The sequence below is a fragment of the Anolis carolinensis genome, chromosome 5 (assembly GCF_035594765.1).
Source record: "Anolis carolinensis isolate JA03-04 chromosome 5, rAnoCar3.1.pri, whole genome shotgun sequence".
NCBI lineage: Eukaryota > Metazoa > Chordata > Lepidosauria > Squamata > Dactyloidae > Anolis > Anolis carolinensis.
This window is the reverse complement of record NC_085845.1, coordinates 170,721,363-170,843,258: the sequence shown is the minus strand read 5'-3', so window position 1 is coordinate 170,843,258 and position 121,896 is coordinate 170,721,363. Positions and strand designations below refer to the sequence as shown.

Here is a 121,896-nt window from a genome sequence, read left to right as displayed (position 1 = left end):
ATATAGTAGATTCCTGTAGAGGTGGGAGGATCCCTCTTGTCCTTTGCTGAACGTAGCATTTGTTGTCCCCACCCCCCGGCAGAAAGCAGCCAGGCTTTGAAGCGGCCATTCAATGCTAATCAAGGTGGCCAACTGCAACCTTGGGTTGTTGTGCATTTTCTGGGCTGGATGGCCATGTTCCAGGAGCATTCTCTCCTGCCCACGTCTATGGCATGCATCCTCAGAGGTTGTAAGATATATTGGAAAAATACGCAAGGGAGGTTTATATATCTGTGGAAGGTCCAGGGTGGGAGAAGGAACTCTTGTTTCCATACCTCACAACCTCTGAGGATGCCTGCCATAGATGTGGGCGAAACGTCAGGAGAGAATACTTCTGGAACATGGCCACACAGCCCAAAAGACATAAAACAACCCTCTGAACTCTTGTTTGTTGGAGAAGGAACTCTTGTCTGTGGATGTTGTAATTAATCACCTTGATTAGCATTAATGGCTTTGCAAGCTTCATTCCTGCCTGTTGGAGGCAAGTGTCAACGTTGCAATGAAGAACAGCACTCTGAAAACAGAGGAATTCCAGACATGAATCAATCAGCTGGCCCTGATTGATTCATGTCTAGAATTCCTCTGTTTTCAGAGTGTTGTTCTTCATTGCAACATTCACACTTGCCTCCAACAGACAAGGGTCCTTTCTCCCACCCTGGACCTTCCACAGATATATAAACCCCACTTGCCTAGTTTCCAACAGACCTCACAACCTCTGAGGATGCCTGCCATAGATGTGGGCGAAACGACTGGAAAGAACATGGCCATACAGCCCAGAAAACTCACAGCAACTCCCATGGGACTCCCATGATGCTCTGTGTGCTCCTTTCCTTCCGCAGGTGGGGGCCGCTTCGCAGTGCGCATGCGTGTCTCTGAGCCGAGGTGCTGACGGGAGGCCAAGGAGCGACACTTCGTCGAGGAGAGCCGTCGGTAAGTACGCCTTTGCGGGCTCAGAGGGGCTTTTTTCTACAGTGTATCAGGCATGGGCAAACTTGGGCCTTCCCTCAGGTGTTTTGGACTTCAGCTCCCACCATTCCTCACAGCCTCAGGCCCCTTCCTTTTCCCCCTCAGCCGCTTAAGCGGCTGAGGGGGAAAAGGAAAGGGCCTGAGGCTGTGAGGAATGGTGGGAGCTGAAGTCCAAAACACCTGAGGGAAGGCCCAAGTTTGCCCATGCCTGGTGTAGCTCCAGCCAAGAAGGAAGGAATCTGGCCCCTCCAAGGAGGAGACACTCCACAAAGATAGAAAAAGGGAAATAAAAACACTGGAGAAGGAGTGGGAAGGAAGAAGGTATAATAATGATAATAATAATAATAAGACTTTATTTATATCCCCCCCCCCTATCTCCCCGAGGGGACGTCAGCAAATAAAAAGGCAAACATCCAATGCCTCAGTAGAGCAATAAATAACTCAAATTTATTCAGAGCTAATAAATAACACAAAATAACCCGACATATGAGAAGCAAATGATAACATGACAACTAGAATTAAATAACATAGCCTATGAAATAAATTGGGTAGCCGTCTACCCCCCCCCCCCCCCCGTGGCACAGCGTGTTAAACCGCAGAGCTGCTGAACTTGCTGACTCAAAGGTTGGCAGTTCGAATTTGGGGAGTGGGGTGAGCTCCCGCTGTGAGCCCCAGCTTCTGCTAACCTAGCAATTCATTCAAAAATATGCAAATGTGAGTAGATCAATAAGTACTGCTCCAGCGGGAAGCTAACGGTGCTCCATGCAGTCATGCCGGCCACACGACCTTGGAGGTGTCTACGGACAGCGTGGGATCTTCGGCTTAGAAATGGAGATGAGTGCCGGCTCCCAGAGCCGGATATGACTAGACTTAATGTTAAGGGGAAATGTTTACCTTTACCTTTATCAAGTGAATTATATCTAAGATAAAACATAACACATGAAACATAAAACGTCAACATCAGCATCAATTTACAGGAACAGCCAACAGTTAATTAAAATATGTAGGTTGATTATGTGACCAGTGGTGTTAACATTATGGACTGGAGCAAAATGCAGTGTATCTCGATATGTGATACGATGCCATATTGTAGTTGTTTCTCAAATTTGCTTATTTTATGATGTTTATATTTATTATTGATGTATTTTGATTGCTTTTTATGTGATTTTAATATGTTTTAAATCGCTTTGGGTCCCATGAGGGAGAAAAGCCAGATATAAATAAAGATTTTATTATTATTATTATTATTATTATTATTATTATTATTATTATTATTATTAACTGGACTAACAGGGTTTACAAAGCCCAAGTACAACAGCAGTTTTCAATCTGTGATATAGTAATGATATCTCCAAGCTCTGGTCCTCCAGATGTTTTGGGACGCTTTTGTATTGGATAATTAATGCAGTTTGACATCTCTTTTGACTGCCAGGGCTCAATTCTATGGAATCATGGGAGTTGCAGTTTACAGGGTCTTCAACCACCTCTTACCAAAGAGTGCCTGTGCCTCACCAAACTATAACTCCAGGGATTTCATAGCATTGAGTCATGGCAGTTAAAGTGGTGTCAGGCTGCATTAATTTTGCAGTGTGGCTACTCCCAGAATCTCTGCTCATTGGCTAAAGTGTCTGAGGCTTCTGGGAGCTGAAGTCAAAAACAGCAGAAGTACAGTAATAGAGTTTGGGAATCATTGCAGTCTCTGGTTGCAGACATCTGGTTGAAAATGAGCTTATGTCTTGCTGTGCTTTGTGGTGTTGTTAGATATGCCCTGTAATTTTCGATTATGTATGTTTTGCCTATTAAATATATTTAATAATAATAATTTATACAATGAAAGGACAACCACCAGAAGGCATTGGGGGATAATTCTCCTGCTCCAGATAAATCAAAGAGTCAGGCAGGATTGGCACACCTGAACCTAGAAATCCCTGATCATGGGCCTCACCAGGAAGTTATAAGCTGTCTTATTTGTTCTTTCTCCTGTTCCACATTAGACAAACCAAAGAAAAAAGGGAGGAGAGGAAAAGTGTAGTCTGTAACAGTCTTCAAATTGAGTACAAGGTGTGTTGTGTTATCTTAACTGGATTAAAATGTGGTTTTCAACTAACAATAGCTAATCTCATCATGTCTGCAGAATACTACTCCCCAAATGTGAGTTTTAGATTTCCCCCTGTAAAGAAACAACAATGCTGCCTAATACCGTTGTTTATTTCATAATGCTTGGAACTGAGAAGAAGGTTGGTGACTAACTATAAATAGGTAGTCATATTTACTTTCAGAAAACATGTTTCTCTTTAGTTTTGTCTTCAACAAGTCTGCATTATTTAGTGTGTCTTTCTGAGACTGTTATATAGATAATAAAAGCACAATTTATAAGAGTTCCTTTTGTAAAAACAAATTGCTAATATTTATCAAATGCATCCACTGCCCTAGTGAGGAAATTATCATGTAATCTAGATGTAATGTTATTTTGTCCACACTTAAAGTTTCTGCTTATGTAGTTCCCTGTATCACCTTTTATACTCTATTAATTTTGTGAAACTTCTGTTTATTCCTTAATCCTGTCCCTTACATATACTGTATGTTGCTTTGAATTTTTAAAATGGCCAGAACTGTCCCTCCCTGTTAACTCATAGTTGTCTCTTTAAAAATAAATCCTGAAGTATTTTGAAGCTCAAAGATAGCTATGTCACCTGATTTTCCAATATTGCAATGGTTATCAGTGTCACATAGAAGAATAATGAAAAGCAAAATTAATGTCAAAATTAATGTCAGTTATTGATATAGATGACATTCTCATATTAGGGACAGTATATGCTTCTTCTTGATATGAAATGATACAAATATTTTTATATCTCTCATGGAAAGTTTTGCTTTTTCTGCAATGACTCACAAGTCCACCCTGCAATTGCCTGACTCACTATTTGAGATAATTCTTGGTTGGCTTTAATTTGTTGTTCAGTGCCCTTTTCTTTCATCCACTTGTTATTTTTGACAATTTGCTTTTCCTCCCAGATTTTTTTTTCAAAATATTACCTTCCCCACAAGAGGTACTCTCTCAGATTGTTAACTGCAAGTGATTCAGCTTTAAACAAGAATATTTTATTATTATTATTATTAGGAGCCAAAAAGGCTCAGCGGTTTGAATCCGGGAAGTGGGGTGAGCTCCCATCTGCCAGCTCCAGCTTCACCATGCGGGGACATGAGAGCAGCCTCCCACAGGATGGTAAAACATCAGGATGTCCCCTGGGCCATTCCTTGCAGCTGGCCAATTCTCTCACACCAGAAGAGAATAGCAGTTTTTCAAGTCGCTCCTGACACGAAAAATGTATTATTATTATTATTATTATTATTATTATTATTATTATTATTATTATTTAGTATGTAGTAATTCCAATTTTGTCAGAGGTTTATATGTATGCCAAGAAGGACGTTTTTAAAAGAGTACATAAATTGATGGGCTCCTCACATTACCTATTCAAATTATATTGGATACATTTATTTAGATCTGTTATCTATTAAAGCAGCTCCACTGGCTGCCGATAAACTGCCGGCCCAATTCAAGGTGCAGGTTTTGACCTATAAAGCCCTAAACGGCTCGGGCCCTACCTATCTCCTATCTATCTCCTACCTATCTCCGTGATCGCATCTCCTCCTATGAGCCAGTGCGGACCTTGAGATCTTCCGGGGAGGCTCTTCTCGCGCTCCCACCACCGTCTCAAGTGCGGCTGGTGGGGACGAGGGAACGAGCCTTCTCGGCAGTGGCCCCCCGGCTCTGGAATGCATTGCCAAAAGAGATCAGGCAATCCCCTACATTATCCAATTTCCATTAGGAACTGAAGATCTGGTGGTGTCGGCAGGTTTTTGAGTAATTATATTGGACTACCGCCGATTTCTGAGCCTGAATATATTGCACAAGATTTCCCTAGCCTAAAATGATACATTTTAATATATTGGGTTTATGGTTCCCGTCTCCTTGATCTGGTCATGTAAGTGGGATTTATTGTTATAATTGTATTATTTTACTTTGTTTAATAATGTGTATTGTGTTGTTATGTAATGTTTGTGTTGCTTTTATGACTGTAAACCGCCCTGAGTCCCATCCGGGAGATAGGGCGGTATATAAATAAAGTATTATTATTATTATTATTATTATTACAGTAGAGTCTCACTTATCCAAGCTAAACGGGCCGGCAGAAGCTTGGATAAGTGAATATCTTGGATAATAAGGAGGGATTAAGGAAATGCCTATTAAACATCAAATTAGGTTATGATTTTACAAATTAAGCACCAAAACATCATGTTAGACAACAACTTTGACAGAAAAAGTAGTTCAATACGCAGTAATGTTATGTTGTAATTACTGTATTTACGAATTTAGCACCAAAATATCACAATATATTGAAAACATTGACTACAAAAATGGCTTGGATTATCCAGAGGCTTGGATAAGTGAGGCTTGGATTAGTGAGACTCTACTCTATTTGTATTTCTCACTAAGAGATATAAGTGAATGTCAACTGTTTCATTTCTTAAAAATTTTTTATATTAGTTTTCAGAATTTTTATCTTGCTTAAGCATTTGACAGTTGTGATGTTCGAGGGAATATAACATCAACGGTTTTGACCCAAGGAAAACAAATATATATATTTCTCCAAAATAATGAGTAAAAAATTGGAATGGAAGCAAGAGTTTTTGTTTATCACATTTCTTTGACTGTCAAAGGGTACTTTGCATTTCAAAGAACTGTTACCTTGATGCTGCTTTGAATGAATCCTTGCCCGAGCATTCAGTGTTGGCACTAAGGACCTTGATGTTGGTTTTTAGGTGACACTCTTTGTTGTATAGAAACTGGAAATATTTCCCAAGTTCTATGTTGATGTAGAACTTCAAGATTAATTTAGAGAAGTATTTGATTTCATAAAAATACAACTTTCTACCTATTAGGTCAGTTCCAAAACTGGAATTGCTTTCTTTCCATTGGGGAGATCATAATAGAAAAGAGCAATAAGAAAAATACAGATTACACAATTAGCTTATCTTGGGCAATTTAAGACAAACAGCTTGCCAGATTTGTTTTAATGTCAAGCAGTTACATCAGAAATATGAATACAAAGACATTTCTTGTCTTAGAGAGATGACTTGATAGCTATAAGAAATCTCCTATTTAACCTTAACTAGAAAGCAAGCTTGTAGTTCAAATTTCAGCTCCACCACAAGATTGCAGCTGAATGGTGTTGAGCATCAACTGCAGCTCCTCAAAAAGAAGGCTTTTGGGTCTAACAGAAAAATCCTGAACCTTAAAGAGAGAACCATATTAGTCTGAAATCAAGAAGACCCTTTTGTTACCTTTAAAACTATCAAATTAATATTGGCATACATGTGATCCTACGTAAGATGTGACATTTCACACCTGATAAACTGATCTGTAGTCCAGCAAGTTTGTGGTTGAACGAATTATTAGTCTTGAAGGGATCCCGAAGCTTCATTTTATTGACACACTGTTTCATTTGGTAACATTCCTTATGTGAGGATACACTAGGATTAGCTCATAAGACGCAGTCATTTTGCATATGTTGCCTGCTCTGTACATAATTTTTTTTCCACAGGTAGTTTGCCACTCTCACAAAAACTCCAGAATGTTTTGATTGTCTAAATCAGAACAGAATTAATACATTTCTGGTACTTGTCTTTACCCCACAATCTGTTATTGCAGTGTTGTACTGTATATCCTTTTCCTATAAATACAGTTAATTCCTTAATTGTGTAGAGAACCTTAGTTAATAATTATTTTAATATCCTCTGAGTGATGTGCCAGCTGTTTAAAACACACAATACAACAGTAATGCAGTAAAACAATGACCAAAGACATAGAACATTAAATCAAGATAAGAATGAGCAGCAGAGACTAAAATAGTTCGGCATATACACCAATGTTAAACCAACAAAGCAGAATACATTCCTGGCAGAAGGGGTAAATCTAACCAGAGGGTGTGGCTTTAACATTTCCTTTAATTGCACAACCCTACCTTTTGCAACATGAAACTTAGCTGAGTTTTTACAAGTCCATGGATCATACCGAAGTATTTATATTGGTTGCATAGGCCTAGCTACGCTAGCACCATGGGGTACTAAAGGAGTGAGGATTTTAACATGCCTTTCTCAGATGCTTCACTGTATTATGTAGCTGTTTTCTAAGAATATTAATACTTTAAAAATAAAAATGAACTTGGAAATGTGTCCCAGAGTTAATGAGAGAGTATTTAGTCTTTCTTCTCTAATTCTTACACAAATCTTACTCTTTACATAGATTTAGATATGGGTTTGAGGCAGTAAATATGTGGACAGTTTCACTTTTAACATTTTATTCATAATTCTAAAAGAAAATACATAATTATTTCCCCCTAATTATGCCGGAAAAAAGGTTTTCGAAAAAAATGTGACCTCCTCCTAATTTCTTATGTTCTTTTAAATCCAGGCCTTCACATTTCTAAATCCAACAATTTTCTTCGCAGTGGACTGATGTTTATATTTTAGAGAAATTAGTGAAAGTGCCACAAATTTTGTTCGTTAGTCAAGGAGATAGACAGCATTGAATACCAAATACAGTCGAGTCTCACTTATCCAGCATTCGCTTATTCAACGTTCTGGATTCTCCAACGCATTTTTGTAGTCAATGTTTTCAATATATCGTGATTTTTTGGTGCTAAATTTATAAATACAGTAATTACTATGTAGCATTACCGCATATTGAACTACTTTTTCTGTCAAATTTGTTGTATAACATGATGTTTTGGTGCTTAATTTGTAAAATCATAACCTAATTTGATGTTTAATATGCTTCTCCTTAATCTCTCCTTATTATCCAACATATTTGCTTATCCAACGTTCTGCCGACCCGTTTATTATGTTGGATAAGTGAGACTCTACTGTAATAGCTTTACTTTGTTGGATTCCTAGATACCTAACTGAATTAGGGTTCTAGTTCCTCCAGGTCACCAGGTGTGATTCAGCCCACCTTCCTGTGCTAGTTTCCTCTAGCAGTGATGTATTTGCATGCATCCCTCCTTCTCTTGGTCAAATGCTGAAAGCTGTTGCCAAGGAATGTTCCATAGTAACCAAAGGCAGGAAAAACCTGCCCACCTGGTTCAGTTTATCTAATATTCAGCTACTTATGAATATGTTTAGTCAGCTGTGTGGCGACACATAAAAGGAATCAGGCCTGATTATCAAACAACATGTTAGTTTTAGTTGTCCATTATTCAAGTCAATAAAGAAAGTTATCCTGTTCCAATCTAACTATTGCTTTATCCTGTTGTAGAAAGGACCCTGCGAGTTGAAATTTATAGGATCCTCCATATGATGAAATAGAGGCGTTTATTTAAAATCTTATGCTACAGTACATTTGCTAGTCTTTACTTGATACCATAGCACAACAGACTTTTCAAAATGCATCTGTTATTTATCTTTTTGGTGCATACTGTCTCATCCATAATACTTGCAATGTCAGAAAAGCAATTTGGTTGTGAACCTTAAACTTCTCCCTGCTGGGTCTGAAACAGTGTTTCAGATGGAGGAAACAACAAATTGTCACTGTTCATTTTGTGCAATCTTATTTTTTGTAGCAATCTCCAACTTGAAATCTTGAGTCACTTAAATCCCAGCAATGTTATCTCAGAAAGAAAGCAAGAAGTGAATCTCTGAAGTCTACTTTATCAGGTTTGTAGTCATATCTCATAACATATACTAACTAGCAGCTGCCAAAGAAAATGTGTTGGAAATCCCATATTTCATTCGTACAGGGTAGCATTGTTGATCTCTGCTGTGAAACTTCTTTTGATAAAAGGAGGAGATCTTCCACTCACAGTGACTGCTGTTGTCAGATTGAATGACTACCTAAACCCAAACATACTCTTTTCATCAATGACTTTAATCAATGTTTTAAATGTATGAAGATATCCAGTGTAGAAATGCAGTGTTCTACTAGAATATTATTAATATCCAACTTAGACTTAATCAATACAATGCAAGATGCAGCAGTAAATAGTTATATTTGTGCTGACTTTCTAAATCCGTTATAAAATGCCCTCTCAAAAAAGACCCTATTTTTGAAGATCTTGAGTAGAGATAGGCAAAATGTTAACCTCTAGATGTTTTGCACTAAATTCTATCCCCCATGTGTCGAACGCAAGGCCCATAGATTGAATCCAGCCTGTCACATAATGTTATGTAATCCACGAGATTTTCAATGCCAGGACAACATAGTTATAGTTATATAGTCCTACAATTACAGTTGGCCCTTTGAAGGCAACCATAATGTGGCCCTTGGTGAAAATATGTTTGACATCTCTGTTCTAAACCCTGATTGGCTGCACTGCCTGAGACATATTAGAGATTATATCTTAACATATCAGGAGTTCAGCTGGTTGACTTTGTGATTGAGTATTTCCATTCTGCACATGTCTTGTGATGCAGTAAGAATGGCTACATCAGAGAAAGAATTATGACCCAAGACCCAAAGCAGGATAGTTACAATGATATAACATATTTCCTTCGCTGAGTGTTTGATGCAAGATTTTTTAAAACTTGCCTGATTTCCAGTTATAACATTTATGAACAGAAACTGTCAAGCCCTAAAACCACAAATGTATACCACATATCATTTGATGAATGTCTGTCACCATGAGAAATATTAGAGTGGACATTTATTAAGGCCACTCTGTCTTTAACATGCTATGAATCCTTTTCTTGTATCTTGGTTTACCATGAAATATTGATAAATGATCTGTAGAAACATAAGATATTTGTGAAATGGAGAGAGATATTTAATTTAACTGCAACAGTGGAATGGGAACTAATTGAGAATCAGCTACAGATACCATGTATACAGTGTTCCCTCACTACTTCGCGGTTCGCTTTTTGCGGATTCGCTGTTTCTCAAATTTTCAATAAATTCTAAAAGAATATTATAAATCATTAAAAAATTACAATTTACAGCCTAAGGAAGGGAGGAAGGAGAAGCCGAAGGGAGAGAAAAGGAGCCCAAGTGGCAACGGGAGGAGAAGGAGGCGATTTATCAATATACGATTGTTTGATAAAGACTTAAAATAGTGTATAACTACTAAAATAATGTATAAATATATAGTGTCTCTACTTCGTGGATTTTCACTTATTGCAGGTGGTCCTGGAACCTAACCCCCACGATAAATGAGGGAACACTGTAATTGAGTGGTCTTGCAATATAATTTTATTTCTGTATTATGTCTGGATCTAGCTTGTACAGCTGAGTGACTTACTGGAGACCATATTCTGCTGTTGCCATGTCAGGTAAGCGATATTACCTGTTTTGTTTACTTAATTTAAATTAATTGTGTCTTTATGCCACTCCTTCCTGATGATATTAAATTAATTATTTTGTATATTGACTGCATAATTTTCATTCTCTTTTTCTCTCCTGTGTCAGTAAGGCTAGTTATTAAATTTGGCTTTGATAGTCAGACTAGAACCTTTGAATCAATGGGATTTATGTTACGACCAAGTCAGTGATGAATCCTGTTTTAATATGTGTGTATTTGTATATTTTAAATAGTGTGCTAATGCTTTTATATTAAGCCGCTTTGAATCCTCTTTGGGGGAGATAAAGCAGGGAATAATAATAATAATAATTAAAAAACCAAAAAGCTAATCTTCACATGATGTGGATTGGCTACAAAAAGGCTTTTGACTCACTCCCACAGCTGGATCATCAAGTGCCTGGACACCATCGGGATTAGTAAAAACGTTGGCACTTTTATTGAAAACATGATGGAGCACTGGAAAACTGAACTGTTTGTTGGAAATGAAAGCTATGGACTTGTCAACATCAGAAGAGGAATTTTGCAGGGAGTTTCATTGTCCCTTCTGCTTTTCATAATTGCCATGATCCCTCTGTCAACAATCTTACAAAAAACAAACCTCGCCTATCAAACCTCCAAGAAATCTCACAAAATTTCACATCTGATGTACATGGATGACCCGAAGCTGTATGGGAAAACTGAAACTGAAATCCAGTCTCTGACGAACACTGTCCGAATTTTTAGCACTGATATCAGCATGGAGTTTGGTTTGGAAAAATGTTCGACAGTGGCATTGAAGAAGGGGAATATCATTGAAAGCGAGGGCATAAATATGCCTAATGGCCAAACGATAAAGTGTCATAAATATCTGGGCATATTACAGCTGGACAACATCAAGCATGAACATGTGAAGACTGTGGTCAGCAAAGAATACACACAAAGGATCAGAAAAATTCTCAAAAGCAAGCTCAATGGAGGCAACACCATCAAGGCCATAAACACCTGGGCCATACCTGTCATAAGATAACATTGCTGGCATCATAAACTGGACACAGGTGGAACTGGACAATTTGGACAGAAAAACAAGAAAACTCATGACCATTCACCATTCACTTCATCCTCTCAGTGATGTTGACCGGCTATATCTGCCTAGAAGATCTGGTGGCAGAGGCCACACCTGGAATACTGTGTCCAATTCTGGGCACCGCAGTTGAAGGGAGATGTTGACAAGCTGGAAAGCGTCCAGAGGAGGGCAACTAAAATGATGAAAGGTCTGGAGAACAAGCCCTATGAGGAGCGGCTTAAAGAACTGGGCATGTTTAGCCTGCAGAAGAGAAGGCTAAGAGGAGACATGATAGCCATGTACAAATATGTCATAGGGAGGAGGGAGCAAGCTTGTTTTCTGCTGCCCTGCAGACTAGGACGCGGAACAATGGCGTCAAACTACAGGAAAGGAGATTCCGCCTGAATATCAGGAAGAACTTCCTCACTGTGAGAGCTGTTCGGCAGTGGAACTCTCTGCCCCAGACTGTGGTGGAGGTTCCTTCCTTGGAGGCTTTTAAGCAGAGGCTGGATGGCCATCTGTCGGGGGTGCTTTGAATGCGATTTCCTGCTTCTTGGCAGGGGGTTGGACTAGATGGCCCATGAGGTCTCTTCCAACTCTACTATTCTATGATTCTATGATTCTATGAGGACTCTTACAAGTAAAACAAGCAGTCAAAGAAGAAGAACATGCCCAGGCAGAATATGTAAAGCAAAGTGAAGTACCTGCTTTGGTTGAAGTCAAAAATCAGAAACACCTCAAAGCACAACAGACAAAGAATCAGTACAAGGAAACCGCACTACAAACTAGAGCTGACAGCGGGCACAACAAAGCATTGCATGGAAAGTTCCTTGACAAAATTGAAGGAAAAGCTGATGAGAAGACCTGGCTATGGCTCACAAATGGGACACTGAAGAAGGAGACAGAAGGCCTGATCCTTGCAGCCCAGAAGCAAGCCATCAGAACAAATGCAATTAAAGCCAAGATTGAAAAATCAGCTGATGACCCAAAATGCAGACTGTGCAAGGAAACCGACGAAGCCATTGATCATATCCTCAGCTGCTGTAAGAAAATTGCACAGACTGACTACAAACAGAGGCACAAGTATGTGGCCAAAATGATTCATTGTAACTTATGCCTCAAGTACCACCTCCCAGCAGTAAAGAATTGGTGGGATCACAAACCTGCAAAGATAATGGAAATGAGCACGCAAAGATACTGTGGGACTTCCGAATCCAGACTGACAAAGTTCTGGAACACAACACACCAGACATCACAGTTGTGGAAAAGAAAAAGGTTTGGATTATTGATGTCGCCATACCAGGTAACAGTCGAATTGATGGAAAACAACAGGAAAAACTCAGCTGCTATCAGGACCTCAAGACTGAACTTCAAAGACTCTGGCAGAAACCAGTACAGGTGGTCCCGGTGGTGATCGGCACATTGGGTGCCGTGCCAAAAGATCTCAGCCGGCATTTGGAAACAATAGACATTGACAAAATTACGATCTGTCAACTGCAAAAGGCCACCTTACTGGGATTTGCACGCATCATCCGAAAATACATCACACAGTCCTAGACACTTGGGAAGTGTTCGACTTGTGATTTTGTGATATGAAATCCAGCATATCTATCTTGTTTGCTGTGTCATACTATGTTTTTGTGTCAATAATAATAATAATAATATAATTACAAGTGTTGGTGGTGTATTAGGATTACTATCATAATAATTATCCTCATTTTTATTTATATCACACCTTTTCTCCTAGCCAGGATTAACATGCTGTTCTCCTATTCTCAGACATAATCAGAAAGAATCTGTCTTGTTTACTCACAAGAGTATTATTAAATTAATCGATTAAATGCAGATATTGTGTGAATAGAGGCTGCTTTGTGAATTGTGAAGCTCTCCTTTAGATTATATTGCTACAGAACCATTGTCAGAATTCTCTGTTAGTTTTTTTTTTGTATTATTTTTACCCTTTAATTTTTAAAGAAAAAAAAGTACTACTTTTATGTCCTTTCTGTCAGCCGTAAGAGGAATGTTTTGACAACTGGATTAAGATTTATATTGTAAATCTAAGAAGTGTGTAATCAAAAGTAACAAAGTACTTAGTTGGCTTCAAGACAGGAGTGGGTTTATTTATGAAAGGCTTATAGGGACTTTCATAGTAATTCTATACATTCCTACTCAGAGGTCCCAATGAATTCAGTGGATTTTTCCCAGTTATTTGGAGGCTTTAACTGGGCACCTTTCTTTTTGGATGCCTTGCAATTAGAAAAAGCCCTTGCTATCTTTGAGGAGTTATTTTTTCCCTCCTCTTATCCATATGTGGCCTGGCAGTGCTTGTATTAGAATGGGATTTGAACTGTTTCAATAATCAAAACATTTTGGTTGGTCATTGCCTTACACTAGCACAGTGGTTCTCAACCTGTAGGTCCCTGGGTGTTTTGGCCTACAACTCCCAGAAATCCCAGCCAGTTTACCAGCTGTTAGGATGTCTGGGAGTTGAAAGCCAAAATATCTGGGGACCCACAGGTTGAGAACCACTGCACTAGTAGTTTTCACAATATGTGATATCTGAAAAGGATATTTTTGTCAGACCAGTTTGACCAGGTAAAAGGAGAAGAGTCGTGCTTTCTAGAATAGGTTAGTTGAGCTATTTGAATGATTATACTAATCATTTAATAGTTTTGATATAGAACATATTTTCACTATTGCTCTCTTCTTATGAAACATTTTAATTTAAATTATGTTAATCCATAAAGGGACTGATATGTGGAAGGTCAATGTAAGTGTGTGGAAGGTTAGTATTAGTATAGTGAGAAACCATTTTAAAGTTTGGTAGTTGTATCAAGAGATTAAGTCATTTTTGTATTTAAGCTGTCCACAAATAAAAGATTGTTAGAGCAAAAAGATCAAAACAAAAGATCATTTTCTTACAACAAATAAAGACAGGCGATTAAGGTAGCAGTATAGAAATTGTCTATGCATCAGTGCCATTTAATATTTGTTTGGCAAGGCAGATACCGTGCTCATAAAGTTTACATAGAAACCCCATTTTTTGTTATAGGGGTAGGGAAAGAGCAGAGTCTGCTATGAACCCTCTCCTTTTCTTTACAACTGTCTTAAATGCCCACACCATTTCAGAGCATGGGGACAATTTAAACACGTTTTAGTGGGTTCTGGTCATTTTAAGCCTAGAAGAGAGCTTTTTTAAGAAGAAGTGACCAAAAGCTTGGGGAGATAAATGTAAAAGATAAAGGTTTTCCCCTGACATTAAGTCTAGTCGTGTCTGACTCTGGGGGTTGGTGCTCATCTCCATTTCTAAGCCGAAGAGCTGGCATTGTCAGTTAACACCTCCAAAATCATGTGGCCGGCATGATCACATGGAGCGCCATTACCTTCCCGCCGGAGCGGGACCTTTTGATCTACTCACTATCTCCTTGGGGAATATAGTACAGGATAAAAATAAAATTGTTTATTATTATTATTTTTATTATTAGCTAATTTCCAGTTCATGTCCTGTTGAAAAAAAACTCCTGGCCTTAAAATAGCCCAGATGTTATATAGAGAGTGATGAGAGGTATTTAGAAGGCAGTTGTTTTTCAGCTTTCCCCAGGTAAACTAGACATTCTAAGGTTGCCAACCCCTGTTTTATGGTGACCTTTGGAGAGAAACAGAAGTTATATGAACTCAGAAAAGTCACTTTTTTACTTCCCCGGGGGGGGGGGGGGGTGTGTGTGTTGGGCATTGTAATTTTTAAAAAAACATCTATTCCAAATTCTGAAAATTAATCATTCTAGCTGAACAACCTCCAGAAGTGATTTACAATTGGCTAATAGCCATGCTGTTGTGGCTGTCCTATTTTTTTACATTCCATTACTCCTTGTTTCATTTGTTTTTACCAACAGGAAGCTATACTCCAACAGCTGGTGGCCCTTTTTCTGCTCTCACTCCCAGCATATGGCCGCAGGATATCCTGGCAAAATATACCCAGGTACAATAAAATAGTGGAAAGTAATGTCTTTCGTATTTCCTTCTTAAGTCAGAAGCCATGTGTACAGAAACCACCAATCCCAATGCCCATTAACTTTGTGCCATACAGTAATCTTTGTGCTGAGCCAGGAGGTGCACCTGGAGCTCCTCTTTGTGATATGTCATATGTAATTAAATGGCTAGGGCTCAATGCTATGCAATCCTAGGATTTGTAGCTTGGCTGAGACACTAGCCTTCTTTGGCAGAGAAGGCTCAAAACCTTGTCAAACTGTAGACTCCAGTATTCCATAGCATTGAACAAAGGCAATTAAAGTGGATTCATTCTACAGCATAGATGCATCCCAAGGTTTTATTTTCAGTCGCTGGAATCTTTAGTGTGTTAATACAGTTGTTTATGGTGAAGGAATTATAAAAAGGCAGCAATAGTAATGCACACCTTTTTTGGCCAAATTACAAAGAGTGCACTTTTTGCTGCTGCACATTATATTTGGCAACAAATGTTTCAGAATTTTGAAGATTGAGGTGCATTAGACTCAAATAAATACGGGTATATTAAATGCCAACCTGACTGCCACTATTGGCCACCTGCCAATTTATCGTTGATAATCAGTTTTCATATCTAGTCATGTGTACTCTGAATCTTAAAGGAACTGAATGAATCACACAAGGGGGGAAAAGGAAGAAGACTCCTAACTAAAAGGGTAGATATCCCACATCTCTGTGGGAAGTGAGATAATCAGTCTTTGATTTCCAGTTTTGCCAGCAATGTTGATGCTAGCACAAAACAGTCCAATGTTTGAAAAGATTCCAGTAAGGTATTCTGAGTCATATTTTTTTTTTACTAACTTCATTGAAATGCTTTCCACCTCTGGGGTGAAATCAGAATGAGATCCCTGAATCTGTGAGTTCCTTGCCCCACCTCCTTGGCTGAGTGAAGAGCTGTTTTGCTTTGGTTGTTAGAGAAAGGGATTGTTCTTCCATTTATTGTAATTATTACATCTGTAGAAAGAGATGGTTTGTCTTCAGACTTGGTGCACCAGATTTGGACCACTGGATATTACACATTCTCCATTGCTTTTCTGGGACACATGGTCCCAAAACCATACAAGAAGATACCTGCCAGTAGAGGGGATCTGATGATCCCTGTTTGATTTCCTGCAGTCCCTTGTGATTTAACTCCATATTTGTTACCTCAGATACCACAGCCCTTCTCTAGCAGTTGTCTTCCACAAGTTGCGTTGCTATATTTTCCATCTCAGCTGACCTCAGTTCTTTTTAAAATATTTTTTATAAACAGACACCATTTTTATATATGAATAACATATAACGATTAACTAGAAAAATCAACTGCAAACCCTGAAAAACTGAGCTAACATATACAACTAAAACATACATAACAAAAGGAAAAAACGAAAAATGGAGAGACAGAAATTGATTTCAACTTTCTAGCTAATTTTTATAGGTATTAAGATCTCTTACATCTTACATTGATGGTTAGTTAGACTTCTACATATGATTTAATAATATTCTTCGAACCTGTAATTCTGATGTCTGTGGATTACATACTGTTGTCGCTTCAACTGTATTAGCAGTATCCACTGCTATTCAGCAACAATCTTCCTTGCTTCTTAATGTACATAAGATTTTGGAGACTTACTCTTCTCTAGGTGATGGCTATGTTTCTGTGAGCATTTCTGCCTCCTCCAGTACCCCTTATCTGATCTTTTTGAGAAGCTAAAGGAAAGGAAGTCCTTTACCAACCAAGCTGTTAAATGGCAAAATCCTTGTAATTAGAAATTCATTATCTGAGAGAGGCCATCACTGATCCAATCTACTGTCATGTACAAACTCAGTTTACCACTGCCTTCACATCACTTTTTAATACAGTTTGCAGAGTTAACCTGATTTGAAACTGTCTTTAGTGCTACCATTGCCATCCACCTTGAACATCTCTATAGACTACTCTGCTGTGGCACTCCATGTATAAAATAACATATCTCTCAGGGCCCTTCCACACAGTCATATAACCCTGAATATCAAGGCAGATAATCCACAATATCTGCTTTAAATTGGATTATCTGAGTCCACACTATCATATAATCCAGTTCAATGTGGATTTTATACAGCTGTGTAGAAGGGGCGTCAACTAGTTGGTACCAACCCTGTTATAATTACAGTTCCAAGTCAAATAAGATATTTCAGTACTCTTGGAGACTAAAAGATTTTATGCAGTTTGCATGTTTGGAATTGTTTGTTTTGTCTGGTTTTTAAGTGATTTAATATGTTTTTAGTCTTTTCAAGTTATTGTTATTTATTTCCTAGATTGATTTTACTGCATACTGCCTTATGATCCTCACATAAGGGCAAGATATAAATATTTTATACCTTTTCTCCTGTACCTATATACACAATGGAAATTGATACTTCACCTTGAAGCACAGCATCTGTTACAATAAAGGCTATCTGTAAAGAGCTCTTCCACTTAAATAAGTGAAAAACAGCTAGACATCAGCTGGCATTAATGAGCATTGTTCTTTGTGACATTCAAGATTGTCATTCAACAGCAGTAGAATGGGAATTCCCATAGAGGATCAGAGTAAAATGTTTGTGCTGATGCCATGTGTATTAAACCAAGAATTCAATCTCAATCAAGTAAGAGTTTCGGTGGTTTATAACACCAGATCTTTCCATCCTTATAAAATTATGATGGCCTTAAAATAAATTCTAGGATTTGAGTCTATAGTCTGTGGATTTAAGTGGGTTCAGCAACATGTAATTCAAGTATTAAGGGTATCTAGGCTATGAATAGTGGCTGTGAAATTCAATGTTGGGTATACACATGAATTCATCATAAGGGAATGAAAATAGGTATATGCAAAATAGGTATAATAGCGGCTGTGGAGGCCTCTACCTAACCAACTGCCTTCTGGGTGGCCATTGCATCATCCAGCCAGTTATGTCACCAACAACGTATTATTGGCTGCTGGGCTAGCCAACACATTGGATTGTGTGTGTGTGTTTTGTTTTGTTTTTCATTTTTTAATAGAATGCAAATTTAAACAGGGGTGGCAATACATGTCATACAGGGCAGAGAGAGATATGGTGATATCAAGGTCATGTTATAGAGGAAGGATGTTTAATAACTCTCTCACCTTCCAATCACCCTACCAGCTTGGGAAACTTGGAGAGTGAGCCAAGTCACCCACGAAACCTAACTGCTCTTTAGTAATGCCAGGTCTGGGAAAAATAAGACACATATCATCTATGATCTTCTCAAAGATGAGGAAGCTGACTTGGCATGCTTCACTGAAACTTTGCTGGGAGATGATAGTGGTCCAACCTGGGCCCAGGCCCTTCTAACCAGGCACTGCATCAGTGAGCAGATGTGGGAGAGTGGGGTGGGGTGGGGTTAGCTGTGGTCTATAAAGACCATCTTAATTACACCAAATTGCCTACTAGGAAGATGAGCCACATTGAAGGGATAGACTGTGGGTTCTCTTAGTGTACCGTCCTCCTTGCTGCCTAACAGACTTCCTAGCTGAGCTCACGGAACTGGTCTCAGACTTTTGCTTCTGGGTGACTTCAATATACCACTGGATGCCAGTTTGTCAGGTGCCGCTTGAGAGTTCATGGTATCCATTACAAACACGGGCCTATCCAAATTGTTTTCTGGATTAACACACTTGGCAGGTCACACCCTTGATGTGATTTTCAACTTGGAACATATGGATCTGTGGGCAGGGGTGACCGATTCCTCTGAATTCTCATGGACAGGGTTATCATCACTGTTACAACCTACCCCTGCAGGTGTGGAGGACTTACTAAAATGGTCTGCCCTTTAAATGTATCCTTTGAAATTCCAGGAAACCTTAGAGCAGTAGTTCTCAACCTGTGGGTGCCAATGTGTTTTAGCCTACAACTCCCAGAAATCCTAGCCAGTTTACCAGGACGGAAAGGACAACGACTAGGCGTAGATGATGGAAAACTCGACCTTTATTCAACAAGGCATAGCATGGGCACCTTTGCTTCTATAGAGTGGTAATATATGCAGCAAATAAAGTTTTCTTCTCTGCCATCATTGATTGGCGGATTCACGTCCAGCTGAGCTGTTCAGGGTGGTGAGAGGTTTAATTCAGGTACCCTCCCCTCTGAACCCATTGTTAGAAACTTCAATAGCTCACTGTGATGCCTTTAACAATCATTTCGCAGATAGCATCTTTCACATAAGAGCCAACTTAGATGCTGTCCTTGGAGTGTGTGAGTGTTTATGCAATTTAGTAATTTGTTGTATTTTTATGTTCATTTGTTTTTGAATTTGTTGTACCCCGCCTTGAGCGAAGTGGGTAATAAAATTATTATTATTATTATTATTATTATTATTATTATTATTATTATTTATTTTCTGTACATAAAATATACACACATATACATATCCCCCATATGAGGGATCGCTAATACTTCAGAGGACAGGATCGGAATTCAAGATGACCTTAACAGATTAGAGAGCTGGACCAAAACGAACAAAATGAATTTCAACAAGGACAAATGTAGGATACTACACTTAGGCAGAAAAAATGAAATGCCAAGATACAGAATGGATGCTGCCTGGCTTGACAACAATTCATGTGAGAAAGATCTTGGAGTCTTTGTGGCAACAGGGTGAACATGAGCCAACAGAGTGTGATGCAGCACCTAAAAAAGCCAATGGGATTTTGGACTGCATTAAAAGGAGTGTAATGTTTAGTTTGAGGGAAGTCATGGTGCTTTTGTATTCTGCTTTGGTTAGACCTCACCTGGAATACTGTATCCAGTTCTGGGTGCCACAGTTCAAAAGGGATATTGACAAGCTGAAAGGTATCCAGAGAAGGGCTACTAAAATGATCAAAGATCTGGAGGCCCTATGTCTTAAAGAACTGGATATGTTTAGCCTGCAGAAGAAAAGGTTGAGAAGAGATATGGTAGCCATGTATAATTATGTGAAAGGATGCCACAAGGAAGAGGGAGCAAGTTTGTTTTCTGTTGCCCTTGAAACTAGGACTCAGAGTAATGGATTCAAATTACAGGAAAGGAGATTCAACCTGAACATTAGGAAGACCTTTCTGACCATACGAGCTGTTCAACAGTGGAACATTCTGCCTCAGAATGTGGTGGAGGCTCCTTACAAACTTTGAAACAGAGGCTGGATGGCCATTTGTCAGGGATACTTTGTGCTTTTCCTGTATGACAAGGGGTTGAACTAGATGGCCCATGTGGCCTTTCAACTATATAATTCTATGATTCTGTAACATTTGCACGAGGCTTTACTGTGATTCCCAACAGCCATACACAATCTCTTAAATGGAAATAGGGGGAAATGGAGAAAACAAAGCAAAACAAAAGAAAAACCCCTTTTACTGGCCCTTCTTTTAAGCTCCCTTTACAATGCTCCCTTTTTTATTTTATAATAATAATAATAATAATAATAATAATAATAATTTTATTCTTATATCCCGCCCCATCTCCCCGAAGGGACTCGGGGCGGCTCACTTGGGGCCATGCTCAGACACAACAACACAAGTCAAATAAAACATTAACAACCGAGCAATAAAACTACAACATGATTAAGAACAGTCATAAAAGTCAATATATAAAATAATATTAAAATCCCAATTTGAGTCAAAAGATCCAGGCCAAGGTACAAGCAATGTCAAATTATCAGGGAGGGATAATTACACATTTCATTTTACATTTCTGCAATGTGTAAAAATGCATTCATCAGATGTTCTACCTAGTGGCAGACAAGAAAAAATAACTCTGTTCTTTTGTTTTCCAGAAAGAAGAATCTGTTGAGCAACCTGAATTCCGATATGATGAATTTGGTTTCCGAGTAGACAAAGAAGGCAAGTTTTTTATTTATGTGGTGGGACTTGTGACCGGATACCCTTTAGGCTCTCACTTAGAAGTGAGAGCCTGACAGTATCCTTCCTTCCTTTGTCTAAAGTTGAGTCTTGAAAACTCTTTGAGTCTGAAATAATTAAGTGCCGGCTTTATTTTCATTATATGAAAGACAAGTATAGTATGTGTTTTGTAATATGTATTATGGGGGTGTACACACATATGAAAACAGCTTTTCCTTTTGAAATACATGCAGTAGGAAATCAGGTCCTTTCTTGTTCACATATATATTTTAAAGTAGCACTTGATATACTTTGTGGCTTTATACTGAATCAGAAGTGATAGTGGTGATAATTCTAACAGCAATTATCCATAATTTTGGGTAGAATTCCTTGTAATTCCTGTTTCTTCAAGTGCTCTAGTTGCCCTGGAATGTTTTTCTATCCAAGAATTAACCCAACCAGATGCTGATGTGCTTTTAAAGTCAGGTATGTGAAACTCATTGCCAGGGATCTTGAATCAGATCTTAGGATTTTAGATAAAGATTTATTTTTTGAGGTTACTCAGCAGTGTGTGTTGTCATATACACTCCACCCAGCTGCAGAGCTTGGAAAAGTTACTGTTTTAATTATAAGCAATAGAACCCCTAAGTCGACAGGGAATTATCAGTATAGCCAAAAAAGAAGAAAGAAACTTGCACAACTATGAAGAATCCAGCTATGCCAGCAGTTCCCAACCTTTGGGCCTCCAGGTGTTTTTGACTTCAGCTCCTACAGTTCCTAACAGCTGGTAAGCTGCCTAGGATTTCTGGGAGTTGAACTGCACTGAGCCATGCCAGCAACAAAGATTCTTTGTAGTATTAGGCTTGGATCTCTGTTTTGTGACACAGAATCTTTATGGGTTGCATTTACTACTATGAATTCTGTAACTAATGTGTAATTTTAATCATTGTTAATAATTATTTATTATTGATGAGTGAATTTAGTGGCATTTCCTATGAATCAGAAATGTGGTTTATTCAAGTAAACCTTATTCACCCCCCCCCTTCATATAAAATGATTTATTTATTCATGTCTTATTAAGAACTGTTGAAGTAATCAAATGTAGCAGATCTGAAGTTCAGCTTTTTGCCCTTTAGGAGATTGCACGGGCTTCTAAAATGATATTATGACGGGAAGGAGAAGTATGTAGAAATTGTCTTTTATATTGAAATGTTGATGTTAAACACTGGTGTAGAAGATGTAGCCCATTTCATGGATAGGTCATTATTCCTAAAGTCTTCTAGGAATGACAAAGCACCTTTCCTCCTTCCCCAGCTTTGAAGAAGCAACCTTTGGAATTTGAAATGATTGAAGACTATAAAAAAGCCTTGGAGGCTGCATGTGACCCAGCACTGCATTTTGTTTAACCCAATTTATCACATTAGAAAACAGTTGTGAAGTGAATTGTTAGCATCAGAATTGCCAGCCACGTAGCTATGCTCTCATCGAGTTCTCTGAGATGCGGATGGACAAAGTTGGCCTTTTAGATGTTTTTAGACTGCAGCTCTTAGCAGTTATAGCCAGCATAGTCAATGGTCAGAGATCATGGGAGTTGCTATCCACCAACATCTGACACCATGCCCTTCCATAAGGCATGCTTACTATCCCTCTGTATTATTAAACTTGGTTATTTAGAGGCCTGAGCTTTTTTCTGCAGAGGTGGAAGGCATCTATAACTATACTTTTGTCATCCTACATTTCAATATCTGACCTTTTACTACAGATGGTGCTGAGCCAAACTCCAGCAAGCTCTTGGGAATCCCACTGACAGAAGAGCCACAACACAGACTGAAATGGCAAGCTCACCTGGAGTTCACACACAACCATGACGTAGGGGACCTCACCTGGGATAAGATTGAAGTCACACTTCCTCATTCAGATAAGCTACGATCCCTGGTATTGGCTGGCATTCCTCATAGCATGAGACCACAGGTGAGGCACTTCGGGGTAGTGAAAGTGTCAGATACTGCTAGTGTTGTTTTTGTTTTTGATAATAACCTACCATTCTTCTAATCTGGGAGTTAAAGCAGCTTATAAAAGTCATCCACACAGCACATGAAGTCCTTTTGCACTTTAGGAGTCAGTTCACAAAGTCCTGCCAAAATATAAAGGTCTTCACCTGTCTATGCAGGGTAACAAACTTTAACCTGTGAGAGTGGTGAGATAGAGAAAAGGGCCTTTGACCCGCCACCCTCCCAGGTATATCTAGTGAGAGCATGCATGAGAAATTTCATAATGGGAAACGTCTTGTACATTACTTTTAATTTGTTTACTCTGGTTTACCTAGCTATGGATGCGACTATCTGGTGCTCTACAGAAGAAAAGAAGTTCAGAAATGTCTTACCGAGAAATTGTAAAAAATAGCTCAAATGATGAAACCATTGCTGCTAAACAAGTGAGTAACATCTCTGCATTATATGCTAATATTCTTGGTATCAACATACGCATTTTTATTCTGAGTGTGCCTTAAGAGATGTGCTACAAACTCTTTTACCTTGAGAAGTTTTATTTCAGGTTAAAGGGGAGGCTTTTGCGAATGGATGTTGTTTGTAAGACTTCCAGGCTGAGGTGGAATTTAGTCTGTTTCAGGTTTACTTTATTGGGGCAAAAATATATGGGCAGGCAGGGTCTGAGAGAAGGGAAAGGAGGATGGGGAGACTCATCACTAATTGAATCTGAATTGCTTATCTATTATTCTATTTTTGATAGATTGAGAAAGACCTACTCCGCACCATGCCCAGCAATGCCTGCTTCTCCAACATGAACAGCATTGGTGTGCCACGACTGCGTAGAATATTACGTGGGCTGGCTTGGTTATATCCAGAAATTGGCTACTGTCAAGGCACTGGCATGGTAAATAAGCCTTCATTGTATTGTTTTTTTCATAGGCTGTAGATGTCCACAGCAGGAATGGGAATATACAGAGTAGTTCACTGTGAGAAGGCAAAGTTATCCTATTATTCGTACTGCAGTGGCATTTGGCATGTTTTTGGAGGAACTCATAACATTTTAGAATAAATAAATCAATACAAGTTATTCTAAGCATGAGATTACTACCAGAAGCAATTTAACAGGATGACCTTTTGAACACAAATCAAGTACTTTATTGTGTTGATGACCATCAACTATGGACTTTCTACATCTTAAGCAACAACCACTAAGAACTAGGGTAATCTGAACATTGTCCAACATTGATGGTAATCTGTATGGTGAGATATCTACATGTTTTTCATCGGGGAAGTCAAAAATGTATTATTACAATTTCTTTGTATTCTGCTTTTCCCTTCAAAGGAAAAAAAGCTCAAACAATAAAAAATGAATAAAATGCTAAAAATATCACAATTTGAAAAAAAACGACAGTAAAATTTCTATACTATGCCTGTAATCCTTCAATTCAACATGTCATATGAAAGGATAAATTAATTCCTAATTTGTACAAACAGAAAAAGGATATAAAAATATAAGGCACTATTTTAGTAAGGGGGAAAAAAATCCAGGCCAGAGGCTAGTATGTTAAAAATGGATCTCACATTGGAGTCAGCAGGAATCAAAATCAAAACCTGGCATAACCAATTATATGGATATAATAATATTACATACTATAAAATCAGTCATTCCTCCAAGTATACTCATTTCAAATATAACTTCTTGCTGATCAGCAGTATCCCTGTAGCAAACCTACCTTGGAATAAAACAAAAGCATATGGCTCAGTTAAGACTCCTGAGTTACTTCGTCTTTACTTGCAAGGTTATTGGCATTTTGGAATAGAATCAGTGTTCTCTGTGATCTCTGTGGCACTCGTATGTATAAATATAGAGAAAACCACTTAAAAAAACACTTACAGAACAGCAACTTGGTTTTATTTTGTGAATTTACTCTAATTTGAACCAGCACCATTTAGAATGCTTTCTATAGAATACACGAAGAGTGTATGACCATGAGTCACACAAGTAATATGGCAGTATTTATCAGAATAAAATGTTTTTGGCATCCCAGCATAATGCTACAGCCACTGATTGTTCGTATGATTGGGTTTCCAAGAGGGATAAAATCTTCTGAGACAAATTTTAGAGCCCAAATTTTTAGGCATGCCAATTATTTCTTTTTTGGCCACAGTAGGAATTACTCCACTGCATACTACTCAATCTAGTGTAATGCTTGCTCTGCAGCTTGCTTTCAGTCCTTCTTGTCCCTCCTTTGAATAGGTAGTGGCTTCCTTGCTTCTCTTCCTGGAAGAAGAAGATGCCTTCTGGATGATGTGTGCCATTATTGAGGACTTGGTACCAGCCTCTTACTTCAGCACCACTTTGATGGGTGTACAGACAGACCAACGTGTCTTGCGACATCTCATTGTACAGTACTTGCCACGACTGGACAAACTTCTTCAGGAACATGACATTGGTAATAGGATGTTTTGGTTGGTTTGTTATTCGCAAGGTTTTGAGAGGGTTATAATAATGTCCCAGAAAGGCTCAAATTATTACATTTGCACATTCAAAGCATTATGTTTTTTGGATTAAAGTTCCCAAATCTCAAAATCAACATGGCAAATAAAGTCCATAGTGCTGGGAGAATAGTAAAAACAACAACAAAAAAGAAGGCAGCATTTGTTGTTAACTTTTTATAGTGGCAGATAATGTGACAGAGAATAGATCCTGGAGAGATAGACATTAAATGGCTTAGGTATGGGCAAACTTCGGCCCTTCAGGTGTTTTGGACTTCAACTGTCACAATTCCTAACTAACGGTAAGCTTGACAATGCCTGATTTGCTTTAAAGCTATATATTGAAAATGGCTAACACTTTATGATCCTTGTAGCATCTAAAGCAAAAAAAATCAGTTTTGGTTTTTGTTTCTGTACAGTGATTGTGAGAAGGGAAGTTAATGCAAGACCTCATTGTGAGTGTTTTCTGCTTACGTGTGAAATGCAAAGGGACATAGTAGAGAACTGACATGGGGTAATTTTTTGTCACTCCTGCTGATAACTGTTAAACTGGAACTGTTCGCATTTCCCTTTGTCTCCATCCACAGAACTGTCCCTGATCACCCTGCACTGGTTCCTCACCTCCTTTGCTAGCGTTGTGCATATCAAGCTGTTGCTACGCATCTGGGACCTTTTTTTCTACCAGGGTTCCATAGTTCTCTTCCAGGTCACTCTGGGCATGCTTAGCATGAAGGTAAGCAACATTCCTCAGCTGCCACTTTTCTGGTCATAGCATGAGTTGGGCTATGAATATCAGTAGAGGTGTTTGGGGGATGGACAGCAGTATTTCAGGAACGAAAAATGAAAAATACAGTGTGTGCTCTCTCAGTACATGCAGCCATGTTACTTATTCCTTCTCTGGCATCTCTCATTCCTGTTGCCTTATTTGCTTCTCTTCGTTTTTATGAAATACAGTAGAGTTCCAGTTATCCGACATAAAGGGGCGGGCCTAATGATGGATAACCAGAACTGTTGGATAATAGGGAGGCCCTATTATCCAAGCCTCTCCCCAAGCCCCGGGCTTCCTGTGTCGCTGCGAGGGAGGAGGCCGGGGGCTTGGTGAGGAGGAGAGGGACGGTTCCCTTGCCAAGCCCCTGGCCTCCTCCTTTGCTGTGACGGGCCTTTATCGGAGGGAAGAGTTTCCTCCCTCTGGCAAAGGCCTGGCTTAGGGAAACCCAGAGCGTGTTGCTAAACAGCAACACACTCCATGATTCTCCAAAGGCCCGGGCCCTTACCTCCCATGGCTGCCTCAGCCACTGCGTCTGTCTCCCCCTCTGCCGCCGCCTCCTCCTTTACATCCTCCTGGGGCAGCCCGAGGAAGAGGGGGAGAAAAGACCTCCCTCTCTCGAGCTCCCTCCGGCTCAGCAGTGCTCCCTTCTTCTGGCTGTCCCAGGAGGATGCGAAGGAGGAAGCGCGGAGGGGGAGGTAGATGCAGTGGCAGCCATGATTGCGGCGGTGGGGAGAATACGATGCGCTGCCAAAGCCCTGGCGGCGTGTCAGATAATACGGAGTGTCGGATTGGCGGAAGTCAGATAACCGGAACTCTACTGTAGTAAGAACATGATAGTATATAGATTAGGGTGGTTAAATCATATCTTTTTTAAAAATTGGCTCATATTTGAACATCACCACAAAACCAACAAATGCAGATATTAATGACTGGCTTCCTAACAACTTTTTTCATAAGAGCCAAAGAAATATGCCCTATCTTGTTGATTTTTATATTGAACATATTGATAGAACCATCTATTGACAGATCACATACTCTCCAAATCATTCAATCAATTGACAGTAATACTAAATGCTGTGAGATATTGGTGCATGCATATAGAACTGCAGTCTTAGAGCTATATTATCTCTTGAATAACTCATTTCTGTGTGGATGTCTAAAGCTCTGTCTAGCACTCTAGGGGAAAAATGGCTACAGTATTCCACTCAGAAGTGGTCAGTATTGTATGTAGTATTAAGGCAGTGCTTTATATGCAGTTAGGGGAGAATGAGACATTTTGGTGTAGATACTGCAATGGGAGCCTTTAGAACTTTTTTTCTTATATTCTGACAGGGTTTTATTTTTTAAAGACTTCATGATGATACTTTTTGCTGGAAATGTCATTTAAAAATAGTATATCTACCATTTAGTAGTAGTTTTCGAATTGTAAGAAGACGAACATTAGAGGAAAACATGGATAATTCTAATTAACATTTGCATCAGGATTATGAGACAGCCAGGATAAAAGTGAAGACCAGAGCAAAAAGGAAGCACTGCAGCAAACATTGATATTTGGTTTATTTGCCTTATTCACCATGAGCTTAAGACAAGCTACAGTTGTCAAGTACAAAAAGAAGTGCAAAAGTATTCCAAACCATGAATGACTATAAAATTGTAGAATAACCTGTCCATATCAAAACAGGAAGATGAATTGATCCAGTCAGAGAACTCTGCATCCATCTTCAACACACTCTCAGACATCCCCTCTCAGATTGAAGATCCAGATGTGCTCCTGCAGGAAGCCATGCGGATTGCTGGGTCGCTGACAGATGTGGCAGTGGAGACTCAGCGTTGTAAGCACCTTGCTTACCTCATTGCAGACCAAGGGCAGCTATTAAGTCCTGGTGCTGCTGTCAACCTCTCAAAGGTATCATAAACTGAAAATATTGTCTTTTTCATGCATTTCCTTGAGTTGTACTATTCTCTCTTGTTGAAAGCAAGGGATCACAGACAAAAACAATTTCCCAACATGTTGATACCTACCTTGTCTAGTATTTCTATTATTAGTGGCATATCTAACATATTTGGTGTCTGGTGTAAATAATTTATTTAAAAGCCTCATTTCATGATCATTGTTTTCAGTAATATTAATATAATCATCATCATCATCACCAGAAAATAAATGCAGATCATGAAAATTTTCTGTAAGGCTTACCAGCCCTTTAATACCCAGAACACCAAATCGTGGCTAGGCCACTCTCACCAAATTAACTACGTAAGATTAGATGAAAGTGATGTAACAAGTCTCAAAAATTTCACAGAAACAAGGACTCGTTCGGAGCATATGGAAGCAGTGAGATAGTGGGCAACCTTTCTTTGCTTGTGTGCCCAAGAATGTAAGGACTGGGGAAAGGAGGGGTGTGAAGGCAGAGACTCTTTTGTTCAGAGCAGAAAAATAGCTATTGTGACTAATAGCCATATATAAGCCTCTGTGATCCAGCAGAACCAACCTTCTAGAACTTATAGTACTCAATGCATTTGTTGCTTTGAATGCTTGGTTATACATTGGGTGTGAAAATGAAATAATGTTATTTCTGGTGTTTGAGAGTGCACATACACAAAACTACTGTCAAGAATTCTGAAATAATATCTCCTCAAGACTTCAGCTTTTAAAATGGACCAGTGATCTAAAGAGAAAACAGTATTATGAACCTCGGATAAGAATTCTCCACTTGATTCTTTTAAATCTTCTCTGAATTCATCCACTCTTCAAAGAAGATGCTGAAAAAAAACCATAACAGATTTAAGGACAAATTTTTAAAAAGAGGGGGAGGTGAAAAATGGAATGTAGCCACACCCTTAAGATCAACTGATTTATATTTTAGCACGAGCGTTTATGGTTATCAGTCCATTTCCTAGGAGCCGCAGTGGCACAATGAATTAAACCCTTCTGCCGGCTGGACTGCTGACCTGAAGGTGGGTTGCTGATCTGAAGGTTGCCAGTTCAAATCCGTGAGATAGAGCGAACTCCTGTCTGTCAGCAGTTCTAGCATGCAGGGACATGAGAGAAGCCTCTCAGCAGGATGGTAATACAGAAGTCCCCTGGGCAACGTCTCTGTAGATGGCCAATTATCTCACACCAGAAACGACTTGCAGTATGTTCTCAAGTCACTTCTGGCATGATTAAAAAAAAGTTAGTTTCCTCAGTCATTGCATCTGTGGAAGCAGCTTGGTATCTATGAAAGCCTATGCGAAAATCTAAATCAATGTTAAAGATACTGCTAGATTCTATTGCTGTCCTGTTCCTCCCGTTGTTATGCTGCAATATAGATTTTTAAATAATATCCTTTTCTATTGTGACTTGCTCTTCTTCTTTAGATTGTACGACGCAGAACACAGCGTAGGAAATCTGGCATTACCTCACTTCTTTTTGGTAAGAATTAAAGGATAGTTGGGTTCCTATGATGTGGAGAGAGTTGGAAAGTATAGCGAGGGCATGCATACAGTAAAACTTGCTGTATGTGTACTATATATATCTCGAATAGTCTTGCACTATAAATAGTTGTGCTAAGCAACCTACTGATCTTCAAGATGCATAAACAGAGCTTTCTTTTAGTCAAATGTTTGTAGTAGCCTTTAAAAATATAACTAATGCAATGTAGCACTAAAGTTGTTTTTTCTCACTCAATCAGGACAATGTTCACCTGAGGTCTTGTCAGAGGCTGTCATAAAGTTCCTATAATAGTTCTCATGTTATTTGATGTGACGAATGTATTATTTTACTAACATGCCAGGGACACGTATCTTATTTACCGTATGCCCACTGCTACAACTATTTATGCCATTGCTACAACCATTTCTTTCTTTACTGGAAACCACCAGCAAACTAGCAGCTGCTGGCCTGCAGACTGCCCCCAGTCCAAGAACCACTATTTTAAATAGCATGGTCTTAGTAGGAGGCCTTGTTTTTGCCTTCTTTAAAGGTTCAGAGAGAAACTAATGTTAGTAAGTCACAATCAAATAGCATTGAGAAACTTGTTTCCTGATCTGCTTCAACTATTCTGTGAGACACTATCATGGAAGCCCCATATAGAACATAGCAGAGAAGTGGCACTAAAATGTATTGGAGGAATCCTCAGATTTTATAACACAGCAGGGGGCCATCTGGTTGCCCCAGCTCTGAAAATATTCCAGAGCAAAGTTATTGCCCAGATTCTGTACGGCGCCCCAGTCTGGAGATGGGACGATTCACAGATACCAAAATTGGAGGCCATCCAGAATGCATTCCTTAAGAAACTGCTGAGACTCCCACCTGGCACTCCAGCAGTCTTGGTCAGAACAGAGGTTGGTTTACCCTCCATAAGATCCCACATTCCCTTCTCCCTATACAACTATTGGAGAATCATAAAGGATTCCTCAGCTAGAGTTTTCCCAAAGCTATGCTTTGAACATCTAAAGCTATGCTTTGAACATCTTGGAGCTCAAAACATCAGAAATTTCTGAAAGTATACCCTACCCTGTCTCATGAGCCTTCAATCCTGAGTTCAAGAGAGAAGTTGCATGAATACATTTATAACCAAGGTATTCAAATGGACAGACAGGCTATTAACAGCTCCAAATTCTCGACATGGTATGAATTATACAAACTCGACCATGAAAGGGCTATGTATCTAACCCACCTTACATTCCCTAACCTCAGACAAGCTCTACGATTCCAAAGCATGCCCTCAGCAGTGCTGGATGGTAGGTACTCAGGCACTCCTTTGGCTAGCCGGATATGTGTATGCGGGGCCTCAGAAATTGAGGACCTGCCCCACTATTTGTTTGCTTGCACTCTATACTCTGCACCAAGAAATAAATTCTTAGTGCCTATGCTATGGTACCTACAATCGAACACGGTTGCAGAAAAGATCTTCTACCTTTTATCTGATACCAACTCTACAATTACATATAAGGTATCTCTCTTTACCTTGGCAGCAAATAAAATCAGAGCAAGACTGATTGCGTACATTGTAGTCAACTGCGCCGGGGATGCTTTTATCTAGTTTTTAACATGACTGATATTTTATACTGGCTTTTTACCGGTTATATTTTGCAAGCTCTGTTTTATACTCTATGCATCCTGCTTTTAACTATGGAATTTTACGGTGTTTCTATAGATGCTTGGTTGATATTGTTACTTATGTTTTTTAAATGACTGATCTTATATATTTATTTATTACATCACTTCTACCCCGCCCTTCTCACCCATCAGGGACTCAGGGCGGCTTACAATATAAACATATACATCAGAAAAACAGTTTACATCAAATTTAAAATATTGGCATTTTACCGGTAATTGTGCCGTTCCCAGCACATGTTGCACTTGTGCTGCTGCACCTCACAATGTATATTTTGCATGCTCTGTTTTATCCTGCTTGTATCCTACTTTTAACTGTTGGATTTTACAGTGTTTTGTATAGATGTTTGTTTGATGTTGTTTCTGTAAATGCATATGATAATTGGTCGGAGCATTAATAAATTGATTGATTGAACTATTCTGTGCTTCTTTGGAAATGATCTGCAAATTAATGCTGCAGACCTCTTCCTTCCAAAGGCGACCCCAGGTGCTTTGCAGCAGCTGTAAAGGATATTCCATTTAGTATTTCTGCTTGAGTTGTTGGGGAAGAGATCTGGGAAAAACCTGATGGGGGTGAAACTTTGGCTTGTGGAGGTGAGGGTGCTATTGTTATTCCTTTCGTGGAAGTCTTTCAGTTGCTGCTTAGTTATAACGAAATGGAACTTCGTAGAGAAAATGTATTTTGGCTTTGGATACCAGCTGCTTAACACTTAGAGGAGAACATAATTATTGCCTTGCTCTTTTTAAGAGTGTTTCTCCTTCTTCTAGGAGAAGACGATATGGAGGCACTGAAGGCCAAGAATATTAAGCAAACGGAACTGGTTGCAGACTTGCGAGAGGCCATCCTTCAAGTTGCGCAACATTTCCAGTGTGTGGATCCCAAGAGTTGCAGCATAGTGAGTAAGAGGATATCCAGCTGGCGAAGTCTGCTTCTTGCCAGAGACATGGCTACATTAGCATAATTGTGGTAGAATGAGGTTGTGATGTTTTATAGAGAACAAAATGAGGAGCTTATAGAATTAACAGTATCCCTTGTCTCTTGCTTATTTCTGCCTTATGTGAATGTCTCTTCCCGACTCCAACTAGGACTTGACTCCAGATTACACCATGGAGAGCCACCAGAGGGACCACGAAACCTACGTGGCATGTTCCCGGAACCAGCGGCGGCGCGCCAAGGCCCTTCTGGATTTCGAGCGGCACGATGACGATGAACTAGGCTTCCGTAAGAATGATATCATCACGGTATGATATGAAGACTAACAGAAAGGTTGTATCAGGTAGAGGAACTGAGAGGAAATTTTGGCATATTTAATACAGAATAAAGAACAACAAATTTGGCATTTCTCAACACTACAGAATACAAGATAAACCTGAGTAAAATAAAGTTGGTCATCAAGAGTAACTAAGTGAAGAGAGCTTAGAAGAAAGACCTAGATATAATTAAGTAAAGCAAATTATAAGTGGAGATAATGCAGATATAAGAGGGCTGCATAAATTGAAATAAGTAGAGTATTACTGAAGCTTAATCCGTGGACATCAACAAGAGAGATGGGTTGGGAGCAAAGGTCTGCCCTCTATGTTTCAGCCCCTTTTGATCTTTGGGTTCTATGAATCAGTGGCCTATGGCTTCTCTTTTGAGCCCAAGACAAATACAGACCCTTCCTTAGGCTGAACACATGTCAGTAAAACAAAGTAAATATTAATCAGATACCGTTTTAGCAAGAACTTTCTTCTTATTTGCTCTTTTTCTCTTTGATAAGACTAAGTGACTCATTTTTATTCTTACAGATAATCTCCCAGAAGGATGAGCATTGTTGGGTGGGAGAACTGAATGGCCTTAGAGGTGAGTCCTACTTGCCCTTGATGAGGGGTGAACAAGAGTCTTAACTCTGTGTACTTCCCAAAATAATATTTCTAACAACAATGTTAACTCTGAAGGGACTACCCATACTTCAAATTGCATTCTTTTGATTTACGGTTTGTGACCTCACTAGGTTTTTATTCATTCTTCTCCTGATCCTTGTAGGTTGGTTTCCTGCAAAATTTGTAGAGGTCCTGGATGAACGAAGCAAAGAGGTATAATCTGTTCTTTATGTATACATATCTCATGCTGGGATTCTGATTCTCCCTTCATCCCCTTACTGTTTACCACCCATGTTGTGGTGTGCCCCAACTTGCAATATACAAGTCTATGTGTCTCTACAAAGGATGTGTAAAAAATGGGTGAAGAGAGAAAGGGATCCCTGTACAAAAGAAGATCAAGACTCTTGAGTAGCTCCCTCCCCCCAAAAAAAAAAAAGGTAATGTCTTATTCCCATGCCCAGGTGGAGACCTGGAAGATACAGAAAGAAAGTGACAAATACAAACTCAGTCAATCAAACTATAACTAATTAAATTTACTCTTAAATTAGCTCTTCCTGTACTATTTGTAAAAAATATAGCTTATAAGCAACCATTTCTGGGTGGGAGAGTGAAAAGGGGAACAAAGGGGACATACATTTTGTCATGTGATTCATTGATTGTAGTGATTCAAATTTGTGAGTTGGTTCATTATTAATAAGGGCTCTACAGGTCCATATGCATCCACTCATAAAGCAATAAGGCAGACAGGTAAAATATTGCCTGGTGTCCTGTTTTTCCATTAGGCTGGTGTTAAGTCAGACTTGCACCTTCTAAACTGCATTTTTTATTGTTGTGGAAGTTTGGAATTTTGTTCCAATTACTGTAACAACCAAAATCCCTTCCAGATCTTTCCTTGTGTACAGCCACCCTTCTCTACATGGTCATTGACATGCTGCCAGACAGTTGAGTGAATGTGGCTGGATGTCCCCAAAACAGCCATGCAAGTCCAGTTTTTCAAGAATGGGTAGATTTATGGGATGAAACTGTGGTGGCATGGCTACAAGATGGACATACGCTTCTTAGTGCAGGATCTTGGCCATCATCTGCAAATAGCAGCACATAGATCAGCTTGTGTATATGCAAGTGGCTTCAAGTTGTTTGTCGATGTATAGCAACATCATGATTTTATAGGGCTTTCTTAGCCAATATTCAGATGTGGTTTGAACAGTTCATTCCTCTGAAATATTGCCTACAGTACCTGGTATTCATTGGTGGTCTCCCATCCCAGTACTAACAAGGGCTGATCCTATCTGGCTTCCATGATCATGCAGAATCTGGTGCTTTTAAGGTACTTTACCTTATATTCTGTTGGATGTATCACCAATGTCTGCAATCTTTTTCTTTTCAGTATTCCATTGCTGGAGACGACTCTGTCACTGAAGGCATCACAGACTTGGTTCGGGGGACACTGTCTCCAGCCCTCAAGGCCATATTTGAACATGGGCTGAAGAGGCCATCCTTACTGGGTGGGGCCTGCCACCCCTGGCTCTTCATTGAAGAGGTAAGAAAGACCTTTGCTGCCTGCAGAGTCTTTGGGAACAATATGGCAAGTATTTGAGAAACCTGGCAATGGCCTGGCATCGCCATCCCTTCTAGTGCTCTAGACAGCTGCAGAGCCAAGGGATGCCTGGGAGGGGGATATTTGTGGTGACCCTCTGACAAAGCAAGAAGCTAAGTCCATCATCCTGCCAACTTAACAAGACTAGGGACCTCTTCACACGGCCAGCGAAAGGGAAGTCATGCAGGGTGGCTCGTGGTGCCCCACATGCCCTCCCTCATCACACAAGAGGGTGCTTTGGCACTCTTTCCCTCCCCCATCAGATGGCAGGAAGTGTCAGGACCCTGGCTGCAGAGCACCAATAACCTTACACAGAGGCCAGTCTCTATCTAATATCTTTATTAAAGAAATATATAAAATCAATAAAAACAAGTGAAGAATATAGTTCAGAAGCAGACCTTTCAGATGAGGTCAATTATAGTCCAGAAATGTATTGTCCAATATAAGATATTAGAGTTCAAAGTTTTAATCCACTTGACCGAAACACACACTTTGCCAAGCAATAGTGTGGGGAAATAACAGAGTCTTTAAAGTCCAATGAAGCTTGACAACAAGGCTGGAAATAAACTTGATTCTTGACTAGATCCGTGACTAGAGGCAAGACGAACATGAAGCATGAAACAGAGTCCGTGGTAAAACCGTGAGACAAGGCAAGGCTTGAAGCTTGATCCGGGAAGCAAGGAACTGGGATTACGAAGTCCACACACGATCTCTCTCCTCAAGCTGATCAATTGACTCCGCAAAGAATCCCTCGCGCCAAACACCTATATTGGGTCTCGTTTTCCCGCCAACAGAACTCTTTCCCTAGAGAAGGAGAAGCGAAACCCAACTCTGTCCAGATGCATGACTCCTTAGAATTTCCCAAGGGAAGCAGACCTAATCAGCCATTTGTTTGGCAGCGATTCTCAGGCTTCTCCGATTAGCCTCCCTGACTCCCCTATCTTTAGAATAATTTTCCCTCCTGGAAAACGGGGGGGGGGGGGGGGAGTTCTGCCCAAGGCCTGTTTGGCTGAATTCTTGAGGGCAAACATCAAACATCCTGCAGGTGAAGAGACTCCGGCTCTTGCTGAACCGGCGAAAACCCCATGTTTTCCTCTTCGTCTGCCACAATAGTACTAGGAACAGGACTACAAGGCCCATGAGTCATCACAGGAAGGGCGGCAACGTGCATTGCCCCACCGCCCTTTCTGCCATCACATGGCAAAAAGGGGAGGAAAGTGCAAGTAGCTCCATTGGAGGTGCTATGACACATGGCAGGCCCTGTCCTTGCCACGCATAAAAGCGGAAAATGGGGCAAAAATGCCACATGTGAAGAAGTCCTAGAAATGCTAGGTGTCACTGTCTCATCTGGATTGTAGGAAATTGATAGGGTTAGAGTAGAGAACAACTTGGATTCTTGGGCTATCTGTTGCCAGGAAGACAGATAGAAACAAGAAAATTTAGATCACAGTTTGTCTATATTCTTGTCTAGGCTGCTGGGCGTGAGGTGGAGCGAGACTTTGACTCTGTGTATTCCCGCCTTGTGCTCTGCAAGACTTACAGGTAAAGTTCCTTCCTTCACACTAATCTTTGCCTGTCTATTGGGTATCCCTTCTGGTGATTTTACTTGTAGTGTTTCTGGATGTTGGCTTTCCCCAGGTAGGCAAATTACTAATGTAGCAATGGGTAATTATTGCCAGATATAGAGACTTATTAAAATACCATATTTAAAATCACTTTCAAAAGGATACAAGTTCTCCTGGTAGAATGACGATCTTTGTTGAAACCAAAGACGACTGAAAATTAGGTTTGGTGGACAGTTATTTCTATTTTGAGATGGTACTGGGTAAGGCAAATATGTGACCCTAGATCATACTGCATCCTTTACTTCATTGTTGTAGGTTGGATGAAGATGGGAAAGTGCTGACTCCAGAAGAACTGCTTTATCGAGTAAGTACTTTCTTCTGGTCCACAGAAACATCCTTGTGGGACAGATCAGTCTGCCTGCCTTGAATCTCTTCCTTTGATGCTAGGAAGAGCCTAGTCTCTCTGAATGGGCAGCATTCAGAGCCTTGTCCTTGCCTCTAGAGGCCAAATGCTATGTGTGAAACATAGTTGGCATATCCTACTGTACTTTTCTGTCTTCAAGCAAAAAGAAATGGCCCCTTTAATAATTCGCTTTCCCTCTCTGGCAGGCAGTACAGTCTGTGAACATGTCACATGATGCAGCACATGCTCAGATGGATGTGAAGCTCCGTTCCCTCATCTGCGTTGGACTGAAGTAGGTCACCTCATTCTGTTTGTTTCAAAGCTACTTTTGTTAGCATGGCATCAAAGGATCATGCTTCTTTAGAGTCCCAGCAAACAGCTGTCTTAAGATGCCCTACATTGCTTTATGCCCTTTGCCACGCTAAAGCTATATTACATCTTTAATATCACCCTGAGTTGCTCTATGTGGTAGTAATAGAACAATCTTCCTGTGAGCTAGTAACTTTCACTGTAATTTATTTTTCAGTGAACAAGTCCTGCATTTGTGGCTTGAGGTATTGTGCTCCAGCCTGCAGACGGTGGAGAAATGGTTCCATCCCTGGTCATTTCTGCGAAGTCCAGGCTGGGTGCAGATCAAGTGTGAACTCAGGTACATGGAAGCTTTCACCCCTCCATTTTGCTACATTATCAGATTCCACCTTCTGGAAACTACAGTCTATCCGAGATTAATAAAACTTACAGTATCATACTGATAGTTTTGAAGAGCAGTCATGGGCAAACTTCAACCCTCCAGGTGTTTTGGACTTCCAAGTCCCACAATTCTTAACAGCTTACAAGCTGTTAGAAATTGTGGGAGTTGAAATCCAGAACACATGGAGGACTGAAGTTTTCCCATGCCTGGTGTAGAGCACACTTTGTGAAGGATGTGTGTTTATTTGGAGAGGCAATGCAGTGCATTGTTACGAAATCATCAACTGCACTTTCTCCACACAATAGGATGGGCTTTGTCTCTGGTTATTATGCATCAAATTTTCATGGCTATCCCAGCTCCAGACTCTTAAAAAATGGAAATACCCATACCCGATTATAATGCGCCATCACTTATAATGTTCATCTTAATTACAAAGATGCACATTACTAAAAAAAGATTTGTTGTCCAATGTAATGTGCAGCTTCCCCTTGCCTGTCGGCCATTCTGCAGCCCCCCTTGGAACAGCCGGCAGAAAAGGGAAAGCCGTGAAGTTAACAGGGGACTTCTCACAACTCTCTGTGCTAGGATGGGCTTTTCATACATGTATTTGTACGTAAGAAAACTGAAGTGTGAATTGACTTGAACTTCATAGTGGGAGCCAATTTGTGAGGTTCAGTTAGGGGGGGGGGAGAGATTGCTTTTGCAATATCTAAACTAGAAATCAGTTTCCCAGTTCTGCCTTTTTCTCAATCCTAGTCCACACCATTAAGATTGTTTTCTCCGTCTTCTATTCTATACATGGATATGTTATCGTATTTGCTTAATGTTAGCTTGTCTAGAACCTGAAAGTTACCTGGAAACTGTTTTTCTTTCTCCAACTGTTGCTTTGTCTCACTGTGTATAATTTAATTAAATGTGAAAAGGTTTGGATTAATTACATGCAGAGTCCTAGGGGTATTATCTTTCATTAATAAACCACATGGCTTCTCCCTAGCTGCATCTGTGCTTGAGACAGTGTTGAGTGTAGTTTTTGGTTCAAGCCAGAAGCAGATCTGGGTATACTAATATAACTCTGAATGATTTGCAATCTATTGGCAAAGGTTTGACTCCCATTAGCAACAAGGAAAAAAAACACAGGCATTTTATATCATACTGTTGAAATTAAGCAAGCTTTGCATAACTCAAGAATATATTTTTGCGTGTAGTGATGGAGAGTTTGTCTCCATTTTGTAACTGAAACCAAAACCCCCTGTTGAAAACCCCTTTATTATAAGAATGTCACTTTGAACCGCAGTAAAGTAGATCCCGTAAGCCTGAGGTTTCCTCAAACCTCTTCCAAGGAATCTGGTATTTGACACAGACAAGAATCAGAGACAGGCACCCCACTGGTGATTTGTACCATCACAACCCCTTAATACCAATGTTAATGAAGGAGGCACTTAGTAATTCTCTTCTTTGACATCCTGACTGAGAGAACAGCTGGTGAGAAACTTGCAGGCATGACACCTTCCCAGCTGCCAATCAAGAAATGCCTGGAAACTTTCTGAGAAGAAGTGGCAGCTTCCCCAAAACCTGCAACTACACTGTCAAAAAATACATTCTACTTTCATGTTGCAGAATCTTGGCCAAAGTTCTAAAAAAAATGTTCTTAAAAAATCCACAAACTCAGACACTGGAAAAGAATAGGCCAGCTGAACCTAAACTCTTTATCTGTTTTTTCCATTGCTTTTGTTCTCAAAACATGTACTCTTTCCCTTCCCCTCACCATTCTGCTTCATGCTCCTCCATTATGGACATCCCAAATGGACACACCCAATTTTATAAATTCTTTGTGAACCTGTTGTAGCAGCAAAACAATTTGCAAAATACAGTATGCTGCAAGGACGTTTTAGGATAAAAAATAATTAATATGAAAATATCAGTAATGTACAATGCAAGTTCTATTGATGCTGCAGTCAGATTGCTCTGACTGTTGTGTATATATATTTCTTCTTGTAATCGCTACTATTATATTCTCCTAGAGTCCTCAGTAAATTTGCATTCAGCCTCTCTCAAGACTGGGAGCTCCCTATAAAAAGAGAGGTGAGTATGTAACCTTGCAGCAGGAGCTAGATTTCACCACCTATCCCTTAACAGCCTTCAATTTCTATCCTTTTCTATCAATTCCCATATAGAGTTGGGCTACTTTCTCCCATAAGAGCCAATGTGATATAGTGAGTTGAGTAGGAGTTTGAGACTGGGTCACAACCCTTGATCAGATCACCTTCTTTCAGCCTCAGAGGAAGGCAAAGCCCTACCACCACCAAATAAATTTTACCAAGAAAATAAACTATGGTCGGGTTCTCTTAAGAGTACTCCCTCTTAAATTGTGGTTCCTTGCCCCTTAGCTCAACATTGGGGTCACAAATTTTTTTTTAGTAAAGTGTATCATGTTTGCAGGGGACTTTGCAGAAAATGCTTCAGCTGTATTCCAAAAAAAGGAAAATGAGCCTGTTCAGCAAGCTTTGAAAACGTTGATTTATTATCAGTAAATATTTAATTTATATACCTGTTTTATATATCTGGGGTCATGTAAAATATCTCGGGATGGGGCTGTGTGTGGAAAATGTTTAAGAAGCCCTGTCCTAAGAGTCTCCAAAAGTCATAAACTGGGTGTACACATACAATAGCAACAAGTTTCCCCATCTCCATTTGCACAGCTATTCCAGGCTGTAACAGTTTCTTCTTCAGTAGCCTGGCTTTTGCACTTGTCCACATTACCAACAGCTACTCCATGTTTTTCAGTGACCTTAGTGCTCTTTTTGTTTTGTAGGAGAAGGAGAAGAAACCATTGAAGGAAGGAGTTCAGGACATGCTCGTAAAACACCACCTTTTTAGCTGGGACATAGATGGATGACTTTTGCTCCACCTCCTTTTTGGACTTCTTGTATGATATATTTGGAATATGTCCCTTTTCTCCCCTCACCAGCCTGTTGCCCCTTTATGCGTTGTACACTGTAAACAACCATGTGTGCTTTTGGTATTTTGTTAGTTGCAAGATTGCTCTCACTTCGTAGCAGCTTGCTCTAGCAAATGGGCAGGAGCACATTTAAGAGCTCAGGAGTGGCTCTTTGCTGCTGAAAGTCTGGCTGCCAAACATCCCTTCTTCATGGTGTGTCACTAACTGTGCAGAGCATGTATGCACCTACTCTATCCACTCGGGCCAAGTGCTTGAGGTGAAGGCTGACAGTCTGGGTGAAAGGTAAGGAGAGACAATGGCATTGGTAACGAAGATATCATAAGCAAGGGAAGTGTAATGTGACACTGTGGAAGCCCCAGCATTGCTGCTGCATTCCCTTCTGTCCAAGAGGAGAAACTGATGGCTGGCAGTCTCCTCCAAGACTCATTTCACTTAGCTTTTATTTTCTTACATAGATATAACGTGTAAAGCAGTCATTGACGTAAGAGGGAGACAATGTGACTACTGACTACTTTCCCGCAAGTCACTACAGTGCATAAGTGGCTTTGGTATTGCCACAAAGTGCCTACAATGATTGGCTGGTTAGCAAGACAGTGTTAGGTGTTGTGTAAGATGGTGAAATACCATTACCACCATGCCTTTCATTCCATCCAGCTGTGACCCACCATGAAATGTTTTAACCTGGAGCATTATTTTTAAAACTAGTAACCAAAAGATGTAAGTTCTATCCAAAAATGTCTGTATATTTTGACATATCTTAAATGTAAAACGTCGATTCAGGACTGAGCTGGCTCAGGGAGAGAACTACAGCCCCTGCTCTAAGTAGAAGGCTAGCAGGGACTGTAAGATGGGAGCACATAACTAGCTGCATGGTGGCAGCTCATCTTAGGGGAAGAGGTAATGAAAGCACTGGTTGGGGAGCACAATCAAATTGTGAAGTGAAACAAGGCTCTTTGTCATTTTGGTTCATAAATAAATTGCACATCTTGTGACAGTCGTAGGGAAACTGGAATTGATCTTTCATATATATGCCTTTAGCCTTATTTCTGGTTTGTAACCTGAGCTATGGCAGTGATAGTATTCTGGACAGAGTAGGAATGGGTGTGTTCATGGTAGTGACTCTAGAAAATGCATATTAAGTATCTGGACGATCTGCCTTGTGGATTATTCCTCATGCTGTTAACAGCCTGGCCTAGCATATTCTGTCTGGGAGTTGGGAAGTAAGAAAAGCAGTGTTGTCCCAAGAGTAAGACAGATAGCAAGTGACAATCAATGCTAACAGCAGCAAATAACATGTTAAGTGAACTACAATGTATGCCAATGGCAACAGTGTGAATCAGCTCTTCCTTCTGTCACATGTGTTGAATGTCTTTGCTATATTTTTACCATGGCACACAGAGTAGCATCTATAATGTCATGACCAAAGACGAGATGTACAAAAATATTAGAACACAATTTTTTTTAATAAAATGGATTTTTCAAATATCTGTAACTGAAAAAATAATTTGATTTATCCATTCTCTCCCCAAATATCTGCTCATTCCATACCCTTTTCCAGTTGCATGTTCACTCTAGGTCCAATACTACAACACTGCCTCGGCTTTCCACTGGTGCTGATAACCTTTTTCATTGATGCATAGTGGAAGAAAGTGTGCGTGTTAATCAAATATAGGTTATTACAAATAGTGGTTATCAGCGGAAGAATAAGTACATTCAAACTAGAGGTGGCTCCTTAGGTGCCTGTTTTACTGTGTTGGGTATAAAAGAATTCAGATAATACATTTTAAAAAGCAGAGCTACTATCTGATACACTAGGAAAAACTGACTCTAGTGTACTCCCCATTAATTTCCCATTTCATAAAAGAGTAATATCCCTACAACAGGCAGTGCTTCCAAACTATGTCTGGCATCTTTTAGGTTAACATTAGTAGTTGGTAAAAGTTTTTGCAGTCTTGTCATAATTGTACACTAGAGTTAAACTATAACATTCTCTTTTTTCAAAGCCAGGCAGTTCTTGTTAATAGCACCTTTCCACACAAACCATTCTGGTGATAAAGGTGACCCGACTTAACCAATAACTATCAAAAACTGAAGCCATTCGAAGGTGGCCCTTGGTGTGACAAGAGAAACAGAAAGCTTTTACTAACCCAGGTGCTCTCACACCTTTCAAAAGTGAAATATGCTCTTATACACAATTCTTCTGCACAGTGAACAATCACAAGTCTAGCATCAACTTTCCAAGTCAGCCACAGACCAAGTGATTGATATTATCAGTAGCAGGTACCAGAGACAATACGGAAGATACACCTTCAGCAACTGTAACAACCTGATTTCCACAAAGAAAACAATGATTTTTTTAAATATAAAAACTGAACGAAATAAGCTTCACATGCAAGTGGCTATTTCAGGGCAACAGCTAATCACATAACTGCAATAGTCTCTTGAGGATCAGTCCATTTATCATATGATATGATCTGTTACAGTTTCCATAATGTGTAAAGGAAACGGAAGTGAAGGGACTCTTGTGAAACAAGAGAAAGCAACCCATTCCCTCACTCTGTGGAAAGGAAGGCGGTGCCAGCAGATGCATAACTACATGTTTTTTAATGGGGAAAAGGGGAAAGAATGATAGGAGTATGACTTCCTTTGAGTGACATGTGCAATAAGGCTAAAACTGGCAGTGTGAGGATCAAGTCCTCCCCTGCCCCATACCACAGGCTAAAATAGCAGCTCCCCAACAGGTTATTACAGAAGAAGAGGAGCAAAAACGAAGTTCCCCCTTCTAACTAGGTGGATAAACTCCCTTTTCTTTCTAAAACAAAACAATTTTACAGCGCTATATACAGAATTTTTTACCATCTATAAATGAAACCCTAGTATCAAGAGGCAAGACTGTTGTTTAGAACCATCCTTCACAGCAGCAAGGATTATGGCTACAGAAATGTTCCTCTGTGCAATGAAATATGCAACTCCTTGGCAAGCAGCACTAAAGGCTTCTGCCTTGAGAATGTGGTGCTCATGTTCTCTGAAGCCCTTTTTGAGTAAAACTGCTTCCTATAGAGTTACCATTAACTGAGCTGCTCCAACTAGAAGTGCCACCACAGCCCCTTCTGTGTAGCCGCCTCCTCACTCCAAGCTTCCCTGCGACACCAATCTTGAGCACAGAGGAAAGTACACTTCAGATGCAGGAAAGCTGTGGGAGGAGCAGATGAAAGGAAATCTATGTAGAGCAAAAGCACTCAGAACAGCAGCATACTGACCAAGTGCTGCCAAGATGTTAGTTCACCAAAAGATCAAGACTTCCCACACCTCCATCTCTTCAAAACAGCAGGATCTAGGCAACTAGGTTTCACAGGCAGGGCTAAAAAAGAGGAGACAGCAAAGTAATTCTGGGAGGCTGCAAATGCATCCCTGATATGCAGCTGTCTTGATTCATGGCCAGCTCAATGCTCAGAAAATGAATACTAGCCAGGTGAGATACTACAATCTAGGTAGTCACCTGTCTTTTTTTAGCTGGGCCAAGCCAGGAATAAGGACTGCATGCACGAATCCGCAAGAAGCCAAGAGAAAGTGCTTCCTATCTAAGGTCTGGCACATAACATGGGCTTTACATTTTTGCTAGCCAGAAAGCACCTACACTTTACTGGGGGTGTCCAGCATATAATTGCAACTAGTAGAACCCCAATTCTGCATTTATCTGGATCCTCTGTGCCCTACATCTAAGGGAATCTTTTGAAACATGTCCACACTAATTTTTCCAACTTTTCTGTAGAACTTCCTAACTAGCCAGATTTGAGTAGAAAGGTCCAGTTTTTCTGAATTGCCTTGACCTAAGCCCCAGACAGATGGCTAACTTTGGAAGAGAAGTACTCCATGCTGAAAGCCTCCAACATGCCATTACAAGTCTGTTGCTGCCACTGATGGTTTGAGAAAAGGGCTGTCTCATGCCGCCACTGGTCATGAGAAAGGTGGTTGCTTGCCTAAGGTTGAATCTTCATTCAGAAGACTCCCTGGTACTTACTCTTGGCTTTATCTTCACAAAAGCTGGTCAAAATGGTGACGAAGGGTTTTCTTCAGATGCAATTTTGACTTAAGCCCCAACCCATATTCTACACACACCTGGGAAGCTCTTCTGCACACTATAAGCAAGAATCCCAATGCAGCTGCAGATCATGTCCATCGAGAAAGTCTGTGGAGAAGAGGCTAGGTGTTGCAGTACTGAGGGGAGTGAGGCTCATCACTGGACCTCCTGACAGCTCCAACCAATCCATACTGTCCAGGTTGGCCTCTGCCAGATCCAGGCTTGGTCCTCCAGGAGGCTCAGGGGCAAAGTGCAATTCTGATGTGTCCATAGGTGAAGATGGGTGGTCCAGGATGGCTGAACTGCTTAGCATCTCACTGTAGAGGTCAATGAGGGACAAAGGCTCAGGTCCATCAGGGCTGGCGGTCAGCAAGGGGAGGCCGGTACTGCTCTCCAAGAAGTCTTCCAGCCTGCCCGCTGGGGTGGGATTAGCAGAGGTGGTCTGGCCCATGGACACTGGCAGGGGGAGCTCTGAGGAATGGTGGCTGCTGGATGAGGAGGGGCACCCTGGGGAAACCGCAGTGTCTTTTCTTGCAGGGGAAGACTGCTCCTTGAACTGAGCTGAAATCTCTGTGGGGGCAAAAAATACCCTGCACTTACATCTTGCAATGCAACAACTTGCCCCCAGTTATTTGTAGGGTACTGAAAGTATTACTCTCATCCTGGAGTCAAGGGACATAACAGCATTGCTGCACGTTAGGCTGAGATACTTTGAACTCTATTAGGGAGTATTAATACATCTTTAAGCATACCAATTTAAACACAAAAGCTTGCAAGGCAGGAATAGGCAACTTTTTTCAGAATCAGCTGTTCCATTCCTCCAGAGGAATCTTTTTAGCAGCTGCCTAATGGTAATGGATAGGAACACACTATTTTCAACCCTTCATTCATTCAGCCATATTTTAATCTCACACATGCAAACACACAGGCCTAGAAGCCAAAAGGATACAGCATCGAGGATTCACAAGTAATATGTAACCATATTACTATATTGTTAGGCTTCCTTTCTCCAATGGACCTTTAGTAACAGCACAAGTATGGGAAAGTATCGTTCACAGGAGCATTTGTATTCTGCATCCCATTCTGTAGTCAGCACCACTTCTTAATGCTTGCAAAGTAGGAGACATTATGGATTGAACAGAGGGAGGAAATGGACTGCATGCAGCTCATAGGCTGACCATCTCTATTACAAAAAACAGTGGCCTGCTCTCTGTAAATTTGTGCTCAGGCTCATGAGAACTTTGTTTCAATCTATCCTCAATGATGCAGATGCTGCAGAACACACCAGAATAGAAAAGTTTAGAAACCACATGGTATAAACACTTATTCCCCTTTTACCTCCATGTTCAATTAAAATGTCAAATAGGTCATCCATCTGTTGACTTGAACAGCCATTCTCCTGAAAGAGAAAAGATAGTATTTGGTCTGGATGTTGTATTCAACAACAATGTCATGATGTGCACTTCATAATGACTGTGTTGAACAAGCTCAGAGGAATGGCATCTACATGCACAATTTCTAGCATAGCCTCCCATTCAAAGAAGGAAAGACGACCAGCCACAAAAATCCCATTCCAGCCCGTGCCTCCCAGACTTCATTTGCAGGAGACAAATAGTACATACCCTTCCCCAGTTTATGAAGGCTTCCCTCACCTCCGGGGGCTTTGGTTGCTGCTTCACCGCTTCTTCATAACCTGGTGGTTCTTTCATCAAAACTGAGGTGGAAGGTAGAGACAGAGGTGGAGGAGTACCAAAGAAGGACAGGTTCTGCTGCTCAAGGTCCAGTTGGGAAGGAGATGGAGAAGATGGAGAGCCTGGCTGAGAGATAAGCTGTGAACAAAAGAAAAGAAGGCAATGATCAACACTTTTCCTAAAGGGCAATTTATATGCATGCTGGTGATACAAGGCTCCCTACTTAGAACAGACTCTAATCCAATCATGCCTGTTTCTCTCTTCAGGGGCACCACACTCACTTTCAACTGCCAATGCCTTTGTGGAGCTATGTCAAGAGTACATAATACTTGGTTTGCAGGCTACATCCCATTCATTGTGGGCTCACATAACTCAGTTTAGAAGCAGACCATCACCCAAGAGAACTCCCATCAGCAGGTACAATCTTAACTCTAGTATCAGACAGCCACATCATAAGCTAACATCATGCTAGCACTGACCATACCTGAAATCACCTTTGATATAAGCTTGCCTGACATTTGAGAACCTGCTGTGTATCTCATTACCAGAAAAGACTATTCTGGTGAGGCCACAGGACAGTGTCTGTAGCAATGCCCAGGCTGTAGGTCTTCCTGCCTCCAAATGTCCAACTGAGTCCACTTCTCTCATGCTTCCATTGAGTAGTTCAAATGATACTGTTTCATCTAGCCCAGACATGGGCAAACTTCAGTGTTCCAGGTGTTTTGGACTTCAACTCCCATAATTCTTAACAGCCGGCAGGTCCAAAACACCCAGAGGGCCGAAGTTTGCCCATGCCTGATTTAGCCCCTGGTTGTTAAAATTTCAGATGTGGCTTTAAAACGAATATGATTTTAAAGGAAGTTTTCATAATCCTTGTTATAAATTGCTGGGCAAGGAAGTGATTAACAATTATTTCTAACAAACATGATTTCCTTTGAAAAATTTGCCTGGAGGTATAAGGACAAATCCATGGAGGTATAAGGACAAATCCATGCCTCAAAAAAATCTCAGGACATATCTGAACATAACTACTTCTCTACGAAAGGAAATCTACTTGAAACATGTATGGGGTGACATCTGACAACAGTGGAGGTAAAGGGGAATTTTAAAGAAGCGTCTCCATTATTAATAATGATTAATAATTATAATAAATGACTACTTTTATTATTATTAATGCAAATTTTTTCACTTATTTACAGTACTATCACTAACCTTTTTCTTTAAAGGGGGCTACTTGCTATGGAACCGGGTTAACATAGGCAATATGACAACATTACATTGTCAGACATCTTGTCAGATTTAGCTATACAATAGACATACAATTTTATTTAGTTTCATAGCCCCTCTTACAAATACACACACATACACACACTACTTTCTACATATAGAAACCACACATTACAAATACAATATACTATACTACATTACTAATTTGCTGATTTACACAGGACCAACAAACCATATAAATATCTCCCAATCCACACTGCTAGAAGTTGGATCTAAATTCAGTTATCAATGTCTGGAAAATAACTGGTGCTAATATCCTAGACAGACAAATATATCAATATCATTCTAAATGTCCACCCTGTTTGGGATACAAGACAATCGTACTCCATCTCTTGAAGCAGTACAACTCTTAAAAGTTACATTGGATATTACATCAGAAGGAGCCACATTTGGCATGCGGTATGGCAACACAAATCCCTTTCACTTGGTACTCAGGGGAGCTTGCTGACAGGATACCTTTTTCGGTCTACTGGACTGGCCAGTTTTGCTGGGAACGCTGGTTTTCAGAGGTCCTTTGTGGAAGCCATTCAAGAAGAAGGGTTGTAAGTTGGGAGGTGCAGAAAAAGACAAGGCCACCTGAGGAGATTGTCCACTGACCATCTGCAGACCTAGCTTCTGACCCTACAGAAGCACAAGCGATAGAAAGACAAAGGGGAAAAGGGTCAGACACTGACTAGCCCAGCACCCCTTGTAACACCATCCTTCAAAGTACTCCCACAGCAACCGTGAATAATTGAGACTGCAAAGGCTATCTAGTCCAGGTATACACAATCAAAGTGCTCCTGCACATGGCCAGCCAGCCTCTTTTTTAAAATCTCCAGAAAAGGAGACCACCACACTCCTAGGCAGTGTATTCAAATATCGAAAAGCTCTGGTCGTCAGGAAATTCTTTTTATGTTTAGGTGAAATTCCTTTTCCTATAGTTTTAACCCATTGCTCTATGTCATAGTCCTTGGAATAGCTGAAAGCAAGCCAGCTCCATCTTCAATATAATATCATTTTGAATATTTAAATGTGGTGATTATGTCACCTCTTAACCTTCTCTTCTCCAGGGTAAACATATCCAGCTCCCTAGGCTGCTTCTCATGCCAAATCCTTTACCATTTTGGTCACCCTCCTCTGAACGCATTCCAGCTTGTCTGCATCCTTCCTGAATTGTGATGCCCAGAACTGGACACAGTATTTCAGGTGAGGTCTGATGAAAGCAAAATAGTGGTACTATTACTTCTCTTGATTTAGATACTACATTCCTCTATTGATGCATCTGAAAATCACATTAACTTTTTTAGATGCAGCTTGTGGTCTATGAAGATTCATGGATGCCTTTCACATTTCAAGCCTTGTGTCACTCATCCTATTATCTGTTCATTTTAATTTTTCCTACTTAGTTGATAGTTTTTTAGACATTCTGGTTGCTTTATAATTGTGCCTCCAATATCTAACTTTTTACCTGGACACAATTTTATCCCACCTCTAGGGGCCGTACCATGTGAAGCAAAAACATGGTCCTTTTTCTTCCTTTTTTTTTTTTTTTTGCAACTGTTACCCTGAAAACACTGTTCTCACTGGGCCAGCATGAGCATAACCATTCTCAGGTACTAGCAGTAACCACCACGGATTAGGTTCCTTTTTAAAAATATGGTCTAATATTCCAATTATCCATGGGCAGCTGAAAGAGTTAGCATTTCATTTTCCAAATGCTACTGACCTAGCATCATCTTGGGGCATAATGGGAAGTGTAGAAAGTGACTCAGCTCACTACTGCTTCAAGTATTGCCACTGTTATTAGCAAATGAAGAAGTAAATGAATAAACATTTGCCCCATCTCTGGAACGGGAATTTCTTAAAATTAAGAATATGTTGCAACAAACTGGGAGGGGAAAGTGAAAGGAAACATACAGGCTGGGAAAACAGACTGACACACACAAGACACCTAAGTCTTTCTTCCCTGAGGTCTCTCTTGAACCTGCTGTCAGCCTCTGCATCTTTATAAAAGCTGATATATGACTCCCTTATCCACAAATTCAATATCCTGTTTCACTTATCCACACTCCAAAAAAAAAAAAATCCCCCTCCTGGGTGTGTTTGTGGGGTCCTTTAGGTCCTTCAGTGCGGTTTTTTAATAAGCTTGTCAAAATACAGGGTTTGCTATGATCTATGTTTCAGGTGGAGCCCCAGATGGCACAGTGTGTTAAAGCGCTGAGCTGCTGAACTTGCAGACCGAAAGGTCACAGGTTCAAATCCAGGGAGCGGAGTGAGCACCCGCTGTTAGCTCCAGCTTCTGACAACCTAGCAGTTCGAAAACATGCAAATGTGAATAGATCAATAGGTACCGCTCCGGTGGAAAGGTAACAGCGCTCCATGCAGTCATGCCGGCCACATGACATTGGAAGTGTCTACGGACAACACTGGCTCTTCGGTTTAGAAATGGAGATGGGCACCAACCCCCAGAGTCGGACTTGACTAGACTTAACGTCCGGGGAAACCTTTACCTTTACCTATGGTTTCAGGTATTCATGGTATGTGTGTGTGTTTCTTGGAGTGTGTTTTCCACAGATACAGGGTCAAAATGTGCAAGGATTTTTTATTCTACCATAAGGATTAGATATACTTTATTCCTAAAGGCAAGAGTCTCTTTCTTCATTATGGGAAGAAACGCACAAACTGGCACATAACCATGTATGCACACAAAAGCCAGTTCCCAAATTGAATCACATCTTATATGAGTAAAAAAGAGAAGTCAGGATGGCGTAATTCCAGAAAGGAGGAAGACTGATTCTGAATGGCTGCAACTACCAACATAAAAAAATGTTAGCCTGATTTCCAGCTATATGTATATACACCCTTTCATCTTCCTTTGTAAGTGAATGCCATTCATTCTTAAGCAAGGGAAACTACTCAAGGCAACAATGTAGCAGGGAACAAAACCTTCCCCCATGACCATCAGGGACTTACTTCTACAGAAGCCTCCCATGTGAAGGCTGCAGGGTATTTTAATGCTTCACAAACTGACAGGAGTCAGATTCAGGAGTCCTGCACTAGAAGAGTTGGAAATGTTTTCATTCAGAGATTGTATTCAGACTGGGTAAGGGGGCAGGTTCAGGTGCTGAAAAAAAAGTGTGGCCCTACTATTTGCTTTGCTTCCCCACACAGGATGGAATCCTGTTGGTTAGTTCCAACCAGACTTACCAACCCACTGAATTGATAGCTGAACAATGAATTAACCAATACAGTGATACCTCACTTATCGCAGGGGTTACATTCTAAGACCACCCGCAATAAGTGAAAATCTGTGAAATAGGGACGTTATTATTATTTTAATATTCAATATTTATTTATTTACCCCATTGCTGCTTCTCCTCAGGGCTGCCCCCTCGCTTTGTGCCTGGCATGTTCCTCTGGCTGCCTCTGCTCCTGCAGCCAGGGAAGAAGGAACGTCTCCGCTCGATCAGTGAGCGAGCGAGCGAGCAAGGGAGGGAGGGTGGGAGAGGCATGGCAGAGAGTAAGGGGGGGGGGGGGCTGAGAGTGAGGCTGATTCCTATGGAGAATGGAAGGAGGGTGTGTCTGGAGAGAGAGGCGAGAGTGAGGGGGGAGTGGCTGGGAGCGAGAGACTGATTCCTATGGAGAATGGAAGGAGAGTGTCTGGAGAGAGAGGCGTGGCAGAGTGTTGGGGGGGGAGGCTGGGAGAGAGAGACTGATTCCTATGGAGAATGGAAGGAGAGTGTCTGGAGAGAGAGGCGTGGCAGAGTGTTTGGGGGGGGGGGAGGCTGGGAGCGAGAGACTGATTCCTATGGAGAATGGAAGGAGAGTGTCTGGAGAGAGAGGCGTGGCAGAGTGTTTGGGGGGGGGGGAGGCTGGGAGAGAGAGACTGATTCCTATGGAGAATCAGTTATACGTTTCCAGCGTGGCCCGGCTGGAGCGGCATCTGCCTGGCTGCCTCTTCCAGGCTTCTGCCGCCTGCCCTCTCTCTCTTCTCACCCACCCTCCCTCGCTCGCTCGCCCACTGATGATACACTCAGAAGCAGAGGCAGCCAGAGGAACATGCCAGGCACGAAGCAAGGGGGCAGCCCTGAGGAGAAGCAGCAATGGGGTAAATAAATAAATAATTTCCCTGTGAAAGAGCGAGTCCGCGATAAGTGAACCGTGAAGTAGTGAGGGAACACTGTACAGAAAGTTATAAGTACATTCACCTCCCTTGTATTAAGACTTTTTACTACTTCTCTTAGAAGCCTAATTTTTAGTAAGACTAAATGACATTCCCACCATATTTTCATTATATCCCTTAATTCTGATGGTTGTCTCATCAGTTTTCCTCAATCAGTTGTTGCGTCCTGTTGCAGCATTTCTCTGGGATGGGAACTGAGGGCCCTACCTTGCATTAGTTCCTGCCTTGCATTGGTTCACAGGTCCCAAAAGATGCTCCATGTCTGCGATCGGACCCCTTGGCCAAGAGCCTATGGAGTTGCCAGGGATCCTATTCTGTACACTATGTCATTTAATAACCATATGAAACCACTAGGAGATGACATCCAAAGATCTAAGGCTGCACACACTTTTCCTATTACCTGGAAGCGAAAGAGTTTTTTGTCATTATCTTGATGCAAGTAATGGACTGGATGGACCCACAGGTTGAGAACCACTGGTTTAGAAGGTTGGGGTTTTTTAAGCAGAATACTCCTGGGCCCAGTCTTATCCAAGAATCCTCTGGTGGCAGCTGTGGTCAGGTGGACTGCTTCTAGTCAGCTTTAGTTGCTATCTTAGGTACACTCCTTTTTTAATAATGCTGATCTAACTAGCTGCATTGTAACTAAATCACTTGAACTTTACCTGAACAAAATGTAGCAGTCATATCAATTTGTGGAATTTGCATTAATGATCACATTATTCCAGCTTTATAGTATTTGCACTAGCTTCCACTTTGCTTCCACACTTTTCTGTCCATACTCTTCCTAAATGATGCCACCCATTCGCTGAGTTCAACAGTGGAGGCTCTGCTAGGTGCCCCAGCACTTTTTTGAAATAAAACTGGTTGAGATGTGAGACAGGAATGTTTCTGCTGCATTATTCAAGTCTTTGGAACTCGCTTTTAAAAAGATGCCTATGGCTCCCTGTGTTACGTGTGCTGCTGAGACTATTCTTTCTTCTTCATTCATGCAGTCATTTCCGACTCTTTGTGACCTCATGGACCAGTCCACGCCAGAGCTCCCTGTCGGCCATCGCCGCCCCCAGTTCCTTCAAGGTCAAGCCAGTCACTTCAAGGATACCATCCATCCATCTCGCCCTTGGTCGGCCTCTCTTCCTTTTTCCTTCCATTTTAACCAGCATCATGATCTTTTCCAAGCTTTCCTGTCTTCTCATTATGTGGCCAAAATACTTCATCTTTGCCTCTAGTATCCTTTCCTCCAGTGAGCAAGTAAAAAGGTAAAGGTGTTCCCTGACATTAAGTCCAGTCGTGACTGACTCTGGGGGTTGGTCCTCATCTCCATTTCTAAGCCGAAGAGCCGGCGTTGTCCATAGACACCTCCAAGGTCATGTGGCCGGCATGACTGCGTGGAGCGCCGTTACCTTCCCACCAGAGCGGTACCTATTGATCTACTCACATCTGCATGTTTTCGAACTGCTAGGTTGGCAGGAGCTGGGGCTAATAGCGGGCACTCATTCCGCTCCCGGGATTTGAACCTGGGACCTTTTGGTCCGCACAGCCGGGCATTATTTCCTGGACTATGGACTGGTTGGATCTTCTTGCTGTCCAAGGCACACTCAGGATTTTCCTCCAGCACCAAAGTTCAAAAGCATCTATCTTCCTTCGCTCAGCCTTCCTTATGGTCCAGCTCTCGCAACCATAGGTTACTATGGGGAATACCATTACTTTAACTATGCGGACCTTTGTTGACAGTGTGATGTCTCTGCTTTTCACTATTTTACTGAGGTTGGCTATTGCTCTCCTCCCAAGAAGTAGACATCTTCTGATTCTAGTGAACCTTAAATATGGGCGTTTTACATTTTAAAACTTGTTTTAAGCTACTCCTATAGCAGCATTTTTATTTTTGTATTTATTGATCAACGATTTCATAATTTTTGTGCATTATGGGTATAGTTGTAAAGAAAATCAGTATAAACATTTCTAAATAAGGGAAAATGTAGTGGGAAATTTTATCATCTTTTACTGCACAGATGAAATAGCAAGGTCAGAACAAGGGAGAGAAGCTAAACTCAAAAAACATTGTCTTAGAGGTTAACCGTCACTCTAAAAATGTATAAAGCCAGATAATCTACAGGATTGCTCTATCAGTTCAGAAACGGAGGCAAAAGTACTTCGACTTGATCACCTTGCCTGCTCTACTCCAACTTTCCCTCAGGCAAAGCAATGTTGGCAAGTTGTGCATTGAGCGCAGCTGTGTGAAAATAAGTTCGATATGCAAAACCCAGCAATGCTTCTTTCCTCCCCTCTGACACCCAGACCACAATGCAAATTATGAGGAAACCAATGGGTGTGTCAGCTACCTTTTTGTTGGCCTCACTTGGCACTGTCTGCAGAGATGTCTGGGAGCTGTTTACAGGTTGCTGGCTGGATGTTTTTGCTGATGGAGATGATACTCTCTGAGAAAGAAAAAAAGCAAGCAAGAAAGCTTAATATTTTAAATTCATCATTTCAGTTGAGATCCTGTCTTGAGAAGCAAGTGCTGCAGACAGGGCCGTAGCCAGAAAAAATTTTCGAGAGGGGTTTTGAAAATTTCGGGGGGGGGGGGGTTGAACCCCTAGCACACACCCCTCCCTGCTACAAACCTGTCAATATCTGCTTGAGATAGTGCCTGGAGGGAATCTTACTGTTTTCCGTCTCATAGACTTAGCATGGGGATTTGGTTAACCAGTTAAAATTCATGAGTAAATTTCATGTTTTTTTATAACCTGAAAAAATTCGGGGGGGGGGGGGGGTTGAACCCCTAAAACCACCCCCTCACTACAGGTCTGGCTGCAGATGAAATAACAGAACCTCTGTGTAAAATGTGTGTAAAATTAAGGGAGATGGTACAGTGAGACTGGTAGAGATGCAAAATGGTCTAAAATGATGTGTTAATAAGTGAGTGTATGGAGAAGCAGTGTCACGGTAGCAAAAATGGAGCTTGCAGAACTAACAAAATTTCTAGTGTTGGGGAAGGAAATTACTGCCATAGCCCTCAGTACTTCATTCTGCTAAGTAACACATGACATTTGACTAAGTAACACATGACATAGGTCTCGGTCTCTTTCAGCACGACCCTCCTGACTAATGGAAATTATCTTTACCTATAAAAGTAAATCTATAGATCTTGTAAACGACTCAGTACAATTATACAAAACCTCCACCTGGCCCTAGTCTTCTTGAAGACATTCCCACTCCCTCCCTGGCCACAACTAAGATGACTTCTGTTTCCTCTCTCCATCTCACTGGCCTAGGAGTAAAATTTGTCATTATTCAGCCAACATCTTGAGGAGCACTGTCTGAATAATTTATCTGAACTGAGTTCCAATATGAATAGTAAGTGGAAGGCAAAAAGGCTGCATGCTTGACTAGAAACCAAAGTTAATACCAAAAGTAAATTAGAAGGCCTTACAATTTCATTTTGTATGAAACACGTTGGTTCAATCTGTTGAGATCATCCATGGAGATAAAAAATGAATGGCCATGACATTGGCTATAGACTACAGTTCAAATTACTCATCTATATCTATATCTATACCCATAATAAAAGTGAAAACCCGCATGTGTGTATGTGGCATGGATGTCTGCTCACACAGACAGCCTCTGGCCTCCACAAACAGGCTACAGTTCCCAGTGCTGAGGAGCCACCAAGTCACTCTTTTCCACTGACATTGCGGTTACAGTGATTGCCATGAACATGCAGCCCAAACCCTGCCAATGTCCTCCCCAAACACTACGGCCCACCACCCAAGGAATGCTTTCATTTGGGGACGATTTCATCCTAGATTGTGCCTTTTCCTCCACCACAGGCAGGCATCCCAGGGTTCTCCATTGGTGTGGAATTTGCATGACCCCGCCTACTGCCCTTCCCTTTCAAACCTATCTGCAGAGCAAACACAGCAGAGGAGGACTTTGGGGGAATTGACTCCACATGGTGGAAGGTGTAGTTCACCCTGCATCAAGTCAGAGCACTGTGACTCCTACTGGGGAATGTAGAGGAGTTGTAGTTCACCTACATCCAGAATTCTATGAACCCAAACAATGATGGGTCTGGGCCAAACTTGCCATGCATACCCAATATGCCCAGATTTGAATACTGGTGGGTTTTGAGGGGAATTGGCCTGGACATGTGGGAGTAGTAGGTACTGGGATTTATAGTTTACCTGCAATGAATGAGCTCTTCGAACCCCACTGATGATGCACCAGGACCAAACTTGGCACACAGAGCCCCCATAACCAATAGAACATATTGGACAAGTTTGGGGAAAAGGGAGTTAGAGTTCACCGGCATCCAGAGAAACTGGCCTACACCGACAATGGAACGGGGCCAAACTTTGCAGAGAAGCCTCATGACCAACTGAACATACTGCAGGGGTTTGTGGGAATGGGCCTTGATTCTGGGAGTTGTACTTCACTCGCATCCAAAGAGAACTGAACCCCGCCAACGACGGATCTGGACCACACTTGGTACACAGACCCAAAATGGCCAACTTTGAATACTGGCAGGTTTTGGGGAGGATTGACCCACGATTCTGGGAATTGTAATTCACCCACTCCAAACAGAATACATAACATTCAAAGACACATAATGCCTTTTTCAAATAACCCGGGCATTGCCGGGTCCCCCAGCTAGTATAGCACTAAAAAGCAGAGTGAAAGTCTGCATACTTTGAAAGAACACATTGATCTTAATTGTGTCCTCGGCATGAATGATCACATGCTGCTTCTCCCAATCCGTATTTGCAATATAGATTTTTCCTCTTGCTACATTAACAGCTGATAGTGCATTATATTATCGATGCAGGAACAGCTATTCATTTTCAAAACAACATTGTGGGATTTGTTCCCTGTTTGAAAGCCTTCTGCACAAACAACTCCAGTTGCAGGGAATGTGCAGACCTACCGTCAATGGCAATGGGCTGCTCCCCGCTTTGTCCTGAGGTGAAAGGCCCTGCCTCTCTGCATTCTGACTGGTCACTGTGAGGACGATGTGAGTGCCAGTGGAATCTGTGATGAGGGTTGGGGGAGGGCCTCCCTTGATGAGGTCTCGGAAGCCCCCACCTTGCTGGCCAAGGAAAAAACTTGAGGTCTGGCACAACGGTGGCTCTGTCTCCGCAGCTGGCACCTCCTGCTTCACCATTACGGCTTTCTTTGGCACTGAGCTTGTATCTGAGGTGTCCATTTGGCTTACGGTCTGTGTGGGTTTTAATTGGTCAGTTTGGCAGTTGGGCTGCCCCACAGATTGGCAACTCATAAAGCCTTTTTCACTCTTAACATGGGTACCAAACACAGATGGCTCAGGGACTGCAGCTGTACCCTCTTCTCCAACAACTGTAGCAGACGGTGGCTGCTGAGACCGCTTTTCTCTTTCCAGTTGCAGCCTCAGCATTTCCACCAGCTGCTGCTTCTGTTTCAGCATGCGGGTGAGCTCCTCAATTTGTTTATCTTTCTCCTGAAGCATTTGGTCTTTATCCTGGACCACCTCCATATCTTGTCTGCTGCTGCTGCTAATACAGGACTCTGCCTTTGACACCAGATTTGCACTACAAGTGCTGCTTTTGGAGCTCTCTTCTTTCACCAGAAATTGCACTGGCGAAGCTTGTAAGGTGAGCTGAGTGAGAGGAGAAGTCACCATCTCCCCAAAGGCATCCCCACTGGTTGAATTCTCATCCCCAGCACTCATTAGTGAGCGCTCCGAGGGAGTGGGTGACACAGGAGGCGTTGAACCTGTGCTACCAAACTTCATCACACTGCTGCCACTGACTGTGGCCATGACAACCTCTGCTGACGTAATGCCTGTGCCGACCAGCGCAGGCCCTGTACTCAGCCTAGGGGCTGGAAAAGCGACCACCACCTCAGTAGCCTTTGGGAGAATTGCCGCATTGGGCTTTGGAGCAGCGACTGCTCGGCTAGCTGTACCATTCTGCTCTTGATAAGCCTTGAGCCTCTCAATTAGATCGTTCTTGGTACCTGACACAGGCAGTGCCCTCATCTTCAATTCCTGCTTCAGCTCTGCCACCTAATATTAAAGAGGAAAATTAAAGGAAAAGCTAAATTAGCTAGGAGAATTTTGCTCACAAAAAAGGACAATGTCCTCCCATTCTAACCAGCTTCCTGACAGCAAAACAAGACTACATGCATGGCACTATTCAACAAGTTCCATCCTTAAAGTAGAAAAAAGTGCGTTTTCAACCCTTTATTCTCCTTACCAACACCAACATCATCCATTATGGTGGCAATGCATTTGCATCACATCTTGTTGAATATGTTCTCAGCAACCCATGCATTGAAAAAGTTATATTATACTTTCTTTATCAAAAAACAAAACATTCAAGGTAACTGTCAACAAGTCTTTGGTTACCTTCATGTCATCAAGATTAGCAGGGAGAGCTCCTGGCTTGGTCATAGGAACATTGCTGTTTTGTCGCATCAACCCATTAGCGCTGGAAGAAACAGAAGAGGTGCAGCTACCAGTAGCTGAAAGACTACGCATAGGTGGAGCGTTACTGCCATTCTGCTGCTCTCCTGGAGGCCTGAAGGAGGAAAGAATGTGAGTAGAATTTTTGAAAAAGATTTTCATATGGTTTTAATACATTTTAGTATTGTTTTGTTTTAATATATAAATTGTTTATATTTTTAAAATGTTACTAGCTGTACTGAGTCAAATTATTGGAAGACAGGTCAGGCACAAATGCATAAAGTAGTCATACTTGAGTCTAATGCACCATCAAATCTAATGCACACCTTCATTTCCAAAACCATGAAACCAAAAAAAGGATCTGCTGGAAAATGTAATGTGCAGTGGCAGAAAGTGCACTCATTGTTTGCCCAAAAAGTTGTGCATTACAGTTGCTTCCTACTTAGAACTCCTTCTTTAAAAACAAAAGTGTTAGGGCACCAAAGCTTCCAACAAAGGAAACCTTGGAAAGTAAAACCCTGGGATGAATATCTATGCTGCAGATTTAATGCATTTTAACTGCCTTGGTTCAAAGCCATGGAATCACAGAGTCAGCAGTTTGACAAGACCTTGAGCTTTCTCTGCCAAAGAATGCTGATGCCTTACCAAACTACAAATCTCAGGATTGCACTGCATTGAACCATGGCAATTAAATGAGAGATGACATTCCTCAAATAGGAGCACCAGGTGCAGCTCCTGAAGCAGCTGCCCCTTTGGCTTTGGCTCAGCACTTAAGATTACTATATGACGTGGATCTAATGTGCACCCTCCTAAGTTTATAGAGATAATTTAGCCAAAAAAGGCGAGCATTAGATTCAGGTAAATATGATAAATATGGTAACATTAACAATAATATGTTGAATTCAAGCAGTACTGTATTGATGATGATTAAATAATGATCAACACCAATCAGAAGTTTCTATTAGAGGGGAGGGGAGGCACACTCAAAAAGGATTTATTTATTTATTTATTTATTTATTTATTTATTTATAGCACTTTTACCCCGCCTTTCTCACCCGAGAGGACTCAAGGCGGCTTTCTCACAAAAGCATACTGTCAAGCATTTTTAAACAATCTAATTACATAAAATCTACTAATACTGAACTCTTGCTTAACTCAACAAAATCTGGTCTGTCACACTCACAAACAAGACTAATTCTGAAATTTGTGGTCAGGTTAACATATGGATGAGCTTTTGCTGAGAATGAGAGGAATGTTGCATGCTGCTGCAACTCCCATGATTTTATGGGGTTAGATGAAAATGCACAATTTCAAATCAACTGATACAGGACTTCTATTCGGGGGGGGGGGGTACACACACAAAGCAACCCATACTTTGGTGGCGCTGGTAGGATGGTTTGATAGTTGTAGTGCTGTTGCTGCTGCTGATTAAGGATTTGGAGCTGCAAGAAGAGCTGCTGTTGCTGCAGTATTTTGGCATAAGATGAATCCATTGGAGGTGCTCCCTTGTCCTGCTTTTGGTCCGGTGGAATATATTGGTGATACTTCAGCTTCTTGACTTTCGGTTTCGGTTCCTTGGATTTTTTGCTACGCTGGGTCTTTTCACAAGATGACTTGGTCTGGCTTTGCTGCATGAAGTCAAAAAACAGGTGACCCAAGATAAGGTGGCTGGATAGTAAGAATAAAGAACTCGAATGCAGAAAAAACAATAACAATAACAATTCTGCGGATGTGTTCTATATGCTTTTCTCATTTATTACGACCTTCCCCAATTAATGTTTAGATACAGGCCATGGAAAAAAAGTTTAAGGTACATAACTTTTCAGTAATATACCTTAAAACTCCTATACAAAAAATGTGCTAATTATATAAACATGTAAAATGCAGCTGTGATACTATTATATATTAAGAAAATAGGAATTATTCCAAATTTTAATATTTATGCAAGATATAGAATCTATGTAGTGGCCTATATAGAATCTATGTAGTTAGCTACAACTAAGCTGATAGGTTTTAGAGTCCTAGTTTGGCCTTATATCATGGCAAAACATGATCACAGGCCAACAGGCATGCAAAAATTCATTTGTATTAGTGAACTTGTAAAGCATTTCTTGTGTTTGCTTAGCAGTTTCAAGCTTGCAAAAATACAAAGGCTGAGAACAAACGGTGTGAATTTTTCTCTACTGCTAAACTGCTTGAAAAGTTTTCCCTGCTACTGGGAGAGGGATGAGCCATGCTTGTACATTTTCTTTGCTTTCTTCTGCACTACATAACCCTTGGGAGTCCATCTTCCATTAGCTTTAGCCTGCAGTGAATGCAGCCCAACTTAGGTACCCTATATATCTTGTGATTAGGACTGAACCTAAATGGTGCCCGAAAGACAGAAGTTACTTAGGGGCCAGTTCTGCTACCTGCTAATAGGTTGCCTGATACTAGGCATTATGGAGTGAACAGGGCACTTATATTCACAGGTTTTACTTCTTGCTGCTTTTTAAATTAATACAATGGCCAAAGGAAGATTACGTTACTCAATATTTTCCACCCATTCTTATAACATATTCCTAACAGTCTGGATTCTTTTCCTGCTATTTGTGTATAATCCCATTTTAAATTGTACCTTTATAAGGGTTGGAAGTGGTTTGGCAGCAGGAGCAGCAATTCCGTTCATGAGATTAGGAGGCATCAGCGGTGGTGGTGGTGGTAGGGAGGTTGGCGGCTGTTCAGAAAGGAAAGGAGTCTCATTGGAGTCTGTGCTGATTTTTAACTGACAGATAACCTACAAAAGTAGATATTGAACACACAGGCCCATTAGTATATCTATGCTTCTTATTCCTATCTTTTCAACAAGAAATATGAGCCTTTATGGAGCACACAGCCTATATGTCATCTGCTTCAGATGACATGCAGCAAAGCCAAGCCTCATTTTAAATATTTCTTCCTTATTTTCACATTGTTTCTCAACTGCAGCTGAGTTCTCCCAAGCAATCCAGTCTCTAATATCGACTCCAAAAGAGTCCCACAAATGTTTATCACTAGTCATTTGTCTGGCATAAAGTATATAAGTGCAAATATGTCCAAGTTCAAATATTGTTTTTCCTGAATAATCACTAGAATGCCCCTCTTGTGATCTCCCATCTTCTGAAAGCCTCATCATCCCTTTTTCTACATGGAAAGACACATCTGTTGTCTGAATACAGCAAAAGGGTTTAATGAGTGCCCAGATTTCACATTCTCACCTGAGCAGGAGAAGCCACTGCGGCAGCAGAAAATGACTCGCCAACACGTGCTTCCATTGGGGATGGCACAGACCCCTGAGATTCATGGCTGGCTGGCTGTTCTGGAGACAGAGCATCACTGCTGTCCTCGTCGAAGGAAGAATTGTCTGCTACCTTAGGGTAATTCACTTGACCTACTGAAAACAATAAATGGAAGACCATCCACTAAATCATAGAAGACAAGAGCTCAATCCTACCTAACAAGAGATATTTCTGGACTTTTCTTAGGAAGGAAAATTAGAGACAAATTTTGGACATTTGCTTTGGAAAATATTTTAATTATCACCCCTGCCAATAAAGAATGGGAGTGAAATCTAAGAGGAACGTCCCTTCTGTATCTCTCTGCAGGAAAATGCAAGAGAAATTAGATCAAGACTTGTGTTGTTCTCATTTCTGAAGATCTGATTTGGAATAGAAAAAGGAAAGATTAGCAATATTTTACCAGATTTTTAAAAGTAATCAGAATAACCGTCAATGGCAAACATGAAAATTGAATCATTTCCAAAGAATTCAGAATAGCATACAAAGTTATAAGGAAAAAACTCCTTCAGACCTACCAATGTCAGAGACATTCTTTATGCTTTTAATCACAACTCAGAAGTAACTGACAGCTCTACATTAGGAGAGACACTTCACTGCAAACAGTACTTGTGGCTTCCACCTACATCTATTCTAAATATGCATCCTTCAGAAAAAGCTTCCTATATTTCCTTACAAGAACTGAAAAGAGGACAGGGAAGAAAAGAATCTTACTTCTATTTTTATTGATGCAGCATAAAAAGAAGAATTTTCAATTCAGACCAGAGGAGCAGAAAGAACACAGTCTATGACAGGAGTGTATAGGAATCTACACCTGAAATTGTGCCTCAGTTGTGTCATTCCTTACCCCTCTTTCCTCAAGAAGGTTTATGTTATTCTATTCAAAACTATTTCCCATTATTTTACTTATTTATTTTGGGAAGAAGAAACAGCAAAAGATACTGCCCAAATAAAGAAGAATACTATCGGATTATACATCCCTTTCCCTTTTACTCTTAAAAGAATCCGAACTTCTTTTTCCAATGACTCAGATCTACTCTCACCCCAAATTTGAGGGAGAAAGTCAGAACAAACATATCAAGGGGAAATTGCCATCTTAGAACAGCTCTCCAGTTTTAGGGATTACCCATATTTACTCGAAACTAGTGCACCACTGAATCTAATGTGCACCTAAATTTTCAAATTCCTGAAACCACAAAAAATATTTACAGGCAAATGTACTGTGCAGTGGAAAGAAGTGCACTCTTTCCAATTTGTTACAAAAAGATGTGCATGTATGCTTAGAATTCCTTCTTTAAAAATAAAAAAGTGTTGGATCACCAAATCTTCCAGCAATGGAAAATAATACCAGAGAATTAAGTAACCCTTGATGGGAAGATGGAATGGGAAGGGAGACAAGAGGAAATTGGAAGGAGGGAAGATGGAAGGAAAAGAAAAAAAGGAGGATGAGAAGAAATACACCATGCAACACCAGGAGAGCAAAGGCAGCATGGGGCTGGTGAGGCAGCGGTAGAGGCCTCACCAGCAGCAGGAGGCGGCGGCCATGGCTCTGGCAAGCCCTGGTGAGCAGAGGCAAACAGAGGGGTTCTCGGGACTAGAGGAGGCGAAGGCAGTGGTGAATTGGAGCAAGCAGTGAGGCTGGCTCTCCCTGCCTCTCCTGTGTGTGCCCGCACCCAAAACCTTCTCTTTACCATATTATGCAAATATAATGTGCATCCCAATTTTGGCATGGTCATTTAGCCAATAAAGGTGCACCTTAAATTTGTGTAAATTTGGTATGTACCTTGGCTTCTAAGCCACTGATGCTTTACCATAGACCTGCCTGGCCAAGCAAACTGAGTGACTCAGAATGCTAACTGAAGCAACTGTATTGGCATTTGTAGGAAAATCATGTGCAATTGTTATCCTCAGTCTCAGCAAAGGATCCATAGGAGAGTGGCTACTATTTCTGGTACATATCGACTTCCTCCTATCACCAGCCTTACCTATGATCGCTTCCTTCAGACTAGATTCCACAGGCAGAATGTTCTTCTCTACCAACTCCATAGGACCAGGACGCTGAGCAATTTTTTCATTGAGATCATCAGCCAACCTGGCCCGCTTTAATTTCAGCTGCTTAGCCTGAAGGGAAGGTTCAGCGGAGGTTTCTGCTCAGAGGGAAAAGTTAAAATATGGTCACTTCTAAGTCACACAATTTTTACAAAAAATGGTAAAGGCTTACATTCCGACAGTAAAAAAGAATGATATTCCTTCAGAACATCAAACTACATGCCGCGAAGCTATATAGCTGAAATATTTTTGGAGGTGCCTTCCTGAAAGAGTAGGTGAATACCTTAATATGAAGTGGCCTGTAAAAAGGAATTCCACATTTATTGTGATTGAGTGCATTGTTTCTGAATTCTGACAATGTCATAAGAAGTTATGTAGAGACCTGTTGAATTGCACGTTGTGGAAAATGATATATCATTGCAAGAATCAAACTGATAATTATTCTTCTATATATGCCTTATAAATTTATCTTGCTATGGAATCATTGGGGTTATAGTTTTATAAGGTATTTCGCTTTCTCTAAAATGAGTGCTGGTGCTTCACCAAACTACAGCTCTCATAAGACCATAACACTGTTCTATTGCAGTTAAAGCGGTGTCAAACTGCATTAATTCTACAGTGTAGATGCACCGAGTGTGCAACTATTTTGACTTCGTCTTACGTTTATTTATACCCTGCTTTTTCTCTCCATAGGGAGACTTAGCACTTAAGCTTCTATATATGTTGGCATATATGTGCAGGCAAGCAGTTCTGAATCTAAAACAATATGAAAAAAATCAACCACCAAAGCCCTACTATCATTTGACCACTCCAATGCCATAGCCAAATGCTCAATTTATCTATTACCAAATGGACAAGGGTGCTACATAAAAACCTAGGATGTCAAGTTTACAAGTTAAAAGTAGAGAATTCAACTATATGACTCCATACTAGGGACACATACCTTCCAGAATATGCATCCTCACCAACTCTGATCTCTCTGGCCGGGACCGAATCTTACGTTTTAGGTAGTCTTCTGTCTGTAGATCAAAGAGAAAATGACATCCAATGATACTTTCCTGAATATGAAACAGATGAATTGGATTTTTAAAACAGATGGTAAGAGTTAACATTCTCCCAGATATTAGCCAGTGGAGAATGCAACAGGCCATCTCTTTCTCTCCCTGTCATTGGCTTTTAATCTCAGGGTCTAATTAACATAAAGAAGCAACCATTAACATAATAACAATAACAATAATAATAAAAACTTTATTTCTATCCTGCCACCATCTCCCAAAACGGACTTGGGGTAGCTTACAAAGCACTCTAATGTAACAATACATACAGTGCAATATATGCAGATACATCAATATCAAAGGAAAACATAATTCACATCATCAATACATGACAATACCACAGTAAAATCAATCAACCCTAAAATACACATCAATACAATGTTATGGTAATTACAGACATAAAATGAGTAACAACCAACCAGTCATATAAAGTGCTTTCAGTGAGAAAAACCAATGGGTCTACAATTTGAACCTTTTGGGCTCTATATCTATTGGAAAGCTTGATTAAAGAGCCAAGCTTTTAGGTTGGACCAAAAACATTGGAGGGTGGGGGGTCAGCCTAATTTCCCTTGAGAGGGTGTTCGAGAGCCGGAGGGCCACCACTGAGAAAGCTCTCTCCCTCATCCCCACCAACCGTACATCTGAAGGCGGTGGGACCGAGAGGAGAGCCTCCGTGGTGGACCTCATGAGTCCGCGCTGGTTTGTAAAAAGAGATGCGGTCACGAAGATAGGACTTGTAAGTAATAACCTGCACTTGTCAGCAGCCAGTGGAGCTATTCAATAGAGGCATAGTATGCTCCCTATAAGTAGCCCCAGTTAGCAGTCTGGCTGCCGGCCTTTGCACTAATTGCAGTTTCTGAGCCGTCTTCAAAGGCAGTCCCATGTAGAGTGCATTGCAGTAATCCATCCTGGATGTAACTAAGGCATGGACCACCATGGCTAAGTCAGGCTTTTCGAGGTACGGTCGCAGATGGCACACAAGTTTTAGCGGAGTAAAAGTCCTCCCGGCCACCGCTGACACCTGAGCTTCAAGCGTCAGCACCGAGTCCAGGAGGACCCCCAGACTGTGGACTTGTTTCCTCAGGGGGAGACTGACCAGGAGGACCTCTGTCTTGTCTGGATTTAGCCTCAGCTTGTCTGGCCCTCATCCAGTCCATCACAGCTGCCAGACACTGGTCCAGGTCCTGGGGAGCTTCCTTGGAATTAGGTGGAAAAGAGTAGTAGAGTTGAGCATCATCTGCATAGAGATGGCACCCAAAACGAAAACTCCGGACGACCTCACCCAGCGGTTTCATGTAAATGTTGAAAAGCATGGGGTAAAGAATAGAATCTTGCAGGACCCCATAGGTCAAAGGCCAGGGATCCGAGCAGGCATCCCCAGCATCACTATCTGGGTACGATGCCCCAGGAAGGAGCAGAGCCACTGCAAAGCAATGCCCCCGAGACCCATTCTGGAGAGTTGCCCCAGAAGGATACCATGGTTGATGGTATCGAAAGCCATTAGAATGTAAACACCAAGATCAGAAATAGGTGATTTTGTGTACTGTAGGAGTTTTGGACCACAGGTTCCTTTATCCCCACTGTGGCTACTAGCCAAATTATTATGAATGCTGTAATCCAAAACACCTCTCTCTAACAAAAAATAAAGCATTTGGGGGCATTTTAGACCAAATTTGAAAAACAGTACTAATATAACACCTCTTCAAATGCTAACTAGTAACTTACCCTGGCCCGTTCCAAACTCCTTCTCTGTTCATGAAATGCAGCTGGACTTTTCAGTGCTGTTGAGAAGATGACAATCAATAAATTAAGATAACTGATCCCTCACATTGCTAAACATGACAGTGTTAAATTCTCCAAAGGAAAGATATAAGGCATGTTAGGGCAGTTCCTTTCTGCATATGGTCAACACATGGACCTGATTTTTGGTTCATGTAAACTACTTCCTGATACTTTGTAAAGCTAAGCCAGGGGAGAACAAAGCCCATTTCATTGATCCCTAAAGATACTCTTATTGTCATGAATTCACCACTACTCAAAAAAGCAGTCTTTATCTTCCCAATCATCTGGAAAAATGCAATCTGATGCAGAACTAATACAATTATTTAGCAAAAACATCTTGGTGCTTGAGCAGTATACAAATACATAGCATATTATTAACATATGTTGTTACCAACATTGTAGACAATCATATGTACAAAAATGTGATCGTTTATGTCAGGCTCACACACAAGGGGAAACAAGAAACACAAGACAATAATGTTTGTCTCCCAATATAAAGGTGAGAGTAAACCTAAGGACTTGGTCAAACAACAAGCATCTTCTGTCTTTTATCACTACTTAAGCTGCCAATACAAAGCCTATTTTAAAACACTCATCGACTTCTGCCCAGCCTTGGAAGAATCCTCTGGCAGTGCTTTCCCTGCTAGATTCTTGTAAGTTCACATTGGCTATGACTAAAAAGACTGTTGTCAGCCAACAAATCTTTTCTCAGCACACTGTGATAAAGTGCTGGGAAAACTCACCTCTGTTTTGTATGTACATTCATCTCTCCAGGGAAAAGGAAGAGGAAACAAGAAGAACAAACTACATAAACATGTCACAGAAATATTAAGGAACAATGAATATTGTCCATAAGGAATTGAAACCCTGTGTATATCAACAGATTTAAAACATGTAATAATTCCCATATTATTAAATAATAAAAATATATAGAGATTAGGGGAAAATATATGGATGGTTGTAGTGAAATAATTATAAAGAAATTGTAATTATTTCAGGAAATATGACGACTCATATCCATGGCTGCCAATCTATTGCAATAGTCTGAGTTTAAAAGGAATTGATTCCATGATTGAGTGCATTGCTTTTGTACATAAATCCAGAGAGAACAATGAAAAATGTATAAAGGTCACTAGTTTTTGTTTGTTTTGTTGTTATTATTATTTGCATTTTTATCCATGATAGATCAGAGAAGCTTCACCAGATCTATGTCAAAACAGCTCTGTGACTTCTTTCAAGAGATCAGCAGTCCATTTATTTGAGATGGTGTTCAAATTCTATTCAGGTAGTTACACACAAGATAGGTTCTATAGGTGTGATCTTAAGTTGAATTTGTTTGTAAATTGGAACAGGTACATTTTTAAAGTGTAACTCCAGCCATATATAGTTTTGGAAATGGATAGGAAAGAGTTAAGATCCCTGTGGTGTTTGTTTTGTTGTCTGTGCCCCTGTTCAGATGATTTCATCTCACTTTCTGTCCCTATGATAATTGGATTTTGAAAAATTTGACTTGTTGTGGAAACAAGGCTTGGTGAAAAAGCTTTAGTTGAAACATGTTTTGCCCATGATAACTCTGAATTTCCCTTCCTAGGGGTAGATCTTTTTCACTTCCTGTGTCTCGCCCCTGTTCTTAATTGTGATTCATTTGTAAATTGTATGTTTGTAACTAGGGGGCTGCCTGTGCATTGTTAAATAGTTTCTTACTAAAGAAAGTCTTCCATGTCAAGTTACTGTGACAAAGGAACTGATAGAAATTACTAAATTCAATCTCATTCACATACTAAAAAAGCTTATGGACAAATGTGGATAAGAATTGTGAATTAACAGGTATCTGTGATATATTTAAAAAATAAATGAAGTAAAACTAAGACCACTTTTCTTTTACATTATCACATCCAATTTCTTTCATACACACATAGATTCTAGAGCAATGTTATTATGGTCTATGTTGCACTGTGACTTTCTCTAAGTAATTACACTCAAGTTTAAATAAATACAAAGCAGATTAAGACTTGAAGCAAAGATGGAAGTGACCTGATATACCACAATCCCATCAGACCCACACAATATGGCCAATAGTAAGGAACACTAGAAACGGTAGTCCAACAAAATGCAGTTGGTACTGTTGTGTAAGACTGAGAAAAGCCTCTGGAAGAAAGGTGGCATCAAATCATAAACATAGCATATTCATTCCCATCCGCTTAAAGACTTTCAGAACTACATAGATTTTGTGTTGGGAGTAGAAATTTGTCCTTCACAGACTGCTTATATTTGTGCTGCCTGCTAAGAACCAAGGAGTCAGTAATACATGCAAGACGCACAGCATAACAATAGCTGGGAGAAACTTGAATGTTATTTTGCTCAACACAGACAGCCCCTATCACTTAGTATCCCAAGTAATAAAACGGAACAGATTGGCCTGTTATCTTTTAGTGAATACCCCAAAGAGAAATACTTTCATATTTCTCATGGGAATTTCATTGGAAAAAACATTCTAGCTTGTATTTTTCCCCAGTGTTGGCACCAAGACAAAAAAAAATCATACTTAACCTCTGAAAAAGACAAAGAGGAACAAATCTCTCTATTTCTCCACAATATTTCCTTGGAAGGATCCAATATCCAAAAAAGATTGCCAGCGTAGTATGTATTATCAGATTTTATCTAAATTAACCAGTGTACATTTTTCTTGGCTGCATACAAAGTACATAACAAATGGCCCAGAACTGTCAAGCAAATCTACCATTTCCTTTACTAGGCCAAAAGACATTTTCCAAAATGTTGTCTAGCTTTAAGTAGCCAAGTTTATGAACTGCAGTAACCCATGCTCAGTGACTCTAGAGAAATGGAATCTCTTTCTCAGCTGTCTTTTTTAAAAAAAGGTTTTATTCTGAGGAACACTAAGAAGAACATAAAAACATTGGAAGTTACTGCTAAATTCCACAGATTGTGTATACGGATCAACAGTTATCAAAGTTCCGTCATCCATGCATTGCCTTGACTTCTAATAATGTGGATGGGACATGGGCCCAGTTCTTATCCAAAAAAAGGCAAAACCAACTACAGAATGCTAAGTACACCAAGTACACTTATGAACTGTGGAGTAAATGGTATAACAGTTTGGAGGATTTGTAACTGGTTCATAGTCTGAACACAGAAAATGCTCATCATTCTGGAGAGTAGTGACTAGAGGGATACCTCTGGGTTCTGTGCTGGGCCTGGTAATTTAACATCTTTATAAATGACTTAGATAATGGAACAGAATGCATTCTTATCAAATTCACAGATAACACCAAATAAGGGAGACAATTGACAGGAACATGATTCAATATTAAATTGAAAGATTGGAGAGCTGAGTAAAAACTAGTGAAATGAATTTTGGTAAGGAGAAATGTAAGGTATTATTCCTAGGCAAGAAAAATGAAATCCATAGATACAGAACGGCTGACACCCAGCATGAAAGCAATACACATCCAAAGAATATTTGGGTTTTAGGAGGCCACAAGCTAAATATGAATCAATATGTGATGCAGCAGCCAAAAAACCAAATACAATTTAGGGATATCATGAAGAATTATTTATTTATTTATTTCCATCATTTATATGCCGCCCTTCTCACCCGAAGGGACTCAGCAAGAAGAGCAAGGAAGCTTACTCCATGACACAATGAAGAGATAAGATAAAGACTTTCTGGTTGAATATACAATAAATGTATGCTATAAACTAGTTATGTTATCAAAATGGTATGTGCCGGAATCCCAGGAGAGCAAAGCACATAAAGGGAGAAAGGCAAAACCATGTCTACAAACCTGACTGTTCTATGTCCCAGCCTGTGTACAGCCACACGTAAATACAATGTCATACTGACATCAGGGACCACACCCCAACTTTCATGCACCAGCAAGATGGCATGGAAAAGCAATGGCATGGAAAAGCAATCGTAGACCAAATGAGACCTGCAGGTGTTTGGAACTCTAACTCCCAGAAGTTAAAGTGCTCTGGAGAGTGCCACCTTTGCTCTGGATCCTTGCCCTTCTTGGCTATTAAAACTTGCCAGAGGTGGGTTGGTAGATTGGTTTGTAAGGATAATTAATGCTTTGTTGGAGCAGGTCATATTTCCATCGCGCCTCAAACAAGCTATAGTGAGGTCAATATTAAAGAAGGCTTCCCTTAACTCCATTATTTTGAGTAACCTCAGACCAATCTCAAACCTCCCTTTCCTGGACAACTCTCAACTCCAGGGATTCTTGGATGACACCGATTTTCTGGACCAATCACAGTCTGGCTTCAGACCTGGTACAGTACCGAGACGGCTTTGGTCGCCTTGGTGGATGACCTCTACAGAGAGCTGAACAGGGGGAGTGTGACCCTGCTGATTCTCTTGGACATCTCAGCGGCTTTCGATACCATCGACCATGGTATCTTTCTGGGATGGCTCTCTGGATTGGGCCTTGGGGGCATGGCTCTGCTATGGCTCCAGTCCTTTCTGGGGGGCCGTTCCCAGTTGGTGAAGCTGGAGGAGACCTGCTCAAACCCCTGGCCTTTGACCTGTGGGGTCCTGCAAGGTTCTATTCTGTCCCCTGTGCTTTTCAACATCTACATGAAACCGCTGGGTGACGTCATCCAGAGTTTTGAAGTTCGGTGCCATCTCTATGTAGATGACACGCAACTCTACTACTCCTTTCCACTGAAGCCTCTCGGATACTGGACCAGTGTCTGGCCGCTGTGTTGGCCTAGATGAAGGCGAACAAGCTGAAGCTTAATCCTGACAAGACAGAGGTCCTCCAGGTCAGTCGAACGTCTGACCAGGGTATAGGGTGGCAACCTGTGCTCGACGGGGTCACACTCCCCTGAAGACACAGGTCCGCAGCTTGGGAGTTCTCCTGGACTCGGGGGCTGACACTTGATGCTCAGGTGTCAGAGGTGGCTCGGAGGGCCTTTGCACAACTAAGACTTGTGCGCCAGCTGCGACCGTACCTCATGAAGTCGGATCTGGCCATGGTGGTCCATGCCCTGGTTACCTCCAGATTGGACTATTGCAATACACTCTACATGGGGCTGCCCCGAAGATGGCCTGGGAACTACAACTGGTCCAGCGCTCGGCTGCCAGATTATTAACTGGAACGAATTACAGGGCGTGGTCAACCCCCCTGTTTAAGGAGCTCTATTGGCTGCCATTCATTTTCCGAGCCCAATTCAAGGTGCAGGTTATTACCTATAAAACCCTAAACGGTGTGGGACCCACCTACCTTCGTGACTGCATTTCCCCCTATGAACCTGCACGATCTCTTCGTTCATCAGGGGAGGCCCTCCTCTCGCCCCCGCCACCTTCACAATCACGGTTGGTGGGGACGAGGGAGAGGGCCTTCTCCGTGGTGGCCCCCCGGCTCTGGAAGTCACTCCCTAGAGAGATTAGGCAAGCCCCCACCCTTCTCATTTTTAGGAAGACCCTAAAAACTTGGCTCTTTAAACAAGCCTTTGGTGAGGCTTGTTCTGGAGATAGTTTATCTCTTTGCACTTTATTCTATTACTTCAGTTGAAATAGCTCCCATGTTTACTTCATTCTTAGCCCCTTACCTAAGATAACAGTCTTGGGTACCTTTTTTTGACTTCATTCTTCACTGTATGCACTTTATGGCCCAGTCATTTTAATGCATTTTTATGTTTCTATTCATTCCATATTTTATTGATCGGTTTTATTGATATGTTCTATTTATTTATTTTACTTGATGTGTTTTTACTATGTCTGTTATTTTTGGGCTTGACCCCATGTAAGCTGCCCTGAGTCCCTTCGGGGAGATGGTGGCGGGGTATAAAAAATAAAGTTAGTTAGTTAGTTAGTTAGAAGCCTTAGTCAGCTTGTTCAAGTCAAAAGTTCTGGAGCTAAAGTTCAAAGCACTTGGAGTGCTGCAGGAAGGTCTGAAAGTATGAAGATTCCCATGTTTCTGAATAGAAACTTATTAGTAAGTTGGTAAGAAGATATACCCTGTGAAGGTTTAGAGGGTGTGCTGATCAAATCTGCAGGTGACACCAAATTAGAAGGGATAGCTTATTCTCTGGAAGACAGGATCAGAATTCAAAATGGCCATAATAGATTAGAGTTGGGCCCAAACTAACAAAATGAATTTCAACTAGGAAAAATGTAACATACCACACTTAGGCAGAAAAAAACGAAATGCAAAAATACAGGATGGGTGATGCCTGGCTTGACAACTGTCCATGTGAAAAAGATCTTGGAGTCTTAGTGGACAACAGGTTTAAAAATGAGCCAACAATGTGATGCAACAGCTAAAGAGACAATAGGATTTTGGACTGCATCAAAAGGAGTATAGTGTCTAGATCAAGGGAAGTCACGATGCCTCTCTATTCTGCTTTGGTCAGACCTCATCTGGACTACTGTATCCAATTCTGGACACCACAATTCAAGAGAGATATTGACAAGCTGGAACGTGTCTGGAGGAGGGCGACTAAAATGATCAAAGGTCTGGAGACCAGGCCCTATGAGGAGTGGCTTAAAAAGCCGGGTATGTTTAGCTTTCAGAATAGAAGGTTGAGGGAAGACATGATAGCCATGTATAAAAATGTGAAAGGATGTTACAAGGAAGACAGAGTGGGTTTGTTTTCTGCTGCCCTGAAAACTAGGACTCGGAGCAATGAGTTCAAATTACAGGAAAGGAGATTCCACCTGAACATTAGGAAGAACTTTCTGACCATACGAGCTGTTCAACAGTGGAACTCTCTGCCTTGGGATGTGGTGGAGGCTCCTTCCTTGCAAACATTGAAACAGAAGCTGGATGGCTATCTGTCAGGAGTACTTTGACTGTGCTTTTCCTGCATGGTAGGGGATTAGACTAGATGGCCCAATTATATGATTCTAAAGATTTAGTATGAGCAGTATTAAACTGTATTGGCAGTCTAATGCATTCATAAATGTCTAACGTGATAAGCAGTGCTAATGCCATAATGAAATTTGGGTGACACAAATTAGATACAGTTGGATTAAGTAGGCAAACAGACTGTGTAACTGGATTTGAGAAGCATTATATAGATTGGTGGTAGTTCTATCCATTAATAGTTCCATTAATTAGTAGTTATCAACTCACTGTAGACACCTATTGTGTTATGGTGTTCCAAGGTACAGAATGAGATGACAAAACTTAAAAAGATAACCTGCCATTCTTAATAGTCTATTTAAACTCATCCTAGCTCAAAATGTATACTTTTTAAAAGTCTACATCAGGGTCTTAGAAATCATATGAATTCTGCAAGCCAGAAAACATACTCAACATACAAGTATTGTCGGAAATGCCATTATCACATTTATTTATGTTGCTGTGTGTCTTCCATGCTGTCTACAGAATTTATCCATGTCCTAACGTTACAGTACTCTAGATTAACATCAGTCAGAAAGTCAATTCCCGCAGTAGATTACAGTATATGTAGTTTTACAAAGATTCATTGTGATCAGTAGCGATCAGGTTTATTGATGGGGAAAGGAAATGTAAGAATGAAGCAGGACGTTCTTTAACATTCAGATATGATTTTAAGCCACAATTTAGTAGTTTGAGAATGGGCTGCACCAAACTCAGAACCTACCTATCTCAACTCTCCTGTCCTCCACTTGCACCATTTAAGGAGCAGATTGGAAACTTCTGCTTTCATTTCAGATTATTGGCATCTTAATATGCACTAAACTTCATCTAATGTCATCCAAACAAGTTTGGCCCTCTTCAATTAAATTTCTTCCCCTATATCTACTACTGTATTCCTCCATAAATCTGCACCAAAGGATCTCCCACTCCTCCATACAAGGGCTGTAGGGTGGATAAGGTTTCCCTTCTGCTGACATATAGACAACAGTAAACACTACTTGTAATTCACACTCTAAACTGAGGTTAATCTTGAAGTTATGGTTGAAACCTGGTTTGCTAAAATGAACTACAGTTGGAATTCACTATAAATTAATCCAGCACAACAGCTGTGGTTAACATAAAGTAGGAGCAAATTCTTTCAAACTATTTTTTACTACTATAGTCTGTGAAGGAAATGTATGCACAAAAAACTTAATGTGGTTCATTCAAATAAACATCAGCCATGGTTTAACATAATATCTACAACAAGACCATAATTTACATAAACTACACAAGAGAAAACTAGACAGGTAAGCTAAATAAATATCAATGTCTACAGTTAAGAGATATGGTACTTAGAAAGAAATAAAATTAAAGGAAATCATGGCAAAACGTCGAAGGCCGCCTTAATTCTCACAGCCAAACAAGCACATCATTCCTATACGAATCAAAAAGGGATATTGGAACAAGAGAGGAATAAGGTACCAACACTGGGAGTGAATTCTGTAAGCCTTTTATCCCCACAGTGCTCCTCTCACAATGAGAAAGGGCAGAGTCTATGTAAAACACCAACCACAGGAGATTACTGTGGCTATACTTTCACAATCAATTTCTGTGGATTTCCTTCCTGCCTGATAGTCTGGAAGTGTTGACAGTATCCAACAACCTGCAAAACTCACCATCAACATTTTAGAGTTCAGTATCTTCAAGGGGACACTGGACAGGTGTCTCCTGTAGTTTTACCTCAGAATTTGAAGTAAAATTCGCATTCTGCTACATAGATATTTCTGTTTTAGAAGACAGAAGCATTTTGAAATATGCCAGCCCAATTATTTCATTCTTATATTTACCGATGGAAATATAACTGGCTCACTATGAAATCCATATGAAAATTTCTAAATATTTAAGCAACGGTCCATAGATCCACTTGGCAGAGGCAAATCTCTTTGATGCAATGGATGTTTAGCAGCACCATTCAAATGACAAATTGCTAGAGGGCTGGGAAATTGTAGACAATACATCTGTGGGTGGGTGGGTGGCTTTACTTCTTAAACAGACCTCAACAGGAATGGCAGGCTTTTTCTCAGGTCTTCTGCAAGATAAAAGCAGATGGTCTTTCATTTGTTTTAAGGCTTGAGAAAGTAAAAGAATGGGAAATGCTCCTGCTATTCCTAAGACTTTCCAAAGTGCACAATAAAGGAGAAAAAACCCTGCCTGACTTTTATACAGAGGAGGACATAATCAACCTCTTAAAAGGCTCCACAACATTATCTCCAGAAAGTATATTATTGAACAAGTGTGGGTTATATTATTTAAGACATGTTCATTCTGAATGGAGGGCCCACATGACCTGAAGTTCCAAACTGTAGCTTATTTAGTTTACACAAAAACTAAGTCTCCAAGTGCTTGCCCAAAAACTTAAAAGAAAACGTCAATGGCAAATACCAACAGAAATTAGCTAGCAAGGCAATATAGAATCCAAGGTGTCTCATCCTGTCATGCACCTTAATTAGTACATGTAAGTGATGTGGATTCAATCTTAGTACTCTACCAATACTACAGATAAGCACCAGTAATGAAATTAAGCTCTGTGCCCCATGTATATAAGCTATGTTTCGATCTTGATTAGGAAAATCATCCTTTTTCTACAGTGTTTTCTAGTTAATAGTTCTGGTGGAGAATCACAATGTATTAGAAAATGTCGACCTGTCCACTCTGTGCTGTTTATGTACAGTATCTGCAGGTTAACAAGCTCCAATTCTAACAAAGCACATCATGTTTTACAAGTTTACTTCAAGAAAAGTTAAAGAGGGCACATTAAATAGTTTCAGATCCTCTGATTTAAAGTTTAACAAAAAAAAAGAGTACAACTGTAGCTCAAAGACTGCATTCTTCCAAGATGACATAGAATATTTTCAAAGATATTTAAGCAAGCTTAAGTGTACTTGACAAAAATAAATGTAAAATACTTTTTTAAAAAATCCAGCCCTTAGAAGCCGATCTATTTTTTTAAACCTGCTCTGATCATAAATGTGTTCTAGGAAGCATGCCCAAAATGTAAAGATAGTACCCACTTAGGTGAACAAAAAATAATAACCTCACAGCTCCGTCATTGCAATACTGCAGCATCTAAACAATTGGTAATTTTGGAAGGTCTACAAAAGCATGGTATGTCTGAAATATGAAACTCTAGATATTGCACGCACACAGTAAGAACAATTTAAATTAGGACTCCAACAACAAATTTTCCAATAACTTAATGAAGTAGTAAGAACCAATTTTGAACCCATCAATTAGAAACCTAGTATATTTGCTCCAAAGAACAAAATGTGGGTGCAACGACCAAGTGATTATTCTTAGAACGGTTAAATCCCTTTTGAACATGCACTGCTTACACAGAATGAAAAAAATGTTACTTTTATCTGCTCTCACATCACTGCTACCAATGCACTTATAGTAGTACATTTCGGCCTGCTTCCTACGAATGTGGTATATATAAAGTATATTGTACTCAAAGCTTTTCTTATCCTTACATGTATTCCTTTCATCAACTGCTTAGTCCACATCTAATAAACTAACTGCTGTCACCAAGAAACAAAACCTGCTGTCTACCAGTTTTGATGCAGCTCCTTAATGCAGAAAACTGAGAAAATTGCTGTTTGTCTAGGCATTTTTCTAATTAGGGTTTCTAAGCATGCATGCAGCCATGCAGCTATGGTCCTTGCCCAAATATAACAGTTATGCAGTCATTGCAGGAAGCCTGCTAATAGTCTGATTAAAATGAACCCAACCTAGCACAGCAACATCTCCTCATAAGTCGTCAGATAATCCTGTAACTTTTGTTTTATGCATCAGCATAAATTCAATGCTAGCTTATCAATATAGAAATTAAAAATGACTGTACTTGCACAGGACTGCAAAGAGAACTTTCAAAGTCCCATCTCATTTCAATGAAGATATCCAAAGAGGAAAGAGAAGTTCACATAAGTTATACTTACGAGGCATGATCCCTTGGCTAACCAGCTCCTCCCGTGTCCTTCGCTGCTGGAGCTTCAACTGTAGCACTGCAAGGAGGTAGAGAAAGAAGTAAAAAGGAAGCACATTGCTATAATATGCCACAATGCTGAAGACATTTTCCTGTTCACTTTATTTTCTTCTAGCTTCAGAACATTGGTGAGGAAGAGAGAAACCCTGTCTTCCACACCCAATATAACTTTTACAATTGCAGAAGTAGCCTCAGGCACCAAGATTTCCGTATTCTGCTGCAAAGAGTGGGGAAAGGAAGTTACAAAGCATTTCAGCAGGTTGATAAAAAAATCCACAAACTATGAAAACAGGACCTATTACTCAAGAACTCCTACTTTACCAAGCCTCATTACAAATCATGAAACTGTAAAAACAAGAACAGACCACACAAACTGATACTGATCCAGGAGGATCCGATGAGACCTTCATGTTTATCAAAGTAAATCTAGCTTGTTGATACACTTGCATATACAGTGTTCCCTCACTACTTTGCAGTTCACTTTTCGCTCCCTTGCTGTTTTGCGGGTTTTCAATTAATATTAATGTACACATTTATTGTGGTATTTTTGCTGTTTCGCGGGTTTTTGCAGTGTGCAAAGGGTTTTGGAAGGGGGAAAGGGAGAAATAAAGGGAGAGGGAGGGTAGGGAAGAGTTGGAAATAAAAAAGGGTTATTTAGCTACCATTCTTCTTCTCTGCGGGTGTACTGTACATTGTAACTGCTAAAATAAAGTACAGACTGCGTTGTAGTAAGTGGTCTGTAGTTTGCTCTCCTCCACACATAGAATAAATATAGTGTCCCTACTTTGCGGATTTTCCCTTATTGTGGGTGATCTTGGAACGTAACCCCTGTGATAAGTGAGGGAACACTGTACACCAACATCTTTGACTAACAGCTTTCAAACATTTGAATTGGCTGTTTTATAAAAGTACACATTTCCATTACTATTATTATTTTAAGGTATTTCTAGATATGCCAAGGATATTTGAATTATTATTGTTCTGACAATCCAGTGGAGACAGAAAATATATTATTTTCACAATCTCAAAAAGAAAGCAAGTGCAGTTCTGCAGTGTATTAGTAATGGTGGGAATAGAACAGGGAAATAATTATCTTGGGCAGTTAATCAAAGAAAATGGGTATGCACCACTAGACTTCAGATTTATTTATACCTATTCAGAAATAGAACAAAAAAATAAAAAAATTGCAAGGGTTTTTCTCAATCCCACCACTTTTGTAATCACCTTTGGTGAGGATACATGAGAGCCGCCTCTGTGGTTATGGAAGTCTTTTCTGCAGGAGGCTCAGTTAGCCCCATTTATGTTCTCTTTCCACAAGTATGTTAAATGTTTTCATTCAGGCACATCTTTGGAATGTAATTATGGAGTAATAATGAGTACAGGGCCTAGTTACCCTGAAGATATTGGATCCCATCTGATCTTGGAAGCTAAGCAAGGATGGCAGACCATCTAATACAAGGTCATGTAAGTTATATTTCAGGTGAAGGAAAAACCATATCTGAGCATTGCTTGTCTAAGAAAACCCCATGAAATTCATATGATCACCACAAGTCAATAGGTAACTTGAAGGTACAACGACAAACACAGTGTGTAAAGTGGGGCTGTATTTTTAGTCTTTTATTAGAAAAATGTGTTTTAAATATGTCTTGGTCCTTTAACTGTTTTAATTGTGTTTTTAAAATAATTATAATGTTTATTTTTGAATTTTGTAAACTAATTGTTTTGGTTTAATTGTTAAAAATTATTTTAAGCTGCCTTAAATTCCATTCTGGGAGAAAGGCGGATTATAAATTCAAATAAATAAGTAAATTGCAAAAGAAACCAATGAAACATAGCTAAACTACCTGCGTCACACTATATTATCCATGCAGGCATCCACACCGGAACAAAGCATCAATTTGGACAGTTCATTCAAAGATGTTTCCACAGATGTAGACAAACATAATGCCTTATAACCTTGGCTTCTGGAACAACAAATTACAAGCCTACAATGGACATAATTTTATCTAGTCTCACAAAATAAATAAAAGGATAGGCAGTGGCTTTGTTACAATAACCTATGATAAGTCAATAATCCTAACTCTTTGGGTGTACCTACACTGTAGAATGCAGCCTGGGATCACTTTACCTGCCATGGCTCAATTCTATGAAATTATGACTTGTAGTTTTACAGGTCCTTTAACTTTTTCTGCCCAAGAGTGCTGGTCCTTCACTAAACCACAACTCTCAGAATTCCATCGCATTGAGCCATGGCAGTTAAAGTGGTTTCAACCTGAATTAATTCTATAGTGTAGATGCACCCATTTTTAAATGCTGCAAATTTTGTTTTCTTGTTCCACATGGACAAATACATTTAGAATTAAGTTTCCTCAGGATAGCTGCATTAACACTACATTTCTACACTATGTTCCTTTGCAGATAAAAAACCTCTCTTCTACAAAAATCTAGCAGAGAACAATGAAGCAATCAAGTGAGGCCACAGGGAGGGAGGGTCAAAACAGTACAGCACAAACTGTTTGAACAGGAAGTGAAAACACCCAATCTAACCAGATGAAAGTATTGGAGAGGAACCTAAAGCAGCCTGAAGGTATCCAGGAAGTATGCCATGATTTAACATTAAATAGACCAGTCTTTTATGCTGAAAAGGATGGAAGTGGCAATTCCCACACCTGCCTGATAGATTCCAAACCATAAAAAACCTATGTCATAATTAACATGTTAGTCTTTAAGACGCTGCAAAAAGATATTATTTTCCTAAGACAGTGTTATACTAAAGTTTAATTCAAAATATGTGTATTGATTCAAATTTTTTGGGACTATAAACATTCACACATGAAATTTTGTTATGTTTTGTGATGGGCATAAAACAGCTTCTGTGAGTTAAACCAAACTTCTATCTTGTTCATACCCTTCCCAGGGCGACTAAAATGATTAAGGGTCTGGAGAACAAGCCCTATGAGGAGCGGCTTAAAGAGCTTGGCATGTTTAGCCTGCAGAAGAGAAGGCTGAGAGGAGACATGATAGCCATGTACAAATACGTGAAGGGAAGTCATAGGGAGGAGGGAGCAAGCTTGTTTTCTGCTGCCCTGCAGACTAGGACACGGAACAATGGCTTCAAACTACAGGAAAGGAGATTCCACCTGAACATCAGGAAGAACTTCCTCACTGTGAGGGCTGTTCGGCAGTGGAACTCTCTCCCCTGGGCTGTGGTGGAGGCTCCTTCCTTGGAGGCTTTTAAGCAGAGGCTGGATGGCCATCTGTCGGGGGTGCTTTGAATGCGATTTCCTGCTTCTTGGCAGGGGGTTGGACTGGATGGCCCATGAGGTCTCTTCCAACTCTACTATTCTATGATTCTATGATTCTATGATTCCCCATCAATTCAGCTACTACTAGACATTCAGTAACAATATGTGAAATACTTCTCTACCAACAATAACTTAGAACTATTCCGCCTCTAACTACAGAAGTTCCTCATTTTGACTCAAGCTGACATGGTCATTCCAGATTTGTATGGTCCCTCACTGTGGACCTCTGGCATCATGTTGGTAACCCCCTACATCACAATGTTGTCTCCAGATCCACTATTAATTCAGTAAATACTTACTTTTGGCATAAATACAGGTGCGGGGGGGGGGGGGTGTCCCTCGGTACAAAAGAGATATTGAAAATACAAGGAGATGACAACATGGATCTAGCACAGAGGAAAATGAGCATCAGGAAATGCCCAATGGTGTCATTTCAGGGACACGTTTTAGTGTATTTCATCATCTGGATTTTTGCCACTATATTTATTTAGGCAGAATCTGGTCATTATATGGTGCCATATTCTTACTACAAAACTGGCAAGGTGAACGAACAGCTGCTACATTATTTCAACTCATCATCAGTGTATATCTAACCCTAATACAGGCCTCAAGACCCACTTCCCATCTCTTTAATTCATATTTGACTTGTTTTAGGTGTCAAAATATATCTGTAATTAAACCCCATTTTCCATGCAAAAGCAACTCCTGGCTACTAACAAACAACCAATAAACATATTTCTTTCCTTATGAATCATAAATGCTCACAAAGCCTAGTTAGTATAAAAAATAAGTGATGTTGGATTCTAAACCGCGGAGAAGAAAATAAGTAACCAAAAGGCCAGAGTACTTAGTTTTCAAGATGTTTCTGCAATTTGCCAAAAATTAGAATGATAAAAAGCCTGGGATGCAAGATTACCTAATACTGAAATCTTTTTCAAGACATGTTGGCACTTTCCTGCAAGATACACATAAACTCAAACATTAGAATAGATATGCTGCACTTGTCAATGTAACACGGGCATTTGCCTTGTATATGAAATACAATACCATTTTGAAATAACTTTGGAGTACAACACTTTAATCCAATGACAGCTGAGTGGGAATGTGAACTGTCTGTGCACTCTGGCAAACTGTATAGCTGATAAGCATTTAAGTGAAACAGACTGTGAAAACACCTCAACTAAAGGGATTATATGGTTGTGTATTTCATCTGGGGGAAGACAACCAGCAATAATTAGCACTATAATGGGTCACCAACATAGATGGTGAAAAGAAAAGGGAAAATTGAGACTTGCTTCCACTTTCCACTAAACTGCACTGATGTTCAGAAAGAAGGCTCACAGAGTTTAAGAATATAACAAATCTCCCTCCCCCCAAAAAACTCATTAATTTTATTTGAAAAGAACATCTCATATTCTGTTTCTACTACTGGAATAAAATGTTGTTTTGTACACTTTCCTTTACAGGCACAGTAAAAGTGGTGGCAATTTTGTTTATTTAGACTATTGTATCAGTAGAAGAAACTCAGAGGAAGTGAATAACCCTTATTTATATTCACAGCAAGAGATCACAGCAGTACAAAAATGCTAAGAAAAATTAAGCTCTTTCTGTTTGGTCTGAAAACAGAGTGCTCAAAAAGCATATGCAATAAATGAATTCTCTTTTTGAATAAAAAACCATTTAAATTAAAAATGTTTCTGTTAGTGAAAAGACATCCATTCCACTTTTAATCACTGTTATTTAATATCTCCATTAACAAGTTGCCTGAAATCCTCCTGAGAAAGAAAACAATTTTATTTCTGAATGCTTTTTGTAAGAGGGTAAACTATTAAGAAAGTTGTCACGGTGCAAATCTAGCAGTTATTTCATTCCAGGAGCCTCCAGTGGCGTAATGGATTAAACCCTTGTGCCAGCAGAACTGCTGACCGAGCAAGGTAAGCTCCCGTCTGTCAGCTCCAGCTTCCCATACAGGGACATGACAGCAACTTCCCATAGGATGGTAAAACATCAAAACATCTGGGCATCCCCTGGGCAACGTCTTTACAGATGGCCAATTTTCTCACACCCAGAAGCAACTTGCAGTTTCTCAAGTCACTCCTGACACACACACAAAATTTTCACTCCAAAACATGTTTTTAGTCACATGTTTTTAATAACATAGTAGCCACAATGCAGCTTCTCTTTAGAGGCCACTGAATTTTAAAATCTATAAATTCAATTCTTTCTGAAAGTTCGGTTAGATCATGGTGTATCAGCAAAGTATGTGCATCACAAACAGTGATCACAACATGAAAATAGCTAGTGCTAAAGTAAAAGCTGCAGATCATTATGCTGATAGTGAGGAGACTGAAGATGTCAAATTGACCCAAAAGAACTGAACAGAAAGGAAAGGCCTCCTGCTACAGCCTTATCCTGTAATTATTGGTTTTATGAAAAACCTGAGAACATGGGATATGGAGCCTCCCTTCCTGTAACTCTTCATGCCAAACTTTCGTGCCCAGCAGCTCCAGATTTCTTTTAAAACATGTACTATCTTTGTATCAAAGGATAGAGAGATTTTATCAGATACAGTATACTCAAACTATGTCATGGTTACTCAATGAAGTTACTGTATATACTCAAGTATAAGCCTAGTTTTTCAGCCCTTTTTAAGGGCTGAAAAAGCTCCCTTCGGCTTATACTCGTGTGAGGGTCCTGGCCGTCTTCTATTCAGGTCAGCTTATACTTGAGTATATAGGCATTCAGAGTTGGACAGTCTTATCTTATTAAAGTCTTATTAATATCTTAAATTACAGTTTTATATAAATATTCAAAAACATTTAACCTACTGGTGCCTCAAATAATGCAATTTTATTAATATCTATTTTATTTTTGAAATTGACCCGTAGCTGCTGCATTTCCCACCCTCATCTTATACTCGAGTCAATATGTTTTCCCAGTTTTTGTGGTAAAATTAGGTGCCTCGGCTTATATTCGGGTTGGCTTATACTCGAGTATATATGGTAATTAATTCTGATTAAAATATCAATGTTTTTAGAAACCATTCACATATAAATAGAATCTATGAGAAACAATTAAAAGTAGGAGATGAATGATGGTACTGACTTTATGGGTACAGCTATCAACATTTCTCCTGACTTGACTTAGAATCATAGAATAGTAGAGTTGGAAGAGACCACATGGGCCATCTAGTCCAACCCCCTGCTAAGAAGCAGGAAATCGCATTCAAAGCACCCCATGACTTCTACTAGATCTTGTATTCATTACAAGATTTCAGTATATTTCTATTTCAGTACATGGATAGAATGTCTGAAGAAGTGAAACCTTGTACATATGTGCTTCATTCCTGCCTACTCCTCCTCATTATAAAGAACAAAACAGGGTAGGTCTCTTGACCGACTGAGGCTGTAAATGCCCGAGAGGATATAGTTCCAACAGTTCTGCAAGAGAATACTAAGGCCTCTTCGAAAGCAGTTAACCTTTTGACCTAATTTTAATAAGCCATATTTCAAGTTTGCTCGGAATGAATTTACAGTATATATTTCTGAATAAGCATTCTAATTTGGCTCTGCTGCCCATTGGGTTTTCTGCTCTGGACTGGGCACAGTAAAACTCTTTCTTGTTTGTTTTATTGTAAAGCATATATTTATTATACTTTTTAGCAATGTAAGCATCATTATACAATTTGTAAAATCAGTAATTTCTCAGTTCATCACTTATACTATCAATACACCTATCAAAACTAATTCCGTAATCATCCCCCACCTAAAAGCAGTAACCACAAAATAAAGTTAAAATTGACTTCTGACCTCCCACCTTAAAGATGTACGATTAAAATACTGTCATCCTGCAAACTGATTGTAAACATTCTATCTTACTATATCAATATTTCATTTAATATTCAAAACCCATGAACGATTTCACATTTTAATGAATGATCAAGATGGTAACTGTAAATTCTATTGGATCTATCAGAGAAATCATATAGCACTGAACAACATTGTTTTTGTTGGAATGAAATTAAAACCAGTTCTTTGCAATGGTCATCTTGAATTTGCTGAGAAGCTCTTCAGAGTTACTGCTGCAAAATTTTTATGCATCTGATCTCTCACATTATTTATCTATCTATAGTTACAACAGTTAATGTTTGTTTGTATGTGGACAACGAAGTATACACGTGGGTATGTGGCAGACAATGTATTTTTCTGGCTCGGACATCGACTTCCAGACCACTGTGATCCCCACACATGGCGGACCTGGACGAAACTTGGAAGACAGACCTCCCATGACCCGTTTTACGTCTTGGTGCAGTTTGGAGGAGGATGGACCACGGGCAATAGGATTTGCAACACCCTCACCCATTTCCAGAGATCACTACGACCCCCACGAATGATGGACCTTGGCCACACATGGCCCCCATGACCCACTTTATGTCCTGGTGAGGTTTGGGGGAGGATGGGATTACAGTTACCTTCACCCGCTTCCAGAGACCACTGTGACTCCCACCAATGATGGATTTGGATCAAACTTGGCACACAGCCCTAACATGACCAACTTAGAATATTGGCAGAGTTTGGGGGGAACTGACTTTAGTTTCTGGGAGTTGTAGTTCACTCGCATCCAGAGAACCCAGATGACGACAGATCTGGACTAATCTTGGCACACAGACCAACATGGCCTACTTTGAATACTGGTGGGGTTTGGGAAGGATTGACCCACCATTTTGGGAATTGCAGTTCAACCACTTCCTTATGCATTTTCTTATGGGAGCATTCATGAAAAACAAATGCTGACTTTTTTTTCTAATAAATAGTGTTACAAATTACCAAATTGATATTACCTAACATCCAAAAACAAACAATGCCTTTTTCAAATAACTGGGCATTGCCGAGTACCCAAGCTAGTATGACAATAAAATACAGATATACCTCAGTTAACAAAGTTAATATATTTCTTGGTATGACTTCTTCAAAATGAAATTTGGTGCCAAAGGTAAAAATAACATGGTAAAAATAGGGTTCTGTTACTACGACACAAATGAAGGACGATTCAACATGTTTCAGCAAACATTTTACTGAAAGTCAACAATATAAGGGAAGCAATTTCCCTCCTTTGGGGCAAAAAGGGGTGTGTGACTATTATGAGATGGCGACTATTATGTGGTGAAAAAGCACCCCCTTGAGGGCAGTGCCGCATCCTCAAAGTGTAATGAATTAGTCTCCTGTTTTTAATATTGTATGTTTCATGTCGATTTTAACTATCGTTTTTACTGATATTGATGTTTTTATTGGGATAATTGTTTTATTGCTGTGTCATTGATATTTGATTGTTTTATCGGGCAAGGCCACATGTAAGCCGCCCCGAGTCCCTTCGGGGAGATGGAGCGGGGTATAAAAATAAAGTTGTTATTATTATTATTATTATTATTATTATTATTATTATTATTATTATTAACTGCAGAGGGGAGAGGCAGGCAGGCAATGTGCAGCAGAGCCAAAAGAGAAAAAGGGCAGGTGAATTCACTCCCCCACCTGCCTGCCCTCTTTCCTTGGCAAGCCATAGCACCAAAAGGGCACTGTTAATTCACTCGCCTGGACTTTTGTAAGTTTTGTGCGGGGAAGAGCAAAATACCAATGTTGCCTTCCCCAAAAGGGTGTGTGTTTGCAACTATTATGCGGTGGCTACTATTATGTGATGAAATACAGTGTTTATGAAATGTTTTCCTTGATTAAGTTGCAGAGGTGATGATAGTGGTAAAAATCACCTGTTATCAACTTTGACTGTCATTCATGCCCTAGTAATATCCAAGTAAAAAATGCATTCTCACACAGAACTGAAATTTGATGCTTATTCTGACTGACAATCTAATTGTTTCTAACCATGATTCAAGGTGCTGATTTTTACCCTAAGTAAGTTGTGGAAAAGACATTTCAAGCACCATCTCTTTTCAAATATATATGTGAAATGATGCATATAAAGAAAAATCAGAGAGCATCCAACACAATTCTTTAACCTTTCTGAAGTACAGTATTCCCTCACTTATTGTGGGTGTTCCGTTCTAGGACCACCTGTGGTAAGTGAAAATCAGGGATTAAATAAAAATATATTTATTTTAATAAATACAGTAAAAACAGCAACAACTCTTTATTGATTAGTCAATTCTGACCATATCAAAACATGTGAAACATACAAAACGTACACATTTACCCATACATACAGTAAAACCATGTAAAACCATGTATAGATACAAAGCATCCCGGCCTACTAGCCTACCAACCCACTCCTAGGTAGTTGAGCAAATACAGAATAAAAAGATTAAAATTAAAATTAATTATTCCCTTAAGGTAAGGTTTAAGCAGGTGTTGTGATGGAGTCTTCAAGTAGACATCCTACTAGTTGTATTAGAAGAGGCAGGAAAACTGCTCGTGAGCAAGACTCTGATGAGGAGCAACAAAGGAAGAGAATCCGGGAAATACTTATGGAGCCCTCTGATGATGATACCTTTGAGGGTTTTGAAGGGGATTGTGGGACTGGGAGTCAGGAGGATGGGATGTCAGACTCTGGGAATGAGGTGATGGATTGGACTAAGGTTCAGGAGATCCAGGAGATTCTTGAGGAGCCCACAAGCAGTGGTACATTTGAGGGATGGCACGGAGAAGATACAGATGGATCCTGGGGAGTTATGGGTTTGGATAGGTGGTCTGGCTGGAGAGATCATAGAAGGGCTGCAGCTGGAGGTGGGGCGTTGGGTGACTCCAGTTCTGATGAGAATTTGCAGCAACCAGCTGTGGATGGGGCGTTGGCTGGCTCAAGTTCAGAGGTGGATTGTAGATAAAAGTAAGTTTGTTACTAATGTAACTTTGCAATCGGCAAGGTGTTTTGTTGGGTGCTTTTCGGGATCTCTGTTTCAGAAGACATGTTTGGAAGACTGCTTTGAGATGTAAGTGTTAACCCGGGTTTTTAGTGGCACCGGGGGCTGGCATTGTGTGGGTTTGCGCTGGATTGTCTTATGTTGGTTTTATGCATTAGCTGCCGGCTTGCCTCTGTCGCTTTGGCTCTTTGTGTTTATCTTGGACTGGAATTCGGTGACTGTGACTTCTTCCTGACAACCTGGACTGGAATTCGGTGACTGTGACTTCTCCCTGACTACTTGGACTGGAACTCGACGCCTGTGACTTCTCCCTAATGATGCAGACCGGACGTGGCAGCTGTGACTTCTCATTTACAATGTGGTTTTGCTTTAGCAGCGTTTTGGGCCATTGTGTGGCCGTTGGTCACTATGGGTTACTCCTGGTAGCTTTCATGTGTTTGTTTAGCTCCAACCAGCAGGTGGAGCGAGTTTCTAGCCTTTTCAACTAAGTTTGTTTTAATCTGGATTATTTCCCAGGATAATCCAGATTATATCCCAAGTTTGGGTCTTTTCTTGAAATGTAATCTTTATTAAAAGAAAATTTTTTCCATTAATACATTGACCTATCTAAAGGAAAGGTTGGGGTGGGAAGGTCGAGGTAAGTGGGTAAGGGAGGAGGTAATGGGTGGTGAAATGGGTAGTCCTATCCTGTATTTGGGGGGATGAGGAGGCAAAAAGGTGAACTCTCTAGTGGGCCAGAGAGGGGTTCTGGATTGGGAAGGGACAGGGGAATGTTCGGGGAAGAATAGGAATGGGGGCCGACATTCGACTCCCGGATTGATACCCTATCTACAGTGGGGGGAGGGGTTGATTAGATGGAGGGGATGGACTTCCACTCTTCTTTCTTCCTTCTATTCTCGTGCTTCATTTTCCTTTCATTTCTTCTTGTAGGTAAATTTCCAATTCAGACCAGTCCGTTTGTTTCATTGGTTTCCCTGTGCTTCTTCTTGTCAGATAGGTTAATTTATCCATATTTTTAATGTCTAGTAATTTTTCCAACCACATTGTTACCGTGGGGCTCTCTGGGTTCTTCCAGTTTTTTGCTACTACCATTCTTGCGGCAGTTACTGCATATGTAAAGATTTTTATCTTATTTTCTTTTTCTTTTAAGGAGTCTAATGGATCCTGCTCTTGCATTTCAAGTAACCCTAATAAAAAATATTCAGGTTTACATTCTAAATTAATTTTTAGCATTTTTTTACATTCTAAGTGGATTGATTTCCAATAATTTTTAATATTTTTACAATTCCACCATATGTGGAAATATGACCCAATTTGTTCTTTACACCTCCAACATCTTTTGTCTCTGTTTCGATACATTAATCCCAGTTTTTTGGGGGTTAGATACCATCTATGGATAGTTTTTAGCCAATTTTCTTTCAAGTCAATTGAATAGCAATATTTTATTTTTTTATTCCAAATATTTTCCCATTCATCCATTGTGATGGGTCTGCCTATATTCCTAGACCATTTTAACATTGATTCCTTGACTATTACGGATTCTGTATTCCATTCTATTAATTTGTTATATAGAATCGTTACCAATTTCTTGTTTTTCTGAAGTATATTGTCCCAAAAATTGTTATCCAAATTGAAACCCGTTTCTTTATCTCTGTTATAACTTTCCTTTATTTGGTGGTATTGGAACCAGGATATATTCTTGTATTTTTTTTTGAACTTCCTCTATTTCTTTGATACCTACTATTCCAGATATTAAATTTGATTTTTTTAAGATTTCTTTATATGTTGGCCAATTGTTCCAGCCCAATAATCTACGTTGGTTAGCCTCTAAAGAGGAAAGCCATAGTGGAGTTTTCTCATATAAATATCTTCTATATTTTACCTATATTTTAATCAAGGATGACCTCACAAAATGGTTTCCAAAATTTTTATCAATTTTCATTTTATCGTAGCATAGGTATCCATGCCAACCCCATCGCAGATTGAATCCTTCAATTGTCAGTAATTTTTTATTTTCCAATTTAACCCAGTCGATTATCCATTCCAGAGCACACGCCTCATGGTATAGTTGTAAATCAGGCAGTCCGAAACCTCCTCTCATTTGAGGGGTGATCATCGTGCTAAATTTTATTCGGGGCTTTTTATTTTTCCAAATAAATTTTGACAGTTCTTTGTTCCAGTCTTTGAATACCTTAGCCCCTCTAATAATTGGGATGTTCCTGAACAGATATAACAATTTAGGCAAGACATTCATTTTAATAACTGCAATTCTCCCCATAAGTGAAATATTTAGATTTGCCCAATTTCCTAAATCTTTTTTAATTTCCTTCCATTGTGCCCCGTAATTCAGATCTAATAGTTGGTTGTTTTTACTAGCTATCCAGATCCCTAAATATTTCATTTTTTTTTACTATTTCCAAACCCGATTTCTCCTTTAATTCCCTCTGGCTTCTCATAGACATATTTTTAGTAAGGATTACTGTTTTCTTTTTGTTTAATTTGAAACCTGCCAGATATCCAAAATCCTCTATTTTTTTTAACCAATCTTTTATCGTTTCTTTTGGGTTTTCAATTACACAAATTACATCATCAGCAAATGCTCTAATCTTTATTTCTTGTTTGTCCAATTTAATCCCCTTTAAATTTTCATCTTTTTTAATTGAGTTTAACATAATCTCCAATGTAAAGATAAAAATTAGCGGAGACAGGGGACAGCCTTGTCTCGTTCCTTTAGTTATTTCAAATTCTTTAGTTAATTGATTGTTTACTCTAATTCTAGCGCTTTGCTGATGATATATTGCGTTGATTCCATTTTGAAATTGATTTCCTATGTCTATTTCCTTTAATAGTCGTTTAAAAAAGTTCCAATTGACGTTATCAAAGGCTTTTTCAGCATCCACTGCTAAAAAGCCCACCTCCTTTTGATGATTTACATCGAAATATTCTATCGAATCTATTATTAATCTGACGTTGTTCTTTGTACTGCGATTGGGAAGGAATCCAGTTTGGTCATCTGAAATCCATTCTTTTAGAAATTCGGTAAATCTATTAGCCAGCACTTTTGTGAAAATTTTATAATCGGTATTAAGTAATGAGATGGGGCGGTAATTTGATACCTTATTTGGATCTGATCCTTCTTTATGTATTAAAATAATTTCCGCTTTTTTCCACGTCTCTAAAATGATTTTTTTTGTTAGGGCTTCATTCATTACCTTTTTCAAGTGTTGAATTATTTCATCTAATTGTAATTTATAGAAGCCCGCCGTGAATCCATCAGGACCTGGGGATTTATTGGCGTCTAAATTTTTGATAGCCATTTTTATTTCGTTTTCTGTAATTTTTTGCAATTTTAGCTTACTTAAATATTCGCCAATTAAATCTAAATCTATATTATCTTTTTTATATAGATTGCTATAAAAACTTTCAAAGATGTCTCTTATCTTATCATCTATGTATATCAATTTCCCTTGTGATTCTATTTTTGTGATTTGTTGTTTATTTTTCTTTTTTCTTATCATTCTGGCCAACCATCTCCCTGGTTTATTTGCGTTCTCAAATGCGTTCTGTTTTGTCCATTTCAGTTGGTTAGCTAAGTGCTCCAATTCTAAGTTGCTTTTCTGTTTGTGTAATATTTTTAATTTTTTCATAATCTTTCCATCACTTGGGTTTTTTTTTAATTGTAATTCCTCTGCTTCCATTTCTTTTTGTATGTCTTGTAGTTTTTGATATTTAATTCTATTTTTTCGTGCTTTCTGCTGAATAAAATGGCCCCTAGCTACTGCTTTATAGGCATCCCAGGTTGTTTGTGGACTTGTCTCTTGGTTATCATTAAATTGAAAGTATTCCATAGTCATCCTTTTAATTTTTTTAATGTCAGTTTCCTGTTTAATTAAATTATTATCCAATCTCCAACTTACCGGTTTCTTTTTATAATTTATATTCATAACCAATGGGCAGTGATCTGAAAGATCTCGTGTTAAGATTTTTATCTCATCTACTTTAGGTTCTAAACTTTTAGATGTCCAGATCATATCGATTCTGGACCATGAATTATGGCGATTGGAGTAGAATGTATAATCTCTTTGTGTAGGATTACGTATTCTCCAAATGTCCTCTAGATCGTATTCATCTTTTAATTGTGAAAAATTTATTGGAAGAGAGTTATTATTATTTTTCTTTTTCTTTACCGATTTATCCAAATTATTATCTAATATTCCGTTGAAGTCTCCCATAATTACAATGTGGTCAAAATCTGTCTTCCCAATTTTGGTTCTTAGTGCATTAACAAATTTTCTTTTGGGGCCATTTGGAACGTAAATGTTACAGATTAATAGTTTTTCAATGCCTAGGTCAATTTTTACTGCTATTATCCTTCCTTCCTGATCCTTAAATATTTCTTCAGATTTAAATTTTTCATCTATATATAAGGCCACCCCACGTTTTTTCTTTGTGTCCAGAGAGTAATATAATTTTCCCAATTTAGTATGTATTAAATATTTTGAATGTTTCTGGGCGATATGGACTTCTTGGAGAGCAATAATATTATAATTTTTCTTACCTAAGTAGTTATAGGTTCTCTGTCTCTTAATGGGCGAGTTCAAACCGTTAATGTTGTTCGAAAATATCTTTATTGATTGGGTAAAACTATTCATTAAGGGCATCTTCCATTTTCTCTCCTTCCTCTTCCTCCTCTGAAAGAGCTTCTTGATCTTCGCCTAAAATTGATATGGGTTGTTCTTCCACAACTTCCTTTGGCGACTCTTGTCTTCTTTTCTTTGCCTTTTTGGGGTTTTTCTCTTCACTCGATGATTGTGGTGATAGTCTTTGTGCTAGGTCTTTTTTTAGCTTCCTATAAAATTGGTCTGCTTTTTCTTCTGTTTTAATCCAAATTTTTTCCCTTTTATAAGTTAACATGAGACCTTCTTGTTTCTCCCAACGGAACCTGATTTGGAGGCGCTTCAATTCATCCGTTAAGAAAAAGTACTTTTTCCGTTTATTGATAGTGGATGGTGGGAATTCTTTGAGGATCATAATTCTTTTTGTGTTGTAGGTAATTGATTTTGTTCTGGAATTGTATAATATTTCGTTTCTAAAACTTTTCTTTACAAAATGTGCGATGACGTCTCTGGCCACTTAATTTTTTTTGCATAATTTGTAGTCTGTAGACGCTATCGATTTGTTCAGCTGCCTCTCTCTCACTGCATTGTATGACTTCAGCAGTTATCTTGGTTATAATCCAGATTATATCCCAAGTTTGGGTCTTTTGAGTTCTTTTTGGACATTGTTACCTCACACTGAAGATAAAGTGTTTTGAGCCTCCGTTTGGTTGTTTCTTAGGCTCTTTTGTGTTGTTTTTGCAATAAACCAAGTTTGTTTGTTTATTTATTTACAGTATTTATATTCCGCCCTTCTCACCCCGAAGGGGACTCAGGGCGGATCACATTACACATATAAGGCAAACATTCAATGCCTTAACATAGAACAAAGACAAGACAAACACAGGGCTCCGAGCTGGCCTCGAACTCATGACCTCTTGGTCAGGCTGATTCGTTGCAGCTGGTCGCTCAACAGCCTGCGCCACAGCCCGGCGCAGTTGTTTAGATTGGCTGGCGTCTGACTCGTAACAGTGGGGCAAGGGTAAGTAAAACTAGTGGCTTGTCCATAGTAAATTTTAAATTTGGATTTTGTTATTGGCATTAATATCACATCTTCTCGCGAATGGCCAGCGCTTTTTGTGTAAAAAGGGTCAGTTTTAAAATAGAGTTTTTATCTGAACCCTGTAGAAGGGTTCCTTATTCTCTAAATGAGTATGGTTCTCCACCAGAGGCTCTAAATAGAAAGATCGAATCCTGTTGTAATAGGGGCATTTTAAGAAAAAGTGTTCTGAGTCCTCCACTTCTGCATCTGCCTCACGGCACCCACTGGTTCTCTTCGTATAGGGGATATATATCCCGTGTACCCGACTTTGCTGGTGTAGGTTGTATGTAAACATTAAGAAGGATAGTTGGACCCCTTTTTGCCAGGGGGCACACATATTTGTTAATTTGACTGTGAGAATGTTAATACAGTTTATAGTGCTTTTTAATGGAATTTCTTCACCTGGCCAACCTAAAGCACCCTTAATTAAGGTGGCAATGCCTCCACTAGGTCTGCCATATTTTGATAGTTTCGTTTAGACCACATTTGAAATCCCGAAAGTTGGCAATTTCTTCCTCTTCTGTAATCTAAGTTTCCTGCAGAGCGATAATACCAAACTGGGACAGGAATTCAACAAATTTTGACATGGGACATTTGTAATAAATACAGTACTGTATAGCCTCCCTCCCTCCCTCCTTTAATGTACAATACTGTGGCCATCAATCTGCGGAGAGCTTTGTGCATGGACTTGGAGGTGTGGCGCCGCCGCCCCCAATGCTCTGCATGCGCCCCGCCACTGCTACCACTGCTCGGCGGGGCGCACATGGAGCGGCAGCGGGGCGCACACATAGAACAGTGGCAGTGGGCACATGCAGAGCAGTGGTGGGAGCAGGGATAGTGCCATGTGAGGTGACGCCGTCCAGAATGGGGCCCTCAGGGAAGGAAAGAGGCCCTGGCCCATCCCAGTGGTTTTTGAGGCATAGGTCAGGCCGCACCCCTCAGCTGGGGCCTGCATCTGAGAAAACCCACGAAAGAGCGAGTCCGCAAAAAGCTAACCGCAAAGTAGCGGGGGAATACTGTATATCTTCAGCATCACTGGTATGATATACTATTCAGTAGTCCTGTATCTCCAGAAGTCAGTACAGCAAAGCCAACAAGGCACTTGTAACCTTCTTCTACATGCATAAACTCTGCAACTTCCTCAAGTGCAGCAAAAGCCTTTTTCACAAACCTCACAACATCCAACTCTGCAAATTAGTTGCATAAGGACAGATAGCTTAATGGAACTGAAAGATAAAAATAAATAGTAGCAATGTGCCTATTGAAAAACAAATGGCCAACTCGGGGCAACAGTTCACTCTTAACTGAATTGTATTGGTGGTTGTTTGATACTATTACTGTTGTATTAACTTTTGTTTTAACTTTTGTTTTATTATCTTATTGTGTTTTAACCTTTGTATATTGTGCTAATGTATTTGTGTTGTTACTTTTGTAACAATGTGAGCCGCCCCGAGTCCCCACGGGGAGATGGTGGCGGGATATAAATAAAGATGATGATGATGATGATGATGATGATGATTATTATTATTATTATTATTATCTGAAATGCCAAAATAGGCAAGAACCCTGTGTACTACACAGTTAATCCTTAAGAGTGGTTTAATTGACATTTTTGACTTTAACTCATTACATAGAACGCTGAGCACAATTCAGCTTCTTCCTGTTAACAATGAGATTGATTTTCTGCCTCTTATTTGTGAAAACCTTTCTCTGTGACTAAAGCAGTGGTGGGGAAACTGTGGCCCTTGTTGTTTAGAGTTTATACTCCCAGATGCTTCAGACAGCAAAACCAATGGAAAATTATTGTAACAGTTGAAATTCAAAACATATAGGAAGTCAAACATTTCCCATCCCTAACTAAAAATATCTACTTTCTACTACTGCTCAATCCTACCATGTCATGTACAGCATCCCATTCTGTTCTTAGCATTTTCCTTCAATCCTGGAATGCAACACAAAAAACAGAGCTACCAGTTGTGTCCTCATTTCTTAGACAGGACCCAAGAACATGTGTGTTCATTTTGTTTCTTCAGAACCAGTTCAAATCTCTCTGCCTCCTACCCAAATTCTAGTATTCAGTCCTGGTCTCTCTCCAAATGTCCCATCTATAAACCTCTAGCATGCTAATTGTAGATAGAGTCACTTGGTTAGCCTTTGAATTTGGATATATGTCTCTGGTATGCCTGGGCACTGCAGTCTTGAAAACATCACTTCTTCATTGTCCCCCATCAAATCAATAAACTTGGTTTCAGACTTTCCATACAGAGGCATGTTAAATCTTTTTTAAAATAGATATTTCCTCAGTATTTTTCTCAACATACTTTCAATCTTGATTTCCTCACACATCCTTCATAGCCAACAATGTCACCCATCTTCAATTTCTTTACAAAACTCGAACAAGTTATACATATCTCTTTTTTCTATCAGCAATGGAATAATAGGCAGCACCACATTTGTGTCACTCATATGTAACAACAAACTTGTATCAATTTATCATTAAAAAGCCTTCCCTATTACATCTTCCCTTATAAAATCAAAATACTATTGTCTCTATTCCTTGTACAACTGAAAGGAAAGCCCTCCCACCATTAGTTGGAAAAACCTATTGAATCATTTACATACAGTTCACAGCCTTGCTTATAAGAGTGCTATATAAAAAGATACAGAGCCGTCTTAAACAGAAGCAAACCAATTAGTCTACTTGAAACATGTAGGACACACTGGAAAAGACCCAAATAGATTTGAGGGGAAAATTGTAAGATTTCTAAAAGCAAACAGGATGCAATTTACTAACCTTCTCGCAGGCTGTGGTAAGAGTCATGACCCAAGCCTATGGTCTTTCCTTCCTTTGGTACAATCTCTGCAAATGGCACAATCCCACCATAAGCGGGCTGTAGAGTTTGGGTTTTGTCCAACATTATGGAGAAAATCCTAAAACCAAAATATCCTTACAAGTTTCTGAAGAGATGCTTAATCCTCAGATAAAAATTGGTATCGATTTCTAAGGTTTGAGTCCTGTTGATTCCTCACTCTTGGGTCCCACTTCACAGATTGAAAGTGGGCTCACGATGGGCTCAAGAAGACACTGGATACAAACAATATCTGAGCCAATATCTGAAGACAAGAATCAGTGAACTTCTGGTGAAAGCATATTGTTTCATCAGGACTATGTTCAGGCAAAGAAATCCCTTCCCTTCCTTAAGAAAAGTTGTATGCTCATACACATACTAAAAAGTTAGATAGGAGAGTCTTGCTCTCCACAACTCTGCAGACTGACAGATGGAAGGATTCTTTAATGAAGCTGCTTGCAGTAACAGCTAACCTCATTCACCCAAAATAGTAAGCAGTTGGTTTCCCTATTCAGACCTCAAACACTTGCCAAGCAAGCATCATCACGTGGATTTCATTCCTGCCCTCTCCTCCTCTTTGTTCTGAAACTTCAGTGTAGTCTTCACAAAGTTGGGAGAGAAACATTTGAAGGAACAGACACTGATACTCCTCCTAATTCCCAGTATGATTACTGCATCAGGACTATCATTCTTTCCAGAACTGCAACTGTCAATATCAAGGGAGACAGTGTTGTTTATAACTCCCAGTCATTTTTCAGTTTTCTAACTCATCAACATGAGAAAGCATGTCGTCCTGTAACTAATAAAACATAATCAATGGCACAAAGTGTCACTTGGTCCAGTCCTAATCCAATACAAGATACCCCTGGTTTCAAAGACATGTACCATATTTCTTTTATTTTAAAAGACCACTGATAGTAAGACATGCCATCCTATCCTAAAATATGTGAGGAAAAATATAACACACCTTCCTTTTGCTAAATCTGACAGAGAAGTTCTTTACTCTTCTTATAAACATGTTCAAACAGCAATAACTATAGCTGAAAAGGACAAAAACAGATGTACATTAAAGAGTCACAAACAAAACAAAAAGACTGCAGCTACATTCATTCAAACTAGAATCAAAGTGGTGCATTAATTTAGGAAAATGTTGCCATACCAACTTCTTACTGATTCATGAATCTACCTTAACTAAACTAGGATTGAAAACTGAATTAAGCCCTTGAGGAATAATTCCTAACCTGCTCTCTCTAAAACGATAACTACACCCACACTCACTCTTTCACTTTTTAATATTTTTTTAAATCTAAAAAGAAACCAATGTTACTGCTGTGCATGGATAAATCATGCTCTGCTTTTGAATTTCAAGCTGAGATACATGAAAAAGCCTGTGTTCGTTATGTGAAATATAAAAGGGAATACACATATACTTGATTCTGAAGCTACCTTCATATAGATTACCTGAGAGTAACCAAATGTGTGGTGCTCCCAGGCATAAACTTAGTGGTCATAGCAACTTTTTGAGATTGAATGAAAGTTCAAAGCATGCAACCCTGTACGTGCCTGTCCAATTTGTATCTTATATACTTATCCTTCTAGACAAATGGCTGCAGCTGCTCAAGCAGCTCAGGAGCTTACTAACTTTGATAGACAGGTGGCCAAAGAGAAACTTTATTTGAAGTTTAATAATAATAATAATAATAATAATAATAATAATAATAATAATAATAGAAGACCTGGGTATGGCTCATGAATGGGACACTGAAGAAGGAGATAGAAGGCCTGATTCTTGCAGCTGAAGAGCAAGCCATCAGAACAAATGCAATTAAGGCCAAGATCGAAAAATCAGCTGATGACCCAAAATGAAGACTGTGCAAGGAAGCTGATGAAACCATTGATCATATCCTCAGCTGCTGTAAGAAAATCACACAAACTGACTACAAATAGAGGCACAACTATGTGGCCCAAATGATTCACTGGAACTTATGCCTCAAGTACCACTTCCCAGCAGAAAAGAATTGGTGGGATCACAAACCTGCAAAGATAATGGAAAATGAACACGCAAAGATATTGTGGGACTTCTGAATCCAGACTGACAAAGTTCTGGAACACAACACACCAGACATCACAGTTGTGGAAAATAAAAAGGTTTGGATTATTGATGTCGCCATACCAGGTGACAGTCGAATTGATGAAAAACAACAGGAAAAACTCAGCCGCTATCAGGACCTCAAGACTGAACTTCAAAGACTCTGGCAAAAACCAGTACAGGTGGTCCCGGTGGTGATCGGCACACTGGGTGCCATGCCAAAAGATCTCAGCCGGCATTTGGAAACAATACACTGACAAAATTACGATCTGTCAACTGCAGAAGGCCACCTTACTGGGATCTGCTCACATCATCCGAAAATACATCACAGAGTCCTAGACACTTGGGAAGTATTCAACTTGCGATTTTGTGATACGAAATCCAGCATATCTATCTTGTTTGCTGTGTTATACTAGTCTTTGTGTCAATAATAATAAACTTTATATCTAGATCGTCCTCTCTCCCCAGAGGGTATCAGGGCGGTTTACATACATATAAAAAGGCTAACATTCAATGCCATAAATCCATCACACAATATGAAATATTAACAGACTTATTAGAATAAAATAAAAGTTTCTCCCAAGAGCTGAAAAGTCAGCCTGGGAATCTGGATCTCTGCCCAGTTGCTGAAAGACTCTGTCCTTGTCCCTCCTGCTAGCACAGTCACATACACACAAGATATACTGCCACCCTTACTTTTGGCAGTGTCTGTTACTTCTGCATAAACTGAGTTTTAAATATCATGAACTGTGGATGCAAGAATAGCAGCTGCAGGCTGGAAAACCTATCAGATGACGTCAAAGCACATTCTGAGCTCTTTCCCCACTCCCACTCCTCCCTATTTCCTTTTTCATGTCACTCTCTCATTACCTCACAAATGTGAGTGTACTGCATTTTAAATCTTTCGACTGCCAAAGAGGATTCTAAACAGAGTAAATTACTACTCCCCTTGACTCAATATGAAATGTTAGCAAGATTCAACTCTGTGAAACACATTTCATGTAGCTATCATAATTCGCTCTCTGGAGCTGGGCGATTCAGATGGAGAGGGGAGGCAGATTGCCAGGAATCTATATCTCCTGATAATAATTGCCTCTCTGAGACTGAGCAACTGGGGGGGGGGGGGTGTTGTAGCACAGGCAGCCCTACTCTCCGACAGATGCTGAAGCCCCATCAGCATTATCCATTGGGCAACAAAGAATGCAGGAGAGATTGCACCATTTCCAGTAGTTATTTAATAGAAGACCCTGACATAATTAGGCACCTGGTGTCTAGAGATAGATGTCTATAAATTTTCAGACATTCCCTGTCAGGTTTGTTGATTTTAACCCTTCTTCTTGACAACTGGCAGTACTTGTTACTTCTTGGTGGCTTTGTTTACCTGAATTACTGACTTGATGAAATCTCCTGACCTTGAACTGGCATCTCCTGGCCTAGACCGGCTGTTGGCTACCAGCTGCTTCTCCCTTGTTTCTCCTGGATATCTTGTGACTGACCTGGACTGAATTAACTATTCAATAGCTCTTGTTTTCTAACCGCATGATTCCTTGAAAATACTAAAATGTATGTGATGAGGCTAAACTCTTTAGTAGATAAGATGCAAATATAATTTGAATGCTATAGACATCCTTTGGCTCAAGTATTCTCTCACCTTTCTGAGGACAGCTATATAAATATTGTAATAACAAAAAAGAGAACCAGTGAACTTCTGATGATTGTCATATATCTCCAAATCAAAATGATACCAAATCTCAAACTTCAACATTCTAGATAAAACTAAAAAGATATTCTGATTTCAAAATAACTCTGAAACATGAAATCTTGTCAGCATTTATTTATGGCCAATTAAGTCAAGATTTATCATATAATGTGTGGAAAAGTTTCATTATCTGCTAATATTGACGTAAGCAGCACTGATTTCAAGTAAGTATCTCTTGTAACTATCTGTCAATCTCAGACTCAATTTGATGACTTCTAATTTATTCCTTCATATAGAACTGCTTCATCTCAATGAGATTTGAGGGCTGCCTTACATGAACAGCTTGGTTCATGTTCTGCCTATGTTTTAATAGTGTCTAAATGCCGACTTTTTAAAATGGAATTTTAGTTTTCAGCTTGTTGCAATCATTTACTGGCAAAATAATCTAATTGTTGTAGTTCCCCTTTCTCTATTACATTATTTCATGCTTCCTTAATCAATACCTCAATTTCTACTTCTTTCTATCAGTTTCTCAATATGTCTCGGGGGGGGGGGGGGTAATACAACCATCACAAGGTCAAATTAAAGAAAGGGTTCACTATGAAGTGCTTCTGAAGAAAAAAATTAAATATAAATATTTCTCATGTATTGTCAGAACTCAGTTTCCATACATATCCACCCCATTCCTATTTAAATATTTCTATACATTTTCTCACAAAATTGTATCTGATATGATACAAAAATGCAAAGGGTCCCACTAAAGCTCCCTTGCAATCAACCCAAAGCCACATGAAAGTTTGGATAACATATGCTTTTAAACTAGTCTGATTTCCAGCTTGCACTTCAAGGCTAGGAAAGCAAAGGCTTCTCAGATTCCTGCTAATAAAAAAAATCACAAATTCCGCTCTTCCCAGAATGTAAATCAAATCTTAAGAAAAACAAGTCACTATGAAAGACTGGGAGAAATTTTACAGTGCTGTACTGTAATCTGCTATCAAATTATAGCAGAATATAGACATAACTGGAATGGGAAGGAGTACTGAAAGTTTAAATAAAATGTCTTTACTGAGAAATAAATTTCTGCAAAAGCTGCAAGATAAGGACTTAGGGCAAAAAATATCAGTAATACATAATGCATACTTATTATTATTATATTTATTTATATCCTGCTTTTTCTTTCCATATGGAGATTCAAAGTGGCTCACAACTAAAAGAATTGTAATACAACTTAAAATAAATAAATATACAAGTATTAAAACAGTATCAAACATAATTAAAAGCATATAAAATTACAGCAGTTCCTGACCTGCTTTAAAAGCCTTCCTGAATAGAAAGATTTCAACTTGCTGCCTGATGGACAACAGGGAGGGGGCCATTCTGGCTTCGCTGGACAGGAAGTTCCAGAGTCGAGGGGCAGCCACCGAGAAAACCCTCTCTCTCATTCCCATCAATTGAGCTTGAGATGGAGGTGGGACAGAGAGAAGGGCCTCTTCTGAAGATCTCAGGGCCCAGAAAGGTTTATACAAGGGGATGCGGTCAGCCAAACAGTCTGGACCTGAACCATGTTTCTTTCAGATTCTGTACTTAGGCCAGTATTCAATGCTGTCATCTCACTAATGCAATTCTCATAGAGTAAATAAAAACCTAGTTCTAGACTATGCACAAGGAAGATATCTAATGCAGATTTGTTCATGCAACATTAAGGCAATGCCTGTGTTTTTCTAACAACACAATACATATGCAGAGGAAGATGATATGGACTATTCTGTCCAATAATATGATACATACAGTACCCTTACTGAAACTAGAACATTCAACTGAATTTCACTAGCACAATGTTTTGCTCAGCTAATGGGACACCAAATGTAGGCCACAGAAAGCCATTATGGTGCAATAAACAAAGTATTGGATTAGACAGGGAGACTAGCCTTCAAATCCTGTTCATCCATGAAGCTTACTTGACAGGCATTGAGCAAATCATTACTGTCAGCTATCTTACAAGACAAATTGAATGAACTTATCTGAAAAATGAGATACAGCAAAGTTTAATGTTAGTAACTACTAAATTGTTTAAGATAAAATAGGTTTAGAAGCACATTAAAGGGTCACATAAAAGAGTTTGTTGTCACAAAATGCGTTATAAAGAAACCTCCTGTATCCCAAGCTGTATAGATGGTTTGTCTTTAAAAGCAAGACAAGTCTGACTACAAATATAAGCCCATAACACTACACACTTTCACACAACTAGTACAATTAACACAACAGAACAGTGAAACAGTAGAGGGTGCTCTCAGTCCAAAAAGAAGGTATTATTGTAACACCGGGGTGATAGATAAGAAACACTTTGAAAGGAGACTTAGAAAGGCAGAAATATAAAGGCTCTTTTGATATCACAAAACTTAGTTCAACAGCTATTAATACTTTCAACAGCTACGGAGAGTCTAATGGTTTCTGTGACCACTGTGTTAAATTGAAGGCAACTATCAATAACAAAGGGGACATATTTTACGAATTCTTCAGATTATTTTCCCCAGGTTTGTAAAGCAATTTATAATGCAATTATCATAGATAAAATCCCTTCCTTTTTTATTCAGATGAAAGAGAAGAAAGGAATACTCAAATAGAACTGATAATTGCTCATTTTCTTGAAGGCACTCCAAAAGATGGGGAAACACTGAAATATAATAATATAAGATTTTTAACTCCATGTCATCTTTATCTCAAAGTTCTATGAATTATATTTTCCTTTACTGTTGGTTTCTTACTTAATCAGGTTAATTATTTATCATTACAAGCATTTACAAGATTAAAAACAGCAGTTGAAGATATCACACTATGTCCAGTTCTGGGCATTTATAATTCAAAAAGGAAATTGACAAGCTATAACGTGTCCAGAGAAGGACAACTAAAATGATCAAAGGTTTAGAAGCGAAGCCCTGTGAGCAATGTCTTAGGGAAATGGGCACGTTCAGCTTGGACACACAATAGCCATGTCCAAATATTTGAAAGGATGTCACATTGGGGAGGACTAGGGCAAGGAGCAATGGGTTAAAATTGCAGGAAAAAAGATTCCATCCAAACATTAGAAAGAACCTCTGGATTGTAAGAGCTGTTTGGTAGTAGAATATGTTGACTTGGAGGGTGGAGTCTCCTTCTCTGGAGTTTTTAAGCAGAGGCTGGATGGCTATCTGTTGGAAGTGCTGTGATTGTTTTTCCCTGAATGCTAGAATGAGTTGGACTAGATGGCCCTTGTGGTTTCTTCTGACTCCATAATACTATGAATTATGATACAGCACACTTTAAAAATACTGAGTTTTTGTAACTTCCATTATTATTATTATTAGTAGTAGTAGTAGTGTTACATGATTTAAATGCCTGTATAAGTTTCCTCTGTTCAAGACTCTTTAAACATGTATAAAAACAAAATCGATGAATCAAACAAATAGGGGTTGTGTATCCTTACCTAATCCAAAATGCTTGTATCCTGAGGTGTTTTAGATTTCGGAGTTTTTTTGGAATATCTGTATTTGCATATGTGTACATAAACAAGACCTTAATTTATATTTCATATACACTCTATAGACATGACCTGAAGGTAACTGTATTCAATATTTTAGTAAGTTTGTGCATGAAACAAAATTTGTGTACAATAAACTAGAAGAAAGCAAAGGTGTCAATATCTCAGCTATTCATGTGGACAATTTTGGAGTATTGCAGATTCTGGAATTCCAGATAAGGAATTCCTAAACTTATTCTAAGAAGCAACACACTGCATGTTCAGCATTGTAAAAAGTCACCCTAAAAACACTGTTTTCCAATGCCTTATGAAACAAACTGCCTTTGAAATTTCAAAAATTTCAGTTGGTTCAAAGATCAGAAGCCAGTCTGCTAACTGGGGCTAGCTAAAGGGAGCACACAACCCTGCTGTTGCAACAGCTCCACTGGCTGCCAACACATGTTTCCAGGCAAAATCAAAGTGATGGTTTTGATCTATAATGCCCTATATGGCTCAGGTCCAGATTATCTGAAGGACTGTATCTCCTTTTATGAATCTGTCAGACATCTATGATCAGCTGGTGAGGGAGGGTCTTCTCATTGTCCCACCACCTGCTCAAATGCCTTTGGTGGGAATGTGGTAAAGGGCCTTTTTGGTGGCTGCTCCCAGACTGTGGAACTACCTCCCAAGAGAGACCAAGATGATCCCATCCCTGCTGGCCTTCTGCAAGCAGGTCAAGACCTTTCTCTGCCAGCAGGCATTTGGAGAAGGATAAGGAGCGTGCTGCTGGAGAGGTTGCGAGTGGGATTTGGATGGGATTGTGTGTTTTAAAATGCATTTTAACTGTATTATTATATTTTAACTGCATTGTTACCTAACACACAGTAATATTCAATTTATTAAATTTTTATATTCACTTTGTTTTAAATTGATCAAAGTGTGTAGTTGTTAACCACTTTATGTCCCCTCGGGGAGAAAAGTGGGGTATAAATAAAGTAAATAATAAATAGTATCCATCTTTTCTTGAGATAATAAAAATTCCACAAAAGAAGAAATCCTACTACATATTCTTCTCAGCACAGTAAACCAAAGTGGGGAAGGGAATAATGTTGAGTCAATCACTTTTAAATAACCATAATGGGACAGAAAGGTGGGGTTTTTTTTAATCATTTACAGTGCAAAAGCCACAAAAAACTATTATCTTCACACTCTTTTCTGATCTTCCAGGACATAACATGTCAACAAAAGTTTATGCATTTGACATGGTAAAGAGAATGTCAATAAACATTAATCTCAGGAAGTATGATTTATATGTGGTCTATATTAGATCTCCGTATTCTTATCTACACTGGAAATCTCCGGTGTTAAATTTATTTTTATACAATTTGTAAATCAAATAATAATTAAAAAGCTTGATCAATAAACCAATTGAACAATAGGTCACTTTTTCCACCACTGATAAAACAGAACCCCATAGAAATATTGTCTCATGGAATGATAGTGCCTAGATGTGTAGTGAAGACAGCACACAGTAATATGTAATCTTCCCATGTAAATGACTTTATTAAGGCTGTCCTATTGTGAGTAGTAAAAACCTATGATTTACACACAGCTACATTTTGCCATCTGGAAATGGAAAACATTAGCATAGACATTTGTGGCTTAGGAGGAATGTAGTGAATGTCTTAAGTGGATTCACATTCAATAGCAGCGATTTCCTAAGGTTTAAAGTGAGAATTTTGAACACATGACTGAAGACCTACTTCTTTACACAAAGTGGACAGAAACAATTTAATACTACTTTAGATTTTTATGATTTTTCTTCTAAATAATCAAAATACAGCAGTTTCCAAATCTTGTTATTATTATAATGTTACAGATATTGCTGAGGATTATAGGTAGTAGTAAAGTAGTAAACTAACTCCATTGCCAAGAGTTAGAAGGCTGCACTGTAGGATCTTAAAATAGCAGTAGACATACAAACTACAGTGGAAGACTATACAAGTGTGTCTAATTTACATGCTATTTTAGAAGTTCCACAGAAATCCCTTTTAAATGACTATTTAATGTTTAATCCAGATAACAAAATCAATTTGTGTCATAAGCCAAAATAGTATCTGGATGACAAAACTTTAGTAGTGTCTTGGGAGCTACTATACATGAAAAATCTCAGCTACATCCAATGCACTGAATGTGCTAGAAATGTTTTGAAGGGGAAATGATTGTTCCATTTAATTTGCAATGGGTACTACTACACATTACGAATTGTGGCTTGAATTTATATTTTTCCAATCCTATCAGTGGTCCATTACAAACTTCTCTAGTATTACACAATGTTGATTAAAAACCCCTGTGATATGGACAGATCAATTGCTTAGTTTCCTTTTAGATTAGTGGTGCTTTGGAAACTAAGCAATTGATCTGTCCAAAATCACAGACAAAAGCAAATTGACTTGAAATTATTTATTTATTTATTTATTTCCAATATTTCTATCCCGCCCTTCTCACCCAAAGGGACTCAGGGCGTACAATTGGAAACAATTCAATGCCGACACATCATTAAAACAAAAAGCATATAAAATCTATTACAAATTGTTAAATACAGTATAAAATTATGAAGCCAGTGACCCTAGTGTTAGTTTTCTACCATCTTCCAACTGCATGATGTTGTTGTTGTTGTTGTTATGTACCTTCAAGCATTCTAACTTGGCAACCTCATGATAATCCTATCATGAGGTTCATTTGACAAAATTTGTTCAAAGGGTTTTTAATCAACATAGCATAAATTAAAAGTGCTACATAATGAAAAATAAGCATTTTCCATCAGTTTCTAAATAAGTAAATATATAACTTTGACATATGTCAATTCCTACTCCTGACAATTTTTCTAATTTAGAACTTCCTGTTTTAAAGCGGCATGGCTAGGACAGCACAACCACAAATTCAAGGAAATTAATGTAAGAAAAAAACCTTGACTATACAAAGAGGATTATACTTATGTAACAGAAGTAGTTTAAAAAAACTAGGGAAGTTGCCAAACACAATCACATTTACCAAAACTATTACAGATATCAGATATCATAATGTAATGTCTTTTTACAGTCAGGAAAAAATCTTTACATCATGCATTTTTAATAATTTTTAGTAATTAATAATATTGCTTTAGGATCAAGATATGTGCGTTCTGAAGAGTTGGTAGCAAGAAAACAAATCCAGCTATGTATCTATGCATATCTAAAGTGACTTTTGCTCAGAAATAAAAATTGAGAATACTCAGATACAGGAACCAGGAGACTGAGACTCTCCCAGACAAATTTGCTTCAATAAAACACTTGAGACGTTAGAGTTGTTTGAAATCCCAAGCAGCAACTTCTAAGTTAAGACTTTTACAATTACAGTGATGAAAAAGACTGAACATGTACTTCCTAACTAAATCCCAAAATCAATAATTTACAATCATTAAACACGTTTCTTTCTATGCCTAACTAGCATCAATGATTCAATTGCAATTCCTTACTTTATCATTAATGGCATATTAATATTCTTTAACCAACGGGAAATTACCTGATTGGACTGCCATCTTTAGAGTTTCTGGTTCCAAGAGAATCATACTGATTTCTTATTTCAAACAGAACCAATGAGAAAGTCCAGACAGAAAGCAGAATCAGAGTCATTCAAGATTTCCGTTTCAAATATAAAGTCCTTTTGTGTTTTAACTAAAACTTGCTCTTTCTTCTTTACAGTGCTCCACTTTTCAGGTACAATTCAAAAACACATTACAACCCCAGACAGTTCAACAACACTGAGCTAGGAGGCTTGCAGCAAGCAAGGATCTCTTTAGGATTCTCCTTTCTGACAAATGTCATTCTATAATCTCTCTTGTTTAAAGAAAGGAAGAGGTTGCTTGTGAACTTTTAAATTCCCTAGAGAACTATACTGATGAGGCAGTTCTGTTCCAGGAATCAGGAAAACCACATGACTTTAAACAGAGACATTAGCATAGCTTGAAGTTTTTTGTGTCCAGCCCACAAGAATTGCAACAACTATGACCAAGAATATTTACATATGGGAAAAGCAGGCTGAGAAATTTATGACTGTAATTCCCACACCCCTTCATTTGGTTTCATCCTGAATCAGATCTTTTGAAACTAATTCTTGGGCAACTTTAAAACATTTAATGAAGCAGAACTTAGCAAAGTTACAAAGTTAAAAATTTAATTCTCTGACAGCTCAGCCACTGACCATTTCAAAGCTCTATCATAAAGGCGGAGCTCTGAAATGGTCTTTGAAATTGTTTTTTTCCTCACACCTCTTAACCATGGCAAAGAAAGATGTGAACTAAGTACAATTTCAATACTAAGCTGCAGTGCCTACAAACTCTCCTGTCATCAAAGGTTAAAGAACTACTACTGTACTCATCTTCATAGCTACCTTTCTGCAGTCCCCTCTCCTTTTTTCATTTTTTTTCTCCACATCACATATGTTTCTTGTCTGTTTAAAGAAGTACTTCCACCTCTTCATACTGACTCCAACAGAAGGTGCTACTCATTTCCCCATACTGTACACACTGTAACAATTCAAATGTATATTTCTAGTACAGTACTAACATATTTGTCCAAATGAGAGGCTGGAAGCTCATCAGCATCATTATTTATATCATCCTTTTTCACTCTCAGAAGAGACTCAAAGCAGCTAAAATCAAAAAGATTCTATAACAGGTATACATTTTCACCAAATTGCTGAACAATGTTAAAAATATAATTTTGAACAGGAATTACTAGCCTTATGGCCTGTTTTGTATGTTATCATGATACTTTTAATTCTATAACTTGCATTGCAATTTACCATAAAAGAGAGAAAATACATTAATTTTAAAGATGACCAACTGAAGTTGAAAAGTCTCAGTTGAATCAAGACAATCGTGTCCGTGCACAGTGGATCTGGAGTTCTGAACTGATAAGAATTCAAATGCTGCTTGATTACACTGATATTTTCAGTATTTATACACCTCCCCTTTTCAGCCACAACGGCTCCCAATGGCAGATTACAATTCGTTTGATATTTCCACCCCATAGGCTACTAATCTAAATCACATATGGCACATAAGCAAAAGGGAATGGTAGAGTAGGAATTAACTATAACCACCCCCACCACCACCCCCAGAAGACACAGCAATTCCATCTGGAATATGGGGAAAGAGGCTACAGGGACCAGTCACGACAGAGGTATGCATGACTGCTGTCATCATTCTCCAGAAACCACAACAATGACAACTAAAATATGGGAGAAGAGGCTCTCAATATGTGCTGGGGCCAAGACACTATGTACCTGGCTGCTTTTTCTTCTCCCTTGGAAAGCACAGCAGAGGGTGCTAGGATATCTAAGTTCAGCTTAAAGCATGGGTGCTGTTACAATTTGTTGTGATTATACTCAGAAAATATTACAATAATCTAAAACATTCCCAACCAGCACTTCAATTAATTAGTCATTGGAACAATATCAAGGCAGTATTACTTCATATGTTCAAAATGTATATATAATGTTGGAATACAGAAAAAAAACTAATATGACATTCATGCTCAAAATCAGAATCCTTCATTGGCAAACTTCATGCATTCCAATAAGCAAATTGTATTCCTCTCACATTTCTATGTATTTCTTCTCTTCACAGACCAGTACATTTCTCCCTCTGATCACTTTCAAATGTTCTCTGTCCAAAATAGCGATTGCTGCTCTAACGAAATACTGTTTTAGTTGCATACAGCATCTAGAAGAATCACAAATGTAGAAACAATGCTCAAGACACAACTATAATCTAACTTCCTTGTGTCTGCATAAACTAAAGAAAAACATGAGCCAGACCACCACTAAAGGACAAGATATAAATCAAATCTGATGATTCAAGATAAAAAAGAGAGGTAAAGGTAAAGGTTTCCCCTGACGTTAAGTCAAGTCATGTCTGACTCTGGGAGTTGGTGCTCATCTCCATTTCTAAGCCGAAGAGCCGGTGTTGTCCATAGACACCTCCAAGGTCATGTGGCCGGCATGACTGCATGGAGCACTGTTACCTTCCCGCCGGAGCGGTACCTATTGATCTGCTCACATTGGCATGTTTTCAAACTGCTAGGTTGGCAGGAGCTGGAGCTAACAGCGGCCACTCATGCCGCTCCCGGGGTTTGAACCTGGGACCTTTCGGTCTCCAGCTCAGTGCTTTAACACACTTCGCCACTGGGGCTCCTATAAACAAAGAGAACATTAACTTAATAGACTAAAATAGATTTTTCTTAAGGTCCTTTAAAAGTGTGGCCATTTTTCACCATGAAACAAATGTATCTCCAAATTTTATAGGTCTATTAAAAAACCACCTCAGAGCTTATGGCTTATATATTGCATACAAGACATTAACCCTCCTCTCCTAATTAAAAGTTCTAAGTTGTTAAAACCCAAAAAACACATCCAGAATTTTACAGCATGCTTCAAAGTGCCTTATACACTATATGAAGTTCTCAATTACCTGAGGCATTAAAGTTCATTTCAGGAACTGCCTTAAGAGTAAGATTCCATACATTCCTAATAGCTGAGTTTTTCTAGAATGTGTTCTTTTTCTACAGTGAAAGTATGTCAGTGCAGGTCAACAAGCTACTGCAAGTTCTACTTTTATCTGTTTCAATCAGTTACTTGACTAACAATGTGCTATCTAAAGAGTCAGCTGGCCAGGAATGTGAAATAACTAAGTCAGACCCAGACTGATAACAATCATAGGTCTATTGCCTGGGGTAAATGAATGATTATCATTTATGATGACTAAAGACTGTGGTGAGTCTAAAAAGCAAGGAAATGGTGATGTGATTTAATTACAAGTGGCAGAAAAAGTAAATAAAAATAATAACATTGAAGAATAGTTGACAAAAGCACCACATTTTAGGACCAGAAACAGACTGCTACCAGGCAGCACATACACTGCAAGATAAAATAAGCCTGACTGCTTCAAATCATTTTATAGAATAAGTTGTTTACACATTCCGAGAGAAACAATACTATCACAATGATATTAATAATCATTTTGTTACTTGGGAGATTCTTCTCCCCCAGTAAAAACGACATGGGAAAAGCCTTCCCCAGCCCCCTCCCCTGCTTAGATAAATAATGGGAATGTTCTCCTGATAAAATGGAAGTTGTGATTATGTGTGGGGTGGCTGAATTCCAGGCCCAGTGATGCAGTACATTTCACACAAACAAAACAAACAGTCCTAAGTCACTATGTCTATTATATAGAAGTTGAGTGGATAAATAAAAACATCAAGAGAACAAACCTTTCAATTGTATTGTGGGCTAAACACACACACACACATCCTTTCTATAGTACTGTTTTATTATAGAAGCTCAATGACTGGATACTGTCATATGTTTATTATGTATAATACTGCAACTTAAATTGCTCAGATTGTTACAATTCTTCCTACTATATGAGATTCAAAGTATTTTCATGAAATTAACAAGTGTATGGGGCACTGAAACAAAAGTTGAAGAAAAAAACTACCAACGTAACTTGGTATCAGGCCACAGGACCTAATTCAACTGTTAGTTCCAAATCCCAGTTGTCATTTGACTACCCACCTTAGCATTCCAGTCTCCTGTAATGAAAATTATATCTCTTTTTGGTGTATTATCCAGTGCTACAGATCCTCATAAAACTCATCTACTTCTGTTTCTTCAGCAGCTGTGGTTGGGCCGTATATTTGGATCACTGTGATGTTAAATGGTTTACCTTGAACTTGAATTGATATAGTTTTTTACCTTGAACTTGAATTGATATAATTTTACAAGTACTGCTTTAGCAACTTTATTGTTAATTATCAAGGCTACTCCATTACCTCTACCTACTTCATAATTAAATAAGAGCTGGAAAAATAGCCAGTACACAGTTGGCTACTCGTCCTCATCACTGCTAGTCCACAAGGACTTGCTGCAATAAACTGGAAATGGTAACCATCTCTCCATGATTTACAACTATTGTATTCATTCACACCCCATATGTGACGTTCGTGTGTCGAACCAGTCCAACACATGAACCTATCTGTTCTGCAATGACAATGGAACATTAAGTATTTTTTAACTAGAGAAAAAAAATAGTAAGCTTCACAAAATTGAAAAGCCATATAATTCATTTCTATATTATAACTAGCTGTTCCCGGCCACGCGTTGCTGTGGCGTTGTCTGGTGGTGTTGGTGAGAAATTTGAGTTAGTGGTGGTACTGAATGTCTGTTGTATGGTTGTCTTTATGTTTAGTATGTATTTGGTTGTTTGTGTAATGTGAAAGTGGTGGGAGTAGAGGGGGTCTTTGTCGCTGTGTAGTATTGTATAGTATGCATACGTTTTCCAAGTGTTATGAATGGTTAGATTGTGTCTTGGTGGCATAGTAGAAAGGTTTGGGGTGGATGGCCGTTAGGGGGGTCTCCAAATTATTGGATGATATATTTCTATGATGATTATTATTATTGTTGCTGTTATCATCATGATTATTATCTTTATTATCATCATTATTATTATATAGTGGGTGGATGGCCATCTGTCAGGAGTGTTTGGATTGTGTGGTCTTGCATGGTAGAAGGAGGTTGTACTGGATGATTCTTAGGGCTGTCTGGAAACATAAGGATTCCGTGATATTAGTATTGTTATTATCAAGAGGCTGTATGGCCATCTGTTGGGAATGTTTGGATTGTGTTCTCCATGGCAGGAAGGGGTTGGACTGGATGGCCTTTAGGGGTCTCTCCTATCTGTGTGACTGTAGGATTCTATTATTATTTTTATGGTGGAGATTGTGGAGATAAGCATCATGTTAGACAACACATTTGGTAGAAAAAGTTCAATATGCAGTAATGTTATGTTGTAATTACTGTATTTACGAATTTAGCACCAAAATATCATGATATATTGAAAACATTGACTACAAAAATGGCTTGGATAATCCAGAAACTTGGATAACCGAAGCTTGGATAAGTGAGACTGTACTGTAAATAATTCGGACGGTGGGCAGGCGCTAGGACCCAGGGGACAGCTTTTTCCCATTGCCTGCCTTTCCTCTTCCCTGCCGGCCATGAGACTTTTCTTTCCCTCCTTCCTGGCATGGCTCCCGATGGTGCGTTGTGGGTTCTGTCCATGTGGAGGTGTGTGACGTGATTTTGTGTTGTTTCAACCTTAAGGCGTGGATGATGGGTTGTGTTGTCAAATTTGGAGGTTGGTGGGCCTTTACTTTTGTTGCTTTGCTCGGTGCCGCGATTCCATTAGCCTTTTATATATATAGATTGTACGAATACTTATTTACATAGGCGATCCCTCGTAGCCCGAGGATGTTGGCCTTCCAAGTGTAGTGTCTTGGCAGTGGATGCATAGGTGGCTCTGAAGACCTATTCATGACCTGCATGTTCTTCCACAGTGAGGACATCCGTTTTCAGATGGAAGGCGGTCCCGGTCCGAATTGGCTTGACGCGCCTTTCTCTTTGCATGTTACTCCCTTAAGCCTTCCATTCATGCCTTTTCGAATCCTGCAGCACTGGTCACACCCAACCTCCAGTTAGAGTGCTCCAGGGCTAGGGCTTCCCAGTTCTCCGTGTCTATGCCACAGTTGGCTTTAAGCCCATCTTTAAATCTCTTTCCCTGTCCACCAAAATTATGTTTCCTGTTCTTGAGTTGGGAGTATAGAAACTGCTACATATAGTTAGATATCTGTTTTGGCAACCCAACTAAAAATGTGTGCACATACATTGTTTTTAACTAAAAGTAATGCTTCCCTTTTTATTCAAAATATTTTATTTGAAAGAGATGAACTGTTAAAAATCACACACACATATTTCTGGTGATTTCCAGTGCCTCCCCTCTTTAAGTTTCTTTGGTTACTGAAGAAAAAGGGATAGTACAGGAGGACAATCAGGTTAATAGTAATAACCCTTGAAAACTCATGTCACAAGAAGGATCTACTTGTTTCTCGTATATTAATATTAATTCTGTATGATTTTCAGAAGCTGTTTTTATTTCAAGCACTCTCTAGTTCCAAGTTCATATAACGCAGGGTGAAGATAGGGATAATTACATCAATAGTCCTTAACACTGACCATGAGAGTTCTTGCTCCTTAGCCCTTTTGTTATATCCCCCCTAATGCAGGAACCAGTACAAAAGCAACTGCAGAATGTTCTGCCATTACAGTAAACAGCATACAAGATAAAGGACATTCCTGATGAAATATTCTGAAAAAACATGCAGGTTTTGACTAGTAAAAACTAAAAAAAAAAGGAAAGGAAAGGCACTGCAGGAAGATCAGTGCTACTTCTTAGTTACTTCAAATGTGTTTGCGCTTAAAAAAAAGTGACCAAAAGTTCAAGCTAACTCAATCTGAGAATATAATGACAAGTTGTAGAATTCTCTGACTTAAAAAAGTAAACATATATTATTATTGTTAATAAGGGAAACCAGTTAAATGAGGAGAACAATGTGGAATCTTCATCAATCATAATAAATACCTTGGTTGTGAAACTAGAAACTGAAGCCATACTAGCATATCTCTGTTAACAAAGCAGATTTTTACAAAATCCTTTTATGCCTGCCCAGTTCCCCTTTCTGCCTAATGTTCTGTCTAGCTGAAAGGATTTTTAGTATTGTCAGCATGATGAGTGAGAGCTGGAAAACACAGATTTTCAGACTCAGGTTGCAACAGCATGCCTGACGTAAACAATGAAATTAATCTTACAGTGCGAAAAAGCAGGACTTTAGCACAACCCTATATAATTGTATGACCTACCTAATACAGGCAATATAAATAGTGACTGCCTCCAGAATCCCTCACTGAGTAAGGAAGAAATGAAAGGTGAGGAGACCACCCCAAACTAACAGTTTGGTTTTGAAAATAGAAATCATGAGCATTATGGAGGTGAAATATTTTGGAAGAAGCTTTCAAGTAGTCTCTAGAAAGATAGGGTTTTGTTTTTTTTGGTTTATTTATACAAGGCTTACCTGTTTTGATTGTTTCTTTCACATGTGTATACTGGTAGTTTTGAATAAAAGTTTTTTTGAATTAATAATAATAATAATAACAATAATAATAACAACAACTTTATTCTCAGGGCAGCTTACATGCAGACCAAGCCCAGTAATGCAACATTAAAATACAACAACATAAAATACATTCAATTATAATCAATTAATACACAAAAACATATAAAAAGCATAAAAGCATAAATGTAGCCAACATAGGGGATAATCTAATTTCTCTCGGGAGGGAGTTCCAGAGACGGGGGGCCACCACCGAGAAGGCCCTCTCCCTCATCCCCATCTACTGTGTTTGGGACGGCAGCAGAAGTGAGAGAAGGGCCTCCCCAGATCTTAAAGTTTGCACAGGTTCATAGTAGAAAATGTGATCACAAAGATAGGCTATATCCGAACCGTTTAGGGCTTTATAGGTGATAACCATAAACTTGAATTGGGACCGGAAACTTATAGGCAGCCAGTGGAGTTGTTTTAATAGGGGGATTGTCCGCTTCCTATAATTTGCTCCCGTTAACAACCTGGCTGCCGCCCTTGTACTAATTGGAGTTTCCGGGCCATCTTTCAAAGGCAGCCCCATGTAGAGTACATTGCAGTAATCCAATCTGAAGATAACTAAGGCATGGACAACCATTGCCAAGTCAGACTTCTCGAGGTACAGTCGCAGTTGGTGTACAAGCTTTAACTGTGCAAAGGCCCTCCTGGCCACAACCGACACCTGAGCTTCAAGTGTCAGCATTGAGTCCAGAACAACCCCCAAACTTCGGACCTGTGACTTCGGGGGAGTGTAACCCCATCAAGCACAGGCTGCCACCCAACACCTCGATCAGTCGCGCGACTGACCGGGAGGACCTCCATCTTGTCTGGATTATGCTTCAGTATGTTAGCCCTCATCCAGTCCACCAAAGCAGCCAGTGACTGGTCCAGAATATGGGGGGCTTCCTTGTAGTTAGGTGGAAAGGAGTAGTAGAGTTGAGTGTCATCTGAGTAGAGATGGCACCCAACTCCAAAACTCCGGATAACCTCACCCAGTGGTTTCATGTAGATGTTAAAAAGCATGGGAGGTAGAATGGAATCTTGCGGGACCCCACAGGTCAAAGGCCAGGTGCCCGAGCAGGTGTCTCGCAGCTCCATCAACTGGGTGCGATCCCCCAGAAAGGAGCAGAGCCACTGCAAAAAAAGCCTTCAATACCCATTCCAGAGAGCCATCCCAGAAGGATACCATGGTCGATGGTATTGAAAGCCACTGAGATGTCCACGAGAACCAACAGGGACACTCTCCCCCTGCCATGCTCTCTGCGGAGGTCATCCACCATGGTGACCAAAGCTGTCTCCACTCACACTTGCACACACTCCAATAACTATGAATTGCTACAGCTGTAAATCTTTCATGGTTCAGTTACTTCCTCAAGCTGCCAAAATTAGTCACTGGAATAAAAGGGAGTTCCTCTTGTCCCCAGTGTCTATATGTACATGAAAAGTAAATCATTCAAGTACAGGTTTATCTCAGTTAACAAAGCCTTTGATAACTACCTCCCTTTACAAAGTCTTATTTATGTCCAACTAATTCCCTACTGTTCTTCATTGTCCTCTGTGTAGCTGGAAGGGTTTTTTTAATCAGCGTCAGGATTTGGAAGACGGTGAAAGAGGACTGGGAAAAACCAGATATTTGCTGTAGTTGCAACAGCTTGTTTGCCATAAACAATGCTTTATCCAGAAAATCTGGGAATTCTAATGTACCCTACTGTTGGCATACGTATCTTCTTACAACAAACAAGGTAAATAGCAGCTGCCTCTAGAATCCCTTTCTGAGCATCTATGAATAACAAAATAGAGACCAAAAAGGAGAGCAGATGAAGAGAATATACTATAATTTCATTTCAGTAATGTTTTTGTTGAGACCCCTTTGATATTCTAGCAGACAAGCCTGTAACCTGAAGGCTAGATTAGTGCTATTCAAATTGGTAACTAGTGCCAGACCCCAAGTCACTGAGTGTTTCCTGAAAAAAAAAAAGAAACAATCGTAGAAACAACTGGGCTAGATAATATTATTTTAAGAGGGATTTGTAGTTCATTTACAGACCAGACTAGACCAAACCCAATCATCACCATTTGTCATCATCCTGAAGAGAAGTCACTACTGAGAGGTTGCAAAGTTCTGTCCTGGGCCTAGCTTTGTCAAATATTTTTATAAAGTTGGGTGATGGAATAGAGAATGCTCACTAAATCTGGAAATGATCATGGACTGGGATACCTAATACTTTACAAGACATCTATATCCAACACAGTTATATGTTCCAATTAAGAAATCAACCTTTCATTTTGCTTTGGTCAGGTCTTACATAGGATATTGTGTCCAATTCTTACAATCACAGTTTAAGTAGGGCAAGAAAGGGGATGTCCAGAGAATGAGGATCACATGCTTTAAGATCTGGAAGCATAACATTATAAGAAATAGCTGAAGGAGTTGGGTATCTTTAGCGGAGAGAAAAGAAAATTGAAAGATGACAGCAATCTTCATATATTGTGAAAGCTAGATTGTGCTTATTTTCTGCTCCTCCAAAGAATGGGACCCAAATTGATTCAAATTACGACTCTGCATTTGTGGCACAGGGGAAAAAGAAGATCTAACACACTATCTGCTACATTGCCCCTTGTATAAGGATCCTAGGAAAAATCTCCTGGGAACACTCTTGGAAGAAAGGGCAGCATGGCAACAATCTGCTCTGATCTGTGACTTGCTAGCAGATTATTCCAAAAATATAACACTAAAGGTTGCCACATTTGCAATTGCAGCCAAAAAGATCAGAGCTAAAGTAACAAAATCCATACTTGAGGTCAGAAATGGAAATGGTGATGGTTTGGGATGATACAAACCAGACACTGTCGTTATGTTGCTGCTATCATAATTTTAAAGAGCTAGTTTTAATTTTTGAATAAGTTTTAATGTTTATATTGGAAAGTGTTTATAATGGTTGTATATTACTGATGCCATGGCCTATGGCTAGTACAATAAACATCACTGTCACTGTCTATGATTCAAATTACAACACAAAAAATTCTGCTTGAACATTAAGAGGAATTTTCTGAAATTGACTGAGAGTCAAAAACATTCTTCCCAAAAGCAGTGGAGTCCTTTGTTGCAAATTTTAAAACAAAGACTGTATGCCCACCTCTCAGAAGTATTTTAGAGAACAGGATGTTGAGTGAGCAAGGATTAAATAGCCATTTTGCCTACATAAAGTCAAAATGTCCCCACAATTTAAATTCCTGACTGTCTGGTTCAAGCAGAAAAAATTGAAGTGTTCTGTCTATAGTATTCACATTACCAAAAAGGAAGGTGTTGTGACTGCGCCTTCAGGGATTATGGTTGATGGTGATGGAATTCGAAGAGGAAGAAAAAACCCTCGTGATGAGGGTTCACTGGAGGAGTTGCGCAGGAAGCGTCTTAGAGAGTTATATGGGGGATCTTCTGAGGAAGATTCAGATGGGGAGATGGATGCTGAGGAACAGGTGGTGGCTGGGGAAGCGGGCACTGAATGGGCACAGCCACCGGAGATGTCTGAGGATTTGGGGCCTATGGATACTTCTGAACCTGGGGTTTCTGCAGGAGCTGATCCCAATTGGGATGCTTGGAGAAGGGAGGATGGTTCTTTAAGTGTTCATGGGGCTAAGTGTGGGCAGGATGATTGGGACTCCGACGAATTGCTATGTACTCCAGATCCACGAGCTCTTGCTGTGTGGAGTTCAGACTCTGAGTAGATTTGGGACACCTGGTGTTTGGGTGTGAGTGTTTGGTCACCCAGGAGGAAGGGGAATAAAATGGGAATGTTTGGCCACTGCACTTTGCGTGTGGCAAGGTGTTGCTGAGGCGCCATTGGGATCTCTGTGAAGACTGGACTTGGACTATGATTTGAATCTGCTGATATCACCTAGCTTGGCTCTCGCTGTGTCTTATCGTGGACCTGTTTTGGATGACTGCACCCTCTTCGGACTTTGGATTGAATTTGACCTGGCTTCTGTCTACACCCTCTGACTGACGGCTACTCCCGGCTTCTGACTATTGGTTTGTCTTTCGGAATTTCTACTGCCTCCTGACCTGACCTTGGATTCTTCTGACGACGGCTATTCATCATCCCTTTGAGGCTTTCGGCTTATCTGCACCGTGGAAGCAGCTTTATTGCTTTTCTAGTTTGTTTATTTTCCAGCAATTAACTCTATTTGTTTTCCAAAGCTGAATTGAAGCGTTATTTAGTTTTTTATTGAATGCCAGCATGGGAAATTAGTGTGGCTCGTTTTTGAGTTATTATTGTCCAATCTACTCTCGAAACACTGAAAATTGGAGTGTTTCAAGGATATTTCCTGTGTTTATGTTATTTTCTGGCTTATCTTCGGAATAAACTCTGTTTTGTATGTTAACTGGCGTCTGACTCTTGACAGAAGGTGTTTCAATAAGAACAACTGAGGAGGCATACTACATGAAATTAGAATATTTTCTTCCAGAATCGGGAAATAAATAATCATACACTTAAATGATTTTATCAGGGTCAACATTTTGGTTAAGGTCTTATAGGAAACATTTCAACCCTAGGCCAGTGGCAAAAGAAACAAAAATATACAAACAACAGGAACTTCCAATTATGAAAAATCGAAGAAAGTAGCTGATGCTTCCTGATTTAATCATTCTAAATGTTGAAAACATGCCAGTTCATATTTTCAAAATCACCCACATTACATGTGTTTCTTACCATATAAACAGTCCTAACTCCCCAGCTAGAAAAACTATTTGGGTGAAAAGAACATGCTGTTATTGTTCAGCGTTAACAAAAACATTTGATTCAACAAAACACTGGAAGTCTCCAAGTTACGGACAAGATAGGTTCTGTAGGTTTGTTCTTAAGTTGAATTTATTTGGAAATCGGAACAGGTACAATTTTATGTGTAATTCCATCCAAATGTTTGGAGTTTTTTAGCACTGAATAGCATTAGGAAGGGTCAACACCCATGTGCTGTTCGTTTTAGTGTTTGTGTCCCTGTTTAGAAGTTTTCACATCACTTTCTATTCCCTTTGATAATTGGATTTTGAAAAATGTGGCTTGTTGTGGAAACAAGGAATGGCAATAAAGCTTCAGCAGAGATAGCTTTTCCCCATAACAAATCTTTCAGGAGTGAATTTCCCTTCTGAGGAGTAGATTTCTCTCACTTCCTGTTGCCTTAACCCCATTCTTAACAATGAATCCTTCTTTAAGCCCCTGCCTTGGGGGCTGCCTGTACTCAGTTTCTCAACAGGTGTTCATAGAAGTCGCACTTATTCATTTATGGTGCAAAAGAAAACAAAATAAAATAAAGTAATGCTTTAAAATAACAAGATCTTTACTGTTAAAGATCTAAGGTCACATGTTTACTATATTTCTATTTATATGCACCAATCAGATTTTAGGAGAATTTTTAATAATTAATATACAAAAACATAATGAAAGTGATTTTTAAAGAATTTAAGTGTGATTATGAACATATTATTATATTTATATTTATACCCCGTTTTATCTTTCCCAAAGAGAACGTTTCTAAAGAAAATATAAAGTAATCAAGCTACAATAGCTAAATAATGGGGGCTTCTTAACAATGAATGTAAGGAGTATCACTGATTAGTCACCACATCACAATTAATATGCTAAAGTGCTTCTTGAGCTATCTAATCTGGGAAACAAAAGCATTGCAGGGCACTGTATCTCAATGTTCCTATTACCACTTCCTTAGTAGAACTTAGGGCTTTTACTCACACTAACAGGAACACAAAAAGAGGCTTCCATACAGTCAGGATTACAATTACAAGGGACAGAATATACAGACTCACTGGAGGTGGATCCAATGCATAGTACCCACACTCTCTTGGGAGATGGCAACACCAGAAAATGCCTTTTGTCTCTCCTGGTTTAGATAAAAAAGGGAAATGTGACAAATACAGAAGGTGAGGAATTTTCAGATCACACCCTTGTAGTTTGGTCAAACTGGAATTCTAAGGAAGATTGTGGTGTTTAAATTTAACATAAATTTGAGATAGATTTTTGAAAAATACAATATATAATATAAAAGATGGTTCCGACATGAGCAATCATCACAATTCAACTCAAATCATCAAGCCCCATATTATTAAACAGTAGTGATGTGAAGACTAAACTGTGCATATTCACATCATCACCATTAAACAATATGTGGCATAAACATCCACATTTTTTTTCATATTTACATGGGGTCCCAGAACCAAACCCTGCAGATCTGAAGGGCCCACTGTATTAGAGAATTAAGGCACTTAGATATAGTTGTTCAGAAAACAACTAAAAACATAGATGTGGAAGCAGACTTCGACAATAGTTGACTATAAAGTGATGAAGGCTTTTAAATTGATTCCAATACCAACTGGATTTTTAATTAGTTATTATTAGGAGCTAATTTTTTTTGCCTCTTATGTATAATATATTTATTCCAGGACAAAATGTTATACTTTGTGATGTTTTGATGTTTAATTTAATATTTTTATGGTTGCTTTTGTTTTTGTATTATGATTGGTTGTTCTGTGTTGTTTTGGTTGTTATTATTACTATGTATATTGTATTTTTGTTGTAAGCCGCCCGGAGTCCCTTTTGGGAGAGGGGGCAGGATACAAATAAAGTTTATTATTATTATTATTATTATTATTATTATTATTATTATTATTATTATTAAAAGATCTGCACAAAGACGTGACCAGTTACACTACAAAACAACATCTGTACAAAGGCATGACTAGGCTAGAAACCTAAAATTGATTATTCACTTATCTCTTTGGAACAATTAAGAATAGCTGGGGGGAAAGTAGACATTGTTGGAACAAGTCAAAAAACAAAGTAATGAACTAATTTAAACAAAAAACATGAAGTAAGTTAAGATTTTTGTAAGCGTAGCAACCTGCAAAAAAGGAAAAAATTGTTGTTGCAATATTCCCACAGCATTACAGTTAGAATTATTTGCATGGCAGCTAGTTAAAAGAATAACAGAAGCATGACAGGAATTTCAATGGCTTTACAGTAATACTTATAAACCAACCCCACCCCACCTCCAAAAAACAAAACATTGAAACCATCAGTAACCTGTTTACCTGACCAAACAAGCACAGCGTCAAATGACAAAAATTAGATATTAAATTAAAATTAAATATTAAGTACAGATAGGTTAGGGGCAAATTTCTTTTACTGTTGTACTCAAGGGGATGTAGCACCTATAGAGATTCCTAAATCCTGTTTGGAATAGGTGTGAGTTCTGACAGCTGGAACCAAATTAGTTTAGTCCTAATAATTAAGGAAAAGTGCCATAAGCAGGTGACTTGTATAAACCAACTTCAGAGTTTAAATTTGGCAATAAAACCATGACAA

General features: G+C 39.5%; 2 protein-coding genes across 9 annotated transcripts; one reads left to right on the top strand and one right to left on the bottom strand.

The window, feature by feature from the left end:
• The first annotated feature begins 834 nt into the window (after positions 1-834).
• On the top strand, positions 835-41,692 carry sgsm3 (small G protein signaling modulator 3). Of its 5 annotated transcripts, none has more exons than XM_062981005.1 (24): positions 876-969; positions 3,000-3,066; positions 8,631-8,724; positions 10,280-10,332; positions 15,297-15,382; positions 21,194-21,260; positions 23,020-23,228; positions 23,584-23,691; positions 24,006-24,149; positions 25,503-25,698; positions 26,329-26,474; positions 28,192-28,416; positions 29,868-29,922; positions 32,377-32,504; positions 32,695-32,850; positions 33,397-33,451; positions 33,635-33,684; positions 34,859-35,011; positions 36,540-36,610; positions 36,949-36,997; positions 37,243-37,328; positions 37,563-37,685; positions 39,749-39,809; positions 40,540-41,692. In XM_062981005.1, the coding sequence occupies exons 4-24, from the start codon at positions 10,326-10,328 to the stop codon at positions 40,621-40,623; spliced, it is 2,259 nt and encodes a 752-aa protein (XP_062837075.1). In that variant the 5' UTR covers positions 876-969; positions 3,000-3,066; positions 8,631-8,724; positions 10,280-10,325; the 3' UTR covers positions 40,624-41,692. The 5 variants fall into 5 exon arrangements, with proteins under 5 accessions (XP_062837074.1, XP_062837076.1, XP_062837075.1 ...); XM_062981008.1 differs by having other exon boundaries at positions 10,184-10,332; XM_062981004.1 differs by lacking the exon at positions 3,000-3,066 and having other exon boundaries at positions 835-969.
• A 438-nt stretch (positions 41,693-42,130) lies between these two features.
• Positions 42,131-97,452, bottom strand: mrtfa (myocardin related transcription factor A). Of its 4 annotated transcripts, none has more exons than XM_062981003.1 (15): positions 96,107-97,452; positions 77,393-77,458; positions 66,490-66,545; positions 64,653-64,728; positions 63,646-63,807; positions 61,583-61,755; positions 60,964-61,122; positions 59,721-59,974; positions 58,290-58,461; positions 56,832-57,947; positions 54,250-54,345; positions 48,202-48,366; positions 46,390-46,596; positions 46,106-46,166; positions 42,131-45,337 (listed from the first exon to the last, which is right to left on the bottom strand). In XM_062981003.1, exons 1-15 carry the CDS (start codon positions 96,228-96,230, stop codon positions 44,826-44,828), a joined length of 3,399 nt encoding a protein of 1,132 aa, XP_062837073.1. In that variant the 5' UTR covers positions 96,231-97,452; the 3' UTR covers positions 42,131-44,825. The 4 variants fall into 4 exon arrangements, with proteins under 4 accessions (XP_062837073.1, XP_016849200.1, XP_016849201.1 ...); XM_016993711.2 differs by having other exon boundaries at positions 61,583-61,758; positions 96,107-97,451; XM_016993712.2 differs by having other exon boundaries at positions 60,964-61,062; positions 61,583-61,758; positions 96,107-97,451.
• Positions 97,453-121,896: the final 24,444 nt, after the last annotated feature.

Coding starts and splice junctions, on each gene's coding strand:
- mrtfa (XM_016993711.2), bottom strand. CDS start 96,230: ATGTTGGACAAAACCCAAACTCTACAGCCCGCTTATGGTGGGATTGTG. Junction 59,975..60,963: donor CACTTCCAACCCTTATAAAG/GTACAATTTAAA, acceptor GACTTCATGCAG/CAAAGCCAGACCAAGTCATC. Junction 57,948..58,289: donor CTAATCTTGATGACATGAAG/GTAACCAAAGAC, acceptor CTTTAATATTAG/GTGGCAGAGCTGAAGCAGGA.
- sgsm3 (XM_062981004.1), top strand. Junction 23,692..24,005: donor AAACCATTGCTGCTAAACAA/GTGAGTAACATC, acceptor TATTTTTGATAG/ATTGAGAAAGACCTACTCCG. Junction 35,012..36,539: donor CCTGGCTCTTCATTGAAGAG/GTAAGAAAGACC, acceptor ATTCTTGTCTAG/GCTGCTGGGCGTGAGGTGGA.